This window comes from Tachyglossus aculeatus, chromosome 1 (assembly GCF_015852505.1).
Source record: "Tachyglossus aculeatus isolate mTacAcu1 chromosome 1, mTacAcu1.pri, whole genome shotgun sequence".
NCBI lineage: Eukaryota > Metazoa > Chordata > Mammalia > Monotremata > Tachyglossidae > Tachyglossus > Tachyglossus aculeatus.
The window spans coordinates 468785-611681 of record NC_052066.1 but is presented as its reverse complement, the minus strand read 5'-3'; the positions used below and the strand labels follow the sequence as shown (position 1 = coordinate 611681).

Sequence of the window (142897 nt, the reverse complement as noted above, 5' to 3'; positions counted from 1 at the left end):
CATTTTACAGATGAGGTATCCGAGGCCCAGAGAAGTTAAGTAACTTGCCCAAAGGCACACAGCTAACAAGTGGCGGAGCTTGAACCCCATGACCTCTGACTCCAAAGCACGGGCTCTTTCCACTGAGCCAAGCTGCTTCTCATGATGTTTCTTGGCTCCTCTGGAAAATTCTGGGATGTCAGAGCTGGAGGGGCGGTTTCCGACTTTCCTGCTGATACCGGGAGGGTGCCATCAGTCAATTAATCAGTAGTATGTATTGAGCATTTACAAAATGTCAAGCACTGCCCTGAGACCCGGGGAGAGAACAATAGAGATAGTAGACGCCATCCTTGCTCTCAATGCCCTCTAGTGGGGCATACAGACATGAAATCAATTGTAGATAGAGAAGACGTAGAGTAGGAGGATAGGGATAATAATAATTTTGGTATTTTGTTAAGAGCTTACTATGAGCCAGGCACTGTACTGGGGTAAATACAAGGTAATTGCTCTAATGAGAGGTCGCCTCCTCCAAGAGGCCTTCCCAAACTGAGCCCCCTTTTTCCTCTCTTCCTCCCCCTCACCCTACCTCCTTCCCCTCCCCACAGCACCTGTATATATGTTTGTACAGATTTATGTTTGTACAGGTTTATTACTTGGGGAAGCAGCGTGGCTCAATGGAAAGAGCCCGGGCTTTGGAGTCAGAGGTCATGGGTTCAAGTCCCGGCTCCGCCACTTGTCAGCTGTGTGACTTTGGGCAAGTCACTTCACTTCTCTGGGCCTCAATTCCCTCATCTGTAAAATGGGGATTAAGACTGTGAGCCCCCCGTGGGACCTGATCACCTTGTAACCTCCCCAGTGCTTAGAACAGTGCTTTGCACATAGTAAGCACTTAATAAATGCCATTATTATTATTATTATTATTATTACTCTATTTATTTTACTTGTACATATTTACTATTCTATTTATTTTGTTAATGATGTGCATCTAGCTTTATTTCTACTTATTCTGATGACTTGACAGCTGGCCACATGTTTTGTTTTGTTGTCTGTCTCCCCCTTCTAGACTGTGAGCCTGTTGTTGGGTAGGGACTGTCTCTATATGTTGCCAATTTATACTTCCCAAGCGCTTAGTACAGTGCTCTGCACACAGGAAGCGCTCAATAAATACGATTGAATGAATGAATGAATGAATAACTGGACACAGTCCCTGTCTCACCTAGGGCTCACAGTCTTAATCCCCATTTTACAGATTAGGTAACTGAGGTCCAGAGAAGTGAAGTGCCGGGTAATTGCCCAAAGTCACACAGCAGGTAAATGGCAGAGACAGGATTAGAACCCATGACCTTCTGACTCCCAGTCCCGTGCTTTCTCCGCTAGGCCACCTCATCTAGACTGAAAGCTCATTGTGGGCAGAGAATGTGACTGTTTATTGTTTGTATTATAATCTCCCAAGCACTTAGTAGAGTGGTCTGCACACGGTTAGTGCTCAACAAATACGATTGAATGAATGAATGAGGGACCCCCACAGTTAGTGGGTGGGAGGCAGAGGAGGTACCCATCAAAGAGGATGAGAACAAGCGGCCAGAGAGATAGGAGGAGAATCAGGAGAGGACAGTGTCAGTGAAGCCAAGGTTGGATAATGTTTCCAGAAGGGGATTTGTAGAGAATGGTTATGCCTTCTCCCCATTTGAAGAGAATATTTTTTTGTCCTCTACATCTATAGAGCATATTTATCTGTCCTCCCCATTTGTAGAGAAGTTATATAATAATAATAATAACAGTGGTATTTGTTAAGTGCTTACTATGTGCCAAGCACTGTTCTAAGCACTGGGGTAGAGACAAGGTCATCAGGTTGTCCCACAAGGGGCTCACAGTCTTAATCCACATTTTACAGATGAGGTAACTGAGGCCCAGAGAAGTTAAGTGGCTTGCCCAAGGTCACACAGCAGTCAGGTGGCAGAGTCAGGATTAGAACACATGTCCTCTGACTCCCAAGCCCGTGGTCTTTCCACTAAGCCATGCTGCTTCTCATATGTTCTCATGTGTTCTCTTAGTTAAATGAGAAGCAGTGGGGCTCAGTGGAAAGAGCATGGACTTGGGAGTCAGAGGATGTGGGTTCTAATCCTGGCTCCGCCACTTGTCTGCTTTGTGTGACCTTGGGCAAGCCACTTAACTTCTCTGTGATCAGTGGCTTCATCTGTAAAATGGGGATAAAGACTGTGAGCCCCACGTGGGACAACTTGATTACTTTGTATCTACCCCGGTGCTTAGAACAGTGCTTGGCATATAGTAAGCACTTGATTCATTCATTCATTCAATCGTATTTACTGAGCACTTACAGTGTGCAGAGCACTGTACTAAGCACTTGGGGAGTACAAGTTGGCAACATGTAGAGATGGTCCCTACCCAACAGTGGGCTCACAGTCTAGAAGGGGGAGACAGAGAACAAAACAAAACATATTAACAAAATAAAATAAATAGAATAAGTATGTACAAATAAAATAAATAGAGTAATAAATACATACAAACATATATACATATATACAGGTGCTGTGGGGAGGGGAAGGAGGTAAGACGAGGGGATGGAGGGGGGAGGAGGGGGAGAGGAAGGAGGGAACTCAGTCTGGGAAGGCCTCCTGGAGGAGTTGAGCTCTCAGTAGGGCCTTGAAGAGAAGAAGAGAGCTAGCTTGGTGGATGTGCAGAGGGAGGGCACTCCAGGCCAGGGTGATGACGTGGGCCGGGGGTCGACGGCGCGACAGGTGAGTACGAGGCACGGTGAGGAGATTAGCGGCAGAGGAGCGGAGGGTGTGGGCTGGGCTGTAGAAGGACAGAAGGGAGGTGAGGTAGGAGGGGGCAAGGTGATGGAGAGCCTTGAAGCCGAGGGTGAGGAGTTTTTGCCTGATACGTAGGTTGATTGGTAGCCACTGGAGATTTTTGAGGATAAATACCAATACCAATACTTGATGAATACCACAATTATTACTATTATTATTATATGTCATCTCCACTTCTAAAGTATCAGTCAATCAGTCAGTTGTATTTAATGAGTGCTTACTATGTGCAGAGCACTGTACTTAGCTCTTGGGAGGGTACAATGCATCAGAATTAGCAGACACTATAAAAATCAAATAGGCTATTTTATTTGTAGAAAGAGATGGAGTTCTATTTTGGCAGTAAAAACATGGCCTGGAGCTGATTGTGGAACAGATCATGAGCTATTAATGTGGAAAGTCAAGATTAAACTTAGAAATATCAACCACTCATTCATTCAATCGTATTTATTGAGCGCTTACTGTGTGCACAGCACTGTACTAAGCACTTGGGAAATACACATTGGCAACATATGCCTTACTACTGCCCAAATATGACCTAATGAATATTTCTCCTGCATTTAAGGATCATGGAAAATATAGATTTGAGGCTCTTAATCTTACAGACAAGGAACCAGAGAAAATATAGATGGAAATTTAAAATGTCATCAAGGAAGAAAGCGACACAGTATTGCAAAAGGGCAGGAAGCAAAAGAAGCCAAAATGGATATCGAACATAACTCTGGAAGTAGCCAGGGAAAGGAAGGAAGCAAAAATCAGAGGTCAAAAGAACGTGGTTAAATAACTGAGCTGAGAATTCCAGCACTCTGCCAGGAAGGACAAACGGGAATAATACAACAGCATATGTGAAGAAATGGAAGTCAATAAAAATTGTGGACAGACAAGATCACTATTTCCGAAGATTGAGGAAATTAAGGGAATAAAAAGTGCTGTGGGGTTGGGGGTTGGGTGAATGTCAAAGATCTTAAGGCATCATTTCCAGGAGGACAGCAGTGAGCTGTGTGGGTGGTTTGGAGGCTACTTTTGGGCAAAATGGTGGAACGGTCAGCATGAGTTCAGGGTGTCTCAGACGACAGTCCATTATGCCCTCTGTCCTCCATCTGCACCTGGATGCTGAGGTCATTCTCCTGCAGGCCGGTCCCTCTGCATCATCATCATCATCATCAGTGCCCTTTGTGGGCAGGGAATGCGTCTGTTGTTAGCTCAGTACAGTGCTCTGCACACAGTAAGCACTCAATAAATACGACTGAATGAAAAAATAAATGAATAACTGAGCATTTATTAAGAGCAGAGCACTCTACTAAGCGCTTGGAAAGTACAATTCGGCAACAGATAGAGACAATCCCTACCCAACAACGGGCTCACAGTCTAGAAGTGGGGAGAAAGACAACAAAACAAAACAAGTAGACAGGCATCAAAAGCATCAAAATAAATGAATAGAATTATAAATATATACACATCATTAATAAAATAAGTAGAATAATAAGGATGTACATATACAAACACAAGTGCTGTGGGGTGGAGAGGGGGGTAGAGCAGAGGGATAGTAGGGATGATGGGGAGGAAGGCAGAGCAGAGGAAAAAGGGGGCTCAGTCTGGGAAGGCCTCCTGGAGGAGGTGAGCTTTCAGTAGGGCTTTGAAGGGGGGAAGTGAGCAAGTTTGGTGGATGTGAGGAGGGACGGCATTCCAGTTAGGACTTGGGCCAGAGATCGATGACAGGACAGGCGAGAACGAGGCATAGTGAGGAGGTTAGCAGCAGAGGAGTGGAGTGTGCAGGCTGGGCTGTAGAAGAAGAGAAGAGAGTAATTTTATTTATTTATATTGATGCCTGTTTACTCGTATTGATGTCTGTCCCCCCCCCCCCCCGCCCCCCTGCCCAGACTGTGACCTCGTTGTGGGTAGAGATTGTCTCTCTTTATTACTGTATTGTACTTTCCCAAGTGCTTAGTACAGTGCTCTGCACACAGTAAGTGATCAATAAATATGCCTGAGTGAATGGGGAAGGGATCAGCAGTGAGATATACCAGATCAGTAATCATAATCATAATAATTATGTTATTTGATAACACTTACTAGGTGCCGAGCACTGTTCTAATCGCTGAGGTAGATACAAGTCTAAGACTGAGCTCCTTATCTGCCCTCCCAAATCCTGTCCTCTCCCTGACTTTCCCGTCACTGTGGATGGCACTACCATCCTTCCCGTCTCACAAGCCTGCAACCTTGGTGTCATCCTTGACTCAGCTCTCTAACTCACTCCACACATCCAATCTGTCACCTAAACCTGCTGGTCTCACCTTCACAACATCGTCAAGATCCGCCTTTTCCTCTCCAACCAAACCACTACCATGTTAGTACAGTCACTCATAATATCCTGACTAGATTACTGCCTCAATCAATCAATCGCATTTATTGAGCGCTTACTGTGTTCAGAGCACTGTACTAAGCGCTTGAGCATCCTTTCTGATCTCCCAACCTCCTGCCTCTCCCTGCTCTAGTCTATACTTCACTCTGCTGCCTGGATTTTCTTTCCACAGAAACGCTTTAGGCATGTCACCCCCCTCTTCAAAAATCTCCAGTGGTTGCCCATCAATCTTCATATGAAGCAAAAACTCCTCACTATTGGCTTCAAAGCTCTCCATCCCCTTGCCCCCTCCTACCTCACCTCCCTTCTCTCTTCTACAGCCCAGCCCGCACACTTTGGTCCTCTTCCACTAACCTCCTCACTGGCCTTGTTCTCGCCTGTCCAGCCATTGCCCTCTGGCCCACGTTCTACCTCTGGCCTGGAATGCCCTCCCTCCACACATCTGCCAAACTAGCTCTCTTCCCCTCTTCAAAGCCCTACTAAGATCTCAACTCTTACAGGAGGCCTCCCCAGACTGAGTCTTCCTTTTCCTTTGTTCCTCCTCCCCTTCCCATCACCCCTACTCCCTCCCTCTGTCTATCCCCTTCTCTGCCCCACAACACTGGTGTATATTTGTACATATTTATTATTCTATTAATTTTATTAATGATGTGTTTATATTCATTCATTCAATCATATTTATTGAGCACTTACTGTGTACAGAGCACTGTACTAAGTGCTTGGGAAGTACAAATCGGCAACAGATAGAGACAGTCCCTACCCAACAACGGCTCACAGTCTAGAAGGGGGAAACAGACAACAAAACAAAACAAGTAGACAGGTGTCAATACTATCAGAATAAATATCTATAATTCCATTTATTTTGGTGCTATTGATGTCTACTTGTTTTGTTTTGTTGTCTTTCTCCCCCTTCTAGTCTCTGAGCCCGTGTTGGGTAGAGGTTGTCTCTATCTGTTACCGAATTATACTTTCCAAGCGCTTAGTACAGTGCTCTGCACACAGTAAGCATTTAATAAATACGATTGAATGAATGAATACAAGGTAATCAGGTTGTCCCACATGGGGCTCACAGTCTTAATCCCCATTTTCCAGATGAGATCACTGAGGCATAGAAAAGTTAAGTGGCTTGCCCAAGGTCACACAGCAGACAAGTGGCAGATTCAGGATTAGAACCCATGTCCTCTGACTCCCAAGCCCGTGCTCCTTCTCTAGAGATAGGGTAGAGATCAGCCCCACGGAGGGAAAAGACCCCAGCACCCTCATTCCCCCCTCCCTCCATCTTTGCACCAAGGATTTGGGTGTGCATGAAGAAGGAATTTCCAACGCCGCACCCGACCACCTGCACCCCTCCACCCACTGGGACCCCAACCCCCTCCAGAGAAGAAGGACAGTGTCTCACCAAGGAAATCATGACGACGTGTCAGCAATCCCCCGTCAACAACTAAGGACTTGATAGCGCTCACCCATTCCCTCCGGACACTTTAATGACTCACTCATGTGGGGTTGGAGAAGGCTTTTGCGAATACCATGGACTGCCCACAAAACTAACAAATGGATTTTAGAGCAAATTAAGCCAAAGTGGTCCTTGGAAGGCCAAATTACTCGATTTAGATTAGCATATTTTGGATACATAATCAGGAGGACTAATTTTCTGGAGAAGACACTAATGCTAGGAAAAGTCCAGGGAAACCATGGAAGAGGCAGACCAGCAGCTAGAAGGATAGAGACAATAACAATCATAATGGAAGAACCGTTATAAAGGTTGTGGATTATGGCAGAGGAGACAGGAAGCTCTGGAAAAATTATATCCATGGAGTGGCTATGAATTTGAAATGACTCGACAGCACATAATAACAATAATAATAATGATGATGAGAATAATTGCAGTTCCGAACTTGTGGCTTTCCCCCCGCCCCCACCCGCCATCCAGGAGCTGCTGAATCGCCCCTTACCAGAAGAACCTGATTTGGCTACTTGATGTACAGATCAGCTGCTGAAACTCAGGACTTCCTTACTCTAATGCCCTAGCCCTACCATGGGACTTCAGTCTCCACCCTCTCATCTCCCCTCTCCTGACCCCCGTACCCAGCACCCCTCCTCATCCCCCTCCCCACAGGCCGGCCTTACTCAGTGGACTCCAGTTTAAGCCCTCCCCACCCCTTGCACCGCCCCCACCCCATGTTACTCCCTCCTCAAAAATCTCCAGTGGCTGCCAGTCAACCTACGCGTCAAGCAAAAACTTCTCACTCTCAGCTTCAAGGCTGTCCATCACCTCGCCCCCTCCTACCTCACCTCCCTTCTCTCCTTCTACAGCCCAGCCCACACCCTCCACTCCTTGGCCACCGCTAACCTCCTTACTGTACCTCTTTCTCACCTGTCCCGCCATCGACCCCTGGCCCATGTCCTCCCCCTGGCCTGGAATGCCCTCCCTCCGCACATCCACCAAGCTAGCTCTCTTCCTCCCTTCAGAGCTCTACTGAGAGGTCACCTCCTCCAGGAGGTTTTCCCACACTGAGCCCCCTTTTTCCTCTCCTCCTCCCCATCCCCCCCGCCCTACATCATTCCCCTCCCCACAGCACCTGTATATACGTTTGTACAGATTTATTACTCTAATTAATTTACTTGTACATATTTACTATTCTATTTATTTTGTTAATGATGTGCATCTAGATATAATTCTACTTATTCTGATGATTTGACACCTGTCCACATGTTTTGTTTTGTTGTCTGTCTCCCCCTTCTAGACTGTGAGCCCCTTGTTGGGTAGGGACCATCTCTATATATTGCCAACTTGTACTTCCCAAGTGCTTAATACAGTGCTCTGCACACGGTAAGCTCTCAATAAATACAATTGAATAAATGAATGAATGAATGAATGAAATCCTGTCCCAGCAGCACGCCTCATCCCCCTTCCCCTCGGCATGGCCCCCTCCAGCTCACCCCCATTCAACGTTTTCCTATCCCTGGCACCCTCCCTACAGCCTCAGCCAAGTGTGGCCTGTGGAACCCCCACTCCATCATGGGAAAGATTCCCTTCATTACTGACTTGCTCCTGACCCAATCACTGCTCCTCCTCGCCATCGCTGAAACCTGAGTCTCCCCAAAGAACAGTTTCCCCCTGCCACGCTCTCTAAAGGGGACCTCATCTCCCACTCACCAGACTCACTGGGAAAGGCGGGAGGAGTCAGCGTCTTTCTACATCCACTCCCTTTGCAGAACTCATTCATTCACATGGCTTCAACTACCACTTCAATGAGGATGATACCCAAATCCACAATACAACCCTGATTTCTCTCCCTCTCTGCAGTTTCGCATTTCCTCCTGCCTTCAATACACTCATTCATTCAATCATATTTACTGAGCACCTACTGTGTGCAGAGCACTGTATTACGTGCTTGGAAAGTACAAATGGGCAACAGATACAGACAATCCTTACCTAACAATGGCTCACAGTCTAGAAGAGGGGAGACAGACAACAAAACAAAACCAGTAGACAGGCATCAATAGCATCAAAATAAATAAATAAAATTATAGATATATACATCATTAATAAAATGGAATAATAAATACATACACAAGTGCTTTGGGGTGGGGATGGGGAAGAGCAAAGGGAGGGAGTAAGGGCTATGGGGAGGGGAGGAGGAGCAGAGGAAAAGGGGGGCTCAGTCTGGGGAGGCTTCCTGGAGGAGGTGAGCTCTCAGTAGGGCTTTGAAGGGGGGAAGTGAGCTAGTTCGGTGGATGTGAAAAAATCAAAAATCTCCAGTGGCTACCAATCAATCTGTGCATCAGGCAGAAACTCCTCACCCTCGGCTTCAAGGCTCTCCATCATCTCGTCCCCTCCTACCTCACCTCCCTTCTCTCCTTCTACAGCCCAGCCCACCCCCTCCACTCCTCTGCTGCTAATCTCCTCACCGTCCCTCATTCTCGCCTGTCCCACCGTCGACCCCCGGCCCACGTCATCCCCCTCGCCTGGAGTGCCCTCCCTCTGCCCATCCACCAAGCTAGCTCTCTTCCTCCCTTCAAGGCCCTACTGAGAGCTCACCTCCTCCAGGAGGCCTTCCCAGACTGAGCTCCCTCCTTCCTCTCCCCCTCATCCCCCTCTCCATCCCCCCATCTTACCTCCTTCCCTTCCCCACAGCACCTGTATATATGTATATATGTTTGAACATATTTATTACTCTATTTATTTATTTATTTTACTTGTACATATCTATTCTATTTATTTTATTTTGTTAATATGTTTGGTTTTGTTCTCTGTCTCCCCCTTCTAGATGGTGAGCCCACTGTTGGGTAGCGACCGTCTCTATATGTTGCCAACTTGTACTTCCCAAGCGCTTAGTACAGTCCTCTGCACACAGTAAGTGCTCAATAAATACGATTGATTGATTGATTGATGTGAAGAGAGAGGGTATTCCAGGCCAGGGGAAGGACGTGAGTCAGGATTCGATGGTAAAACAGGAGAGAACACAACACAGTGAAGAGGTTAATGGCAGAGAAGCAGAGTGTTCCAGCTGGGCTATAGAAGGAGAGAAGGGAGGTGAGGTAGGAGGGGGCAAGGTGATGGAGAGCACATCTCTTCCAAGAGGCAGGCCTTCTTTGACTACGCCCCCCTCTTTCCTCTTCTCCCACTCCTTTCTATGTCACCCTGACTGGCTCCCTTTTTTCTTCCCCCCTCCCAGCCCCACAACACATGTCCATATCTGTCATTTATTTATTTCTATTAATGCCTGCCTCCCCCTGCCCACACACAGCCTGTAAACTAATTTTGGGCAGGGAATGTTTCTGTTCATTGTTGTATCGTACTCTCTCAAGCTCGTAGTATGCTGATCTGCACACAGTAAACTCGTCCTTCTACAACCCAGCCCACACACTTGGCTCCTCTGGTGCTAACCTTCTCACTGTGCCTCGATCTCACCCGTCTTGCCGCCGATACCTGCCCCACGTCCTGCCTCCTCAAATCCTACAGACAATTACTCTCTCTCACTTAAAAGTCTAACTTCAGGCTCAATCCCCGCTCTGCCACTTGTCTGCTGTGTGACCTCGGATAAATCACTTCACTTCTCCGGGCCTCAGCTCCCTCATCTAGAAAATGGAGATGAAGAGTGTGAAACCCATGTGGGACAGGGACTGTGTCCAAACCAATTTGCTTGTATCCACCCCAGAACTTGGCACAGAGCACAGGCCTGGGAGTCAGAAGTCCATGTGTTCTAACCTCGGCTCTGCCACTTGTCTGCTGTGTAACCTTGGGAAAATCACTTAACTTCTCTGGGCCTCAGTTACCTCATCTGTAAAATGGGGATTGAGACTGTGAGCCCCATGTGGGACAGGGACTTTGTCCAACCCAATTTAGTTGTGTCTATCCCAGACGCTTAATAAAGTGCCTGGAAGCAAAATAAATGTTTAAATACAGCAATTATCAGTATTATTAGTGCTTAGTACAGTGCTTGGCACATAATAGAAGCAGGAGAAGCAGTGTGGCTCAGTAAAAAGAGCACAGGCTTTGGAGTCAGAGGTTAGGGGTTCAAATTCCGGTTCTGCCGATTGTCAGCTGTGTGACTTTGGGCAAGTCGCTTAACTTCTCTGTGCCTGAGTTACCTCATCTGTAAAATGGGAATTAAGACTGTGAGCCCCCTGTGGGACAACCTGATCACCTTGTAACCTCCCCAGCGCTTAGAACAGTGCTTAGCACATAGTAAGCACTTAATAAATGCCATCATCATTATTAGTAGTAGTATTAGTATTTGCTTAACGAATACCACAATTATTAATATTATTATTATTAAATTCCAAGGAGAAAACACAGTCAGCCCTCAAGGAGAAAAAATCAGGGTCTTTCCCACTAGAGGGGGGTGGGTTTGAAGTTGGGGAGGGGGTGCAGGCCCCCCCCCACCAAGTTCCTGTGTTTATGTCTCTGACCGTGATTTGCTTGAAATGACTGCAGATAAACAGCATCTCCTGGCCTTTGGGCTGAGTTTTTAGCTCCTTCATCTCCTTAACAGCTTGGTCAAAGTCAGCCTGGGAGAGAGAATCCATCAATGGGGTTTACTGAACACCTACTGGGTGCAGAGCACTGTACTAAGCGCTTGGGAGAATACAACAATATAACAGACACATTCCCTGCCTACAACAAGCTTACAGTCTATAAGGGGAGAATAATTTCTGTTATAGATGAAGATATGGACTGTGAGCCCACTATTGGGTAGGGACTGTCTCTATATGTTGCCAATTTGTACTTCCCAAGCGCTTAGTACAGTGCTCTGCACATAGTAAGCGCTCAATAAATACGATTCATGATGATATGGACATAAAGGATCAAAGATGCTTATTAATAATAATGATAATAATAATAATGGTATTAAGCACTTACTGTGTGTCAGGCACCCTACTAAGCGCCTGGTAGATATCAGCAAATTGGGTTGGACACAGCCCATGTCCCATTTGGGGCTCACAGTCTCAATCCCCATTTTGTAGATGAGGTAACTGAGGCTCAGAGAAGTGAAATGACTCGTCCAAGGTCACACAGCAGACACATAGCAGAGCCGGAATTAGAACCCATGACCTTCTTTTGGATTCTCAGGGCCATGTTCTACCCATTACTCCATGCTGCTCTCCCTGCCCCGCAACCCACGTGGAAAGACCCCAAAGACTAGAGTTGGGGTGGGAGTGGAAGACCCTTCCCCCTTGGAGTGGAATGTCTGTCTCCCCACCGCCTCCGAGACTGTGAGCTCGTTGTGGGCAGGGACTGTCTCTCTATATTATACTTTCCCGAGCGCTTAGTACAGTGCTCTGCACACAGTAAGCGCTCAATAAATATGATTGAATGCATGAATGAAAGTAAGCTCTCAATAAATACAATTGACTGACTGGCTTCCTTCTCACCCCCAATGCTGCTTTTGCTCCATCCCACCCCCCCTTTCCCTTTCTTTCCCTTCCTTTGAAGTCAGTATCATCTGTCTCTTCCACTCACTCCGTTTACTAGTCACAATCATCTACCGTCCCCCAGACCCTTCCTCCAACTTTCTGAACCATTTTTATCCCTTTCTCATGTTCCTTCTCACATTCTCCATCCCTAAATTGATCCTTGGGGACTTCAATATTCATGTGGATGTCTCCGATGATCCTTCCACTGTCTGCCTGCTCTCACTCCTCTACTCCTGATCTCCTGTTCAACCCCGGCTCACACACTCACCAACTAGGGCACATATTTAATTTTATAATCTCCAGTAATTGTACAATCTTTACTCTTACCAATTCTGAAATTCCTCTATCTGACCACAACTTCCTCTTCTGCTTTCTTTCCCATATACCCACTCTCAGCAGATTTGTCCTATCCGCCTGCAGAGACCTCAAACATAATAATAATAATGGCATTTATTAAGCACTTATTATGTGCAAAGCACTGTTCTAAGTGCTGGGGAGATTACAAGGTGATGAGGTTGTCCCATGGGGGGCTCACAGTCTTAATCCCCTTTTTACAGATGAGGGAACTGAGGCCCAGAGAAGTGAAGTGACTTGCCCAAAGTCACACAGCTGACAAGTGGCAGAACCGGGATTTGAACCCATGACCTCTGACTCCAAAGCTCGTGCTCTTTCCACTGAGCCACGCTGCTTCTCTGAAAAATGCTTAGGTCTTTCCTGTCAAAAAAACCCAACCCTCCCTTGAACTCGTGGTCTCCTCCAGTTATTGCCCCATCTCACCCCTCCCATTTCTCTCCAAATTTCTTGAGAGTTGTTTACACCCACTGCCTCCACTTCCTATCCTCCAATCTGGCTTCCACCCCCTTTGCTCCTCTCTAAGGTAACCCATGGCCTTCTTCTCACCAAGTCTTTCAACCTCTAGAGAAGCAGAGTGGCACAATGGAAAGAGCATGGGCCTGGGAGTCAGAGGTCATGGGTTCAAATTCCGGCTCCACCAATAGTCAGCTGTGTGACTTTGGGCGAGTCACTTAAGTTCTCTGTGCCTCAGTTACCTCATCTGTAAAATGGGGATGAAGACTGTGAGCCCCACGTGGGACAACCTGATCACCTTGTATCCTACCCAGTGCTTAGAAGAGCGCTTTGCACATAGTAGGCACTTAGTAAATGCTATCATTATTATTAATATCCTAATCCTCCTAGATCTTTCCAGCCACCTTTGACATTACAGATCACCCCTTACTCCTTGAAACTTTATCCAGCCTTGGATTCTCTGACACTGTCCTCTCTTGGTTCTCCTCCTATCTCTCTGACTGCTCCTTCTCTGCCTCCTACCTCCTGACTCTGGGGAGTCCCTTAAAGTTCAGTTATGGGTCCCCTGCTATTCTCCCTTGGATAACTCATTTGCTCCCATGGCTTAAATTACCATCTCTATGCCTATGATTCCCAAATCTACACCTGCAGCCCTGACTTCTCTCCTTCCCTCCAATCACACATTCCCTCCTGCCTTCAAGACATATCTACTTGGATGTCCTGTCAGTCTCACAAATTAAACCTGTCCAAAATTGAACTGCTTATCTTCCCACCCAAACCCTGTCCTCCTCTGCATTTCCCATCACTGTAGACAGCACCACCATCTTTCCTGTCTCATAAGCCTGTAACCTTGGTGTTGTCCTTGACTCATCTCTCTCATTACTTGACTCATTCTCTCATTAGAGAAGCAACATGGCTCAATGGAAAAAGCCCGGGCTTGGGAGTCAGAGGTCATGGGTTCTAATCCCGGCTCTGCTGCTTGTCAGCTGTGTGACTTTGGGCAAGTCATTTCACTTCTCTGGGCCTTCATTCCCTCATCTGTAAAATGGGGATGGAGACTGTGAGGCCCACATGGGACAATCTGATCACCTTGTATCCCCCCCAGTGCTTAGAACAGTGCTTTACACATAACAAGCGCTTAACAAATGCCATTATTATTATTATTACACCCATATATTCTATTTGTCACCAAATCCTGTTGGTTCTCCCTCCTCAGCATTGCTAAAATCCACCCTTTCCTCTCCATCATCATCATCATCATCATCATCATCAATCGTATTTATTGAGCGCTTACTGTGTGCAGAGCACTGTACTAAGCACTTGGGAAGTACAAGTTGGCAACATATAGAGACAGTCCCTACCCAACAGTGGGCTCACAGTCTAAAAGGGGGAGACAGAGAACAAAACCAAACATACTAACAAACTAAAATAAATAGAATAGATATGTACAAGTAAAATAAATAAATAAATAAACAGAGTAACAAATATGTACAAACATATATACATGTATACAGGTGCTGTGGGGAAGGGAAGGAGGTAAGATGGGGGGGTGGAGAGGGGGACGAGGGGGAGAGGAAGGAAAGGGCTCAGTCTGGGAAGGCCTCCTGGAGGAGGTGAGCTCTCAGTAGGGCCTTGAAGGGAGGAAGAGAGCTAGCTTGGTGGACGGGCAGAGGGAGGGCATTCCAGGCCCGGGGGATGACGTGGGCCGGGGGTCGATGGCGGGACAGGCGAGAACGAGGTACGGTGAGGAGATTAGCGGCAGAGGAGTGGAGAGTGCGGGCTGGGCTGGACAAGGAGAGAAGGGAGGTGAGGTAGGAGGGGGCGAGGTGATGGACAGCCTTGAAGCCCAGGGTGAGGAGTTTCTGCCTGATGCGCAGATTGATTGGTAGCCACTGGAGATTTTTGAGGAGGGGAGTAACATGCCCAGAGCGTTTCTGGACAAAGACAATCCAGGCAGCAGCATGAAGTATGGATTGAAGTGGGGAGAGACACGAGGATGGGAGATCAGAGAGAAGGCTGATGCAGTAGTCCAGACGGGATAGGATGAGAGCTTGAACGAGAAGGGTAGCGGTGTGGATGGAGAGGAAAGGGAGGATCTTGGCAATGTTGCGGAGCTGGGACCGGCAGGTTTTGGTGACGGCTTGGATGTGAGGGGTGAACGAGAGAGCGGAGTCGAGGATGACACCAAGGTTGCGGGCTTGTGAGACGGGAAGGATAGTAGTGCAGTCAACAGAGATGGGAAAGTCAGGGAGAGGGCAGGGTTTGGGTGGGAAGACAAGGAGTTCAGTCTTGGACATGAAAACTCCATCCAAACTGCTACCAGACTGATCCAAATTTATTCATTCAATCGTATTTATTGAGCACTTACTGTGTGCAGAGCACTGTATTAAGTGCTTGGAAAGTACAAGTCAGCAACATATAGAGGCGGTCCCTACCCAACAACGGGCTCACAGTCTAGAAGGGGGAGACAGACAACAAAACAAAACATGTAGACAGGTGACAAAACATGTACTTATCTTATTCCACCTTGACTACTGCACCTGCCTCCTTGGTGACCTTCTGACTCTCCGCACTCCAATACATACTTCATTTTGCTGCATGGATCATTTATTAACAAAATCGTTCAGTCCAACTCCCCCCACTCCTCAAGAACTTCCAATGGCAGCCCATCCACCTCCACATCAAACACTCCTTATCATCAGCTTCAAAGCATTCAATCAGCTTGCCCCATTTTACCTCATCTCACTAATTTCCTACTACAGCCCAGTCTGCACACTCCCCTCCTCTAGTGCCAGCTTACTCACTGTGCCCCAATCTCACATTTCTTGCCACTGACCCCTTTCCCCTTTCTTCTCCTACTCTGGAACTCCGCATGCCAGATCACCACTCTCCCCACCTTCAAAGCATTATTAAGGTCACATCTTCACCAAGAGGCCTTCCCGATTAAGCCGTCTTTTTCCTAGCTCTCTCTATCTTCTGTGTCATCTATGCACTTGGATCTGTGACCTATGGACATTTGATATTCACTCCACCCCCAACCCCACATCACTTGTGCACATATATTTAAATCATATATTAGAATTACTCACATTCATATTAATGTCTATCTCCTGCTTAGACTTTAAGCTCGTTATGGACAAGGACCATGTCTAATTCTTTTACATTGTACTCAATCAATCAACCGACTGTATTTACTGAACACTTACTTTATGCAGTATATGCTCTTATACTGTACTAAGAGCTTGGGAGAATATAGCACAATATAACAGACACATTCCTTGACCAAAACAAGCTTTCAGTCTAGAGGGGGAGACAGACAACATAAATAAATAAATTATGGCTATATTCATAAGTGCTGTGGGGCTGCAGCAGGGTTGGGTGGTGAATATACGGAGCAGGTCAGGGTGACACAGAAGTGAGTGGGAAAAGAGGAAATGAGTGCTTAATCAGGGAAGGCCTCTTGGAGTTGTGCCTTCATAGGAGAGGTAGGATGGAGAAAGCTGATTGAGTGCTGACTGTAATAGGAGAGCAGCAAGGTGAGGTCGGAGGGGGTGAGCTGATTGAGTGCTTTAAAGCCAATGGTGATGAGTTTCTCTTTGATGTGGAGGGTGTTGAGGAATGGGGAGAGGTAGACCCGGGGGCAGTGGCTGGGGAGGAGGCATCAAGGGACCAGAGAGAGCAAATGCCTGTCGAATATGAAAAGGAGGACATTTTAGGCTAGAGGCAGGACATGGGTGAGAAGTCGGCAGTGAGATAGATGAGATCGAGGTACAGTGACTAGGTTGGCATTAGAGGAGCGAAGTGTGTGGGCTGGGTTGTAGTAGGAGAACAATAAGATGAGGTAGGAGACTGTGAGCCCGTCTTCTAGACTGTGAGCCCATTGTTGGGCAGGGACCATCTCTATATGTTCCCAACTTGTACTTCCCAAGTGCTTAGTACAGTGTTCTGCACACAGTAAGCGCTCAATAAATACGATTGAATGAATGAATGAATAGCAGGGGGCAAGGTCATGGTAGTCAATGGTCTATGGTAAGGAGTTTTTGTTTGATGCATAGGTATTTGGGCAACCACTGGAGATTCTTGAGGAGTGGGGAAACGGACTGAATGCTTTTGTAGAACAATGATCTGGGCAGCAGAGTGAAGTATGGATTGGAGTGCAGAGAGACAGGAGGCAGGGAGGTCAGCAAGGAGGCCGATACAGTAGTCAAGGCAAGATAGGATAAATGACTGGATTAATATGGTAGTAGTTTGGATGGAGAGGAAAGGACAGACTTTAGTTATGATGTGAAGGTTGAACCCACAGGACTTAGGATAGATTTAATATGTGGTTTGAATGACTGAGAAGAATCAAGGAAAATGCCAAGCTTACAGGCCTGGGAGACAGCAAGGATGGTGGTGCTGCCTACAGTGATGGGGTGGGGGGGGGGGCAGTGTTTGGGTGGGAAGATAAGGAATTCTGTTTTGCGCATGTTAATCAATCAATCAATCATATTTATTGAGTGCTTACTGTGTGCAGAGCACTGTACTAAGTGCTTGGGAAGTACAAGTTGGCAACATATAGAGACAGTTCCTATCCAACAGCGGGCTCACAGTCTAGAAAGGGGAGACAGACAACAAAACAAAACATATTAACAAAATGAAATAAATAGAATAAATATGTACTAATAAAATAGAGTAATAAATATGAACAAACATATATACAGGTGCTGTGGGGAGGGGAAGGAGGTAAGGCGGGGGGGATGGGGAGTGGGAAGAGGGGGAGAGGAAGGAGGGGGCTCAGTCTGGGAAGGCCTCCTGGAGGAGGTGAGCTCTCAGTAGGGCTTTGAAGGGAGGAAGAGAGCTAGCTTGGCAGATGTGCGGAGGGAGGGCATACCAGGCCAGGGGGTTGGGTGGTCTGCGCTGGGTTACTGGGGAGAGTCAGGGATCGACAGGGAAGATTCAGGTTGTTGGATGGTCTATGCTAGGTCACCTGAGGAAAGTCAGAGGTGTTGGATGGTCTGTGGGTCCTTGGGGGAGAGTCAGTGTGTTGGACAGTCCATGCTTGGTCACTGGGGGGAGAGTTGGTGTTGGAGAGGAGAGGGTCAGGGATTGACCTGACCCTCAATCCCTGTGTGCTCTGCACACAGTAAGCGCTCAATAAATACGATTGATGATGATTATGAGAGGGGAGAGTCATGGGTGTGGGATGGTCCTTGCTGTGTCACCAGGGGAAAAGTCAAGTGATGGATGGTCCATGCTGGGTCACTGGGGGAAGAGTCAGGTGTTCAGAAACTTGGGTATCCAGGAAGGCAGCCAGATTCAGCACCAAAGAAAACATGGCAAAAACAGCAGAATTTAGATAATTGAATGCAAGGCCACAGGTTCACGCTTGGTGCCCCGTGGCCCACCCTCTCCCAGAAAAGTGAACACGGCCCAGCTTCCGGGATTGGCCAGAAGTCAATTTCTCCTAGAGGACATGACCAGAGCCTGGACCGGCGAGTGCGGAGAGGGAGCCGTGACCTCCGACCTGGGTGAGCTCCTTCCTCGGCCTGCAGTCATGACCTGGCTCCCGCTCCAGGGCAGCTCCCATGATCTCTGGCACCCGGAAGTCCACTTCTCAGCCCACATGGTCACCTGCCATCCCTGTTCAAGCCCTTGAACTATAGTCCGGTGTGGGCCTTGGAGAGGTGGAGAAGGACCCCAAAGGAAAGCCAACTGCAGCAGCTTCACCCAGTGGTTGCTGGGCCCCTCGAAGTCCTGGACAGTCACGTGACTTTGGCCAGGCCAGAGATGCTCCTGCCTACTTGTTATGGAACCGAGCCCTGAGCCAACGCCTCCCCGTACCTGCTGCAGGAGAGGGGACCAGGTGATGGATCTCTCGCAGCAGCCTAGTCAGGGGTGCGGTGATGGGTGTCCCCTCCTGTCAGTGCTGCAGGACGGCCACGGATGGTCCACTGAGCCCAGGAGCCCAGCCTGCTGTCAGTGGGGTGGCTCTCTGTTGTCGGGCTTTTTCTCATCCATCTGCTTGCTCCTGGGGCAGAACGTTAAAACCAGGGCCCTCCCCTCCCCCTGACATTCAACAGCACCTACAGTGTGCAGAGCACTGTGCTAAACCCTGGAAAATACAACAGAGGAGGTTGACACGGTCCCTGCCATCAAGAAGCTTAGAATCTAAACCGGGAGATGGACACCAAAATAAATTACAGATGGGAAGAAGCAACAGGATACAGAGATCTGAGAAAAGTGTTTTGAAGGGCAGGTGTGGGGCTTGAAGATTAGTGCCCAAGTGCATAAGGGACACAGTAATGGGGCAATCAGGGTGAAAAGATGAGAGGTTAATCAGGGAAGGCCTTCTGGAGGAAGGCCTCTCCTCTCCTCCTCCTCGTCCTACCTACTTCCCCTCCCCACAGCACCTGTATATATATTTGTAGATTTATTACTCTATTTGTTTTACTAGTACATACTTACTATTCTATTAATTTTATAATGATGTGCATATAGCTTTAATTCTATTTGTTCTGATGATTTTGACACCTGTCTACGTTTTGTTTTGTCATCTGTCTCCCCCTTCTAGACTGCGAGCCCGTTGTTGGGTGGGGACCGTCTCTATATGTTGCTGACTCGTACTTCCCAAGCGCTTAGTACAGTGCTCTGCACAAGGTAGGTGCTCAAGAAATACGACAATGACTGAGGAGCTAGGATTTCAGAAGGGATTTGAAGATAGGGAGAGTGGTGGGCTATCTGCCCAATGTGAAGCGAGAGGATATACAGTCAGAACCTCAGGACTCCCAGCTGGAAACACTACTGGATGAAGTCTGGGTCATCTTCATCCCGGGCAGGGGCTGCTGTGCTTCTGGGACCACCCTGCCCCCAGTGCCTGGGACCAAAGGTGGGGCCCAAGGGGCCTGGTTCTCAGCCCCCAGGGGCCCCATGGTCTGGGGTCACCCAAATGCTCTTGAGCCAGGCAGGCCAGAGGAGGCTGAGACCCGGCTGGGACGCCCCTCATGGCCAGAATGCCCAACCTGGCCACGACCAGGCAGGGTGGCGGGGACCATGGGGCTCGCCTGGGTGGGAGCGGCCAGTCCCATGGCCTCCACGGCCCCCTTCCCCATCGCGCAGCTCCTCACCATCCCTGCCTCAAGATGCCGGAATGGACACACTGGCTGCACCGAAGGGCGCCTCCAAGGGCACCTCCACCGCCGGTCCAAGGGATGATGTGGACGAACCCTGCCAGTTGGCTCCTGCACCCTGTTAGTGGCTGGGCTGTGCCCTGTTGGGTGAAAAGAGCCACTGGGGAGCCAGGTGCCCTCGGGATGGAAAAGCATGCCAACGGATGGTGAAACAGGAAGAGGGCAGGGAACCCGAAACGGCTTTATTAGAGAATGCCAGACGCAGGGACCTGCCTGCCGCGGTCGGTCCGCTTGGACGCTGACATCTTACCGTGAAAACCGGGTCCACAATTTAAAATCATTAAAAACTTCCCACGCCTTTCCTCCTCCTCCTCCCCTCCATCCCCATCCCCTTCCCCGCCCCATGGATGTGCGCTCCAGGCCCGGCTGCTGGTCTTGTCATGATCCTGCTTCTCTGAGGCACCGGCACCACCGGCTGGGGCACGGTCAGTGCCAAGGCCAGGCTGAGGACTGGCCTACTGTCTTCTGATTAAAACCCTGCTTCCTGTCGTCCATGCTACTTCCCCCTCACCGAGCAGGAGCCAAATAGTGCAAAAATAAAGTTCCATCTGCTGCTACCTCTAGTGCCCCCTTACCCGCAGTTACACCAATGCCCACCCCTTTGCTGTGCCAAGGCCCTGCCCCCCACCCCCTGCTGCTGTGCCAAGGCCCTGCTCCTCTGCCTGTACGCCCCCCTCCACCATATCAAGGCCCCAACCCTCGACCTGGCTCCATGCCAAGGTTGTATCCCTGTGCCAGGGCCCCCTGCCAGGGGCCCGCTCCTCTGCCCAAGCCCCGGCTCTCAGTCCAGGCCCCGCCCCTCCACCCACATGGCTGTCCTGGTGCCCGGGCCCAGCCGCCGGCAAGGATGAGCCTCTGCAGTGGGGCTCCGGGTCTGGGTGAGCGCCAGGCGGCAGGGGGCAGATGGTCAAACTGATACCACGACATCCAGATAGAGGCGATCGTAGGACTCCCGGAAGCCAAGGATGAGAAGTAGGCTGAGTAGGCAGGAGCCGGGCAGACACCAGTTGAACCACGACAGGTCTGCAAAACACCAACCACAGTCTCAAGATCCTGCCTCCAGCCCTTGACCTGGACCCAGCCCCCAGCCCGGACCCCATCCCAGCTCTCAGAGCTCGGCCCGGACTGCCAGCCCAGCCACCGACCCAGCCCTCTGTCTGGACCCCCAATCCAACCCTCAGCCATCAGAACAGTCTCCAGTCCAGACCTCCAACCCAGCCCCCAGCCCAGACCCCAATTCCAGTCCTCAACTATCAACCCAGCCCCCACCCCAGACCTCCGTTACAACCCTCAGCCCCTAGCCCAGACCACCATCTCTGCCCCTGATGCGGCCCCCAGCATGGACCCTCATTGCCGCACTCAGCTATCAACCCTGCACCTGGCCCGGAGCCCTCCCAGCCCCTGGGACGGGCTCCCTCTTCTAATCCCCAACCCAGCCCCCAACCCCAGCCTTGAGCCCCAGGGCCGTCCCCCGCATTCCGGCCCCTGTCCGGTCCCCCCACGGTGCAGTTGGAGGAGGGCCAATGCCCCGGGAGGCTCACCCGTGTGGTAGAAGGTGAGGAAGAAGAGCAGGGTGCCCATGAACATGTTGCTGAGAAATGTGACAACGCCACAGGTGATGCCCTCGGGGACCGGGTACACGGTTTCCACGAAGAGCTCGAAGAAGATGGGAATGCTGCTGTTCAGGAAGACACCCAGGAGGATGCAGGACGTGTACAGGGTCGCTGCGAGGACACACGTGCAGGTTGGGCATGAGCACGGAGCTCCGCACTCCACGGAGGCTCCAGGAGCACCAGGAGAATGCTGTGGCCCCGGGTCAATTGCCCCGGGCACCTTGGCCACCCTAAGAAGACACCCAGAGGCTAAAAGAGCCCCTCTAGACTGTAAGTTTGTTGTGGGCAGAGAACTGCCTGCCAACTCAGAGTTTTACCAGTGCTGAGTACAGTGCTCTGTACACAATAAGTGGTCAACGAAAACTACTGATGATAAGGGAGGAAACTCTAGTGGACAGTCACAGCAACGTCCTCTGCTCTGGAGACTGGGGGCCTCTGTACCTGCCACCTCTGGACAGAAAGGTTTTGTGGACACTGCGGTTCACCATCCCAGACTCTCCCCATTCCAGACTCTCCCCCAGTGGCCCAGCACAACACTCCAACACTCCTGACTCTCCATCTCCATAATAATAATAATAATAATGATGGCATTTATTAAGCGCTTACTATGTGCAAAGCACTGTTCTAAGCGCTGGGGAGGTTACAAGGTGATCAGGTTGTCCCATGTGGGGCTCACAGTCTTAATCCCCATTTTACAGATAAGGTAACTGAGACACAGAGAAGTTAAGTGACTTGCCCAAAGTCACACAGCTGACAATTGGCAGAGCCGGGATTCGAACCCATGACCTCTGACTCCAAAGCCTGTGCTCTTTCCACTGAGCCACGCTGCTTCCCGAACTCCAACCAATTCTTCCCCAGTGACCCAGCACAGACCATTCCATACCCGACTCTCTTCTCCATCCCTGACTCTCCACCAGTGATCTAGAACAGACCATCCAACACTCCTTACTCTCCCTCTTCAACTCTGATCCTCCCCAGTGACCCAGCACAGACCGTGTAACACTTCTGACTCTCCCTCTCCAACCCTAACTCTCCCCCAGTGACCCATCACAGATTTATCCAACACCTCTGATTTCCCCACTCCATTACTGACTTTCCTCAGTGACCTAGCATGGGCTATCCAAGTTGGAAACAGTTTTTCTGAAAGGTTCAGAAGACACTGCTTCTGATTCTTGGCGGGAGAGATGGCTTTTGGCGCTTTGGATGGTCTGCCCCAAATAAGGGGCCTGAAAGGCCCCAGAGAGAGTGACTGGCCGGCTACCCTTTTCATGCTTTGAGATTACTGTCCCTTCAGGACCGGGCCAGGCCTGTGCCCCTGTCCCCAGGGTGCCTGCAGCGGGGGTGGGGAGTTGAAGTACCTGTGGTCAGAGGCAGGTGAGTGACGCTGTTCAGACAGGTCAAGGTGAACCACGTGGACGCCAAGGAGGCACCAGAGAACAGCAGGAGGAGGAGGAGTTTCAGCATCCCGCGGATCGAGTCTGCGAACCTGAGTGCACACAGGATGCGTCACGGCCACCCAAGTGCCCTGGGGGCACGCTCCACCTGCACATCCCACCCTTCGGGGCCCCCCAACCCTGTCACTTGGGCACGTGGACCCTGCCAGGACCCAACAAGCCTCCCCCTCCCCCTGCCCCATGCACCGCTTGGCGTGAGCCCGGGGGACCCCGGCCAGAGCTCGGGGGCAATATTCCATTCTGGACCACAGGGCCACAGAGGTCCCACTGCCAGCTTTGCAAGGGAGGGGCGATGGGAAGGAGGGGTGGAGGAAGGGAGGAAAGGAGAGGCCGAGGGAGGAAACGGGGGAAGGAAGGGAGAAAAGGAGGTCCTCAGGTTTCATTCTGGCAAACATAGAATATTCAGAGAAAGATTTATATGCCTTTGAGTATGGAAAGTTGAAAAAACTCTGGCCACAGCTCATAGAATCTCCCAACAGCCCTAGAGGCGAGAAAATGAGGGGGATCAAACTGACTGCCAGGCGACTCCAACACTACAGCTTTTGTTTACCGGTGAGCAGGTTAGAGGATGAGATCAGCGGGTAATCATGGTCAAGCCCCACCCCAAGTGGCTCCTAACCATTCGGCCCCCGGCAGAGCCCGTCGGGAGGAACCTCAGCGCGGGCAGCCCCAGCTATCACTGGATGACTTGTACTTCCCAAGCGCTTAGTACAGTACTCTGCACACCGTAAGCGCTCAATAAATACGATTGATTGATAGAACAGCCAGCCAGCGCTCTCTGGACCTGATGTTGCTCTGCCCCTTCCCTGACTCCTCCTTTGTTTGCCCCACCTCTGGCGCCCATGTCACAAGGCTGCCCAGGAGTCCCTGGGTAGGGGACACGAGTGGGAAGCGGGCAGAGCAGGTAGGGACAGCAGGGACCGTGAGTCAGAGCCAGGGTTCAGTACATGCTGGGCGCTTCCTCCCCAAGGAAGGAGTGGAGGCCGGAGGCTGGAGGCAGGGACGCTCACCGTGCAATGGCTATGCCAACCACGCAGCCGCCAACGATGGACCAGAAGCCAATCCAGCCAGCATCCACCTGGAAACACAATGTGGAGATGAGGTGGGAGGAGAGTGAACACGGCTGCAAACACTGGCAGGACCAGAGGGGACTGGACAGGCCCACAGAGGACTGTCCACGTTGGGTCACTGGAGAGTCACAGATGGAAAGGGGAGAGTCAGGGGCCTTGGATGGTCCTTACTGTGTCACTGGGGGAGAGTCAGGGATGTGGGATGGTCCATGTGGGGTCACTGTGGCAAATCAGGGATGAAGAGGGGAGAATCAGGGGTGTTGGATGGTCTACACTGGGTCACTGTGGCAAATCAGGGATGAAGAGGGGAGAATCAGGGGTGTTGGATGGTCCACGCTGGGTCACTGGGAGAGTCAGGGAAGTAGGATGGCCAAGACCCCTGAAGTGCTGGCAGGGTTGGGAACTGCTGCGGGCATTAGCTCAGCATCCACTACCCAATTTCTGAGGGGTGGGCGGGGAGGGGCGAAGCTCTCCCTGGTGTCTGAGTCTTTCCTGCCCATGCCCCGACCGCCATGGCAATCACCCACCTGGCTGACGTGCACCGGGGTCAGAATCAAGTCCAGGACCCCAGACCAGCCAGCGAAGACTCCGAGAGGAATGGCATAGGCCAGAGCGATCATCAGGAACCTCAGATTGCTGGTGAGATCAAGAGCCGGGACTGGGGGTTAGGGTGGAGCGGGAGCAGTCTGAACTGTGGCTGCTGCCAGCCGCATTCCATCTGGGACCCCAGTGGGAGTGAGGTGTCGGGGAGGGGTCAGGAGTGGGGTGACCGAGGGGAAACCGCCTGTTGCAGGACCGAACCGTTCTGCTCCACGAGGCGGGCCTGGGAGCCCCCGCTCCATCGGCCACGAGCTCTGCCTGGTCCTCTGGGCCAGGCCGCACCCCCAAATGTCTGGGATTAGGGTTCCGGCTGCGGGCCACCGGCTCCCCCAGGTGAAGATGACCATGCTGGCTGGGGGAGCTTGGCCTAGGGCGGGGGAGTGCAGGATGACTAGACAGAGCAGCCCACCTGCCACCGGCTGTCCGCTGCAGTGGCAGTGCTGTGCAGAGGGGGCTCGCCACTGTCCCATGTCGAAGACCACCACCCCCCCGGGGCTCCTGGCTCCCAGCCAGATCCACGGCTCAGGCTCCAGACTCTCTGCCGCCTTGACTCCTCTGTCTGGACCTCTGTCACCCCATGGGACCCCCACCCATCTGGAGGCGGCTGGTTCCTCCGGGGAGATGCTGCCAGCCCACTGCTCCATCCCCCTGGCCCGTGAGCCTGCCCCGGTAGTGCAGGGCAGCGGTCAGGGCCCCACCGTGCTCCGGGGCTGTACCCATTATGGGAGGGGCCTGCAGACGTGCCTACCTGAGCAAGCGGCAGAAGCTTCGTCGGTAGCTGAGGCGCTGACTGGCTGCCGCCACGCTGGGTGGGAATGGGGGGCGTGACGGGAAACAGGCCACCGACGCCAAGAAGATCAGACACACGAATGCGAACTCTGAAGGACACGAACACAGATATGGACATGGCGTGAGGGAGACTTCTGTTCCCCAGCTCTTCAGGTGCCACCCCTCCTCCTCAGTGAGAACCCCAAAACCGCAAGGGGGAGATGCCGGGCTCAAAATCGCAAGGGGGACACCCCAAGCATGGCTATGAGAACCTGAAAACAACAAGGGGGATTACTCCGGACTGAGTGAGAAGAACCTTAAAACCCCAGGAGGAACACAAAACAAAAGTTGGGGGGAAACTCTGGTCTCAGTAATGAGAACCCCCAAAACCCAGAAGGGACACCCAGAGCCTGCAATGAAAAATCCCAAAAATGCAGGGGAGAACACTCCAGGCTCAGGGACGAGGTGGGGTGGGTACAATCTGGGCTGGGCAGAGCAGGGCCGGATGGATCGGGCCCACCTGCCAGGCTATGAACACCAGGCTGCTGCTGCTGCTGCGGGTGCCCAAAGTCGAGGAGGTCAGCAGAACTCGCCCTGGACTGTGATGTCCTTTGGGCCCGCCCTGGCTGCAGCCGGGCTCTGCCCAGAACTACATCCCTGCAGACCAGGGGCCAGGGACTCCTGCCTACACTCCCTGCTGAGAGAGGTGCCTGAGCCCACGTTATACATGCCCATGCTCACACCCGCTCACACATGCCCACATTCACATACGTGCCCAGGTCACACATGCTCACATGTGCACGCTCAGATTTTGGGTTGGGAAATGGGTACTGGTGCCAGATCAGCTCCCATTTCTGAAGCAGGGGGGGCAGGTGACCAAGGGGTAAGGGGGTGACCGGGCACAAGGTGAGGGGGTGACTGAGCAAGGGTTGCGGGAGTGACCAAGTACAGGGTGCGGGTGGTAACTGAGCATGGGCTGTGGGGGGAATTGAGCACGGAGTGTCAGGGGTGACCAAGGAAGGGGTAGGAGGGCGAAGGCAGCCAGGGGAGGGTGACCGAGCATGGGGTGAGGGGGTAGAAGAAGGGCAACCCGGAACCCGTGCCTGGCACCGTCCTGATGGGATCTCAGGGTGGCAGCTGATGAGAGGGGGCAGTGGTGGGGAGACGGAGGCCTAGAGGGGGAGGATGGTCCATTAATAATGATGGTATTACTCATGCCCGGCACCATCTTGATGGGCTCTCAGGGTGGTCAGGTGGATGGGAGGAGATGGTGGTGGGGGAGGATGATTCATTACTCGCACCCGGCACCACCTCTATGGGCACTTGGGGTGGTCAGTTGAATGGGAGAGGACGGCGACGGGAAAAGGGAGGCCGAGGCCGGAGGGTCCGTTACCTGCATCCAGCACCACCTCGATGCGTTCCCGGATGCGGTCTCGGCCCGCTTCATCGGCCAGGAGGTGGGCCGTGGTATTGGGGGCCGGGACTGCCAGGGGGCCGACCAGGAAGGCGCCGGCTCCCCCGAGGTAGCTGAGCATCGACGCAATGGCCGTGGCCGTGGCCCGCTCGTCCGCCGAGAACCACGTGGTGGACAGGAAGGGGGCGGCATTGGTCACCGTGGGGCCTGCCAGCCCATTCAACAGCTGCCCGCAGTGGATCAGCCTGAGGTACAGAAGCCACCCGTCATGCCCCGTTGGCCCTGGTCCTGCCCGCCCACCCCACGGGCCCTGTTACTACTACTAATAATAACTGTGGCTTTCGTTAAGTGCTTACTATGTGCCAGGCACTATTCTCAGCGCTAGGGTGGACACACGTAAATAGGATCCCTGTCCCAAATGGGGCTCCCAGTCTTAATCCCCATTTGACAGATGAGGTAACTGAGGCTCAGAGAAGTGAAGTGACTTGCCCGAGGCCACCAGCAGACAAGTGGTGGAGCCGGGGTTCGAACCCAAGTCCTTCTGACTCCCAGGCCTGGGCTCTATCCAGTAGGCCAGGCTGCTTCTTTTACTGCCTTTCCCATCCTGGCTCTGCCGCTTGTCAGCTGTGTGACTATGGGCAAGTCACTTAACTTCTCTGTGCCTCAGTTACCTCATCTGTAAAATGGGGATTAAGATTGTGAGCCCCACATGGGACAACCTGATCACCTTGTAACCTCCCCAGTGCTTAGAACAGTGCTTTGCACATAGTAAGCACTTAACTAATACCAAAATTATTATTATTATTATAATCCCACTGGCCCTGGTGCTGCCCAACCTGCCCTGAAGACCCAGGGGTGAGTCAGGAGGAAGGAAGTGGCTGTGGGGGGAAAGGAAAGTGACTGAGAGAAAAATCATTTATGCCCAGCTGGGGCAGTGCCCTGTGCTAAACCTGGCTTGGGACAGGCAGGAAGCAGTGTGGCCTGAAGTGGATTGAGCCCGGCCTGGGAGCAAAAGGACCTGGGTTCTAATCCTAGCTCTGACACTTGTCTGCTGCGTGACCTTGAGGAAGTCACTTCACTTCAGTGTGTCTGTTATCTCATCTGTCATCTGTAAAAAGGGGATTTAAGACTGTGAGCCCCATGTGAGACATAGATTGGGTCCAACCTGATTAGCTTGTATCGACCCCAGGAATTAGTATGGTGTTTGGCACATAGTAAGAGCTTAACATACCATTAAAAAAGATAAAGGCAAGAGGGAGGGAGGGTGGGAAGTGGTGATTGCGAGGATGCAGTTCCGGATGGGGCTCACCTCCTTTTCATGGCCAAATCAGCCACGGGCAGACAGCGGAGGCCAGTCCCCACTACCATGAGGAAGGAGGAGATCAGCACCGTCACCCGGAGGCCTGAAAAGGAAAGCCTTTGGGTCACCCGCCTGATGACCTGTCCCTGGATGTTCCCCGGCACCAGTCAGACTCCCAGCAAAGCAATCAAACAAAGGAACTCGCTGAGTGCTGACAACACACAGAGCACTGTACTGAGAGCTTGGGAGAGTACAATGATATTAGCACTGCCCATGAGGAGCTGACAGTCTACTATGTGCTCAGTACTGAATTGGGCCCTTAGGAAAAGGAAGTTGTTAGCAGACACGATCCTTGCCTCGTGTGCAGGGATCTACTGTGTGCAGAGCACTGTACTGGGTGCGGCAGAGAGGACAGTAGAATTAGCAGACACGATCCCTGCCCTTGAGGAGCTGACAGTCTACTGTGTGCAGAGCACTGTACTGAGCGCTGGAGAGAGGACAATAGTTAGTAGACCTTCTAGACTTCTAGAATAGTTAGTAGACCTCCCCCTTCTAGACTGTGAGCCCGCTGTTGGGTAGGGACTGTCTCTATGTATTGCCGACTTGTACTTCCCAAGAGCTTAGTACAGTGCTCTGCACACAGTAAGCGCTCAATTGATTGATTGATTGAGAAGTTTCAGTCTAGTGACCCAAGTCCCGGGGCCAGCTATGGGCCCAGAAGAGCAGACACGAGCCCCAGTCCAGGTGTCTGGCTCAGGCTCCGGCTTTGGCAGCTGCCTCCACCCAACCCCCAGAGCCACAGGAAACCTGGGCAGGCAGCACTGCAGTTGGTTGGCACCAGACCCGGGGAACAGCAGACAGACGGACAGAGAACACCGGGGGACGGATGGATAGGGAGAACTGGGTGGATGGGCAGATGGGGCAGAATGGTGGATAGGGAGAACTGGGGAATGGATGAACAGGGCGGGCAGGGAGAACCAGGGGACAGATGGTCCTATCCTATTTATTTTATTTTGTTGGTATGTTTGGTTCTGTTCTCTGTCTCCCCCTTTTAGACTGTGAGCCCACTGTTGGGTAGGGACTGTCTCTATGTGTTGCCAATTTGTACTTCCCAAGCGCTTAGTACAGTGCTCTGCACATAGTAAGCGCTCAATAAATACGATTGATTGATTGATTGATGGTCAGGGTGGACCAGCGGATGGAGAGAATTAGGATGGACGGGGAGAAGCAGGGGAAGGATGAACAAGGTGGACCAAGAGAAACCGGGAGATAGGTAGCATGACCTTCAGCTTCTCCTCCCTCAAATCGCCGGGCATCGGTACTGCCCTCCAGATGGCATTTACTAAGATACAGGCCCTGTTTCACATGGGGCTCGCTCCCAGCCCCAAATCACTTATGTACATATCTGTAATTTTATTTATTTGTATCGATGTCTGTCTCCCTGACACCAGACCTTGAGCTCGTTGTAAGCAGGGAATGTCACTGCTTATTCCTGTATTGTACTTCCCCAAGTGCTTACTATAGTGCTCTGTGCACAGTAAGCACTCAATGACTGACTGAACAAATGAATGAGGAAGAGTGGGAATTTTTTCCCCCATTTTCAGATGCAGAAACTGAGGTGCAGAGGAGTGACGTGACTTGTCCAAGGCCACACAATAGGCCAGTGGCAAAGTCTGGATTTGCACCCGGATCTCCTGACTCCCAAGCCCAGGTTCTCTCTACTAGGACACCATACAAATGTTGGAACGCCAGGAAGCCCTGGTGGTGGCTGGACCCTGGCAGCCCCAGGCGGCCACACTCCGTGGCACTTCCCTGCCCATGCCACTTCACTGCTGGACCTCTTGCCCTTTGATCTTTGTCTTTTACGTTGTTTTTGTATTTATATCATGCCACTTTCCCTTAATGATGGCATTTATTAAGCGCTATGTGCAAAGCACTGTTCTAAGCGCTGGGGAGTTTACAAGATGATCAGGTTGTCCCACGTGGGGCTCACAGTCTTCATCACCATTTTACAGATGAGGCAACTGAGGCCCAGAGAAATTAAGTGACTTGCCCAAAGTCACACAGCTGACAAGTGGCAGAGCTGGGATTTGAACCCATGACCTCTGACTCCAAAGCTCAGGCTCTTTCCACTGAGCCACGCTGCTTCCCATTCTGAATGTGTTGCCACAATCAGAAGACCAGAACCCATGACCCCACTGTGACCTGTGGTGTCTGCCCACAGTTTGCTCCTACACCTGCCCTCAGGGTTGCCCTCTTAATCTGAACCTCCCAGTCCCTACCCTTCCTCCCCTCCCTCCCTGACTCCTGATGACCTCGCCAACCACCCTGTTGGTAAAATCAAAGCAGTGCGGCCTAAGGGAAAGAGCCTGGGCCTGGGGGACAGAGGACCTGGGTTTTAATCCCGACTCCACCACCCTTGTGCTGCGTGACCTTGGGCAAGTCACTTCACTTCTCTGGGTCTCAGTTTCCTCATCTGCAAAATGGGAATTCAATCCCTGTTCTCCCTACTGCTAAGACTGTGAGCCCCACTTGGAATAGGGACTGTGTCCAACCCTATTATCTTTTATCTTACCCCAAGGTTTAGTAGCCCCCCCATCACGCCCCACCCCACCGTTCAGTGCCTTACTGAAGGCACATCTCCTCCAAGAGGCCTTTGCTAACAAAGCCCTCTTTCCTCTTCTCTCACTCCCTTTTGCGTCACCCTGACTAGCTCCCTTTATTCATCCCTCCTCCCAGCCCCACAGCACTTACGTACAATCTGTCATTTATTTATTTATATTGGTGTCTGCCTCTCTAGGCTGTGAGCTAGTTGAGGGCAAGGAAGGTGACTATTGTCACAAGATCAATCAATCAATCGTATTTATTGAGTGCTTACTGTGTGCAGAGCACTGTACTAAGTGCTTGGGAAGTACAAGTCGGCAACATATGGAGACAGTCCCTACCCAACAGTGGGCTCACAGTCTAAAAGGGGGAGACAGAGAACAAAACCAAACATACTAACAAAATAAAATAAATAGAATAGATATGTACAAGTAAAATAGAGTAAGAAATATGTACAAACATATATACAGGTGCTGTGGGGAAGGGAAGGAGGTAAGATGGGGGGGGATGGAGAGGGGGAGGAGGGGGAGAGGAAGGAAGGGGCTCAGTCTGGGAAGGCCTCCTGGAGGAGGTGAGCTCTCAGTAGGGCCTTGATCTTAATCCAGTGCTCTGCGCACAGTAAATGCTCAGTAAATACGACTGATGATTGACTGACTCCTCCTCCTCGGACTTGGTGCTGCTGAGCCCGACGGCCCGGGTCCCGGCCTGTCCCTCACCAGGCCCGAACCTTTTAGACTGTGAGCCCACTGTTGGGTAGGGACCGTCTCTCTATGTTGCCAACCTGTACTTCCCAAGCATTTAGTACAGTGCTCTGCACACAGTAAGCGCTCGATAAATACGATTGAATGAATGAATGAATGAATTTTATTTTGTTAATTTGTTTTGTTGTCTGCCACCCCCCCACAGACTGTGAGCCCGCTGTTGGGTAGGGACCGTCTATGTTGCCAACCTGTACTTCCCAAGCGCTTAGTCCAGTGCTCTGCACGCAGTAAGCGCTCAATAAATACGACTGATTGAATTTTATTTTGTTAATTTGTTTTGCTGTCTTCCCCCCCTTCTAGACTGTGAGCCCGCTGTTGGGTAGGGACCGTCTCTGTATGTTGCCAACTTGTACTTCCCCAGAGTGGTTAGTACAGTGCTCTGCACGCAGTAAGCGCTCAATAAATACGATTGAATGAATGAACTACGATTGATTGGGTGTGGGCAGAGTGGGGAAGGGGAGAAAGTGGGCGGGCCGAGCCCAGACCCCGCCCCGGGCCTGGCCCCTCGCTGGGCCTCCCTCCCATCATCAGTCGTATTTATTGAGCGCTTACTGTGTGCGGAGCACCGTACTAAGCGCTTGGGAAGTACAAATTGGCAACGTATAGAGCCGGTCCCTGCCCAACAGCGGGGTCCCCCCCCCGACCCAGGGCTGGCCCCCGGTGGGAGCCCTCCCTCCCCCGTCCTCGGCCGGTCCCCGCTGACCGCGCGTGTCGAGCAGCCACATGAAGGCGAGGCAGGGCAGGAAGCCGATGGGCCCCCAGAGCACCAGCAGGGCCACGTCCCAGCCGGAGAAGCCGAAGGCGCGGCGGGCCGAGTTCTGGATGGGCCCCCAGCTGTTCCACACCAGCCCCTGCGCGAAGGCCAGCAGGGAGAACAGCAGCAGCACCAGCCACCGGCGCCCGCTCGGGGGTCCGGGACCCCGGGGACCCCCGGGACCCCCGGGACCCCCGGGACCCCCCGGAGGCCCGGCGCTCGGCCCCAGCAGCGGCCGCCGCTCCTCGTCGCTGCTCCAGCGGGACCCCATGGCCGGGTGGGACGGGGGGCCCCGGGCCCGGTGCCGGTGGTGCTGGTGGTGCTGGTGGCGGTGACGACGGTGACGACGGCAGCCCTAAGTGCCCCCCCCCCCCGGCGCCTGCGCGTTGGGCCTCCCTCTGCCCCCCCCCCGCCGACGGGGGCGGGACGAGGACGAGGCCGTGCCCCCCTTTTCTTCGTTTAATAATAATGATAATGATGATGGCATTTGTTAAGCGCTTACTACGTGCAAAGCACTGTTCTAAGCACTGGGGGATACAAGTTGATCAGGTTGTCCCGCGTGGGGCTCACAGTCACCCTCCCCATTTTACAGATGAGGTCGCTGAGGCCCAGAGAAGTGAAGTGACTTGCCCAACGTCACACAGCAGACATGTGGCGGAGCAGAGATACGAACCCATGCCCTCTGACTCCAAAGCCCGGGCTCTTTCCACCGAGCCACGCTGCTTCTCTACTTCTTCTCTGCTTCTATTTATTTATAGCCGCCCTCCCCGCCTGGTGCACGGGGACCCCGCGCGCCAGTTCCGTGGCAGTGCCCCCTCCCAAGCGCCCCATAATAATAATAATGATGGCATTTATCAAGCGCTTCCTATGCGCAAAGCGCTGTTCTGAGCGCTGGGGAGGATACAAGGTCATCAGGTTGTCCCGCGGGGGGCTCCCAGTCTTCATCCCCGTTTGCCAGATGCGAGAACTGAGGCCCAGTGAAGTGACTTGCCCCAAGTCACCCAGCTGACAAGCGGCGGAGCCGGGATTTGAACCCACGACCTCTGACTCCAAAGCCCGGGCTCTTTCCACTGAGCCACGCGCGCACTTAGAACAGTGCTTTGCGCATTGTACGCGCTTAATCAATCAATCAGTCAGTCAACCGTATTTGAGCGCTTAATGTGTGCAGAGCACTGTACTAAGCACTTGGGAAATACGAGTTGGCAACATATAGAGACAGTCCCTACCCAACAGTGGGCTCACAGTCTAAAAGGGGGACAGAGAACAAAATCAAACATACTAACAAAATAAAATATATAGAATAGATATCAATCAATCAATCAATCAATCGTATTTATTGAGCGCTTACTGTGTGCAGAGCACTGGACTAAGCGTTTGGGAAGTACAAGCTGGCAACATATAGAGACAGTCCCTACCCAACAGTGGGCTCACAGTCTAGAAGGGGGAGACGGAGAACAAAACCAAACATACTAACAAAATAAAATAAATAGTATAGATAGGTACAAGTAAAATAAATAAATAGAGTAATAAATATGTACAGACATATATACATATATACAGGTGCTGTGGGGAAGGGAAGGAGGTAAGATGGGGGGATGGAGAGGGGGACGAGGGGGAGAGGTAGGAAGGGGCTCAGTCTGGGAAGGCCTCCTGGAGGAGGTGAGCTCTCAGTAGGGCCTTGAAGGGAGGAAGAGAGCTAGCTTGGCGGATGGGCAGAGGGAGGGCATTCCAGGCCCGGGGGATGACGTGGGCCGGGGGTCGACGGCGGGACAGGCGAGAACGAGGCCCGGTGAGGAGATTAGCGGCAGAGGAGCGGAGGGTGCAGGATGGGCTGGACAAGGAGAGAAGGGAGGTGAGGTAGGAGGGGGAGAGGTGAGTCAGAGGTGAGGTGAGGGAGTCAGAGGTCGTGGGTTCGAATCTCAGCTCTGCCACATGTCTGCTGTGTGACCTTGGGCAAATCACTTAACTTCTCTGTGCCTCAGTTCCCTCATCTGTAAAATGGGGATTAAGACTGTGAGCCCCACATGGGACAACCTCATCTCCTTGTGTTCCCCCCAGCGCTTAGAACAGTGCTTTGCACATAGTAAGCGCTTAACAAATACCAACATTATTATTATTATTATTATTCTCTGATCCTCAGTTACCTCATCTGTAAAAAAAGACTGGGAGCCCCACGTGGGACAACCTGATCACCTTGTATCCCCCCAAGCACTTAGAACAGTGCTTTGCAGATAGTAAGCGCTTAATAAATGCCATCATTATTATTAATACCACTGATTAATCAGGAGGTGCGTAGAATTCATTCAATCATATTAAGCGTTTACTATGTGCAGAGCACTGTACTAAGCGTTTGGGAAAGTACAATACAGCAATAAAGAGGGACAATCCTTTCCCACAACGAGCTCACAGTCCGGGCATTGTGGGGGGGCAGACATCAATACAAATAAGCGGACAAATAGAATGTGGGGTCAGCCGGGTAATTATTATTAATAATAATGGTGGCATTTATTAAGCACTTACTATGTGCAAAGCTCTGTTCTAAGCACTGGGAAGCTCACACAGTGATCAGGTTGTCCCACGGGGGGTTCACAGTCTTAATCCCCATTTTACAAATGAGGGAACTGAGGCACAGAGAAGTGATGTGCCCAAAGTCACAGCTGACAATTGGCGGAGCCGGGATTTGAACCCATGACCTTTGAATCCAAAGCCCGTGCTCTTTCCACTGATCCACAGTGCTTGGTGCCCCCTTAGCTCCTGCCTGATCGAAACTTCCTGGAGAGGCCTGGGAAGTCAGGGGGGCTGAGCTGTGGGAAAGGCAAAGGGGTGCAGGGTTGGAGCCAGAGAGAGGCTTAGAGCCTCTGCTAAACTGGGGAGCGGCCACCCAAAGCGGCCGTGGAGGAAGATCACAAGTACACAAGGCACCGGCGCTTGATTGATAATAATAGTAATAATGATAATAATAAAAACATGGCATTTGTTAAGCACTTACTCTGTGCCAAGGACTGTATTAAGCACTAGGATAGATACAAGGTATTCAGGTCGGACACGGTCCCTGCCACAGTCTTAGTCACAGTCCTAGTAGGAGGGAGAACAGGTATTGAATCCCCAATTTACAAGGTATTCAGGTCGGACACGGTCCCTGCCACAGTCTTAGTCACAGTCTTAGTAGGAGGGAGAACAGGTATTGAACCCCCAATTTACAAGGTATTCAGGTCGGACACGGTCCCTGCCACAGTCTTAGTCACAGTCTTAGTAGGAGGGAGAACAGGTATTGAATCCCCAATTTACAGATGAGGAAACTGAGACACAGGGAAGTTAAATGACATGTTCAAGGTCACAAAGCATACCAGTGGCAGAGCCGGTATTCTGAGCTTTGGCTTGTTTTAATTATCCCCCTCATGTGCCTGTCACCAGCCCCGCCCCCCAGTTTATTTTAAGACTGTGGCCTCTGGAAGCCAGGCAGGGATCATGCTTCGTTCTCTCCGGTGGATTTTTTCCCCCGGAACTGGGCACACACAGCATTTTTTAAGTGCTGAGAAAAGCAGTGTGGTCTAGTGAATAGAGCACGGGCCTGGGAATCAGAAGGACCTGGGTTCTAATCCCTGCTCTGCCACTTGTCTGCTGTGTGACCTCGGGTGACCATTTAGCCTCTCTGTGCCTCAGTTACTTCATCTGAAAAATGGGAATTAAGACTGTAAATCCCATGAGGGACATTGATTACATACAACCTTGTACCGACCCCAGCGCTTAGTACAGTTCCCGGTGCAGGGTGACCAATACCATAAGCAGCGTGGCTCAGTGGAAAGAGCATGGGCTTTGGAGTCAGAGGTCATGGGTTCAAATCCCGGCTCCACCAATTGTCAGCTGTGTGACTTTGGGTAAGTCATTTCACTTCTCTGTGCCTCAATCAATCAATCAATCAATCGTATTTATTGAGCGCTTACTATGTGCAGAGCACTGTACTAAGCGCTTGGGAAGTACAAATTGGCATCACATAGAGACAGTCCCTACCCAACAGTGGGCTCACAGTCTAAAAGGGGGAGACAGAGAACAGAACCAAACATACCAACAAAATAAAATAAGTAGGATAGAAATGTACAAGTAAAATAAATAAATAAATAAATAGAGTACAAAGTATAAAGTACAGAGTAATAAATAAATAGGCCTCAGTGACCTCATCTGTAAAATGGGGATGAAGACCGTAAGCACCACGTGGGACAACCTGGTCACCTTGTATCCCCCCAGCGCTTAGAACAGTGCTTTGCACATAGTAAGTGCTTAATGATCATTATTATTATTATTATTCTTTATGCCTCAGTTACCTTATCTGTAAAATGGGGATGAAGACTGTGAGCCCCCTGTGGGACAACCTGATCACCTTGTAACCTCCCCTGCGCTTAGAACAGTGCTTTTCACATAGTAAGCGCTTAATAAATGCCATCATTATTGTTATTATAAACAAAAAAAGGGCTATAGTGACATACTTCTAGACTGAGCCCGTTGTTGGGGAGGGATCGTCTCTATAGGTTGCCGTCTTGTACTTCCCAAGCGCTTAGTACAGTGCTCTGCACACGTTAAGCGCTCAATAAATACGCTGTCGACTTGTACTTCCCAAGCGCTCTGCACACAGTAAGCGCTCAATAAATTCATTCTTTTTTTCATTCAATCGTATTTATTGAGCACTTACTGTGTGCAGAGCACTGTACTAAGCGCTTGGGAAGTACAGGTTGGTAACGTATAGAGACGGTCCCTCCCCAACAACGGGCTCACAGTCTAGAAGGGGGAGACGGATAACAAAACAAAATATATTAACAAAATAAAATAAATAGAATAGTGAATGGTAAATAAAATAAATAGAATAATAAATACGGTTGAATTGTGACTATCAATCAATCAATCGTATTTATTGAGCACTTACTGTGTGCAGAGCACTGTACTAAGCGCTTGGGAAGTACAAGTTGGCAACATATAGAGACAGTCCCTACCCAACAGTGGGCTCACAGTCTAAAAGGGGGAGACGGAGAACAAAACCAAACATACTAACAAAATAAAATAAATAGAATAGATATGTACAAGTAAAATAAATAAATAGAGTAATAAATATGTACAGATATATATATATATATAGAGAGAGAGAGAGAGAGAGATGCTGTGGGGAAGGGAAGGAGGTAAAATGGGGGGGGATGGAGAGGGGAGCAAGGGGGAGAGGAAGGGGCTCAGTGTGGGAAGGCCTCCTGGAGGAGGTGAGCTCTGATCCTCAATCGTACTTATCGAGCGCTTACTGTGTGCAGAGCACTGTACTAAGCGCTGGGGAAGTACAAGTTGGCAACATATAGAGACAGTCCCTCTCAGTAGGGCCTTGAAGGGAGGAAGAGAGCTAGCTTGGCGGACTAGACTGTGAGCCCGCTGTTGGGTAGGGACCGTCTCTATATGTTGCCAGTTTGTACTTCCCAGGCGCTTAGTACAGTGCTCTGCACACAGCAAGCGCTCAATAAATACGATTGCTTGATTGATTGATGCACGGAGGCCCGCACATGCGCACTCGCACCCGCGGCCACCTAAACGCAGCCGGCCCCGCCCCCCTCCGCCGAGCCGGGGCAGAGTCACGTGCCCGCCCCGCCCCCTCCCACGCGACCCTCCGGCCGACACCACGTGACCCGGCTTGGCGCCAGTTGGGCGGGTTTGGGGGCGGGCCGCGCCCGGCGCATCATGGCGGCGACGGGGGGGGCAGGAGGAGGAGATGGAGGTGAAGGAGGAGGAGGAGGTAGGAGAGGATGACCCCCCGGCGACCCCAACCCCTGACAGGGTAGAGGCCCGGTGGGGCGACGATCCCGGAGGCCCCCTTTCTAGACTGTGAGCCCACTGTTGGGTAGGGACTGTCTCTAGATGTTGCCAACTTGGACTGATGATCTTGCAACTACCCCAGTGCTTAGTACAGTGCTTGTCATTTAGTAAGCGCTTGACAAATACCACAGTTATTATTAGAGAAGCAGCGTGGCCTAACGGATAGAGCACAGGCCTAAGAGTCAGAAGCACTTGGGTTCCAGTTCCGCCTCTACCATTCCGCCTCTCTGTGACCTTGTACAATTCACTTCATTTCTGTGTGCCTCTGTAACCTCATCTGTAAAATGGGGATTAAGACTGTGAGACCCACATAATAATAATAATAATAATAATAATAATGATGGCATTTGTTAAGCGCTTACTATGTGCAGAGCACTGTTCTAAGCGCCCGGGGGGGATACAAGGTGATCAAGTTGTCCCACGTGGGGCTCACAGTCTTAATCCCCATTTTCCAGATGAGGTAACGGAGGCTCAGAGAAGTTAAGTGACTTGCCCAAGGTCCCACATGGGACATGGACTGCATCCAAACTGATTAACTTGCATCTATTCCAGTGTTTAGTACAGTGCCTGGCACATAGCACTTAACAAATACTATTTTTTAAAAAAAGTACCAGGCCCAAAGGGCCTAAGCTGAAAAAGCTTCCTAGAGGAGGGGACCCTGAGTTGGGGACTGGAGGGCGGAAGCATTCATTCATTCATTCAATCGTATTTATTGAGCGCTTACTGTGTGCAGAGCACTGTACTAAGCGCTTGGAAAGTACAATTTGACAGCAGAGACAGTCCTTACCCAACAACGGGCTCACAGTCTAGAAGGGGGAGACAGGCAACAAAACAAAACGGGTAGACAGGTGTCAATTCATTCATTCATTCATTCAAACGTATTTATTGAGCGCTTACTGTGTGCAGAGCACTGTACTAAGCACTTGGGAAGTACGAGTCGGCAACGTATATAGACGGTCCCTACCCTACAGTGGGCTCACAGTCTAGAAGGGGGACACAGAGAAAAAAACTAAACATATTAACAAAATAAATAGAATAAATATGCACAAATAAAATAGAGTAATAAATTCGTACAAACATATATACTTATATACAGGGGCTGTGGGGAGGGGAAGGAGGTAAGGTGGGGGAGATGGGGAGCGGGAGAGGAAGGAGGGGGCTTAGTCTGGGAATCAATCAATCGTATTTATTGAGCGCTTACTGTGTGCAGAGCACTGTACTAAGCGCTTGGGAAGTACAAGTTGGCAACATATAGAGACGGTCCCTACCCAACAACGGGCTCACAATCTAGAAGGGTATAATTGACAGTATAATTGACTGTGTACCCCCTAAGGACGTTGATACTCAGCTCCATGGCATTTATATGCAAATCCATTGTATTCTCTATTTCCCCCATCTGTAATTTATTGTAAACCCGGAAGGGATCGTGCTTACCAACTCTATCGTACTGTACTTTTCCAAGCACTTAGTACAGAGACAGAGCCCTTCCCCCTGGGGGTGGAGGGGTGGGGGATGGAGGAACTGTCACCCTAGGGCCCTTCCCTGACGAGAGAGATCCATCCCCAAGTCCTATGCCTTGTGCCAAGTTGGGTTCCTGAGCCTGCCTAACCTGGACCTGTCAGAGCAGCCTCTGTCCCCTGGTTGGAGGCCCACCCAAGGGTGACCACCTGACTGTCAGTGATCTCGGTGGCCATTGAGCTGGAAGCCGGCATCCAGGTGTGGGGAAGTAAAGAAGCCTCCTGGGCCAGCAGCAGCAGCAGCAGCCCAGCGGGGCTGCCCCGGTCCTGGGAGCCAGGTTCCCCATGTTGACCTCCCCATGCTGCCTGAGGACCTGGTCCCCCTCACCCGCCGCCATGGGCGGTTGTGTGTGTGTGTGTGCATATCCCCTGCAGAGGAGCGGCCCAAACCATTCACTCCCGAGGAGGCCAGAGGGTTGGTGCTGAGCCTGCAGCGTCCCGCCGTGTTCTGCAGCATGGCTGACGACTGGCCCGCGCTCTCCTGGACGGCTGGACACATCGCCACGCTCCTCGGGGACGCGCCCATTCGCTTCAGGATGGGAAAGAGGGACTTCGGCTCAGGTAGGACTGTAAGAGGGACACCGGGAGCAGGCTGGGTGGCCCCCGGGACCTGCCTCTGGCCAGCCCTCCCACCTGCGGAGGGGCCGCCTGACCCCCCCCTCCCTCGGGGCCCCCGACTGGCCACTTGTAAGCCAGGTGGGAATCGGATGCTGGTCCAGGATGGACAGCCCCTCCACCATCTGAAGCAGCATCTTCAAATCCCTAGTAATAATAATAATGATGGTGTTTATTAAGCGCTTACTATGTGCAAAGCACTGTTCTAAGCGCTAGGGGGATACAAGGTGATCAGGTTGTCCCACGTGGGGCTCACAGCCTTAATCCCCATTTTACAGATGAGGGAACTGAGACACAGAGAAGTTAAGTGACTTGCCGAAAGTCACCCAGCTGACAATTGGCAGAGCCGGGATTTGAACCCATGACCTCTGACTCCAAAGCCCGTGCTCTTTCCACTGAGCCATGCTGCTTCTTTATACGTGTGGGGGTTAGGGGGACGGGAGAGCAAGAGGGAGAGAGACACAGACGACAGGGGAAGACGAAGAACCCAGAGAGAGACAGGGGTGAGACAGAGAAAGACAGAGGGAGAGTCAAGGAGGAAGAAAAGGAAAGAGTGAAGGTGGTGAGATATAGTGGATGGCAGTCATCAGGAAGATTGAGACAGTACTAACACAAAAACAACAAAAAAGACAAAAGATAGTAATATATCCCACAAGAGGGCTGGTGAACCAGGGCTCGAGGAGCAGAGTTCTGGGCTCCGCACAGTCGAGAGTCAAGCAGCCAAGGCCACAGGTACAGCCCCAGCCACCACCGCAGCCATTCTGGCAGTGAAGGCCTCACAGGTTTGCTGCTCCTCACGCTTCTGGCGTAGAACCAGCCCCTCGGTCTCTGTTTCTCACCTTCATAGATCCTGGCCCGTGGGCCCTGGCCTACTCCTTCAGACCCTGGTTTGCTGCAGCAGCCCCTGGCCCATCCCTCAGGCCCTGGCCTTCCCCTACGGGCCCTGGCCACCTGTGCAAGCCCTGGCCCATCTCCATTGGATTGTGTGTTCTTGAGGGCACAGATCAGGTCTACCAATTCTACTAATCTTTGTCAAAAACTTAACAAATCATCTTTCCCCCAAACCTACACCTCTCTGACTCTCCCATCTCAGTCAACGTCACCCTCCTCCCCGACCCAGAATTCCACAACTCGGAGTCATCCTCGGCTCCTCTCTGTCTTCCCCCTCCCTCAGCCAATCAACTACTGATCCCCGTCGGTTCTTCCTGCCCAACCTCTCCCTGATAATAATAAAGATGGCATTTGTTAAGCGCTTACTGTGTGCCACGCACTATTCTAAGCTCTGGGGGGGGATACAAGGTAATCAGGTTGTCCCACATGGGGCTCACAGTCTTAATCCCCGTTTTACAAATGAGGGAACTGAGGCACAGAGAAGTTAAGTGACCTGCCCAAAGTCACACAGCAGACAAATGGTGGAGCTGAGATTAGAACCCATGACCTCTGACTCCCAAGCCCATGCTCGTTCCACTGAGCCACACTGCTCTACGCCACGCTGATCTGCCCCTTCCTCTCCCCAGTCCATCCCGGTACCAGCTCTGGTCGTACCGTGGCTAGTCTAGTGCATCGGCCTCCTCGCCGGCCTCCCTGCCTCCAGCCTCTCCCCTTCCAATCTCGACTCCACGCTGCCACCCCACGGATTGTCTTCCCGAAGCAGCGCCCAGCCCACGTCTCTCCTCTCTGCCAAACCCTCCTCTGGTCTCTGTGTCTCTTCTCCCCAAACCAAAACTCTCCACCATCAGCTTCCAGGCTCTCCACTTTCTGGCCCCACCTGACCTCTCTGTTCTTTTGTCTCACTGTCCCATAACTCTCTGTCCTTGTTCATCATCATCATCATCATCAATCGTATTTATTGAGCGCTTACTGTGTGCAGAGCCCTGTACTAAGCGCTTGGGAAGTACAAGTTGGCAACATATAGAGACAGTCCCTACCCAACAGTGGGCTCACAGTCTAGAAGGGGGAGACAGAACAAAACCAAACATATTAACAAAATAAAATAAATAGAATAGATATGTACAAGTAAAATAAATAAATAAATAGAGTAATAAATATGTTCAAACATATATACATATATACAGGTGCTGTGGGGAAGGGAAGGAGGTAAGATGGGGGGATGGAGGGGGAGGCGAGGGGGAGAGGAAGGAGGGGGCTCAGTCTGGGAAGGCCTCCTGGAGAAGGTGAGCTCTCAGTAGGGCCTTGAAGGGAGGAAGAGAGCTAGCTTGGCGGATGTGCGGAGGGAGGGCATTCCAGGCGAGGGGGATGACGTGGGCCGGGGGTCTACGGCAGGACAGGTGAGAACGAGGCTCATTGAGGAGTTTAGCGGCAGAGGAGCGGAGGGTGCAGGCTGGGCTGTAGAAGGAGAGAAGGGAGGTGAGGTAGGAGGGGGCGAGGTGATGGAGAGCCTTGAAGCCCAGGGTGAGGAGTTTCTGCCTGATGCGCAGGTTGATTGGTAGCCACTGGAGATTTTTGAGGAGGGGAGTAACATTCCCAGAGCGTTTCTGGACAAAGACAATCCGGGAAGCAGCATGAAGTATGGATTGAAGTGGGGAGAGACAAGGGGATGGGAGATCAGAGAGAAGGCTCGTCATCATCATCATCATCAATCGTATTTATTGAGCGCTTACTATGTGCAGAGCACTGTACTAAGCGCTTGGGAAGTACAAATTGGCAACACATAGAGACAGTCCCTACCCAACAGTGGACTCACAGTCTAAAAGGGGGAGTAGTCTGATGCAGTAGTCCAGACGGGATAGGATGAGAGCTTGAACGAGCAGGGTAGCGGTTTGTTTGGAGAGGAAAGAGCGGATCTTGGCAATGTTGCGGAGCTGAGACCGGCAGGTTTTGGTGACGGCTTGGTTGTGAGGGTTGAATGAGAGAGCAGAGTCGAGGATGACACCAAGGTTGCGGGCTTTTGAGATGGCAAGAATGGTAGTGCCGTCAACAGTGATGGGAAAGTCAGGGAGAGGGCAGGGTTTGGGAGTATATAAGGTGACTTTTTTAATTTTTGGCCCCACTAGTTGTAAATATTTTTCTGTTTGGCACCCCTTTTGGAGTGGAAGCTTCTTGTGGGTAGGGAATGAGTCGCTTAGTTTAGTCCATTGCACCACATCAAGTAAGCACTCAATCAATGCTACCACTGCTACTAATTCTGTTATACTCTGCCAAATGCTACACCCCACTGGACTCCCCATCACCGAGCCTGCTGCTCTCTCCACCTTGCTGTGCTTCCCGTTCCTGCTGGGCTCCCCATCCCTGTCCCTGCTGGTTTCCCCATCCCAGCTGGGGTCCTCGTCCCCACCACGCTCCCTGGCCCTACCAGGCTTCCCTCCCGGCCGCATCCCCGAGTCCACCGTCCCTTGCAGATCCACAGTTTGAGACGTCATGTGATTACGTGGATGCCACGCTGGCGGACTTTATGGCATGGAGTGACCGTGGCAAGCAGACTGACGATGGGCCTACCGACGGCGGGCAGACGGTCAGCGGGCCGGGACCATTTGACTCCTATGACGCCCGGACTTCCTGGGCCTACGCAGATTACAAGTACATGGCCAGCATGTTTGCCGGCAATGCACATGCTCTCCGGGTGAGCAGGGGCCCCCCCGTGACCCGGGCTTACTCGCTGCTGTCCTTCTTGCCCGCGCTTCCAGGAGGCCTTGTGCTCTCACCCATGAGCCACAGGGTTCCTCGCCAGCCACTTGAGGAGCCCCTGTCCCCACAGCTGCCACGCCTCTCCCACTGGGCTAACCTCTGACAGCTGACTTGAGAAATTAATGGTTGTGCTATATGTTAAGCACTTACTAAGAGAAACAGCATGGTTCAGTGGAAAGAGCCCGGGTTTGGGAGTCAGAGGTCATGGGTTCGAATCCCAGCTCCGCCACTTGTCAGCTGTGTGACCTTAGGCAAGCCACTTAACTTCTCTGTGCCTCAGTTAACCTCATCTGTAAAATGGGGATGAAGACTGTGAGCCCCACGTGGGACAACCTGATCACCTTGTATCCCCCCAGCTCTTAGAACAGTGCTTCGCACATAGTAAGTGCTTAACACATATCATCATTGTTATTACTATGTGGTAAGCACTGTACTGAGCATTGGGGAAGATACAGGGTAATTGGGTCAGACCCAATCCCTGACTCACATGGGGCTCACAGTCTAAGGAGGAGGGAGAGCTGGTCTCGAATCTTCCTTTTCCACATAAGGAAACTGAGGCCCAGAAAAGTGAAGTGACTTACCCAAGGCCACACAGCAGGCAAATGTCAGAGCCAGGATTTGAAGCCAGGTCTTCTGACTCCTGGGCCTGGGCTCCTTCCACCTAGGACACCTTGCTCCTCTGCCTCAAGCAGTTGCTTCGTTGGCGTGAGTTGGGAACGGGCATGGACCACACCTCCCTGTAATTAGCGGGAAACCTTGAGAAATGTTGCAGGTGCAAGAAGGGCCAAGCTGGGTCACTGGGGGAAGAGTCAGGGACCACAAGGGGAGAGTCACTCCTCCATGTGGCCAGGGCTGCTTCCTCCCTCGCTACTCCCCGATCGCTCCCCAAACACTCCCTCCCTGGCCACTCCCTGGCCACTTCCTGATGGCTCCCTCCCTTGAAGTAATAATAATTATAATAGTGATGGTATTTGTTAAGCACTTACTATGTGCCAAACACTTTTCTAAGGACTGGTGATCAGATTGGACACAGTCTCTGTCCCACATGGGGCTCACAGTCTTTAATCCCCATTTTACAGATAAGGTAACTAAGGCCCAGGGAAGTGAATTGACTTGCCCAAGGCCACACAGCAGACAAGTGGCGGAGCTATTAGAACCCATGACCTTCTGACTCTCAGGCCTGTTCTCTATCCGTTACACCGTTTTCCCTTGCCACTCCCTCACCATTCGCCGATTGTTCCCTCCGTGACCTCTCCCCAGTCCCTCACCACTCCCTGCAGCCCTTTTGAGGCTGTGTAGCTCAAGGTGGGTCTGAGCCGGAGCCCGAGCTGCCAGTGATGGCGAGCAAGGGGAGCCTGCGTGGGGCCCCTTTCTCTCTCAACTCTCTTGTGGTAGGGGGCAGGGGTCCTCCTGGCGGGTCTCGTCCCTACTCGACGTGTCTACCGGGTGCCTTTCCACACGCAGGCGGTGACGTGGTCTGATTTTGGCTTCCCTGGACGCGGGGGCAAAGAGAGCTCGTTGTGGATCGGCTCTGCGGGCGCCAACACTCTGTGCCACCAAGACTCCTATGGCTGCAACCTGGTGCTTCAAGTCCAGGGGAGGTGAGCGGGGCTGTGAGTGGCGTTCGGGGTGGTGGCCGTGGCCGGGGTTGGGGTGGCGACTGGAACCCCCCCCCCCCCCCCCAAGGCCCTTGGCTCTGAGAGGTGATAGCCGTCCTGAGTGGAAGGGTGGGGCATGAAAGATTGGCCCCAGGGTTAAAGATCATGCACGCACACCACTGGGGCCAGCTGCAGACCAGCTGTCTTCCTGTGCCGGGCCACATGGTGAGGGAACCGCTGATCTTATGGACTGCTGCTTCCCGCTGGCCTTACAGATGGCCACTCCTGTCCATCCCCAGAGGTGCAGGCAGCTCCAGCCCATGCCTGCCTGAGGTCATGTCCCTCCTGGTGGCAGCAGGTCGGCCACGGAGCACGGGGCAGGCTGGTAGGAGCCTGGGAGTGATGCCTTATCCAGTCCGTATGTCACTCTGCTGCCCAGATCATTTTTCTAAATAAAACAGTTCTGTGCACGTCTCCCCGCTCCTCCAAACCCGCCAGGGGTTGCCCATATCAATCAATCAATCAATCGTATTTATTGAGCGCTTACTGTGTGCAGAGCACTGTTCTAAGCACTGGGGGGGATACAAGGTGATCAAGTTGTCCCACGTGGAGCTCACAGTCTTAATCCCCATTTTACAAATGAGGTAACCGAGGCTCAGAGAAGTTAAGTGACTTGCCCAAGGTCACACAGCAGACGTGGTGGAGTCGGAATTCGAACCCATGACCTCTGACTCCAAAGCCCATGCTCTTTCCACTGAGCCACAGTGCCCATATCAAGCGGAGACTGCTGGCCATTGGCTTTAAGACTCTCAGCCAGCTCCCCCCCCCCACTTCTCTATTCTCCTCCCACTACACCCCAGCTCACACTCTTCATTCCCCTCCGACCACCCTCCTCACTGTGCTTCGCTCTCTTCCTCTTGCCATCGACCCCTCGCTCCCTCCCTCCCCTCTTGCCTGGAACTCCCTCCCCTTTTCGTCTGGCAGATTGTGGCTCTGCCCACTTTTGAAGCCCTTTAGAAATTCCATCTCTTTTTTTCCTTAGGGTATTTGTTAAGCGCTTACTTTGTGCCAGGCACTGCACCAGGTGCTGGGATAGGTGTGAACTAATCAGGTTGGACACAGTCCCTGTCCCTCAAAGAAGCAAGCAGTTTTAATCCCCATTTTACAGATGCGGTAACTGAGGCCCAAAGAAGTGAAGTGATTTGCCCAAGATCATACAACAGACAAGTGGCAGAGTCGGGATTAGAACCCAGGTCCTTCTGACTCTCAGGCCTGGGCTCTATCCACTAGACCACTCTGCTTCTCACTGCCTCTTCCAAGAAGTCTTCCCTGATCAGCTCACTTCCTTTTCCCCTCCTACCACTTGAATACTTTGGCACTACCTAAGCCCCTACGTAGCCCACCCCTCAGCCTGTACATTCATATCCTTGCACTCTGCTGCTTCCCCTACCTGTGTTCCAACTGTACACTCCCAAAGGGTCAGTACAGTGCTAAGTGAGTGCTGAAGCAATACAATGATTGACAGACTGATTGCTGGGGCTGCCCCCCAGAGAACGGGGCGAGCCCACCGAGGACCCAGTGTTCCACACCAAATACCCTCAGAAAGCCATGCCGGGGCTCTGCCTGTTGGGCAGGGAACGTGTCTACAAAATCTGTTCTATTGTACTCTCTCAGGTGCTTAGTACAGTGCTCTACACACAGTAAGTGCTCAATAAATACAATTGATTGGGGGGGGAGGGACCTATCGCCTGGCCCAGGAGCGAGGGGAGCCTTGGTGGTGCCCCAGCCAACTAACCAGTCAACGGTTTCAAATGCCAACAGAGGTGGTTGAGCGTTCAGTGCAGATGTCAGTGTTTACAGGCCCAAACTGAGGCCCAGCATGGGTGGTCCCGGGGGGCCTTCTCTGCCCTCTGACCCCCTCTGTCCAGGGTGCAGGGTTGGGGTCGGCAGGTCTGCTGGGAGCATCGGATGCCCGGGGTGCTCTGGAGCTGTGTCAACCTGCCCACGTGCACCCCGGCCCTTCTCCTGTGTCTCTTGTCCAGCTCAGGAAGAGATGGCACCTGTTCCCACCTGAGGACACAGCCTTTCTGTACCCAACCAGAATCCCATATGAGGAGTCCAGTGTGTTCAGCAGGGTAAACGTGGTCCGCCCGGACCTGCGACGCTTCCCCCGCTTCACCGAGGCTCGAGCCCATGTGGTCACCCTGGAGCCTGGCCAGGTAACTGACCCCTCCCCCCGAACCCTCCCAGCCCTCTTGTCTATCCCTCCCCTCCCCCATCTCACACCTTCCCATCATCCACTAAATCAGCCCAGAAACTCCCTTCCCTTCCCTCCTGCCCCCCAGCACCATAGCCCCCACCCCCAGCTGCGTCTCTGTACAAGTGCTGAGGGGAGGTGCCATCCTCAGCCCCCTGGATCTCAGCCCTGCCCAGTCCTCAGCCCTCCAGACCTTAGTGCCCCCAGTCCTCAACCCCCAAATCCTCAGGCCCTGGCCCTCATCTCCTTGGTCCTCAGTCAGCCCCCATCCCAGTCCTCAGCCCCCTGAGCCTCAGCCCCCAGTCTTCATCCCTCTCCCCATTCCTCAGCACCCCTGTCTTCAGACCCTCCTCCCACTCAGCCCGCTGGTCCTCAGCCTTGGACGTCAGCTCCCCACCGGTCCTCAGCCACCCAGTCTGGGAGTTTAGCAGCTGCCCACGCAGGGGGGAGGCAGGGCCTTAGCTGCTCTTCCAGCACAATCGTGTTCCCACAGCCTCCAAGCTGTGGCCTAGGAAGGCTGGCATCTGGTCTCCCTCCCAAGGGTCACCCACAGGGCCGCCCTGTGAACACTCATCTCCGTCCTCACCCTGGAGTCAGCATGGCAAGAGGCCCGAACCTCACCCCGGCCACTGATCCAAACCCATTAGCCTGGGCTCGGTTGGCTGTGCTCGGTGGGCCGGGCTCTGTGGGCTGGGCTCACTGGGCCGTGCTCAGTGGGCCTGCTGGGCTCCGGCTTTCTGCTTGGGCTGGAACTGCCCCCGGCCCCTGCACACTCAGGTATCTGAAGCCACCTTATCTGGGTGGGCGGACGGACCTCTTAGGGCTTGCTCTCAGGCTCGCTGTCCGTGTTCTGTGAGGTGCCCAACCCCCATTTTGGGGTGAAAGAGGCTGGCGGCATTGGGTTCAGGCAGCAAGAAGCAGCAGCTGCTGCTCCCCTTCTGTCTGACCGGGGCTCTGCCAGGCTGAACCATTGCCCCCAGGGCAGGGCAGGCTCTGATTTTTCTGATTGCAACTCACCACTCCCAACACAAAGAGGGGTCACAGGGCGCTGCAAGGGTGCCCCTGTTGGGGACTGCCCTGGCAGGAGAGGGCTTAGAGTTTGCATTTGATCTGCTGTTGTACCGACTCTGTTGCATTGTGTTCTCCCAAGCGCTTAGTACAGTGCTCAGCACATAGTAAGTGTTCCATAAATACCGTTGAAGATGGTGATATTGTGACAGTGGTCCAGTCAGTTCAGTCTGTGTGAACCAACCCAAGACTCAGGCCTGGCCTGGACCGAGAGTCTGGGGGCCAGGCCAATGGTCCAAGGACCAGCCTGGAATCCAAGAGCCAGCTTGGAGAATTCAGTGACCAGAAAGGGAGGTCTGAGGGCCAGCCTGGATGGTTCAAGGACCAGATGGGGGTCCACGGGTCAGAGCGGGATCCTAGGCTAGACTGGGGGTCTGAGGGCCAGCCTGGAAGGTTCAAGGGCCAAACACGGAGATCCAAGGGCCGGCCCGGCCTGGGCTGGATGTTCAACAGCTCCTCCTCCTGATGGGCCCGACCCGGGGGTCGTTGGTTCAGAGAGTAGGGAGGCACTGACCACTGGCCTGGTTCCAGGTCCTGCTGGTTCCCAGACATTGGTGGCACTATGTAGAGTCCATCGACCCTGTGACCGTCAGCATCAACTCCTGGATCGAGCTGGTAAGCCCTCAGTGGTCCTGCGCTCATGTGGGCAAAGTGGGCACCGCGGGCCCCACTGTACCCCACCCAGGCCCCGGGGATTGGTCTGCCCACCCGTCCATCTCCGGTGGAGAGATTCCAGCGGGGCTGTCGCAGGCCCATGAGGGGCCGGACTGAGTGGGCAAACGTCCAGATGCCAGTCCCAGAATCCTCTTCCCATCGAGACCATTCCCACGGGGTCGGGCCCCGCGGGTGTTGGGACCGGGGGCGCTGGGTAAACAAAGGAATGCCAGCTCGGACGGATGGACAGATGGATGGTCTGAAGCAGGTTCGGCCCCACCAGGGGGACCCCTGCAGCAGACTGGTGATCCCAGGGGTCGAGACCCTCTTCTTGACCTTTAGGCTCACAGACTGGGGCTGGGCAGGGGTTAGAGGCTGGGCAGGGAAGGGGAGGCATAGTACAGTGTTCTTGGAGCTCACGGCGTGGCCGGGACTAAGGAAGCGGGAAGGCGGCAGGGAGGAAGTTGGGGGCGGTGGGCTCAGGGCAAGGGACATGACGGCCGGTCTGCTCGCGGGGCCAGGACGATGACCATCGGGCACGCGTGGAGGAAGCGATTACACGGCTGGTGGTGTGTGCGGTTAAGGGGGCGGACGATCCCGACAGCAGTGAAACTTGGTTAAACCCCACCGAGGTGAGGGTCCCCATGGCTTGGCCCATTGTCCCGGGGTAGAGCGGTGGGCTGCTGGGTGGGTGGGTGGGTGCACAGGGAACCTGTTGGAAGTAGAGGGCTGTGGTTGGGATGGACCTTGTGTTACTCTGCCTCCCAAGTGCTTGGTACAGTGCTTCACGCATATTGATTGAGTGGGAAAGTGGGTAGGGACTGAGATCAAGGGCTGGGGCTGGGTTTTAGGGGGGCTGGGATGGGGTGGGGCGGGGTTGGTTGGTTGGCTGTAGGTGTGGTTTTACAAGGAAACTGGGCAGACTTCCTCTCTTATCTCTCTTTCTTTCTCTTTCCTCAGCCGGAGCAGACGTCCCACGACACGAACTGTCAGTATCTGAATAGAGCCGTGGCCTCTTACTTTGAGCACCAGGAATCATCAGCGCCCCCCGAGCCCAGAGCCCGGCCATCCCAAGGACCTCAAGGACCCCAGGGACGAGGGGAGTCACCGGCAGGGTGGTCCAGGGAGGGGGCTGCAAGGCCATGGCCAGAGAAGAAACTGCCCTTCGGCCGGGGCCTGGTTCCAGTGCTGCCCCAGCCCCGAGGGGCCCTGGAGGTGGGCAACGGACACAGCAGACACGATGGCAACCCCGAGGGTGAGAGCGACAGAGGCCACAGTGACCACTGGGATAAGCTAGAGAGGCCGACCCAGCCCCAATCCCCCATCTCCACTAATGAGTTACTGGGTTGTCTGCTGGATCCCCGGGTGATCCACCTGGTGGCAGAACTGCTACTGGAGGGGCGGACCCTCCGGCCCTCAGACCTGCCCCCAGATGAGGGGGAAGGAAGGCACCTGGCACCGTTGCAATAAAATTAGGTCGTCACGCTCCTGAGCTTCTTCATTGGCCCAGTAATCGGTGGGCAACCAGGGTAGTCAGACCTCATTGGGAACAGTGGTGCTGGACCTCGAGGGATTTTCCTGAAGATGAGGAAGTGGGGAGTCAGGTTGGGGGAGAACCCAAAATCAGATCCCTGAGGGTCCCTGTTGTTGCCCTCAGGGCTGTCTGCTGCATACATAGACACCCCCCTCCTCTAGCTCCAGCCCAACCTGCTGCCCAGAGTTGTAGCAGCTTCAAAACATGAAGGACTTTGCCGCCTACCTGCGGCTCTCCCTTGCACCAGTACACACACACAGGACTCTGTCCACACCTGCCTGCCCACAGCCAGGGCCCAGTGGTCCATTCATACCCGCCCACAGCCAAGGCCCGGTACTCCGTCCATACCCGCCTGCAGCCAGGGCCTTGTGCTCTGTCCTCACCTGCCCTGCCTGCAGCCAGTGCCCAGTGCTCTGCTCGTACTCATCCCCCCCCCCCAGTCAGGGCCCAATGCTGTGTCCACACCCACCCGCCCGCCTGCAGACAGGACCCAGTGCTCTGCACTAGCCCGCCCTGCACCCGGGGCCGGGTGCTCTGACCACACCTGCCCTGCCCACAGCCAGGGCCTAGTGCTTCATCCATACCCACCTGCAGCCAGAGCCCTACCCTCTCTCCATACCCACCCCACCCACAGCCGGGGTCCAGTGCTCTGTCCACACCCACCCGCCTGCCCGCAGACAGGACCTAGTGCTCTGTCCAAGCCCGCCCTGCACCTGGGGCCCAGTGCTCTGTCCACACCTGCCCTGCCCACAGCCAGGGTCCAGAGGTCTGTCCACACTCACCCCACCCGCAGCCAGGGCCCAGTGCTCTGTTCCCACCCCAGGGATAACACAGCCACGCAGCCTGGTGACCCCAGAACACTAGTCTAAAGTTCACTGCCTCCGACAGGAAACACTGGATTTTGACACACGAAGCCATTCCTCCTAACCCACCTTCTCCACCAAGCTCAACACCCATGTTCCCTTGTTCCTTTGTCAACCTCGTACCATGAATCCACAGTCCTGGATCACCTCCACAGTCCGCTTCCTTCATAGAGTGCTGCTGGAGGAAATCTCGATATCAGGCCTTCCTTTTCCACTGCAGATTTATCTTTGCCAGCTTTAGCTCTGACCTCTCGTCTGCCCAACAGCAGTCCTTCCTGACACCCATGCCCATTGCCCCTGCCAACTGTTCTAGATGTTTAACTCCCTCCTCAAACCCCCTGTTCCCCTCCCACCAGCTCTTGCCCCTAATGATTTGGCCGTGTCCTTTTTTTATGACATTTATTAATCGCTTACTACGTGCAAAGTACTGTTCTAAGCGCTGGGGAGGTTACAAGGTGATCAGGTTGTCCCATGGGGGGCTCACAGTCTTAATCCCCATTTTACAGATGAGGTAACTGAGGCATAGAGAAGTTAAGTGACTTGCCTAAAGTCACACAGCTGACAGTTGGCGGAGATGGGATTTAACCCCATGACCTCTGACTCCAAAGCCCGTGCTCTTTCCACTGAGCCATGCTGCTTCTCGGAGAAAATTGCTTCAACTGAGAAAATTGAAACCATGGCGTGTGATTTCCCTAAAGTCTACCCGGCTCTTCTCCACCTTCCTCCTGCCCCTTCTTCAACTCTCCCATCTTTGCCAGCAGTATTTTAGGAGATCTTCTGTCTCCTCTCAAAATCCACTCACTCCACCTGAACATCCGACCCCAACCTTTCACATCTTATCCAAACACTTAACCCCCTCCCTTTTACCCTCCATGATTGCCATCTTCAACAGTTCACTCTCCAATGTCTTCTTTCCCACTGCTTTCAAGCATACTCATTCAATAATAATTGTGGTATTTGTTAACTGCTTACTATGTGCCAACTATTGTAATAATGATGGTATTTGTTAAGTGCTTACTATGTGCTAGGCACTGTGCTAAGTGCCAAGATCCACCCTTTCCTCTCCATCCTAACTGCTACTGCATTAGTACAATCACTCATCCTATCCTGACTGGATTACTGCATCAGCCTCCTTTCTGACCTCCCAACCTCCTGCCTCTCCCCACTTCAGTCTACACTTCACTCCTCTGCCCGGATTATCTTTCTACAGAAACGTTCTGGGCATGTCACCTCTCCCGCCCCTCCTTCCTCAGAAATTTCCAGTGGTTGCCTATCAACCTCCGTATCAAGCAAATACTCCTCACTATTGGCTCCAAAGCTCTCCATCACCTTGCCCCCTCCTACCTATCTTCCCTTCTCGCCTACAGGGATTGTCTCTCTGTTGATGAATTGTACTTTCCAAGCACTTAGTACAGTGCTGTAGCCTGCACACTCCACTCCTCTGGTGCTAACCTCACTGTGCCTCGTTCTCGCCTGTTCCACCATTGACCCCTGGCCCATGTCCTGCCTCTGACCTGGAACACCCTCCCTCCTTAAATCCCCCAATCACACTTCCCCCCTTCAAAGCCCTACTGAAGGCTCACCTCCTCCAAGAGGCCTTCCCAGACTAAGCCCACCTTTTCCTCAGCCCCATCTCCCCTGCCGATCACCCCAACTCGCTCCCTTTGCTCTATCCCTCTTCCCTGCCCCATAGCACTTGTGTATATATGTACATATCTATAATTCATTCATTCATTCAATTGTATATATTGAGCACTTACTGTGTGCAGAGCACTGTACTAAGTGCTTGGAAAGTACAAGTTGGCAACATATAGAAACGGTCCCTACCCAACAACGGACTCACAGTCTAGAAGGGTGAGACAGACAACAAAACAAAACATGAGACAGGTGTCAAAGTCGTCAGAACAAATAGAATTAAAGCTATATGCACATCATTAACAAAATAAATAGAATAGTAAATATGTACAAGTAAAATAAGTAGAGTAATCTGTGCAAATATATATACATGAGCTGTGGGGAGGGGAAGAAGATAGGGCAGGGGGCTGGGGAAGAGGAGAGGAAAAAGGGGGCTCAGTCTATTCTATTGTAGAGAATAGGATACTCTACATTAATGTCTTTTTACTTGTTTGATGTGTATATATCTCTAATTCCATTTATAGTGATGCTATTGATGCCCGTTTACTTGTTTTGATGCTGTCTCCCCCCCTTTCTAGACTGTAAGCTTGTTGTCGGCAGGGATTGTCTCTCTATTGCTGAATTGTAGTTTCCAAGCGCTTAGTACAATGCGCTGCACACAGTAAGTGCTCAATAAATACAATTGAATGAATGAATGAATGAATGAATGAAAGTGCAGAACTCTTGTACTAAGCCCTGGGGTAGGTACAAGATAATCAAGTTCCACATGGGATGCACAGTCTGAGTAGAAGGGAAAACAGATATTGAGTCCCCATTTGGTAGATAAGGGAATTGAGGCACAGAGAAGTGAAGTGACTTGCTCAAGGTCACACAGCAGGCAAGTTGTAGAGTGAGGATTAGAACCCAGGGCCTCTGATTCCCAGGCCCGGGCTCTTTCCACTAGGCTGTGCTGCTTCATACTCACGTATCCCTTACCCTAACTAAACCTTGCTTTGACCCTGTGGCTCCCTCAAATTATCATCCCATCTCTCTCTTTCCATTGCTCTCCAAACCCCTTGAGCGAGTTGTCTATACCCACTGCCTCCACTTCCTCTCCTCCAATTCTCCCCTCGACCCCCTCCAATCTAGCTTCTGCTCCCTTCACTCCACAGAGACTACCCTACTGAAGATCACAAATGACCTTGTCACATCCAACAGCCTCTCCTCCATCCTAGTCCTCCTCGACCTTTCAGCTATCTGACATTTTGGTCCAACCCCTTCTCCTGGAAACACTACCGATCCTTGGCTTCACTAACACTGTTCTCTCCTGGTTCTCAGTCTCTTTCTCAGGCTTATTCTCTGACTTCCACTCTCTGACAGTGGGATCTCTCAAGGCTCAGTTCTGGGTCCCCTTCTAGTCTCCACCTACCCCTACTCCCTTGGAGAATTCATTTGCCCCCACAACTTCAACAATCATCTCAATGTGGTTGCTTCCCAAATCTCCATCTCCAGTCCTAACCTCTCTCCTTCTCTGCAGACTCACATTCGTCCTGCCTTCATGATATTTCTACTTGGATGTCCTTTCTTCACCTCAAACTTAACATGCCCAAAAGAAAACACCTTACCTGTCCACCCAAACCCTGTCCTCCCCCTGAATTTTCAATCACTGTAGACAGCACCTCCATCCTCCTTCACAAGCCCTTAACCTTGGCATTATCCTCAACTGATCTCTCTCATTCAACCCACATATTCAGTGTCATCAAATCCTATCAGTTCTCTCTTCCCAACACCCCTATAATTTACCCTCTCCTCTCGGAACTGTTACCACACTGATCCTAACCCCCCTGCATTCCATCAGTCAATCATATTTATTGATCACTTACTGTGTGCAAAGCAGTGTACTAAGCACTTGGGAAAGTACAATATAATGATAAACAGGCACATTCCCTGCCCACAGCCTCCTGTCTCTCCACACTCCAGTCCATACATCACTCTGCAGCAAGGATCATTTTTCTGATAAATCCTTCAGTCCGCATCTCCCTATGCCTCCAGAAGGAGTAGCAGTAATAAAATTATTTATTAAACGCTTACTGTGTGCAGAATACTAAGGCCTGGGAGATAATATACAGATGGGAATTAAAAATGCTTCCTGTCCATTGTGGGGCTCACAATCCAAAAACCTATAATCTAAGAACCTCCAGTGGTTGCCCATCCACCTCTGCAACCTTTTCAGACTGAGCCCCCTCCTTCCTCTCCCCCTCCTCCCCATCCCCATCCCACCTCCTTACCTCCTTCCCCTCCCCACAGCACCTGTATATATGGATATATGTTTGTACATATTTATTACTCTATTAATTTATTTATTTTACTTGTACTTATTTATTCTATTTATTTTATTTTCTTAATATGTTTTGTTTTGTTGTCTGTCTCCCCCTTCTAGCCTGTGAGCCCGCTGTTGGGTAGGGATCGTCTCTATATGTTGCCAACTTGTGCTTCCCAAGCGCTTAGTACAGTGCTCTGCACAGAGTAAGCACTCAATAAATACGATTGAATGAATGAATGAATCAAACAGAAACTCCTCACCATTGGCTTTAAAACACTCAAGCAGCTCACCTCCTCCTCCCTTACATCACTAATTTCCTACTATAGCCCAGACCGCACACTTCGCTCTTTGACAACCTACGCTTTGTACCTCAATCTCATTTATAATGCTGCCGACCCCTCACCCAAGTCTTGCCTTTGGCCCAGAATTCCCTCCCACTTCATGTCTGACAGGCCACCACTCTCCCCAGCTTCAAAACGCTACTAAAATCACATCTCCTCCAAGAAACCTTCCCTGACTAACCCCTCATCTTCCCACCCTATTCTCCCTCCCTTCTGCATCCACTAGACACTAAAACCCATTCCCCACTCCTTTTCTTTCAGGGAAAGGTACGCTTGCTCACCTACTGCTTGCTACCCTCCGACTCCACAACGAGCGAGATTTTGGGGCGGATTGTTCCCCCTAAAATATTTACAGCTTGCCCCTCCTACCCCATCTTGTGATTGGCGGTCTCCCAGGCAGACTTTGATTGGTCGGCAAATCTGTCTTGATGAGTGTTTGCACCCTCAGCCCTCAGCACCCACTGCATTACTGGAGTTTGGGAAGGAAAGGAGAGACCTATTTTCCTCCTGGATATTATTATTATTATCATCATTAATAATAATAATAATAATAATAATAATGATGGTATTTATTAAACTCTTACTGTGTGCCAAGCACTAATTTAAGCACTGTGTTAAATACAAGTTAATCAGGTTTGACACAGGTCTGTCCTACAAGAGGCTTATGGTCTAAGTGACAGGGAGAGTGGTATTGAAAACCCATTTTACAGATGAGGAAACTGAGACATCTATCGGCTGCCCTGGGGGAAGGGTTGTAGGAGAATGGGAGGCAGGGTGTGAGTTCTGGGTTCTGTACCTGGGCCATTTGGGGATATGGCCTAGTGGGTAGAGCACAGGCCTCAGAGTCAGAAGGACCAGGGTTCTAATCCTAGGTCCTCCCCTTGTCTGCTGTGTGACCCTGGGCAAGTCACTTCACTTCTCTGTGCTTCAGTTCCCTCATGAGTATAAAATGGGGATTAAGACTGTCAGTCCCATGTAGTACGGGGACTGTATCCAACCTAATTAGCTTGTATCTAGCCCAGTACTTAGTAGAGAGAAGCAGCATGGCTCAGTGAAAAGAGCATAGGCTTGGGAATCAGAAGTCATGGGTTCTAATCCCAGCTCTGCCACTTAGCTGTGTGACTTCGGGCAAGTCACTTAACTTCTCTGTGCCTCAGTTACCTCATCTGTAAAATGAGGATTAAGACTGTGAGCCCCATGTGGGACAACCTGGTTACCTTGTATCCCCCTCAGTGCTTAGAACAGTGCTTGGCACATAGTAAGCGCTTAACAAATGCCATAAAAAAAACTTCCAATAGAGGACCACTCTGTCATCTCCTCCCCTCCCCTCCTCCCCTCCTTAACTTCCATCTTCAACCGCTCACTCTCCACTGGTTCCTTCCCCTCTGCCTTCAAACATGCCCATGTCTCTCCCATCCTAAAAAAACCCTCTCTTGACCCCACCTCACCTTCTAGTTATCGTCCCATATCCCTCCTACCATTCCTTTCCAAACTCCTTGAACGAGTTGTCTACACGCGCTGCCTAGAATTCCTCAACAACAACTCTCTCCTCGACCCCCTCCAGTCTGGCTTCCGTCCCCTTCATTCCACGGAAACTGCGCTCTCAAAGGTCACCAATGACCTCCTGCTTGCCAAATCCAACGGCTCATACTCTGTCCTAATCCTCCTCGACCTCTCAGCTGCCTTTGACACTGTGGACCACCCCCTTCTCCTCAACACGTTATCTGACCTTGGCTTCACAGACTCCGTCCTCTCCTGGTTCTCCTCTTATCTCTCTGGTCGTTCTTTCTCAGTCTCTTTTGCAGGCTCCTCCTCCCCCTCCCATCCTCTTACTGTGGGGGTTCCCCAAGGTTCAGTGCTTGGTCCCCTTCTGTTCTCAATCTACACTCACTCCCTTGGTGACCTCATTCGCTCCCACGGCTTCAACTATCATCTCTACGCTGATGACACCCAGATCTACATCTCTGCCCCTGCTCTCTCCCCCTCCCTCCAGGCTCGCATCTCCTCCTGCCTTCAGGACATCTCCATCTGGATGTCCGCCCGCCACCTAAAGCTCAACATGTCGAAGACTGAGCTCCTTGTCTTCCCTCCCAAACCTTGTCCTCTCCCTGACTTTCCCATCTCTGTTGACGGCACTACCATCCTTCCCGTCTCACAAGCCTGCAACCTTGGTGTCATCCTCGACTCCGCTCTCTCATTCACCCCTCACATCCAAGCCGTCACCAAAACCTGCCGGTCTCAGCTCCGCAACATTGCCAAGATCCGCCCTTTCCTCTCCATCCAAACCGCTACCCTGCTAATTCAAGCTCTCATCCTATCCCGTCTGGACTACTGCACTAGCCTTCTCTCTGATCTCCCATCCTCGTGTCTCTCTCCACTTCAGTCCATACTTCATGCTGCTGCCCGGATTATCTTTGTCCAGAAACGCTCTGGACATATCACTCCCCTCCTCAAAAACCTCCAATGGCTACCGATCAATCTGCGCATCAGGCAGAAACTCCTCACCCTGGGCTTCAAGGCTCTCCATCACCTCGCCCCCTCCTACCTCACCTCCCTTCTCTCCTTCTACTGCCCAGCCCGCACCCTCCGCTCCTCCACCACTAATCTCCTCACTGTACCTCGCTCTCGCCTGTCCCGCCATCGACCCCCGGCCCACGTCATCCCCCGGGCCTGGAATGCCCTCCCTCTGCCCATCCGCCAAGCTAGCTCTCTTCCTCCCTTCAAGGCCCTGCTGAGAGCTCACCTCCTCCAGGAGGCCTTCCCAGATTGAGCCCCTTCTTTCCTCTCCCCCTCGTCCCCCTCTCCATCCCCCCGCCTTACCGCCTTCCCCTCCCCACAGCACCTGTATATATGTATATATGGTTGTACATATTTATTACTCTGTTTATTTATTTATTTATTTATTTTACTTGTACATTTCTATCCTACTTATTTTATTTTGTTGGTATGTTTGGTTCTGTTCTCTGTCTCCCCCTTTTAGACTGTGAGCCCACTATCGGGTAGGGACTGTCTCTATGTGATGCCAATTTGTACTTCCCAAGCGCTTAGTACAGTGCTCTGCACATAGTAAGCGCTCAATAAATACGATTGATTGATTGATTGATCTCCTCCCAATTCCTCTGTTGCTCTGACCACCCCCCTTATCTCCCTGTCACTTAATCCCCCCTGTCGCTCGGTCCACCCCAATGCTTGGTCCCCCCTCCCCATCACTTGGGTGTCCAGGGTCAAACCTCTCCTGAGAGCCCACTTGGCCAACCTAGTCCATTCCAATCCTCCAGAACTGACTCCCTCCAGCCCCCCCAACCCCCCGAAGCTGTGTCCCTATGGCCCATGTCCAGGGCAGTGTGGAGGTAGGTGTGAAGGGCAGGGGCCCAGGAGTTGGATGGAGGAGTAGCCACCCACAGGTGGGTGCAGAGAGCAGGGGCCCGGAAGCCAAATCAAGGGGCAACCACCCACAGATGGGTGTGGAGAGCAGGGGCCTGGGCGTTGGATGGAGGGACAGCCACCTACAGGTGGGCAGGGAGGGCAGGAGAGGAGGGACGTCAGCCAGGGTGGTCATGTGGCCCAGTGGACAGAATGTGGGGAGGGTAATTGGCCTGCTGGGTGACCTTAGGCAAGTCACTGAATCTTTCTGAGCTTGTATGTCCTGAGCACTGATCTCGCACCCTCCTAGTGTTGAGCCTGTGTGTCCTGGGCCTTGGGGAGGATTCAAATTCAAGACTGAGGAGTTGGACCCCGTGGGCAGTCATACACCCAGGCACATGCAGATGGCCTACAGATGCAGTCACACACCCATAGAGGGGGGTACTTTATTGCATAGGGACACCCTCTCCCAAGTCCCTCACCCCCTCCCACCTCCCCTCCACCCTACCTATCCCTGTGATGAGCTGGGCCCTTTCCATGTCCTCTGAGGGCCCAGGGAGGGGGTGCAGGGAGTCGGGGACAGAACTGGTTCCTGACGTCCAGGGTCTCTATCCTCTCCCAGTGGGACTTCCCAGGGCCCGTGTCTGAGCCGGTGTCCTCAGCTGGATGGGGGAAAGCCGGGAGCGGCCCCACCATGATCAAGGGCCTACTCAGCCCCACAGAGGATGGAGGGCAGACGGACGGACAGTGTGGAAGGGGGCAGTGGCTGAAGCTTGGAGAATCCAGGGAAGGGGTGGGGGGTATCACTGCTTCTCCAAGTCCAGGTGGCCCCTTCCTCTGTCCTGGGCCGGGGCGGGCTTCCCCTGCCTCACTCCCTGTCCGGCTTCTGCTTCCGCTGTTCCTGCTGCTCCCGCTGCTCCCGCTGCTCCTCCTGCTGCTGCTGCTTCTGCTCCTTCTGGTCCTGCTCCTGCTCCCACTGCTTCCGCTGCTGCTCCCACTGCGTTCGCTGCTGCTGCTGCTGCTGCTTCCACTGCTGCTGCTGCTCCCACCGCCGCTGCTGCTGCTGCTCCCACTGCCGCTTCTGCTGCTGTTCCCACTGCTGCTGCTGCTTCTCCTGCTTTGCCTGCTGCTCCTGCTCCTCTCGGACTATCTGCTGGGCTTTGGCCCAGGGTACGTAGTAGTAGCCCATGATGGAGAACACGATACATACACCCAGCAGGAGACAGGCGAACAGGAGGAACTCAGCCCACTGGGGAGAGACAGACATGAGGGCCTCAGTTACCCTCAGGACAGGTGGGCAGAGGCAGAGGGGGAAGGGGAGGACTGGGTGGGGAGGGAGGAGAGGAGATGTAGGGATCAGCCCGCCACTTGGCCAGGCAGGATTCTGGACCGAGAACTTTGTGGCCCTGGTTGAGATAGTCTCTGGGGCCATCTGCGATGGCATCTTGGCTTGGGGCTTCATAAGGGTTGGAGGCTGTTCTAAGTTGAAGAAAGAAGGAGAGCATGTACCAGAAGGAAGAAACACCACACCCCAGTTCTCCCATCTCCTCCCCACTTCACAGCCACCAGATCCCAGCTCTCCCATCTCCCCCAACTTCATACCTGCCAGATTCCAGCTCCCCCATCTGCCTCCCCATCACTCCTGCCAGCCCCAGCGTCCCCCTCCACCTCCCCTTTTTTTTGGTATGGTATTTGTAAAGTGCTCACTATGTTTTGAGCACTGTAGATATGTTAGGCTGGATCGAGTATCTGTCCTACTTGGACAGAGTGGGAGGAACAACAGGTGTTGAATCCCCATTTTGAGGAAACTGAGGTACAGTGAAGTTAAATCAATCAATCAATCAATCGTATTTATTGAGCGCTTACTATGTGCAGAGCACTGTACTAAGCGCTTGGGAAGTACAAATTGGCAACACATAGAGACAGTCCCTACCCAACAGTGGGCTCACAGTCTAAAAGGGGGAGACAGAGAACAGAACCAAACATACCAACAAAATAAAATATATAGGATAGAAATGTACAAGTAAAATAAATAAATAAATAAATAAATAGAGTAATAAATATGTACAACCATATATCCATATATACAGGTGCTGTGAGGAAGGGAAGGAGGTAAGATGGGGGGATGGAGAGGGGGACGAGGGGGAGAGGAAGGAAGGGGCTCAGTCTGGGAAGGCCTCCTGGAGGAGGTGAGCTCTCAGCAGGGCCTTGAAGGGAGGAAGAGAGCTAGCTTGGCGGAGAGGCAGAGGGAGGGCATTCCAGGCCCGGGGGATGACGTGGGTCGGGGGTTGATGGCGGGACAGGCGAGAACGAGGTACAGTGAGGAGATTAGCGGTGGAGGAGCAGAGGGTGCGGGCTGGGCAGTAGAAGGAGAGAAGGGAGGTGAGGTAGGAGAGGGCGAGGTGATGGAGAGCCTTGAAGCCCAGGGTGAGGAGTTTCTGCCTGATGCGCAGATTGAGTGGTAGCCACTGGAGATTTTTGAGGAGGGGAGTAATATGCCCAGAGCATTTCTGGACAAAGATAATCCGGGCAGCAGCATGAAGTATGGATTGAAGTGGAGAGAGACACGAGGATGGGAGATCAGAGAGAAGGCTGGTGCAGTAGTCCAGACGGGATAGGATGAGAGCTTGACTGAGCAGGGTAGCAGTTTGGATGGAGAGGAAAGGGCGGATCTTGGCAATGTTGCGGAGCTGAGACCGGCAGGTTTTGGTGACGGCTTGGATGTGAGGGGTGAATGAGAGAGCGGAGTCGAGGATGACACCAAGGTTGCGGGCTTGTGAGATGGGAAGGATGGTAGTGCCGTCAACAGAGATGGGAAAGTCAGGGAGAGGACAAGGTTTGGGAGGGAAGACAAGGAGCTCAGTCTTCGATGACTTAAATGACTTGCCCAAGGTCACACACAGCAGGCAAGTGTGAGAGCCAGGATTAGAAACCAGGCCCTCTGGCTCCAGGCTTGGGCTTGATCCACTAGGCCACATTGCTTCTCCCTCCCCTTCACTCCCATCAGATACTGCATCAGCCTTCTCTCTGATCTCCCATCCTCGTGTCTCTCTCCACTTCAATCCATACTTCATGCTGCTGCCCGGATTATCTTTGTCCAGAAACGCTCTGGGCATATCACTCCCCTCCTCAAAAATCTCCAGTGGCTACCAATCAATCTGCGCATCAGGCAGAAACTCCTCACCCTGGGCTTCAAGGCTGTCCATCACCTCGCCCCCTCCTACCTCACCTCCCTTCTCTCCTTCTACAGCCCAGTCCGCACCCTCCGCTCCTCCACCGCTGATCTCCTCACCGTACCTCGCTCTCGCCTGTCCCGCCATCGACCCCCGGCCCACGTCATCCCCCGGGCCTGGAATGCCCTCCCTCTGCCCATCCGCCAAGCTAGCTCTCTTCCTCCCTTCAAGGCCCTGCTGAGAGCTCACCTCCTCCAGGAGGCCTTCCCAGACTGAGCCCCTTCCTTCCTCTCTCCCTCGTCCCCCTCTCCATCCCCCCATCTTACCTCCTTCCCTTCCCCACAGCACCTGTATATATGTATATATGTTTGTACATATTTTTTACTCTATTTATTTATTTATTTATTTTATTTGTACATATCTATTCTATTTATTTTATTTTGTTGGTATGTTTGGTTTTGTTCTCTGTCTCCCCCTTTTAGACTGTGAGCCCACTGTTGGGTAGGGACTGTTTCTATGTGTTGCCAATTTGTACTTCCCAAGCGCTTAGTACAGTGCTCTGCACATAGTAAGCGCTCAATAAATACGATTGATGATGATGATGATCCCAGCTCTGCAGGTGATTTTGTATCTGTCTCCACTGCTAGATGGTCCTTTCCTAGGAGCAGGGATCTATTTTACTTTCCCTAATATCAAGTGACTGATTGCAAGTGAAGAGGAAAGTACAGATGTAGTTTGCCTGAAAGCTGTTGGAAAATATTTTCCCATATATAAGGAATGAAAAGAAAAGAAATGCAATTTTCCTGATGACAGATAAGCAGGCTATTCAGTTCCTGTCCACCTTGAGGCGGCCAAGGCCAGGGCCAGCAACTGTCTCTGGTGGATGACCTGGCTGGGTAGAGGAGCTTGAGAGTCTGGAGAGTCAAGCGCTTAGTGTTCTTGGCATGCAGTAAGGCTCAATGATTTGTTTTTTTTAATGTTATTTTAAGCACTTACTAGGTGCCAGGCTGTGTACTAAGTGCTGGGGTAGACACAAATTAATCAGGTTGGACACACTCTGTGGCTCACATGGGACTCATACTCTTACAGTCCCCATTTTACAGATGAGGGAAGTGAGGCACAGCTACCTCTCTCTGACTCAAAGATAACTTCAAGACTAAAGATCTGTGAGACAGGGAGGATGGAGGTGCTATCTGTGGTGATAAGAAAGATACAGGGAGGAAAGAGTTTGGGTGGGAAAATGAAGGGTTATGTTTTGTATATGTAAAATTTGAGTGTCTGTGGCACATCCAAGTATAGATGTCCTGAAGGCAGGAGGAAATGTAAAACTGCAGAGAAAGAGAGATGTCAGAGCTGAAGAGGTAGATTTAGGAATCAGCCTCCTAGAGATGGTAGTTGAAGCTGTGGAGAGTGAGTGGGTGTACATCCAAGGGAGTGGGTGTAAATGGAGAATAGAAGGGGGCCCAGAACTGAGCCTTGAGAGACACTCAGAGTTAGTGGGTGGGAGGCAGAGGAGGAGTCTGTGAAAGAGACAGAGAATGAGTGTCCAGAGAGATAAGAGGAGAACCAGGAAAGGACAGTGTCAGTGCGGCCAAGGTTGGATCATGTTTCCAAGAGAAGGGAGTAATCCACAACATCGAAGGCAGCTGAGAGGTCATGGAGGATTAGGATGGAGTAGAGGCCATTGGATTTGGCAAGAAAGAGATCAGAGATCAGTGTTGATTTTGAGAGGGCAATAACTGGAGGGAGCCATGGGGTCAAGCGTGGGGTTTTTTAGGAGACGAGGAATATGAGGATGTTTGAAAGCAGTGGGGAAGAAGTCATTGTAAAGTGAACAGTTAAAGATGGCAGTCAGGAAGGGAAGGAGGGAGAGGGAAAGTGTTTTAACGAGGAATGCAGGCATGGGTCGGAGGTGCAAGTGGAAGGGGTAGATTTTGAGAGGAAATAGGAGATCTCCTCGAGATACTCCTGGAATTGGGAGAGTTGAAGAAGGGGCAGGAGAAGGGAGGGACTGGAGAAGAGCAGGGAAGATTTTAGGGAGATCATGCCTGATAGTTTCAATTTTCTCAATAAAGTATGTGGCAGGTCACTTGGGCAAGAGATGGGAGTTATTGGGGGGACATCTATGGTGATGGGAAAGTCAGAGGGAAGACAGAGTTTGGGTGGGAAGATACGAAGTTCTGTTTTAGACATGTTAAGTTTGAGGTGGTGGCAGGACATCCAAGTAGAGATGTCTTGAAGGCAGGAGGAAATGCGAGACTGCAGAGAGAGCGATCAGGGCTGGAGATGTAGATTTGTGAATCATTCGCATAGAGATGGTAGTTGAAGCTACTGGAGTGAATGAGTTCTCCGAGGGAGTAGGTGTAGATGGAGAATAGAATGGGACTGAGAACTGAACCTTGAGGGACCCTCACAGTTAGGGGGTGGGAGGCAGAGAAGGAGCCCACAAAAGAGACTGAGAATGAGTGGCCAGAGAGATAGTCCGAGCTATTACCTGGATGTTATTGGAGAACACTAATCTGAGCTATTGTCTGTACATTAGTGGGGAGCATTATTGCAAGCTATTGCCTGGGTGTTTTCAGGAAGCGTTAGTCCAAAATATTGCTGGAGTATCTTCCGAGCACACTAGTCCTAACTAGTCTGAAAATCTGAGCGTCACTGGGAAGCATGAATCCTAGGTGTTAACTGAGTGTAATCAGGGAGCACTAGTCCTAGGTGTTAACCTGAGTGTCATTGGAGAATACTAGTTCTAGGTATTACCCAAGTGTCATTAAGGAGCATTAGACCTAGGTATGACCAGAACATCACTGGGGAGCACTAGTCCTAGGTATTACCCCAGAAACATCGGGGAGCACTAGTCTAAGATAATAATAATAATAATAGTAATAATAATAATATTTGTTAAGCACTTATTATGTGCCAAACCCTGTGCAAAGCACTGGGGTGGATACAAACAAATCGGCATGGAAACGGTCCCTGTCCCACATAGGGCTCACAGTCTCGACCCCCATTTTATCGATGAGGTTACTGAGGCACAGAAAAATAAACTGACATGCCACACAGCAGACAAGTAGCGAGGCCAGAGTTAGAACCCATGAGCTTCTGACTCCCAAGCCCGTGCTCTATCCACTACTAGAGAAGCAGCATGGCTTAGTGGAAAGAGCCTGGGCTTGGGAGTCAGAGGTCATGGGTTCTAATCCCGGCTCTGCCACTTGTCTGCTGTGTGACCTTGGGTAAATCGCTTAACTTCTCTGTGTCTGTGCCTCAGGTACCTCACCTGTAACTTCTCTGTGCCTCAGTTGCCTCATCTGTAAAATGGGGATTAAGATTGTGAGCCCCACGTGGGACAACCTGATTACCCTGTATCTACCCCAGCGCTTAAAACAGTGCTTGGCACAGAGTAAGTGCTTAACAAATACCACCATTATCACTACACTTCTCTGCTTCTCTGGGCATTAGCAGGGAGCACTGGCCCGAGCCATTGGTGATGGGGATGGCAAAGTAGAGCAGATCAAATGCCCTCCTGTTCCCTGGGGTGGGGCTGATTGAGAGGTGGCCTTGCCGGCAGTCCTGGTCTGGCTCCAGTCCAGGGCTGGTATCCCGGTCCTGGGGGTGCTAGTGGAAGCCCCCTCATCTCCCCACCTATGGGCCCCATGGATTCCATGGGTGAGGTCCTTCCCCATTCCCTCCCCACAGTCGGAGTGGGTCCTGGGTCCTGACCTGCACCAGGTGTCCCACTTCAGCAATGATTAGCACGATGACATTCCCCAGTGCCACCGTCATCATGGCAATTGACTGCAGCACTGACTTCATGCTGGCGGGTGCCTGAAAGGGAAACACAGGCAACTGTCACATGTGCGTGTGTCCTCCTGCACGAGCCAAGCAAGGCTGGCCCGCACCAGACGGCGCAGGCCATGAATCCCCGGGCCCATGCAGTCTGCCCAGTCAGATGGACCTCGGCTACCCCTGACCAGACTCCCCCAACCACAGGCCTGTGCAGCTGGGCACATTCAGGCCCGGGCCTGCCACTGACGGGAGGAGAGTTGGTGTTATTCATTCATTCATTCAATCATATTTATTGAGCGCTTACTGTGTGCAGACCACTGTACTAAGCGCTTGAAAAGTACAATTTGGCAACAGATAGAAACAATCCCTCAATCTGCGCATCAGGCAGAAACTCCTCACCCTTGGCTTCAAGGCTGTCCATCACCTCGCCCCCTCCTATCTCACCTCCCTTCTCTCCTTCTACGGCCCAGCCCGCACCCTCCACTCCTCTGCTGCTAATCTCCTCACCGTGCCTCGTTCTAGCCTGTCCTGCCATCGACCCCGGGCCCACGTCATCCCCCTGGCCTGGAATGCTCTCCCTCCCCATATCTGCCAAGCTAGCTCTCTTCCTCCCTTCAAGGCCCTACTGAGAGCTCACCTCCTCCAGGAGGCCTTCCCAGACTGAGCCCCCTCCTTCCCCTCCCCCTCCTCCCCCTCTCCACCATCTTACCTCCTTCCCTTCCCGACAGCACCTGAATATATGTATACATGTTTGTACATATTTATTACTCTATTTAATTATTTTACTTGTATATATCTATTCTATTTATTTTATTTTGTTAATATGTTTGGTTTTGTTCTCTATCTCCCCCTTCTAGACTGTGAGACCACTGTTGGGGTAGGGACTGTCTCTATATGTTGCCAACTTGTACTTCCCAAGCACTTAGTACAGTGCTCTGCACACAGTAAGTGCTCAATAAATATGATTGATTGAACGGGCATGAGTTGTGAGACAGTTCCCCCTCAGTCAATCAATCAGTTACTCAATCAATCATATTTACCGAGTGCTTACTGTGTGCCGAGAGCAGTATACTGAAGTGCTTGGGAGAGCACAATATAACAGAATTGGCAGACACATTCTCTACCCACAGCAAGCTTAAAATCCAGAGGGGGAGACAGGCATTAATATAAATAAATGAATTAAATTATGGGTAGGTACATAAATGCTGTGGGAACTGTCCATCCTGTCCTCCTGTCCATTCCTTCCTACAGGGAGCCTGCCCTCTGCCCCCATCCTCTGCCCTGAGACCTCTCTGGTCAAGGTCTAGCCAAAGTCACCAATGACCTCCCCCTCACCAGGCCTGACAGCCTCTACTCCATTCTGATCCTTCTCACCCTTTCGGCTCCCTTCAACACTGTGGACCAGCCCCTTCTCCTGGAAACATTATCAAACATTGGCTTCACTGACACTTTCCTCTCCTGGTTCTTCTCCAATCTCTCTAGCTGCTCTCTCTTGGTCTCTTTCATGGGCTCCTCCTCTGCCCCCCAACTGTGTGGGTCCCTCAAGGTTCAATTCTGGGTCCCCTTTTATTCTCCATCTTCCTCCACTCCCTTGGTGAACTCATTTGCTCCCACTGCTTCAACTCCCACCTCTATGAGGATGATTCCCAAATCTCACTCTTCAGCCCCGATCTCATTCGAAACTGAATTCCTCATCTTCCCTCCCAAATCCTCTCCTCCACCTGACTTTCCCACCACTGTCCTCCCCTTCTCATGCAGGAAACGTGTCTACTAACTCCGTTGGTTTTTACTTTCTCATATGCTTAGTACAGTGCATTAATATTACAGTGCAGTGACATTGGCATTATCCTAGGCTCACCACTGTCATTCAACCCACATATTCAGTCTGTCAACAAATTCTGTCAGTTCAACTTTCACAATAACTCCAGAATCTACCCCTTCTTCTCCACTGAAACTGCCACCTTACTGATCCAAGCACTAGTCATAGCTTGCTTCCAACTACTACATTAGCCTCCTCACTGACTTCCCTGCCTCCAGCCTCTCCCCTCTCCAGTTCATACTTCACTTGACTGCCTGGATCATTTTTAAAAAACATTATTTATAATAATAATACTCATAATGGTAATAACAGTAATGGTGTTATTTGTTACATACTAAGTGTCAAGTACTTAATAAGTGCTGGGGAAATACATGATATTCAGATCAGATGCAGTCCCTGTCCTATGTGGGGCTTACAATCTAAGTGGGTGGAGAGCCTCAATTTACAGATGAGTAAACTGAGGCACAGAGGAAGTAAAGTGACTTGCCCAAGGTCACACCACAGGCATGTGGCTGAACTGGGATTAGAACTCAGGTCCCCTGACTCTCAGGTCAATGCTCTTTCTACTAGCCACTCCACACCTCCTCCTCCATAGCACTTGTGCACTTACTCTTCTGCTCTGTTGCTTTCAACTGCCCATAATTTATTTCAGTGTCTCTCTCCCTTGCCAGATTGTAAAATTATTGAAGGCAGAGATCATGCCTACCAACTCGACTGCATTGTCCTCTCACAAGCCCTCAATACAGTGCCCTACACAAAGCAGACTTAGTTCCTTGAGGGCAGGGATCATGTCTACTAACATCTTTTTAATATGTTATTTGTTAAGCACTTACTAGATTCGAGGCACTGTACTAAATGCTGGGGTAGATACTAATTAATCAGGATGGATACAGTCCATGGCTCAACCCCCATATAGCAGATGAAGTAACTGAGGCACAGAGAAGTCAAATGACTTTCCCGAGGTCACACAGTAGACAGGTGATGGAGCCAGGATTAGAACCCAGATCCTCTGACTCCCAGGCCCAGACTTTTCCCATTAGGCCATGTTGCTTCTCTATTGTCCTCTCCCAAGTGCTCAATACAGTGCTCTGCACACAGTAGACTGTAAGCTTCATGCAGACAGGGATCATGTCTTACAACTCTATAACCTGCAGCAAGAGGGGATACAGAAGGTCTGATCCTGTGGATTTGAGAAGCAGACTTTAACCATATTTTAGGGAATTGGGAACCCCATACTAAATCAAGGACAAATGTTAGACAGAGGTCAGCCTGCTGTTTGAATACAGGATTTAGATCCTGTTGTCCCAATTATTGTTTGTACTGGTAACTTCTGCACTCAATAATATCTGGGGCCTTTGGTAAGTTCTAACTCTGTGCCAAGCACTTTACCAAGCCAAAGAGTCAGATATAAGTTAAGCTGGTCAGACACAGTCCCCGTCCCACATGGGATTCACATTCTAGGGGAGAAGAAGGTGCCCCCCACCTTCAAAGCCTTACTGAAGGCACATTTTCTCCAAGAGGCCTTCCCTAAGTCCTCCTTTCTTCTCCCACTCCTTTCTGCATCGCTCTGACTTGCTCCCTTTATTCATCCCCCTCCCAGACCCACAGCTCTTCTGTAAATATCTGTAATTTGTTTTTTTCTATTAATGTCTCCCTCCCTCCCTAGACCATAAGCTCACTGTGGGCAAGGAATGTGTCTGCTTATTGCTATATTTTGCTCTCCCAAGAGCTTAGCAGAGTGCCCTACACACATCAAGTGCTCTATAAATGATTGAATGAAGTGACTTGCCCCAGGTCACTCCACAAGCAGGTGGCAGAGTCGGGATTAGACCCCGGGTCCTTTGATTCCCGCCTGGGCTCTTCCCATTAGGCAGCACTGCTTCCCATATGCTGTACTGGATGCAGATGAAGACCTGACAGTCTTGGTTTGAGACCACAATGACCTGGCTTAGGGAGGCAGGTAGAAAGAGCTGGGGAATCCCCTGAGAGAGAGCACTGACCACCAGGGGTTTACAGTCAAGTGGGGGAGGGAGACTGACACGAACCAAGCCAACTGCAGACATGAGGAAAGGCGGGGAAAGGGGGCATTTATGCCCATGCGTCAGTGCTTGTGGAACAGGGTGTGGGTGGAAATCGGGGAAAGCCTCCTGGAGGAGATGGGATTTCAGGAGGACTGTGAAAATGGGGAGAGTGGAGGTCTCTCAGGCTGGGGATTGGGGAGGGGAGCTCCAGGCAGGAGGGAGGACAGACAAGCAGCATGGCCTAGTGGAAAGCACATGGGCCTGGGAGCCAAAGGACCTGAGTTCTAAACCCAGCTTCACCATTTATCTACTGTGTGACCTTGGGCAAGTTGCTTCACTTATCTGGGCTTCAGTTACCTCATCTGCAAAATGGGGATTAAGTCTGTGAGCCCTGTGATTATCCTGTATCTACCCCAGCGCTTAGTACAGTGCTTTGCACATAGTAAAATACATTTTTTTTTTTAATGAGCAAGGGGTCAATGGCAAAAGAGATGAGAGCAAGGCACTGTGTGCCAGTTGATTGGAGGGGAAGGAAGTGGATGGCGCAGAGGGTGGGAATCACAGGGAGGCCGAGATACCCAGTCCCCCCAGCTATGCAGATGGTGGCCACAGGTGACAAGTCCCTTCAGACAGATGGTAAGCCCCTTCCACACTTTCTCTTCCTCACTGTTGTCTGTCCTCTTCCCTAAGCACTCTCTCATGTCCAAAAACACAGTTCCTGCTTCTCTGGTCTCTAACTTATTTTTAGTGCCTTTCCTCCCCACTGCACTAGGCCGACAGCTCTCGGAGGTCAGGTATTCTTTCTGCTTACCCTTTGGTTCTCCCCCAAGTGCTCAGTGCAGTGCTCTGCACACAGCAGGTGCTCAGTTAATGCTCCCGATTGGTGGCTGGTTACCATTTGGAGACAGGGTATTCTCACAGAGGTCCCGCAAGTGAACCGGTTAGCTGAGCCCCACTGTTGTGAGTAGGGGCAGCATATCGGGCAGGACCCGATGACGGCACTACCATCCTTCCCATCTCACAAGCCCGCAACCTTGGTGTCATCCTCGACTCCGCTCTCTCATTCACCCCTCACATCCAAGCCGTCACCCAAACCTGCCGGTCTCAGCTCCGCAACATTGCCAAGATCCACCCTTTCCTTTCCATCCAAACCGCTACGCTGCTCGTTCAAGGTCTCATCCTATCCCATCTGGACTACTGCATCAGCCTTCTCTCTGATCTCCCATCCTCGTGTCTCTCCCCACTTCAATCCATACTTCATGCTGCTGCCCGGATTGTCTTTGTCCAGAAACACTCTGGGCATGTTACTCCCCTCCTCAAAAATCTCCAGTGGCTACCAATCAATCTGCGCATCAGGCAGAAACTCCTCACCCTGGGCTTCAAGGCTGTCCATCACCTCGCCCCCTCCTACCTCACCTCCCTTCTCTCCTTCTACAGCCCAGCCCGCACCCTCCGCTCCTCTGCCTCTAATCTCCTCACCGTTAGGCCTCGTTCTCGCCTGTCTCACCGTCAACCCCCGGCCCACATCATCCCCTGGACCTGGAATGCCCTCCTTCTGCCCATCCGCCAAGCTAGCTCTCTTCCTCCCTTCAAGGCCCTACTGAGAGCTCACCTCCTCCGGGAGGCCTTTCCAGACTGAGCCCCTTCCTTCCTCTCCCCCTCGTCCCCCTCTCCATCCCATCTTACCTCCTTCCCTTCCCTACAGCACCTGTATATATGTATATATGTTTGTACATATTTATTACTCTATTTATTTATTTATTTATTTATTTATTTATTTATTTATCTTACTTGTACATATCTATTCTATTTATTTTATTTAGTATGTTTGGTTTTGTTCTCTGTCTCCCCCTTCTAGACTGTGAGCCCACTGTTGGGTAGGGACTGTCTCTATGTGTTGCCGACTTGTACTTCCCAAGTGCTTAGTACAGTGCTCTGCACACAGTAAGCGCTCAATAAATACTATTGATTGATTGATTGATTGACTGACCCAGGATGAGAGCAGGGCTTCACCTGGGCACTGTCCGGGTAGCCTGGCTGAGGCCACCGACAAGGTAGTCAGGGGGAGTCAGTCAATCATATTTATTGGGTGCTTGCTGTGTGCAGAGAACTCTACTAAGCGCTTGGGAGAGTACAATGTAACAATAAACAGACATGTTCCCTGCTCAGAACATTGATAGAAATAAATAAATTACAGATCTATACATAAGTGCTGGGCAGACAAGCGCTTAGTACAGTGCTCTGCACACAGTAAACACTCAATAAATACGATTGATGATGATGATGATGATAGAGGGAGCAAGACAAGTCAGAAATCGAAACATTTCAGAAAAGCAGCCTAGCTTAGCGGATAGAACACAGGCCTGGAATCAGGACGTGTATTTTAATCCCAGCTCTGCCACCTGTCGGTTGCATGACCTTGGGCAAGTCGTTTCACTTCTCTGGGCCTCAGTTACCTCATCTCTAAAATGGGGATTAAGACTGTGAGCTCCACGTGAGACATGGATTTTGTGCAACCTGTTTAGCTTGGGTCTATCCCAGTGCTTAGTGTAGTACCTGGCACAAATATCATTTAAAAACAAAATAAGAACAGTATAAGAACAGTATTTCAAGCACTTAGTACAGTGCTCTGCACACAGTAAGGGCTCAGTAAAAACAATTGAATGAATTTATTGAGAGCTTACTGAGCGATCTCTGCCCTCAAAGAGCTTACAGTCTACTCTGTACCAAGGACAGTTCTGAGCACTTGGGAGAGGACAATAGAGTTAGTAGACACAATTCATTCAATTCATTCAATCGCATTTATTGAGTGCTTACTGTCTGCAGAACTCTGTACTAAGCACTTGGGAGAATATATATATATATATAATATTATATATATATATATATATATATATAATGTTATATATATAACAATATAACAATAAACAGACATGTTTCCTGCCCACAATGAGTTTCCAGTCTACTGTGTGCAGAGCACTGTACTAAGCACTGGCAAGAGCACAATAGAGTTGGTAGCCACAATCCCTGGGCAGTCAGAGGGTTGGTTTTTTTCCTCCTGAGAAAGAGAGACTCTCAGGTCAGCACTGGGACGTTCAGAATAGCCCTGCTCACTCCTGGGGGGCCAATGTGGCACAGCCCAGGTTGCCCTGAGGAGCCTGCCCTGGGCAATTTTCCCCACCAGTTTGCTCCATTCAGCCCCATCCCAGGGCAAAGAGCAGCACCCCCCCTCCACCCTGGTGTATTATTTCCCAGCACTTGGTACAATGCTCTGCACACAGTAGACATAATTCCTTGAGGGCAGGGATCATGTCTGTTAACTCTATTGTCCTCTACCAAACACTCAGTACAGTGCTTTGCACACAGTAAGTGCTCAATAAACATTATTGATCAATTGGTTGCTCAGTACAGTGCTCAGCACACAGAACCTGTACGCTTCTCAAGGGCAGAGAAAGTGCCTACTAACTATTGAACTCTCCCTAGAGCTCAGCACAGTGCTCTGCACACAGTAAGACTGTAAGCTCCTTGAGGGCGGGGATCATGTCTGTTAACTCTATTGTCCTTTCCCAAGTGCTCAGTACTGCGCTCTGCATGGAGTAAATGCTCAATAAATACCATCGACCAAATGATTGATCAACTGGAAGTCCCGAGAGTCCCTCCAGGGGCCACCTGCCCGCCCACCAGCCCGCCCACCTGCCCGACTGCCCACCTCAGCGTAGGAGAAGTCAAAGCTGGTGACACAGAACATGACCTCGCCGGCGGTGATGAGCACATACTGAGGAACCTGCCACAGCATTGACAAGTGGTTGGGAGGTATGGTGTTGATTTTCCAGACCCGTAAGTTGCTTCTGGAACTCTGTGGGAGGGAGGGGGGGACAAACAGAGACATCCATCCATCCATCCATTCACCCATCTAGCCAGCAATGGCATTTACTGAAAGCTTACTGTGTCCAGAGCACTGTACTGAGTGCTTATTATTATTATTATATTTGTTTAGTGCTTACTGTGTGCCAGGCACTCTACTAAGCACTGAGGTGAATACAAGCAAATCAGGTTGAACACAGTCCCCGTTCCACACAGGGCTCACAGTCTCAAATCCCATTTTATAGATGAGGTAATAGTCCAGTACAACAGAGAAGATCCCTGCCCTCAAGGAGCATCCAGAGGACAAAAAGAGCTTCCAGACAGTCCCCCTCTAGACTGTAAGCTTGTTGTGGGCAGGGAATGTATCTGTTTATTGTTATACTCTCCCAAGCATTTAGTACAGTACTCTGCACACACAGTAAGAGCTCAATAAATATGGTTGAATGAATGAATGAGTGAACAAGAGGTTAGGCAACCCTAGGCACTGCTTCACCTTTCAGTCTCCTGGAGGCTAACTGAGGACTAGGCTCCACTAACTCTTTCCCTGAGAGCACGGGAGGGGTGAGGGGACAAGGGGATGGAAGGAAGTGTTGGGAGGGAAGGGGCTGAAGAGTGCGGGGGGGGTAGGGATGCAGAAGGTAGTGTCTGGAGGGCTGGGGGGAAATAGTTGGTATGGAGCAGGGGGACAAAGGGAGGCTTTGGGGACACAGAGGGGAAGAGGATCAGTGGAGGGCAGGGGGACAGAAAGGGGTGTTGGGGGGACACAGAGAAGATGATGGGTGGTGGGGACAGGGGGACAGAGGAAGGTGTCAGAGACCCAGGGGAATAATGAGCAGTGGAAGACAGGGAGGCAGAGAAAGGTGTCAGGGATGATAGGCATTCATTCAATCATTCAATACTATTTACTGAGCACTTACTGCGTGCAGAGCACTATACTAAGAGCATGGAAAGTACAGTTAAGCAATAAAGAAAGACAATCTCTGCCCACAACGGGCTTACAGTCTGGCAGTGGGGTGGGGGTGGGGGGATAGACATCAAAATGAGTAAACAGACATCAATATAAATAAATAGAATTATAGATAGATACACATATACATAAGTGCTGTGGGACGGGGGGAGAACAAAGGGAATGAGTCAAGGGGATGCGGAAGGGAGGGGGAGCTGAGGAAAGAGGGGTTTAGTCTGGGAAGTCCTCTTGGAGGAGGTGCACCTTCAGTAGGGCTTTGAAGGGAGGGAAGAGTGATTGGCAGATTTGAGGAGGGAAGATGGTCCAGGCCAGAGGTCGGCGGCCAGACAGGCAAGATAGAGGCACAGTGAGAAGGTTAGCACCAGAGAAGTGGAGTGTGTGGGCTGAGATGTAGGAGGAGAGACGGGAGGTCAGGTAAGAAGGAACAAGGTGATGGAGAGCTTTGTAGCCAATAGTGAGGAGTTTTTGTTTGATACGGAGGTTGATAGGCAACCACTGGTGATTTTTGAGGAGGGAGGTGACATCCCGAGTATTTCTGTAAAAGATAATCCAGGTAGCTAGTAAAATATAGACTGAAGCAGGGAGAGATAGGAGAATGGGAGATCAGAGAGGAGGCTGATGCAGTAATCCAGTCGGGATAGGATGAGAGATTGAACCAGCAAGGTAGTGTTTTGGATGGAGAGGAAAGGGTGGATCTTGGCGATGTTGTGGAGGTGAGACCGGCAGGTTTTGGTGATGGATTGGATGTGTGGGGTGAAAGAGAGAGCAGAGTCAAGGATGACACCAAGGTTGCGGGCTTGTGAGATGGGAAGGATGGTTGTGCTGACCACAGTGACAGGAAAGTTCAGGAGAGGACAGGGTTTTGGAGGGAAGTTAAGGAGCTCTATCTTGGACATGTTGAGTTGTAGGTGGTGGGGGCACAACCAAGTAGAGATGTACTGGAGGCAGGGACAGATGCGAGTCTGGAGGAAGGGAGAGAGAACAGGGGAGGAGATATAGATTTGGGTGTCATCCTCATAGATATCTGCATAGTTGAAGCCGTGGGAGCGAATGAGTTCTCCAAGGGAGTGAGCGTAGATGGAAAATAGAAGAGGACCAAGAACTGCACATTGAGGGACCCCTACAGTTAGGGGATGGGAGGGGGAGGAGGAGCCCATAATGGAGACTGAGAATGAATGGCCAGAGAAGTAAGAGGAGAACCAGAAGAGAACAAAGTCAGTGAAGCCAAGGTTGGATAACGTATTGAGGAGAAGGGGATGGTCCACAGTGTCAAAGGCAGCTGAGAGGTCGAGAAGGATTAGGATGGAGTAGGAGCCAATGGAACTGGCAAGAAGGAGGTCACTGGTGATCTTTGAGAGGGCAGTTTCAGTGGAGTGGAGGGGGCAGAAGCCATATTAGAGGGAGTCCAGGAAAGAGTTGGAGTTGAGGAATTCGAGGCAGCGAGTGTAGATGACTCGCTCCAGGATTTTGGAAGGGAAGGGTAGGAGAGAGATAGGGTGATAACTGGAGGGGGCTATGGGGTCAAGGGAGGGTTTTGGGGATGGGGGAGACATGGGCATGTTTGAAGGCAGTGGGAAATAAGCCGCTGTTGGGTAGGGACCGTCTCCATATGTTGCCAACTTGTACTTTCCAAGCGTTTTGTACAGTGCTCTGCACACAGTAAGTGCTCAATAAATACGATTGAATGAATGAGCAGTTGAAGATGGTAGTCAAGGAAGAAGGAGGGAAGGGATGAGAGTTTTTATAAGGTGTGAAGGAATGGGATCCGATGTGCATGTGGAGGGGGTGACACTTGAGAGGAGGCAGGAGATCTCCTCCGAAGATATTGCTGGGAAGGTTGGGAAAATTGAAAAGAGGGCTGAGAGCAGAGATGATGGAGGAGGGTGCGGGGTGATTTGGGGGAACTAAGATCTGATGGTGTGACAGTGCACAGGGGACAGAGGGAGGTATCAGGGACACAGGGGGAAGACTGGTGGTGGAAGGCAGGGGGATAGAAGGAGGTGCTGGGAGGGACACATCAGGATGATGGCTGGTGAGGGGAGAGCGGGAGGTGGTGCAGGTGCTGGGGCATGATGGGCAGCGGGGAGAAAAGGGGACTGAGGGAGGTGTCAGGGGCACAGGGGAAAGAGGGTGGCCAGGGACTGAGAAGGCAGGCAGGTAGGAGTCTTTGTTAATCAGGTGGACCAGGCCAGGTGGCCTTCCCCATCCTCCTGGAGTTATAATAATAATAATAATAATAATAACAATGGTATTCATTAAGTGCTTACTTAATGAGAAGCAGCATGGCTCAGTGGAAAGAGCACAGGCTTTGGAGTCAGAGGTCATGAGTTCACATCTCGGCTCCGCCGATTGTCAGCTGTGTGACTTTGGGCAAGCCACTTAACTTCTCTGTGCCTCAATTACCTCATCTGTAAAATGGGGATTAAGACTGTGAGCCCCCCGTGGGACAACCTGATCACCTTTTAGCTTCCCCAGCGCTCTGAACAGTACTTTGCACATAGTAAGCGCTTAACAAATGCCATTATTATTATTATTATTATTATTGTTATTAGTATTATGTGCCTGGCTATGTACTAACCGCTGGGGTGGATACAAGCAAAACAAATTAGAAACAGTCCCTGTCCCTTGTGGGGCTCACAGTCTCCATCCTCATTTTACAGATGAGGTAACTGAGGTCCAGAGAAGTGAAGAGACTTTCCCAAGGTCACACAGCAGACAGGTGGCGGAGCCAGTATTAGAATGCATAACCTTCTGACTAAGGGTCTCATCTGTGGGTGGAGGGAGACCAGCACGGGGGAAACCATGTCTGGCTCCACGATTGCATTGTTATTTCTCGGGGCTCCTTCCTCCAGGTCCAACGTGGCAATCTGGAAGGACTGGGCCCCAGTAGCAAGCTGCTCTTCTCAAGCCTCCACTCTTCCACTCCCACATTCCAGCCCTCCAGATCTCCACTCGGGCAGACCCAGAGTGCAGCTGCAAGGGCACACTGAGTCCTTCTGCTCGCGGACACCGCCTGCTCCTGGTTTTCCGAGGAATACCCAGACGGCTTGTCCCATGGGCCTGTATGTCTCCCCTGTGATGGGGTTCAAGCCAGATGAGGGTGCTTGGAGGGCAGACAGAGATATGCTGGCTGAGCCACAGCTGCCTCCCGACCTGAACCAAACATTTAGAACACATTCAGCTTGCAGTGTTGGTAGGACATCCAAGTAGAGATGGCCTCAAGACAGGAGGAAAAGTGAGGCTGCAGAGAAAGAAAGAGGTCAGGGCTGGAATGGTAGATTTGGGAATCAGCCTTGTAGAGATGGTAGTTGAAGTCCTGAGAGCAAATGTATTCTCTAAGGGAATGGGTACGGATGAAGAATAGAACGGGACCAAGTACTGAGTCTGGAGGGGCATCCACAGTTAGGGGGTGGGAGGCAGAGGAGGAGCCCGTGAAAGAGAGTGAGAATGAGTGGTCAGAGAGATAGGAAGAGAATCAGGAGAGGACAGTGTCAGTGAAATCCAGAGGTTGGATAATGCTTCCAGGAGAAGGGGGTGGTTGACAGTGTCATTCATTCATTCATTCATTCGTTCAATCATATTTATTGAGCACTTACTGTGTGCAGAACATTGTACTAAGCGCTTGGGAAGTACAAGTTGGCAACATATAGAGAGGGTCCCTACCCAACAACGGGCTCACAGCCTAGAAGGGGGAGACGGCAGCTGAGAGGTTGAGGAAGATTAAGATGGAGTAGAGACCATTGGATTTAACCAGAAGAAGGTCCTTGGTGACCTTAGAGATGGCAGTTTCCATGGAGGAGGCAGAAGCCAGATTGCAGGGGATCAGGGAGAGAATTGGAGGAGAATAAGTGTACTCTAGACTGTGAGCTCATTGTGGGCAGGGAATATGACAGTTTATTGTTGTGTTATACTCTCCCAAGCACTTAGGACAGTGCTCTGCACACAGTAAGTTCTCAATAAATACAGTTGAATGAATGAATGAAGTGGAGGCAGTGGGTGTAGACAACTCACTCAGGGAGTTTGGAGAGGTAAGGTAGGAGGCAGATGGGGCAATAATTAGAGGGAGCTGTGGGGTCAAAGGAGAGGTTATTTTAGGATAAGGGGGACAGAACACATTTGAAAACAGTGGGAAAGAAGCCTTTGGAGAGTGAAGAGTTGAATTGTCAGTCAGGGAGGGAAGAAGGGAGGGGGCAAATGTTTTGATAAGGTAAACAAGGGTGGAGTAGGAGGTGCAGGTTGGGGGGAAGGTTTTGAGAGAAGGCAGGAGATCTCTTGAGATACTCCTGGGAAAGATGGGAGAGTCAAAGGACGGATAGGAGGAGGGAAAGAATTACGGAAGCAAGGGAGATTTTAGGGAGATCACGGTTAATAGTTTCAATTTTATCAATAAAATATATGACTAGGTCATTAGGGGCAAGTGATGGGGAGGGCAGGAGCACAGGGGAGTTGAGGAGGTAGTTAAATTCTGAAACACCAGGCGGGGCAGTGGGTGTGGGAGTAGATAAGAATGAAGAAATAATGTAGCCATGTGGAGGAGAAGTCAGAGTTAAAGCAGGTGAGGATGTCTTCGAGATGGCTGAGGTTGACCTGATATCAGAAATTCTGCCAGCGGCACTCCACAGCCTGTTCATTCATTCATTCATTCTTTCAGTATTTATTCATTCAATTCAGTCGCATTTATCGAGTGTTTACTGTGTGCAGAGCAATGTACTAAATGCTTGGGAGAGTACAATACAACAGTAAACAGGCACATTCCCTGTCCACAGCAAACATACAGTCTAGAGGGGAGACAGACATCACTACAAATAAATAAATTACAGATATATACATAAGTGCTGTGGACCTAGGATGGGGGAAGAGAAAAAGAAGCAAGCCAGGGTGATGCAGAAGAGAGTAGGAGGAAAGGAAAGGGGGGACTTAGTCTGGGAAGGCCTCTTGGAGATGTGCTGTCAATAAGACTTTGAAAGGGAGGAGAGTAAGTGTCAGATTTGAGGAGGGAAGGCATTCCAGCCCAGAGGCAGGACATGATCTAGGGGTCGGCGGCAAGACAGGTGAGATTGAGGCACAGTGAGAAGGTTAGCACTAGAGGAGCGAAGTGTGTGGGCTGGGTTGTAGGAGAGTAGTGAGGTGAGGTAGGAGGGGGCCAGGTGGTAGAGTGCTTTAAAGCCAATGTTGAGTAGTTTTTGTCTAATGCAGAGGTGGATGGGAAACCATTGGAGTTTTTTGAGGAGTGGGGAGTTGTGTCCTGAATGTGTTAGTAGATCCGGGCATCTGGGTGACATACAGACTGGAGTGGGGAGAGACATGAGGCTGGGAGGTCAGCAAGGAGGCTGATGCAGTAATCCAGGCAGGATAGGTATGAATGATTGCATGAACGTGGTAGCAGTTTGGATGGAGAGGAAAGGGTGAATTTTAGTGATGTTTTGAAGATGGGACCAACAGGATTTAGTGATCGGTTGAATGAGAGAGAGGAGTCAAGGATAATGCCAAGGTTACAGGCTTGTGAGACAGGAAGGATGGTCATGCCATCTACAGTGATGGGAAATTGATGGGGAGGACAAGGTCTGTGTGGGAAAATAAGGAGTTCCGTTTGGGGCATGTTAAGTTTGAGGTGAAGGGAGGACATCCAAGTAGAAATGTCTTGAAGGCAGGAGGAAATGTGAGACTGCAGAGAGGGTGAGAGATCAGGGCTGGAGATGTAAATTTGGGTATCATCCACTTAGAGGTGGTAGTTGAAAATTTGAGGTCGAACTGTGCAGAGCACAGCACTAAAGCTCTTGGGAAAGTATACAATGCAACAGTGAACAGACAAATCCCCTGCCCACAACAGGGCAGGAGACAGACATTAATAGAAATAAATAAATTACGAATATGTACATAAGTACTTAGGGCTGGGATGGGGATGAATAAAGGAAACAAGTTTGGGTGATGCAGAAGGGAGTGGGAGAAGAGGAAACGAGGGCTTAGTCAGGGAAGGCCTCTTGGAAGAGAGGTGCCTTCAATAAAGCTTTGAAGGTGTGAGGGTGGAATTAATAATCTGTTGGATATGAAGAAGGAGGGCATTCCAGGCCAGAGGCAGGATGTGAGTGAGAGGTTGGTGGCAAGATAAAGGAGATCATGGAACAGTGAGAAGGTTAGCACTAGAGGAGTGAAGTGTGTGGGCTGGGATGTAGTAGGAGAGTAGAGAGGTGAGCAGGCTTTTGCACAGGGCAAAGGAAGCAGACTGTAGAGGTGATCTAGAGCTGTGGGCTAGTGGTAAGAGATCAGTGGAGACCAGCTGGTCTCCATACTTGAGAAGCAGTGTGTTTTAGTGGATAGAGCATGGACCTGGGAGAAAGAAGGACCTGGGTTTTAGTCCTGGCTCCCCCCACATGTCTGTTGTGTGACCTTGGGCAAGCCACTTAACTTCTCTGTGCCTCAGTTACCTCATCTGTTCAATGAGGATAAGAGTGTGCGTCCCATGTGGGACAGGCACTGTGTCCAACCTGATTAATTTTTATCTCCCCCAGTGCTTAGAACAGTGCTTGGCACATAATAAGTGCTTAACAAGTACTATTATTATTATCATTATATGGAGCATAGTGACTTGAGAAAATAGGATGGGTTCAAATGATCAGAGGTCTCTGTGGGGGATTAGGACAGATTTGCAGGAAGGGGATGTGTGAGACAGAAGGCAGGTGAGGAGGTTGTGGTCGGATAGAGGGATTTCAGAATTGGTGAGGTTATTCATTCATTCAATAGTATTTATTGAGCACCTACTGTGTGCAAGGCACCGTACTAAGTAGTAAGGCTAGAGATTGTACAATGACTGGAGATGGTGAGATCGAGTGTGTGTCCAAATTGGTGAGTGGGTGAGGTGGGGTGGAAGAAGGTGAGTGGAGTTAAGGAGTGAGAGGAAGTAGGCAATGGAAGGTGGTTGGGAACTTCCACATGGATGTTGAAGTCCCCTAGAGGTGTAGAGATGGAGAAGAGAGAAGAAATGGGAGGAAGGGATTGAAATGGTTCAGAAAGTTGGAGGTGGGGCCCTGGGGCACGTTAGTTGACCATGACTAATATATGGAGTGGGTGGTTGAGGCAAATGATGTGGGCTTCGAAGGAAGGGAAAGAGAGGGCTGGGAGTGGGGGGAACTGGGGTGTGAGAAGGAAGCCCACTTCCTCCCCCTTTCCCAGTGAGTCTGGGTGAATGGGAGAAGATGAGACCACCTCTAGAGAGAGTGGCAGAAGAGACCATGTCATCTAGGGAGAGCCAGGTTTAAGTGATGGTGAGGAGGAACAGAGACTAGGTCAGGAACGAGTCAAGGATGAAGGGAAGCTTCCCCAGGATGGATCAGGGCCTCTAAACTGAGGCTGTAGTGGGGATCACTGGGGGAGGGGATGGCGCGAGGGGTGGCCTGGGATTGGATCGAGGGAAATGATGGGGGTTGTTGGGAAGGAAGGACTGATTAGAGGAGGCCGTGGTGGGGCCAGAGAAGTTAAGTTTTATAGAAGAGGTGGTCAGCAGCTTATGCAGGTGGTTCCGCTGACCATCCTCTGAGGTGACTGAGGTAATTGCAGGCCCCTGGGGACCTGGAAGCCAAGGTTCAGGAGCAAACAGGCAGCTGGGCCCACAGGAAGGCAGGCAGCTGTTGGCGCAAAGACGGAGCCTTTGTCAGTGGGGCAGGGGGTTCAGCTGGCCACCCCTACTCCATGTCCCCCACTGGTGGCTCCAGGCGGGCTGCAGGCAGGGTGGGAGTCAGGAGACGGGAGCGGGGAGCTGGAGGAATGGACACTTCTTGGCTGCATTGGGTCGGGAGTGGGTTTTCCGGGTCCTGGTGGGCAGGCGAGCAGGAAGGTGGGCGGCAGTGGTTCCGATGTTTGTGGTCCCCATTTTGGAGGCAGCTGATCAACGTTCCAGCTGAGTTATCTTTATCTGAAGATCGGTATGTTGGGGCTGCTGGTGATATTGATAAATATTTGTAGGCGTGGGTTCATACATCTGCATTCTGTCAGAGGACTGAGAATAATATGATTTTCTTTTTTCTGGTATTTGTTCAGCACTTACTAAATGCCTGGCACTGTACTAAGCATTGGGGTAAATATAAGCTGGTCAGGTTGGACACAGTCCATGTCCCATGGTTTAAATCTCCATTTTAGAGATGAGGGAACTGAGCCCCAGAGAAGTGAAATGGCTTGCCCAAGGTCACCCTTGGTAAGACCTGGAGACTCAAGGTAAGACCTTGAGAAGTAGCATAGCTTAGTGGAAAGAACCTGGGCTTTTGAGTCAGAGGTCATGGGTTCTAATCCTAGCTCCACTACTTAGCTGTGTGACTTTGACAAGTCACTTAACTTCTCTGTGCCTCAGTTACCTCATCTGTAAAATGGGGATTAAGACTGTGAGCCCCAGGTGGGACAACCTCATTACCTTGTAACTACCCCAGTGCTTAGAACAGTGCTTGGCACATAGTAAGCACTTAACAAATGCTGTCATCATTATTATTATTATTATTATTATTTTGTTATCATTATTATTATTATTATGTCACCCAGCCAACAAGTGGCAGAGCCTGGATTAGAATCCAGCTTCTTTGAATCCTAAACTTGGGCTCTATCCTCCAGCCTGCACTGCTTCTCTTTGATAATTCACATAATATCAGTCAGAGAGAGATTAGATGAGGCAGGAGCAGTAGTTACGGTCCAATGAGAAGGGTCAGAGGAAGGACAGGAGTCCAATAAGATGGCTCCCACAGCTTTCCTGGCCTGATCTGGGTCTTCCTTCTAGGAGCAGGGATCCAAAACACCAGTTCCCACTTGGATTGTAGCTTCTTCTTGCCTTTGTTTTTTTTGACCAGCAGTTTTTTTCTGAGCTCCTTCCTTCTTTTTCTTTCTTCCTGCTTTTTCTTGTTTCTTTTCTTCTATCAGACATTGATCTTGTTCTGCTCCTTGGCCTTTCTACCTTCACTGCTTCCCTGTCGGCAGCCTGGTCGGGGCCAGCCAGGGGTATCCCGATCCTTGCCGGGGCCGTGGCGGGAGCAGGGAGGGAGTGATGGCTGTGTGCTCAGATAATCATCATTGCCATTCTCATCTTTGTCATTAGAGAAGAAGTATGGCCTAGTGGAAAGAACACGGGCCTGAGAGTCAGGGGATCTGGGTTCTAAACCCACCTCTGTTACTTGTCTGCAGTGGGACCTTGGCCAAGTCACTTTACTTCTCTGGGCCTCAGTTACCTCATCTGTAAAATGGGGATTAAATCCAACTACCGCCTACTTAGAAAGTGAGCTCCACGTGGGGCAGGGAATGAGTCCAATCTGATTAAATTGTAGCAACTCGAGTGCTTAGAACAGTGCTTGGCACGTAATAAGCACTTAACAAGTACCATAATTATTATTATCATTATTATTATTACTTGCAGTGGGATAGTTAGGGGGTGGAGACTTTGGGGGAAGGACGAAGAGGTCCATTTTGAACTCGGTGATGTTGGGGTGAGGTGTCCTGGAGGCAGAGGGAGGTGGGCAGTCCACTGTTCTCCTAGATTGGCTACTGAAGACTGTCGTCGATTGGATGCTCCTGGGACTACAATTGCCACCCACTGGTCACGTGATCCTGGCTTCCCAGCCGATTCAGGAAAAGTGTAAACGTTCAGTTTTCAAAAACCTCCCCAACGCGTTGAATGCCATCAGTTCATCCGAGCTCTGGAAATTATTTAGCCAAGTCCCTTGAGGTTCTGAGGCAGCTTCAGGGTGGCACAGCTGGCTGGGCAGGGGCCAAGAGCACTCTGCCTGATCCGTTCCCCTTTGCTGACAAGGAGTGTGGAGTGGGGATGTGGAGCAGGGATGTGGCGCGGGCCTGGTCTGTCCCAGTGTTCTCTGGCTGGGGATGCCACAAGAGAGCTGGGGGCAGGGATGACAATGTATTTTCTTCTGCTCTCCTGGGAAACTATTCCATCTCTACAGACTCTGAGCATCATCCCTAGTCCTGGAAGTGGCTGCTCAAGAATATTTGAATGTGGCTGGCTGCAGCCAGGAAATCTGTGGCCCTGAATTAACGCAAATGATGGTAAACTGCTTCTTTCACCCAATCAGCTGGGCTCCACGGGCTGACACTGTCTAAAAATAATGACAGGCTGGATCTGTCAGCACTGGGGCAGACAAACACATGACCTAAAATCTACATCGGCAACTCAGCCCAGAACTGTGAGAGTTCTGCTACCTAGGCAGCACACCGACAGACAACATAATGATATACCTGGAAGTTGAAAACTAAATCAAGAAGAAGACTCTGAGCCTCAGTTTCCTCAACTGTAAAATGGGGGTTAAACACCTGTTCTTTCTCCTACCTAGCCTCTGAATCCCATGTGGGATAGGGACTATGACTGAATTGGTGAATTTGTATCTAACTCAAGGCATAGTACACTGGTTGGCACATAGTAAGTGCTTAAAACATCATAATATATAAAAAGTGTATCCATATAATCAATCAATCATATTTATTGAACACTTACTGTGTGCAGAGCACTGTACTAAGCTCTTGGGAAGTACAAGTTGGCAACATATAGAGACAGTCCCTACCCAACAGTGGGTTCACAGTCTAGAAGGGGGAGACAGAGAACAAAACCAAACATATTAACAAAATAAAATAAATAGAATAGATATGTACAAGTAAAATAAATAAATAGAGTAATAAATATGTACAAACATATATATATATGTATATATATATATATATGTACATATATATATACAGGTGCTGTGGGGAAGGGAAGGAGGTAAGATGGGGGGATGGAGAGGGGGAGGAGGGGGAGAGGAAGGAGGGGGCTCAGTCTGGGAAGGCCTCCTGGACGAGGTGAGCTCTCAGTAGGGCCTTGAAGGGAGGAAGAGAGTTAACTTGGCGGATGGGCAAAGGGAGGGCATTCCAGGCCAGGGGGATGACGTGGGCTGGGGGTCGACGGCGGGACAGGTGAGAACAAGGTATGGTGAGGAGATTGGCGGCAGAGGAGTGAAGGGTGTGGGGTGGGCTGTAGAAGGAGAGAAGGGAGGTGAGGTAGGAGGGGGCGAAGTGATGGAGAGCCTTGAAGCCCAGGGTGAGGAGTTTCTGCCTGATGCACAGATTGATTGGTAGCCACTGGAGATTTTTGAGGAGGGGAGTAACGTGCCCAGAGCGTTTCTGGACAAAGACAATCCGGGCAGCGGCATGAAGTATGGATTGAAGTGGGGAGAGACACGAGGATGGGAGATCAGAGAGAAGGCTGATGCAGTAGTCCAGACGGGATAGGATGAGAGCTTGAACGAGCAGGGTAGTGGTTTGGATGGAGATGAAAGGGTGGATCTTGGCAATGTTGCGGAGCTGAGACCAGCAGGTTTTGGTGATGGCTTGGATGTGAGGTGTGAACGAGAGAGTAGAGTCGAGGATGACACCATGGTTGCGGGCTTGTGAGATGGGAAGGATAGTAGTGCTATCAACAGTGATGGGAAAGTCAGGGAGAGGGCAGGGTTTGGGAGGGAAGACAAGGAGTTCAGTCTTGGACATGTTGAGTTTTAGGTGGCGGCCAGACATCCAGATGGAGATGTCCTGAAGGCAGGAGGAGATGCGAGCCTGGAGGGAGGGGGAGAGAGCAGGGGCAGAGATGTAGATTTGGGTGTCATCAGTGTAGAGATGATAGTTGAAGCCGTGGGAGCGAATTAGGTCACCAAGGGAGTGCGTGTAGATCGAAAACAGAAGGGGACCAAGAACTGAACCTTGGGGAACCCCCACAGTAAGGGGATGGGAGGGGGAGGAGGAGCCTACAAAAGAGACTGAGAATGAACGACCAGAGAGTGAAGAGGAGAACCAGGAGAGGACGGAGTCTGTGAAGCCAAGGTTGGATAGCGTGTTGAGGAGAAGGGGGTGGTCCACAGTGTCGAAGGCAGCTGAGAGGTCGAGGAGGATTAGGATAGAGTATGAGCCGTTGGATTTGGCAAGCAGGGGGTCATTGGTGATCTTTGAGAGGGCAGTTTCCGTGGAATGTAGGGGACGGAAGCCAGACCGGAGGGGGTCGAGGAGAGAGTTGTTGTTGAGGAATTCTAGGCAGCGCGTGTAGACAACTCGTTCAAGGAGTTTGGAAAGGAATGGTAGGAGGGATATAGGGCGATAACTAGAAGGTGAGGTGGGGTCAAGAGAGGGTTTCTTTAGGATGGGAGAGACATGGGCATGTTTGAAGGCAGAGGGGAAGGAACCAGTGGAGAGTGAGTGGTTGAAGATGGAAGTTAAAGAGGGGAGAAGGGATGGAGCAAGAGATTTCATGAGATCGGGGGAATGGGGTCAGAAGCACAGGTGGCCGGAGTAGCACTTGAGAGGAGAGAGGAGAGCTCCTCTGAGGATACTGCTGGGAAGGATGGGAGAGTAGCAGAGAGTGTTGAGAGCCGGGGGGTTGGAGAAGTGGGGGAGTGACTTTGGGGAGGTCGGACCTGATGGATTTAATTTTGTTAATGAAGTAGGAGGCCAGATCGTTGGGGGTGAGGGAAGGATGAGGGAGAGGAACCGGGGGCGTGAGAAGGGAGTTGAATGTACGGAAGAGCTGACGGGGATGATGGGCATTGGTGTCAATAAGGGAGGAGAAATAGTTTTGTCTGGCAGAGGAGAGGGCTGAGTTAAGGCAGGAAAGGATAAACTTGAAGTGAACGAGGTTGGCATGGTGTTTATAAGGCGGAACATCCCTGGGGAGACTGTCAGACAAGGTGAGGTGTATATATGTTTGTACATATTTATTACTCTATTTACTTATTTATTTATTTTATTTGTACATATCTATTCTATTTATTTTATTTTGTTAGTATGTTTGGTTTTGTTCTCTGTCTCCCCCTTTTAGACTGTGAGCCCACTGTTGGGTAGGGACTGTCTCTATATGTTGCCAACTTGTACTTCCCAAGCACTTAGTACAGTGCTCTGCACACAGTAAGCACTCAATAACTACGATTGATTGATTGATTGATTGATGAGGTGGCAGCAGGGTTTGAGGCCCCCAGACCGGACTAAAGCTTTCTTGAGCTGCCCACCTTTCTCTACAACTCTGAGACCTGGCCCCACAATGGATGCCACGTCGGCTCTTCGGTCACTTCCACTGGCATCACTGGTGGGGCCAGGCTCAGTATCAGATGTCAAGGTGAGATCACGGACGGCCGAGAGCTGGAACATCATCAGTCTCCCCATGTCAAAGCTGCGCTTGCCTCAACATGGCTACAGTGGGTGGGCTGCTGGAGGAGAACGAGTGACAGTGGGAGACCCCAACAGCTGCTGGGTGGGGAGCCAAGATTGGGAAATTGGAAACTGGGGCCACAGAGGAAGTGTTTTAAGGATGCAGTAAAAGCAAGCAGCAGGTAAGGCTGCGACACAGTTGAAAACTGGGAGACAATAGCTGGGGACAGACCAGCATGGAGCACTGCCCTCAAGAAGGAAGCAGCTCTTTCTGAACAAAAGCTTCACAAGCAATGAGAGGCAAAGAGGCAGAACAGAAAACAGTGCCAGGTGCTGCAAAGATTAAATGTAACAACACAGCAAGGAACGGACTTTTTGTATGCACTATGTAATAATAGTAATTATAATCATAATAGTTGTGGTACTTGTTAAGCACCCATTCTGTGACAAGCCCTGCATTAAACGCTGGGGTAAATAATAATAATAATAATGGCATTTGTTAAGCACTTACTATGTGCAAAGCACTGTTCTAAATGCTGGGGAGGTTACAAGGTGATCAGGTTGTCCCACATGGGGCTCAAAGTCTTAATCCCCATTTTCCAGATGAGGTAACTGAGGCCCAGAGAAGTTGAGTGACTTGCCCAAGGTCACACAACTGACAATTGGTGGAGCCGGGATTTGAACCCATGACCTCCGACTCTACAGCCTGTGCTCTTTCCATTGAGCCACGCTGCTTCTCCACTTCTCTGCTACAATACAGTCTGATCAGACATGGTCCCTGACTCTCACAGGGCTCACAGTTGAATGGGGTGGGACAGAGAATGAGTATTTAATCCCCATTTTACAGATGAGGAAGCTACGTGAAACCTGCCTCAATCCCTACAGCCAAACATTCACTGGTGATTGACCTCCACTGGCCAACCTGGCCCCTCATTACGAGGTCGACAGTGCATCTGTCCGGTTCAACACAGCCTCACCTTATGTTCCATAGGCTCGCAGATGCGGAGCAGGATTTTCCTGGAACGAAGCCTCTCCTCTCCGACCTTCCCCAGATATGCAACTCGGGGGCTGGGAAGCCCACAGCCTGATGGCTGCCTCGGGATGTGTATATGTATGTGTGGCTGACCTAGACCCACACCAAGGACATTGTGTTCCTGTGGGCATGGGGCACATTAACCACTACAACACAGCAAGACACAATATTCAGCTCAACAACACAATAGGGTATGCCCTTTTTGCGAGGCCAATGTGGCTGTGCCTGTGGGCCTGTATTGGCCTCATGGAGGAATTTCTCCATCAATGACCTGTCCTTCCCATACCAAAGACAGGTGTGCGTGTATGTGTGGGTGGGTGTGTCTCTTTGTGTGTAGCTGACCCGGCCCCACACCGTGTGTCATGTTGCTGTGAGGATGTGGCTGCGGTATGGCAGGAAGGAGAGGAGCGTGATGGGGAGGGGAGCAGCATGGAGGAGAGGGGCACTGTGAGGAGGGGTGCGGTGTGGCAGGGAGTGGAGGGGAGGGGGAAGGGGAGCAGTGGGGAGGGAAGGAGAGGGGTGGGGGCGCAGCAGGAAAGGGAGGGGCTACTGCTCACCCACAGGATGAACACAGTGTAGACGGCGCCAAAGTCGAGCAGGCCCAAGTCCAACGTGCAAGCTCCGGACCAAGTCTTGCACCTCACCTGGTTGTACCTAGACATCGGGGATGGGAGGAGGGGGTGGGGAGGTGGAGAGAAATGGTGGTCCCTCACTCAGGCCCCTCCTCCTTCCTCCCAGGTTCAGTTCACATGCCATCCCTGCCCTCCTCAAACTACTCTAATTTCCACAGTCCACCCATCAGTGGTGTTTTCTGAGCATCGGCACTGTCCTAAGTGCTCGGGAGAGGACAAAAGAGCTAGTACACATACTCCCCGCCCTCAAGGGGCTTCCAGTCTAGTGTATGTGGAGAGCCGTACTGAGTGCTGGGGAAAGTAAATGTGTCAATATTCTCCTTTGCTACTATTTCCCCTATTCATAAATTATTTTAATGTCTATCTCCCCCTGTACACTGTACGCTCCCTGCCAGCAGGGAAAATGTCTACCAACTCTGTTGCACTGAACTCTCCCAAGCGCTTATTCCAATGCTCTGCACACAGTTAAGTGCTCCATAAATGTCACCGATTTTTCTGATGAATGGAGTGTAGGAAGAAGTGTTTGGAAAGGTGAATAAGTGAAAAACCAAGTCAATAGTAGAGTGTGTTTGTTAATTATAGGATTTATTAAGCAGTTTGTGCCAGCACTGCAGCAAGGCCTAGTGGGAAGAGCCCGGTCTGGGAGTCAGGGACCTGGGTTCCCATGCCAGCTCTGCAAGTCACTTCACTTCCTTGAGCCTCAGTTTCCTCATCTGTAAAATAGGGGTCAAATCCTCTGCCTCCTCTTTAAGCTGTGAGCTCCCGCGGGACACGAACTGGATCCAACCTGATTTTCTCATATCTATTCCAGCACTTGGTGCAGCGGATGGCCCCTGTTTTTTTCATGGTATTTTTTTAGCACTTACTATGTGCCAGACACTATACTAAGCGCTGGGGAAGATATGAGCTCAACAGGTTGGACACAGTCCCTGTCTCACATGGGGCTCACAGTCTAAATCCTCATTTACAGATGAGGGAATTGAGGCCCAGAGAAGTTAATTGATTTGCCCAAGGTCACCCAGAAGACAAGTGGCATAGTTAAACACAGTAAGCATTTAACCAATAATATAATAAGGATAATAATAACAATTATTAATACTAATAAACCCTGGGGTAGAGACAAGATAATCAGATGAGGCCCAGTCCCTGACACACCTGGGGCCCCCAGTTTGAGAGACAGGGAGAGCAGGAATATCTCCCAGACATTATCCAGTTGACTCTCAATCGATCAATCAATCAGTCGTATTTATTGAGCACTTACGGTGTGCAGAGCACTGTACTAAGTGGTTGGGAGAGGACACTAGAACAGAGTTGGCAGACACGTTCCCTGCCCACGACAAACGAGCTTCCAGCATTGCCACTCTTGCCTCTCCAGCAGCGCCCTCCCTCCCACGACTTGAGCTGCTGCCTGTCTCTGTGTAGACAACCTCCATGTCTCCCTCTCCAGTTCTGCCTGCCCCCCATCAGTCTGTCCGCCTGACCTCTCAGCTGACCCGCCATCCTGAAACTCCTCCTGCCTCCAGGACATCTGCATTTCAATGTTCCGCTGGCACCTCAAACTTGACGGGTCTCAACCTCAACTCCTCATCTTTCCCCACTAAACTCACTCCTCCCCGTGACTTTCTCACCACCACCCTCCTCCCCGACCCAGAATCTCTCAGCCCCGGTGTCGTCCTCCACTCCTCTCTGACTTTCTGCTCTTTCAGCCAATCAGTTGCTGGTCCCTGCTGGTTCTTATTGGTCAAACTCTCCCGGATCTGCCTCTTCCTTCTTACCCCATCCTAGTTAGCTGTATTGCCTAGTGGACAGAACAGTCAGTCAGAAGGACCCTGTCCTCTCCCTGACTTTCCCGTCACAGTGGGTGGCACAACCTCCTTCCCGTCTCACAAGCCCACAACCTTGGTGTCATCCTTGACTCTGCTCTCTCATTCACCCCACATATCCAATCCATCAGCAAAGCCTGCCATTCTCGTCTTCACAACATCGCCAAGATCCGCCCTTTCCTCTCCATCCATCCACTGTACCTTGCTGGTACAATCTCTTATCCTATCCTGACTGGATTACTGCATCAGCCTCCTTTCTAATCTCCCAACCTACTTTCTCTCACCAGTTCAGTCTATACTTCACTCTACTGCCTGGATTTTCTTGCTACGGAAACACTCAGGGCTTGTCACCCCTCTCCTCAAAAATCTCCAGTGGTTGCCTATCAACCTTCATATCAAGCAAAAACTCCCCACTATTGGCTTCAGAGCTCGCCATCACCTTGCCCTTTCCCTCCTACCTTCTCTCCTTCTACATCTCAGCCCGCACATTCCACTCCTCTGGTGCTAACCTTCTCACTGTGCCTCGTTCTCACCTGTCTCGCTGTCGACCACTGGCCCATGTCCTACCTCTGGCCTGGAACCCCCTCCCTCCTCACATCTGCCAAACAATCACAATTCCCCCTTTCAAAGCCCTACTGAAGGCTCACTTCCTCCAAGAGGCCTTCCCAGACTAAGCCCCCCTTTTCCTCAGCTCCCCTTCCTCTCCGCATCACCCCAACTCGCTCCCTTTGCTCTAGCCCCCTCTCCCCGCTCCACAGCACTTGTGTATATATGTACATACCTATAATTCTATTTATTTATATTAATGCCTGTTTACTTATTTTAATGCCTGCTTCCCCCTTCCTAGACTGTAAGCCCGATGTGGATAGAGATTGTCTCTGCTTATTGCTGAATTGTACTTTCCAAGCACTTAGTACAGTGCTCTGCGCACACTAAGCGCTCAATAAATACGATTGAATGAATGAATGAAGGACTTGGGTTCTAATCTCAGCTCTGCCACTTGTCTACTGTGTAACCTTGAACAAGTCACTTGGCATCTGTGTGCCTCAGTTCCCTCATCTGTAAAATGAGGATTTAGATTGTGAGCCCAACATGGGACAGGGACTGTGTCAAACCCGATTATCTTGGATCTACTCCAGTGCTTAGAACAGTGCCTGGCACATAGAAAGCACTTAATAACTACCATAATTATTATAAACTCCAGCAGCTAGATTAGTGCATCGGCCTTCTCACTGGCCTCCCTGCCTCCAGCTTCTTCCCATCCAATCTCGACCCGCTCTGCCTCCGCATGGATCATCTTTCCAAAGTGTCGCTCTCTCCTCCATGCTTCTCCCCTCCCCGCCAGGCACCTTCCCTTCCTGCCAAACCCACAGCCATGCCTTCATGTCAACACAAAACGTGGTGTGGGGCCGGGTCAGTCACGGAGACTGCCACACCTTCATGGCAACACGGACACCACAAATGCTGCCACACCCTTATGGCTGAATGCACACGGTGTGCCCTTAATAAATACTATTATTACTATTCACCATTGGCTTCAGGGCTCTTCACTGCCCTGTCCCCTCTTTAACTCACTTTGCTCCCTTCTCCCACCTTCCCCTAACCCATTGCCTTCATTTCTCCCAAGCCAACTCTCTAGTTGTTCCTCATTCTCCTGCTGAGAGCTCACCTCCTCCAGGAGGCCTTCCCAGACTGAGCCCCTTCCTTCCTCTCCCCCTCATCCCCCTCTCCATCCCCCCATCTTATCTCCTTCCCTACCCCAAAACACCTGTATATATGTATATATGTTTGTACATATTTATTACTCTATTTATTTATTTATTTATTTATTTGACATGTACATATCTATTCTATTTATTTTACTTTGTTAGTATGTTTGGTTTTGTTCTCTGTCTCCTCTTTTAGACTGTGAGCCCACTGTTGGGTAGGGACTGTCTCTATATATTTCCAATTTGTACTTCCCAAGCGCTTAGTACAGTGCTCTGCACATAGTAAGCGCTCAATAAATACAGTTGATGATGATGATTCTCCTGCTTCCATCCCCCAACTAGTGCTGCTCTTCTGGCCTGGATCTCCCTCCTTCTCCCCATCAGAGAGACCCCAGTTTCCCCCACCTTCCAATCCTTCCTGAAATCCCATCACCTCCCGAAGGCATTCCTGGGTGACTCCCCCAGGTCCTTTAGCCCCATCAATCCCTCAGCCAACTGGACTGTTGAGGAACTTATTTACTCCCTCCAAAGCACTTGGGTGTCTGCTTTATTAACTGATTTTTTACCTTTCCAGTTGTAAATATTTTTATTTTTGTCTATTGGAGCAGAACGTGTCACTTAAGAATGATGGCATTTGTTAAGTGCTCACTATGTGCAAAGCACTGTTCTAAGTGCTGGGGGGAGGCAACGTGATCAGGTTGTCCCACGTGGGGCTCACAGTCTTAATTCCCATTTTACAGATGAGGTAACTGAGGAACAGAGAAATTAATAGACTTGCCCAAAGTCACACAGCTGACAAGTGGCAGAGGCGGGTTTAGAACCCATGACCTCTGGCTCCCAAGCCATGCTCTTTCCACTGAGCCACGCTGCTTCTCTAGTTAATCTGTCCTTCACAACCACCTAGTACAGGAGACTGCACCAAGTGGGCACAGGGCTTTAGTACAGTGCCCTTCCTGAACACAGAACGCTGTCAATTTGATTGATTGATTGATTGACAGACTCTCTAAGATGATCCCTGTCCTTGGCAGGGAAGACCACCAAGGGCTCTCAGGATGGATGGGGGTGGAGGGGGCACTAAGGGGAGGGGGAAGTCCCTAGGTTCCCCTGTCTTGAGAAGCCCCGAATTGGCACCTCTCTCCCGGGCATCCCCTCCCCTACAGACCCAGCCCTTGGAAGTTCCTTACTCTCCTCTATCCAGGGTCTGGTAGTCAGAAAACTTGTAATTCTTGCCAACCCGAAGGGTGTCACCGCTGCCCAGGAAGATGTAGATGTCTCTCTTCATCGTGTTCACGAACCTGGAATAATAATAATAATAATACTAGGCATTTATTAAGCGCTTACTATGTGCAAAGCACTGTTCTAAGCGCTGGGGAGGCTACAGGGTGATCAGGTTGTCCCACGTGGGGCTCACAGTCTTCATCCCCATTTTACAGATGAGGTAACTGAGGCCCAGAGAAGTGAAGTGACTTGCCCAAGATCACACAGCAGACAGGTGGTGGAGTTGGAATAGGCACTGGCTCATTCACTGCCATTTCCCTCTTTCCCCTCCTACTGGGGGCCCCTAGGGTGACATCATGGAAGGGTCCTCGGGTGGAAAACCCAATCTCCTGGACTGCCCTGAGTGGCCGTGACAACGAGAAGGGGGCTGAAATTGCAGCAGGAGGGATTTAGGGTAGACAGAGAGGTGGGTTTGCTGGGAGTGGGAAACCCTGGGGAAGATTATGGGGAAAGCTGTTGGGCTCCCTTCCCGGGACCTCTCTAGAAATGGGAGAGTCCCACCATCTGCTGCCTTTCCTTCCCCGGATCCTTCCCCTGCCCCACCCTGGGGGGAGGAACAGGAAGGGATGGACCACTAGAAAAGAAGGGGGTAGACCAGATCGACAGACAGATGAATGGTTGGATGTTGGACAGAGCCGGGGAGAACCGGGCTCATCCTGTCCTTGGCAGTGGGACAAAGGGGCTGGAAGCTGGGCCCACCTAGGACACAAGCTGTCCTGATGTCAGACTTCTGCTCCTCCCACTCTCCTGTGTCCAAGCCAGTTTCAGTAACACAACCCCGGCCGCCCCAATCCTCTCCTCCTCCCCCTCACGGCCCCAGCCCACCCAGGGGGAGGGTCTCAGCCAACTCTGCCTGGCCAAGGCCCCCGGCAGACATGCTGAGACCCTGAAGCTGCGGCCCGACGGGCAGAGGGGCAGGGGCAGGGGGACGGGCCCCACCCCTCACCCAGAAGGGCCAGGCCCCACCAGCCGCACCTCACGGCTGCCAGTCCATTGGCCGGTTTGGTGCTCATTTCCTCCAACTGCAGCAGAGAGAGGATCGATCAGTTCAGGGTGTTGGTTGAGTGCTTTCTCATCATCAGCTTCTAGCCTCTTCATCAGCTCTTGCCCTCCAGCCCCGACTTCTCCTAGCTCCTCTCCAGCTTCAACCCAACTTGCATACTTCCCTGCTCTCAAGCCAACCTACTAACACAGCCTCGTTTTCATCTCCCTCACTCCTTCCATCCCTCCTGCCTGGAATCCCCACACCTCCTTCCCATATGTGGCTAGCTGCAGCTCTTCCCATCTTCAAAACCCTTCTGAAATCCTGCCTCCTCCAGGAGACCTTCCCTGATTGATTTCCCATCTCTCTGCTCTCCTTTTTCCCTACTCCCATCCCACACATCTGCCTCACCCCAGCATGGCAACCACCTGTCTACTTACGCTCATATCTTCACCCTCTATTTCTCCCCCAGGGCTGTAATCATTTTAGTATCTGTCTCCCCCCATCAACCAAAAGCTCCTTGAGGTCAGGGATCACATCCACTTAACTCTACTGGACTCTCCCTAGCACTCAATCTAGTGCCCTGGACAGAGTAGGTACTCAATGAGTACCACTGATGGGTGGATGGATGGATGGGCTGACCCCTCCTTCTTCCCACTCCTGGAGAGCCCCCAGGAGCTCTGGAGGAAGACCCCAGCCGAGGGGGCCCATCCCTCACCAGGAGGTTGGAGATGTTGGTGCCAGCTGTGTAAATGACCAGGCTGTACCACATCCTCTCCGTGATGTCGTAGTACTTGTCGGTGGTGGCACCTTGGGACTCCACTACGAAGCGTAGATTCTGGTGCTCTTCCTCCAGATGCAGCTTGTAGTAGTACGATGATTTCTGTCCAAAGGAGAGCCCTGAGCCTTGGGGACCACTGAGCCAAGGGCCCCTCTGACCCCAAAGGGCCGTGCTCCCGGGATTCCCAACCCAGGGCAGGCTGGGAGGGAACTGCCCGGCAGCAGAGTGGGGCTTCGGGTGGGTCTACACCGACCCAGTGACCCCCACCCCCGTGCGTTTGCATAATGCTGTCTGATTGGCTGGGCGGGTTCGCACCCGGAACAGTGCCCGGGCACCACCGTGCTTGGAGTGGCCGGCGGTCAGCTTCCCACCATCTGGGCTGGTCCATAGCTGTCTGAAGGACGAGGTCCTCCAAAATCCCCACTGGACTGATCCGTGGACCATCCCCTTCCTCCCTGACCCTTCTGTCCCCCTCCAGCCTCCCCCTGCCATATCTGTCTATCCCTCTGCCCACACCTGGAATGCCCCGATGGGCTCAGAGATCAGAGAATCTTGCCCTCCTTGCTCCATTGTTACCAGCACCTCATTCCTTGCCAGGTTAAGTATCTGCACGTAGCTTTTGCGAGACTCCAACGGCATCTCTTCAGTGATTTCCTGGGGAGAGGGAGGTTGTCAGCCCTCCCTTCAAGTTTATCCTTTCCTGCCTTAACTCAGCCCTCTCCTCTGCCAGACAAAACTATTTCTCCTCCCTTATTGAGACACATGCCCATCACCCCCGCCAGCTCTTCCGTACATTCAACTCCCTTCTCAGGCCCCGGGCACCTCCCCCTCCTCCTTCCCTCACCCCCAAAGATCTGGCCTCCTACTTCATTAACAAAATTAAATCCATCAGGTCCGACCTCCCCAAAGTCACTTCCCCCCTTCTCCAGCCCCCCGGCTCTCAACACTCTCTGCTACTCTCCCATCCTTCCCAGAAGTATCCTCAGAGGAGCTCTCCTCCCTCCTCTCAAGTGCTACTCCGGCCACCTGTGCTACTGACCCCATTCCCTCTCATCTCATGAAATCTCTCACTCCATCCCTTCTCCCCTCCTTAACTTCCATCTTCAACCGCTCACTCTCCACTGGTTCCTTCTCCTCTGCCTTCAAACATGTCCATGTCTCTCCCATCCTAAAAAAACCCTCCCTTGACCCCACCTCACCTTCTAGTTATTGCCCCATATCCCTCCTACCATTCCTTTCCAAACTCCTTGAATGAGTTGTCTACACGCGCTGCCTCGAATTCCTCAACACCAACTCTCTCCTTGACCCCCTCCAGTCTGGCTTTCATCCCCTACATTCCATGGAAACTGCCCTCTCAAAGGTCACCAATGACCTCCTGCTTGCCAAATCCAATGGTTCATACTCTATCCTAATCCTCCTCGACCTCTCAGCTGCCTTCGACACTGTGGACCACCCCCTTCTCCTCAACACGCTATCCGACCTTGGCTTCACAGACTCCGTCCTCTCCTGGTTCTCCTCTTATCTCTCCGGTCGTTCATTCTCAGTCTCTTTTGCAGGCTCCTCCTCCCCCTCCCATCCCCTTACTGTGGGGGTTCCCCAAGGTTCAGTGCTTGGTCCCCTTCTGTTCTCGATCTACACGCACTCCCTTGGTGACCTCATTCGCTCCCACGGCTTCAACTATCATCTCTACGCTGATGACACCCAGATCTACATCTCTGCCCCTGCTCTCTCCCCATCTCTCCAGGCTCGCATCTCCTCCTGCCTTCAGGACATCTCCATCTGGATGTCTGCCCGCCATCTAAAACTCAACATGTCGAAGACTGAACTCCTCGTCTTCCCTCCCAAACCCCTCCCTCTTCCTGACTTTCCCATCTCTGTTGACGGCACTACCACCCTTCCCGTCTCACAAGCCCGCAACCTTGGTGTCATCCTCGACTCCGCTCTCTCATTCACCCCTCACAACCAAGCTGTCACCCAAACCTGCCAGTCTCAGCTCCACAACATTGCCAAGACCCGCCCTTTCCTCTCCATCCATACCGCTACCCTGCTTGTTCGAGCTCTCATCCTATCCCATCTGGACTACTGCATCAGCCTTCTCTCTGATCTCCCATCCTCGTGTCTCTCCCCACTTCAATCCATAATTCATGCTGCTGCCCAGATTGTCTTTGTCCAGAAATGCTTTGGGCATGTTACTCCCCTCCTCAAAAATCTCCAGTGGCTACCAATCAATCTGCGCATCAAGCAGAAACTCCTCAACCTGGGCTTCAAGGCTCTCCATCCCCTCACTCCCTCCTACCTCACCTCCCTTCTCTCCTTCTACAGCCCAGCCCGCACCTTCCGCTCCTCCGCCGCTAATCTCCTCACCGTTAGGCCTCGTTCTCGCCTGTCCCGTCGTCGACCCCCGACCCACGTCATCCCCCGGGCCTGGAATGCCCCCAATCCCTCTGCCCATCCACCAAGCTAGCTCTCTTCCTCCCTTCAAGGACCTGCTGAGAGCGCACCTCCTCCAGGAGGCCTTCCCAGACTGAGCCCCTTCCTTCCTCTCCCCCTGGTCCCCCTCTCTATCCCCCCAATCTTACCTCCTTCCCTTCCCCACAGCACCTGTATATATGTATATATGTTTGTACATATTTATTACTCTATTTATTTATTTTACTTGTACATATCTATTCTATTTATTTTATTTTGTTAGTATGTTTGGTTTTGTTCTCTGTCTCCCCCTTTTAGACTGTGAGCCCACTGTTGGGTAGGAACTGTCTCTATATGTTGCCACCTCGTACTTCCCAAGCGCTTAGTACAGTGCTCTGCACACAGTAAGCGCTCAATAAATACGATTGATTGATTCATTGATTGTCAGCTGTTGGCCAGTCTCTGGGGAAGGGGAGACGACTGTCAGAGCCCCTGTACCCACAGCCCTGGCACGAGGCTGTTGGAGGGGGGAGAAGGGAGGTCCATCACAGCCCCCTGGGGAGGGGGAGACCTTCATCAGAGGCCTGAACACACCATACCAGCTTAACACCCAGCAGGAGGGTCAAACTCGAATTTGGCACTTGGAGAGTTTCTGACCTAAGCCTCATTTTCTCACTGCCTCAGCTCTGGAGACCCCCTTCCAAGACCCTCCCCATCCTGGGCTTGTCATCTGGCTGGCCCCCTTAGTGCCGTCTGCCTCCCGCTAACCCCCTCCTCCTCCCCACAGTGATGTCCTGCCAGCCCCCCAAGCAACATCCAGCCATCCCTCCAGCAATGTCCAGCTGCCCCCCAGGGATGTCTGATCCCCCTCCCTCTGAGATGCCCCACCAGTCCTCCATAGGGACATCCCACCATTCCCCCCGCAGAAATGTCCACCGCCCCCACCCAGTGACATACCCCCTGCACACCATGATGTCCCACCAGCCATCCACTACCATCCATCTGGAGCCCCCCACCCACGTCCAGCCCCCCCCCCCCCCCAGTGACATACATCGGCCACCTCCCCCAGTGATGTCCGATTGCCCCCTCAGCCCCATTGCCCCCTCAGCCCCACCCTTCCCCCATGGGCTTCTTGCTGTCTGCTGCCCTCATATCACTCACCTACTCACCCTGTTGGAGGGGCTTCTCAAGTTGGCCAACTTGTGTGCCCACTCTTTGGCACCGTGGCCAGGTTGGTCTCCCCCGCTGGACCACACCCCCAACAAAGGCAGGACCGCACTGCCCACTTCCTCTGGGCAGTCCCCGGCCCCTGCCTGAGGCCCTGCTTGTTGGGACCAGCCAGGAGGTATCGTAACTGCTCCACACTCACATGCATTTGGATCTCGATAGCGGCTGCCAACATGAAGGCCAGGGCTGCCAGGACCATGCCGATCACCATCTTCCTGATGGGCCTATGGAGAGAGAGGGGGAGATGATGGAGCTGGTAGGGGCTCAGAAGGGCGCAGGCAAACTCCCGCCCGCTCTCCTGCCCAAAGTCAGCCCCTGTAGCAGGCGAGGAACTGCCACCTGACATTTCTCCACATGAGAAGCACCATGGCCTAGAGGCAAGAGCACAGGTTTGGGAGTCAGAGGTCATGAGTTCAAATCCCGGCCCCACCACATGTCTGCTGTGTGACCTTGGACAAGTGACCTAACTTCTCTGTGCCTCAGTTACCTCATCAGTAAAATGGGGATTAAGACTGTAAGCCCCACATGGGACAACCTGATTACCTTGTATCTAACCCCAGCACTTAGAACAGTGCTTGACACAATCATTCATTCAACTGTATTAATGAGCTCTTACTGTGTGCAGAGCACTGACCACAATAATAATAACAATAATAAAATTATATTATTATTTCTGTGAGCTCATGGGAGGGGTCTGTGAGAATGGGGAGAGAGCCAACTTTGGGCTCCTCTTTAAAATGGGGGCAAGGTAGCCGCTGCTGCCCTGGACTGGTCCCTGGAAAGACACCTCGACAACCTTTCGCACCCTGGCTGGCATCCCACTCAGAGGGAGCTGCATCGGGGCCACTTTGGGCTAGCAGATGGGCGAGGCCTAGCAGCCAAATGATGAGGCTGGAAGAAGAGTGAACCTGGGAAACCCTATTCTCCCTCCAAGAGGGACAGAGATCCTGGGACACATGTCTCTGCTGGGGAGGGAAAGGGCTAATGTCAAGAGCTTCTCCCTGCCCCTGCCCTGTTGGCAGGAGGAAATTATTCATTCATTCATTCATTCAATCGTATTTATTGAGCACTTACTGTGTGCAGAGCACTGTACTAAATGCTTGGGAAGTACAAGTTGACAACATATAGAGATGGTCCCTACCCAACGGTGGGCTCACAGTCTAGAAGGGGGAGACAGAGAACAAAACAAAACATAAATACATACAAACATATATACATATATACAGGTGTTGTGGGGAGGGGAAGGAGGTAAGGTCGGGGGGATTGGAGAGGGGGAGGAAAGGGAGAGAAAGGAGGGGGCTCAGTCTGGGAAGGCCTCCTGGAAGAGGTGAGCTCTCAGTAGGGCCTTGAAGGGAGGAAGAGAGCTAGCTTGGCGGATGTGCGGAGGGAGGGTATTCCAGGCCAGGGGGATGACGTAGGCCAGGGGCCGATGGAGGGACAGGCGAGAACGAGGCACGGTGAGGAGATTAGCAGCAGAGGAGGGGAGGGTGCGGGCTGGGCCGTAGAAGGAGAGAAGGCAGGTGAGGTAGGAGGGGGCGAGGTGATGGAGAGCATTGAAGCCCAGGGTGAGGATTTTCTGCCTGATGCGTAGGTTGATTGGTAGCCACTGGAGATTACTTCTAGGGGAAACTGGTCCCAAGATGACAGAAGAACCATGGGGTCATAGATGGGGATACCGAGAGACAATAGCGGGAGACATCTGTTGGTGCTATGGGGAATTCCCCAGAAGCCCTGTTGCGATGGAGGAGGAGCTGACTGCCTCCAGGCTGACTGGTTCCCTCACCATAATGACCGGATACACACAGCCGCAAACAGGGCTACTTTTATGTAGCAAGAGGCTTATTTGAATAGTCGCATTAATCAACCAATAAATAATAATAATAATAATAATGGCATTTGTTAAACACTTATTAAGTGCAAAGCACTGCTCTAAGCGCTGGGGTAGATACAAGGTATCAGGTTGTTCCTCATGGGGCTCACAGTCTTAATCCCCATTTTACAGAGGAGGTAACTGAGGCTCAGAGAAGTTAAGTGATTTGCCCAAGGTCACACAGCAGACATGTGGCGGAGCTGGAATTCAAACCCATGACCTCTGACTCCCAAGCCCAGGCTCTTTCCACTGAGCCACTCTGCTTCCTATAATAATCATGATGGCATTTGTTAAGCACTTACTATGTGCCAAGCACTGTCCTAAGCACTAGGGTAATAATAATGATGGCATTTGTTAAGCACTTACTACGTGCCAGCACTGTTCTAAGCTCTGGGGGAGATACAAGGTCATCAGGTTGTCCCACGTGATGCTCACAGTCTTAATCCCCATTTTAGAGATGAGAGATCATCAAACGTATGTAATACACCAGCACAGTATAAGGCCTCTTTGGTATTTTCTCTTCTCCCATTCCCTTCTGTGTCACCTTTGCACTTGGATTTGCACCATTTTTCACCCCTCCCTCAGCCCCACAACACTTATATCCATATCCCTAATTTGTTGATTTCCCCCTCTAGACTGCAAGCTCACTGTGGGCAGGGAATGTGTCTACTAATTCTACTATGATGTACTCTCCCAAGTATTTAGTAGGGAAGCAGCGTGGCTTAGTGCCAAGAGCCCGGGCTGGGGAGTCAGAGGTCGTGGGTTGTAATCCCGGCTCCGCCACCTGTCTGCCATATGATCTTGATCAAGCCACTTAACTTTTCGGAGCCTCAGTTCCCTCATCTGTAAAATGGGGATTAAGACTGTGAGCACCACGTGGGACAACCTGCTTACCTTGTATCTACTCCAGCGCAAAGAACAGTGCTTGGCACATAGTAAGTGCTTAACAAATACCAGAGTCATAATCATAGTAATAGTACAGTGCTCTTCACACAGTAACCGCTGAATAAATACCCTTGATTGATTGATTTATTATAAGACTTCGCAGTGGATGGTGTGGATGGAGGAAGAAGTGATTCACAATGCTTTGACCTCTTGGAGGTGCTCACAACAACTGTGGGGGATTAAAAATGAGCCTGAGAGTGGCATGGGGTCCCATTGTTTGCCTTAGGTGTCCACGGGATTGCACTTGGGCCCTTTTTCATTTGGCTCCAGGGTCGGCCTGGGCCTTGGAGCTCTGGGTGCTGGGATCCGGGTCTCTTTTGGTCTTTGGGCAGAGAGGGGCACTCTATTGGAGCTCTGAGGGCCAGGGGGATTGGACGATAAACTCAGCTCTGTCCTCAACCGTGACACCTGCAGGTGTCTCTGGCACCAGATAGTTCGGAGAACATTTCATGAGTCCCCAGATCACGGAATAGACAGTGTCTGCTCAAGCTTAGAGCCCCCCCTGCCCAACCACCCAGATTGGTGTAGGGTAGATGCTACACCCGGGCAGGGCAGGTATGGAGACAAAGTCATGGTGACTAATTATTAAAGATAATAATAATAATAATACTGATGGTATTTGTAAAGTGCTTACTATGTGCCAAACTCTGTTCTAAGCCCTGGGACTAGATACAGGTAATCAGTTTGCCCCACGTGGGGCTCACAGTCTTAATCCCCATTTTACAGATGAGGTAACTGAGGCACAGAGAAGTGAAGTGACTTGCCCAAAGTCACACAACTGATAAGTAGCAGAGCCGGGATTAGAACCCACATCCTCTGATTCCCAAACCCATACTCTTTCCATTCACTCATTCATTCATTCATTCATTCAATCATATTTATTGAGCACTTACTGTGTGCAGAGTATTGTACTAAGCACTTGAGCACTGTACTAAAGCCATGCTGCTTCCAAAAACTGACCCTCCAGTAGCATGGGTCAGAAGCCTGACTTTCCCATCACAGTAGATAAACTCCACCGTCCTCCCTGTCCCACAAGCCCGTAACCTGCTGTTTTCCTCAACTCATCTCTCTTTTTTTATGGTATTTGTTAAGCACTTACTAAGTCAGTCAGTCAGTCAGTCAATCATATTTACTGAGAGCTTACTGTGTGCAGAGCACTGCACTAAGCACTTGGGAGAGTACAATCCAAAAATAAACAGACATAGTCCCTGCTCACAACGAGTTTACATCTAGAGGTCATGAGTTCTAATCACGACTTTACCATTTGTCTGCTATGTGACCTTGGGCAAGTCACTTAACTTCTCTGTGCCTCAGTTTCTTCATCTGTAAAATAGGAGTTGAGACTGTGAGTCCTATGTGGGACAAGGACTGTGTTCTACCCGATTTGCGTGTATCCACCCCAGCACTTATTACAGTGCCTGGCCTCTTGAAGGAGATGCATCTTCAAAAAGGTTTTGAAGTCAGGGAAAGTAAGTGTCGGCCAGATATGAGGAGGGAGAGCATTCCAGGTCAGAGGCAGGATGTGGGCAAGAGCTCAGCACTGAGATAGATGAGATCAAGTTACTCTGAGAAGGTAAGCATTAGAGAATTGAACTATGTGGGCAGGGTTGTAGTAGTAGTACTAGTAGTAATGGCATTTTATTAAGTGCTTACTATGTGCAAAGCACTGTTCTAAGTGCTGGGGAGGTTACAAGTTGATCAGGTTGTCCCACAGGGGGCTCACAGTTTAAGTCCCCATTTTACAGATGAGGTAACTGAGGCCCAGAGAAGTTAAGTGACTTGCCTAAAGTCACACAGCTGACAAGTGGTGGAGCCGGGATTTGAACCCATGACCTCTGACTCCAAAGCCCGGGCTCTTTCCACTGAGCCACGCTGCTTCTCTAGGAGAGTAGTAGTAGTTGTAGGAGAGTAGCAAGGTGAGTTAGGAAGGGGCAACGTGCCAGGCACAGTACTAAACGCTGGGCAAGATACAAGGTAATCAGGTTGGATACAGTCCATGTCCCACATGGGCCTCACAGTTTTAACTCCCATTTTACAGGTGAGGTAACTGAGACCCAGAGAAGTGAAGTGACTTGCCCAAGGTCACACTGCAGACAAGTGACGGAGCCAGGATTAGGAACCAGGTCCTTCTGACTCCCAGGCTTATGCACTGTTCACTAGGTCATGCTGCTCATTCATTCCACCCCCGTATTCCATCCGTCACCAAATCCTGTCGGCTCTATCTTCACAGCATTAATAAAATCCACTCTTTCCTCTCCATCCAAAATGCTACCACTCATCCTATCCCACCTGGATTACTGCATCAGCCTTCTCACTGACCACCTTGCCTCCTGTCTCTCCCCACTTCAGTCCATACTTTACTCTACTGCCCTGATCATTTTTCTATGAAGCCATTCAGTCCACTTCTCCCTACTCCTCCAATGCTTACCCATCCACCTTAGCATCAAAAAAAACTCCTTACTATCAGCTTTGAGACACCTGATCAGCTCTACCTCTCCTACCTTACACTCCCACTACAACGCAGCACACACACTTTGCCCCTCTAATGCCAACCTGCTCACTGCACCTCAGTCTCATCTATCTCGTCGCTGACCCCTTACCCCTATTCTGCCTCTGCCCTGGAACTCCCTTCTCCTTCATATCAGGAAGATTCATTCATCCAATTGTATTTACTGAGCCCTTACTGTGTGCAGAGCACTGTACTAAGCGCTTGGAAAGTACAATTCAGCATTATTACTCTACTCTCTTTCAAAGCCCTCTTAAAAATCCCATCTCTTTCAAGAAGCCTTCCTCGACTAAACCTTCTTATCCCCTACTCCCTCTTCCCTCTGCATTGCCCTTGTAGTTGGAATATATACCTTTTATTCACACTCCCCCTCAGACCACAGCACTTATGTTCATATCGATAATAATAATAATGACATTTATTCAGTGCTTACTATGTGCAAAACACTGTTCTAAGTGCTGGGGAGGTTACAAGGTGATCAGGTTCTCCCATGGCAGGCTCACCAGGCTCACAGAACTGAGGATTAGAATCAATGTGGGGGCAGCCGGACGGCACTGGGGTTGGGGGTGGGGGGAGGCCAGGTGGCGAGACCAGGATGGGGAGGATTGGAAGGGGTCTCCAGATCTGAGTTTGTGAGAGAAAATGAGGCTGAATCCAGAAACTCTCCAAGCACCAAATTCGAGGGGATGTTCCTGGCCTCTGGTTGTGACTCCTGGGATCTTCTCCCTCTCAGTCAATCAATGTTATTCATTGAGCGCTTACTGTTGTGCTGGGAGAGTACAACACAACAGAGTTGGCAGAATGTTCCCTGCCCACAAGGAGCTTACAAGTCTAGAGAGGGAGACAGCCATTATCTGGCTCAGTTTAAAGAGCCCGGGCTTTGGAGTCAGAGGTCATGAGTTCAAATCCCAGCCCCGCCACTTGTCAGCTGTGTGACTTTGGGCAAGTCACTTAAATTCTCTGTGCCTCAGTTACCTCAACTGTAAAATGGGGATTAAGACTGTGAGCCCCATGTGGGACAACCTAATTGCCTCGTATTTACCCCAGCACTCAGAACAGCACTTGGCACATAGTAAGCACTTAAAAAATACCATCAGTATTTTTATTATTATTATGACTATGTCCTGCCGGCACCCCCAGCAATGTCCAGCCATCCCTCCAGCAATGTCTGGCTGTCTCCCAGTGATGTCCAACCCCGCACCCGCCCCACAAGAGATGCCCTGCTCAATAAACACTTAAGAACAACAAGTGAGTTGGGAAAGTAGATTTAGTGAGTGGCGGGATGGAGGGTGCACAGCTTGGGCCGGAGCCAAGCAGAAGTGATCCCCAGCTGACCCCAGCCATTTGTCATCAGGGAGAATACACAGGAGGGGCTGACATCGACCCCTTGTATGAAGCAGGCTCCGGCAGGCTGGGCCGGGATCGGAAGGATGGGGGGGCTGGGGTTGGGGGCTGGCTCTTGGGGGGCTTACAGAGCAGGACGGTGGCCCCTACACCCATCTCCCTCCTCCCATTCCTGTTTCAACTTCTCGGAGAGTTGTCTACATCCACTGTCTCCACTTCCTCCCCTCCAGGTCTCTCCTCAATTTCCTCCAGTCTGACTTCCATCCTCTTCACTCCAAGGAAACTGCCCTCTCTTAGGTCACCAATGATCTCCTTCTTGCCAAATCCAACAGCCTCTACTCCATCTTAATCCTCCTCGAACTCCCAGCTGCCTTTGACATTGTGAACTCCCTCCTCAAATCTGCCGGACAATGACTCTTTCCGGCTTCAAAACCTTACGGAAGGCACATCTCCTCCAAGAGGCCTTCCCTGACTAAGCCCCACTTTTCCTCATCTCCCATTCCCTTCTGCATCGCCCTGAGTTGCTCCCTTTGCCCTTTACCCCTCTCCCCGCCCCATAACACTTATGCATATATCTGTAATTTTATTTATTTATGTTGATCCTTGTTTACTTGTATTGATATCTGCCTCCCCTGACCCCTGCCCACCCTGTCAGACTGTGAGTTCGTTGAGGGCAGGGATTGTCACTCTTTATTGCTGCACTGAACTTTCCAAAGCACTTAGTACATTGCTCTGCACACAGTAAGGGCTCAATAAATAGAATTGGATAAATGGACCACCCCCTTCTCCCAGAAATATTATCCAACCTTGACTTCACTGACACTGTCCTCTCCTGGTTCTCCTCCTATCTCTCTGGGCCACTCATTTTCAGTCTCTTCTGTGAGCTCCTCCTCTGCCTCCCACCCCCTACCTGTGGGGGTCCCTTGAGGCTCAGTAGTGGGTCATCTTCTATTCTCCATCTACATGCACTCCCTTGGATAACTCATTTGTTCCCGTAGCTTGAGTAGCAATGTGGTCTAGATGATAGACCACAGGCCTGGGAGTCAGAAGGACTTGGGTTCTTGCACCGCACCACCACTTGTCTGCTGTGTGACCTTGGACAAGTCACTTAACTTCTCTGAGTCTTGGTTACTTCACCTGTAAAATGGGGATTAAAACTGAGAGCCCTATATGGGACATGGACTGTGTCCAGCCTGATTACCTTGTATCTATCCCAGCACTTCAAACAGTGCCTGCCACATCGTAAACACTTTAACAAACACCTTTCAAAAAAAAATGACTTCACTTCTCTGTGCTTTGATTTCCTAATATGCAAATCGGGAATTCAATGTCTATTCTCCCGCTTATTTAGCATTTGAGCCCCATGTGAGACAGGGACCATGTCGAACCTGATTAACTGGTAGCTACCCTAGCTCTTAGAATAGTGCTTGACACAAATACAATAGTAACAGTAATAATGATAATATGATAATAATAATAATAGTAAAGATAAGAATAATGATAGGGTCATGAATGTGCTGATGAGGGAATTGGGGGAATTCAAGATGGAGGAAGAGAAATTAGTCAGGAAAGGGCTCCTGGAGGAGACCAGTCAATCAATCAGCGATATTTACTGAGCACTTACTGTGTGCATAGCACTGTACTAATCACTTGGGAGAGACAGTACAACAGAGTTGGTGGACACATTCCCTGCTCACAATGAGCTATCAGTCCAGGGGAGATATGCTGTCAGGAGGTCTCTGAAGGTGGAAAGAATGGCAGTCTGTCAGATGTGAAGAGGTCTTCCCCAGTTAAGCCCTCTTTTCATCAATCGTCATCTATGTACTTGGATCTGTGACTTTTGGCCACTTGGCATTCACCCCACAATCAATCAATCATATTTATTGAGCACTTACTGTGTGCAGAGCACTGTACTAAGCGCTTGGGAAGTACAAGTTGGCAACATATGGAGATGGTCCCTACCCAACAGTGGGCTCACAGTCTAGAAGGGGGAGACAGAGAACAAAAAAAAACATATTAACAAAATAAAATAAATGGAATAGATATGTACAAGTAAAATAAATAAATAAATAGAGTAATAAATACGTACAAACATATATACATATACACAGGTGCTGTGGGGAAGGGAAGGAGGTAAGGCGGGGGGGTGGAGGGGGAAGGAGGGGGAGAGGAAGGAGGGGGCTCAGTCTGGGAAGGCCTCCTACACAGCACTTGTGTACATATCTATAAATTATACATTATAAGTTATTTATTCATATTAATGTCTATTTCCCCCTCTAGACTGTAAGCTCACTGTAGGCAGGGAACATGTCTACCAACTCTGTTGTATTGTAGAGAAGCAGTATGGCTTATTGGAAAAAGCACGGGTTTGGGAGTCAGAGGTTGTGGGATTTAATCCCTGCTCCACCACTCGTCTGCTGTGTGACCTTGGGCAAGTCACTTAACTTCTCTGTGCCTCAGTTACCTCATCTGTAAAATGGGGATTAAGACTGTGAGCCCCACGTGGGAAAACCTAATTGCCCTGTATTTACCCCAGCACTTAGAACAGTGCTTGGCACATAGTAAGCGCTTAACAAATACTCATTATTATTATTATTATTGCTCTCCCATGTACACACAGTATGTGCTCAATAAATACTGCTGGATGATGACTGATGATTTGAAGCGGGGGGAATTTCCAGGTAGGAAGGAGGGCATGAGGAAGGGGATCAAGCAATGGGAGAGAAGAGCATGGGGTTCAGACAGCAGGTGTTTCTGGTCCCATGGCCAGACCTGCCCTCTCCAGGGGTCCAGGAGATATTAATATTGATAATAATACTATATAACATTTTATACAATAATAGTATTTGTTAAGCTTTTACTATGTGCCAAGTACTGTTCTAAGCATTGGGGTAGATATGAATTAATCAAGTTGGACACAGAGTCTGTCCCACATGGGGCTCACAATCTTAATCCCCATTTTACAGATGAGGTAACTAAGGCCCAGGGAAGTTATATGAGTAGCCCAAGGTCACACGGCAGATATGGTGTGGAGCCAGGAGTAGAACTCAGGTCTTTTGGACTCCCAGGCCCAAGCTCTATCCACTAAGCTATGCAGCTTCTCTAACATTCTGAGCGCTCGGGTGACTGGCAGCTTTAGTCCCCCACCACAGAGTCAGGTCTCCAGGTTTTTTTGTTTTTTTTTGGTATGATATTTGTTGATATGTGGTATATGATATGTGACAATCACTGTTCTAAACACCGGGGTGGATACAAGTTAATCAGATCAGATACATTCTCTGTCCCACATGGGGTTCACAGTCTAAGCAGGAGGAAAAATAATAATGTGGTAATTAAGCACTTACTATGTGCCAGACAAGCACTAAGTACTAAGCACTTGGGGTGGATACAAGCAAATCATGTTGGACAAAGTCCCTCTCCCACATGGGTCTCACAGTCTCCATCCTCATTTTACAGATGAGATTACTGAGGCCCAGAGAAGTGAAGTGACTTGCCCAAGGTCACACAGCAGACAAGTGGTGAAGCCGGGATTAGAACTCAGGAACTTCTGACTCTCAGGCCCATGCTTGAGGAAACTGAGGCCCAGAGAAGATGGCCATTCAAGATGGCAGCGATTGTAGCAGGGCTGTGAAAAGGGCTGTGAGAGGTAGCAGTGACAGTGCCAGAGGTCCAACATGGATCAACTCCTTCAGACCCACACTCAAAAGGGGAAGGGTTGCTGACCCCATCCTTTCCCTCTCCCTGCCTGTGGGCAGTCTAGGGCGGTGACCGAATGAAGGTAGGCTGAGCCCTCCATCCCCCACACCTCCAATCAGGGGCCTAAGTGCACAGCTGAGGGAAAGGCTGCTAACCATACCAGCGCCCATTCGGCAAAATAGGGGCCGAACAACTGAATCAAGGGGAGAGTCTCTGCCACCACGCTCCCCCCAGTTATCCTTCCCTCCACTGGGGGAGATCCAGGATTGCCACCACCATGGAGCCAAGGGACACTGAGCCCTCTGGCCATTCCGCCTCACACCGGAGCCCTAAGTTCACGCCTGAGGGAAAGGCCACTGACCATCCCAGCACCCACTAGGGAAACCAGCGGCCAAAAAAAAAAACCGGATCAAGGGGAGGGTCTCTGCCACCCGCTCACCCACTGAGCCCTCTGGCCCCTACACTCACCTCACATGGAGGCCTAAGATAGAGCCAGAGAGAAGAGCTGTTGACCACTCCAGTGCCCTCTCAGCGACACGAGGGGAAAAGTTTGAGGCAGAGGGAAGGAGGAAGGAAGGAAGGAAGGAAGGAAAGAGAAGGCTGAGCCTTCAGGGCTCACGCCTCCCCTCATACAGGAGGCCTCACATGGAGCCAGAGAGAAGGGCCGCACCACCCATTGCCCATTCGGCAAGCCATGGGAGAAAAAATTAAAACAAAGGGAGGGTCTACACCACTCCCTGCCTTTCCCCCCACCGCGGGGGCTGGGATCACCACCTTGGAGGGAAGGGATGCTGAGCCCTCCAGCAAAATATTGAGACAAGGACCCAGACTCTCCCTACCCAAAGAAGTAGGACAGAGACTCACTAAGGAGTTAACAACGTGTCAACTGTCACTAAGGACTTGTCACTCCTGCAGAGGCTATAATGACCTGTTAGGCTTAAATGACCTGTTAATCTCAGCTCAGAACTTGTGGATTCCCCCCAGGTGAGAACTGCTGAGTCGTCCCCTTATAGAGGAATCTGCCCCTCTGCCCCTTATTAATTAATAGGATTATTGTTATTATTAATCTGGTCTTAATTAATCCCCTCCATATGGTCTTCCCTCCTCTGTCCCCTACGTCTAGCACCCCTCGTCATGCCCCTCTATACAGGCCAGCCTTCCTCAGTGCACTCCCATCCAACCTCACCCCACCCCTCTCCCTGCCCCATCCCTGTCATGCTTTCCCAGCGCCGTCCTTCATCCCCCTTTCCACGAATTGGCCCCCTCCAGCTCATCCCCATTCAACTGCTTCCTACCCTTTACCCCATCCCCACCTCGTGCATCCTCCCCACAGCCTTAGCCAAGTGTGACCTGTGGAACCCCTGCTCCATCATGGGGAAGCTTCCCTTCATTATGGACCCGTTCCTGTCCCGGTCACTCTTCCTCCTTGCCATCACTGAAACCTGGCTTTCCCCAGAGACACAGTCTTCCCTGCTGCTCTCTCCGGAGGAGACTTCATCTTCTCCCACTACCCCAAGACTCACGGGAAAGGAGGAGCTGTCAGCTTTCTTCTCATTCCCCAATGCTGCTTTTGCACCATTCCACCTTCCCCATCTCTTTCTTTCCCTACTTCAAAGCCCAGATCATCTACCTCTACCATCCACTCCAGAGTCTAATAGCTGTCATCTTTCCCCGCAAGGTCCCACTTCCAACTTTTTTTAACCATTTTGATCCCTTTCTCGCATTTCTTCTTTCTCCTTGCCTACATTGATCCTTGGGAATGTCAACATCCACATAGATGTTTCTGATGACCCTTCCATTACCGGCTTTCTATCACTCATCACTCCACTGACCCCCTACTCCACCCCACCTCACCGAGACACCAACTTGGACACACACGCAATCTCATCATCTCTAGCCACTGCAAAATCTCTACCGTCACCAACTCTGAAATTCCTCTATCTGACCACAATCTCCTCACCTGCCTTCTCTCCCACACACCTCCACCCCATAAATCTGTCCTGATCCCGCACAGAGACCTCTCATCTTTTGACCCCATCCAATTTTCTCAAATTATCATGCTCCATTTAGTCTCTTTACCCAAACTACCTTCCCTCGACAATCAAATTGATGCTCTCAATACCACCCTCTCTACTGAACTCAGCTCATTCACTCTCTTAACCCTTCATCGATTTTTTACCACTAACCCTCAGCCCTGTATCACCTCCTTCGCTCCTGTGCAAGAGCCACAGAGCTTTACCGGTGGAAATCTAAATATGAAGCCAATTTCGTCCATTACAAGTTTATCCTTGCAAGCCTTAACTCTGCCTTCACCTCTGCCTACCAAAACTATTCCTCCACCCCTACTGACTTCCATGTCATTGCCCTGAGCAGTTGTTCCAGACTTTAAACTCCCTCTTCAGGCCCCCTGTCCCCGATCCCTGGCCCCTAATGACCTGGCCACCTACTTCATCAACAAAATTGACATTAACAGGTGTGATCTCCCGAAAATCTCCCCTGCCCCTTTCAAGGCCCTCCCTTCTCCTGCCCCTTCTTCAACTGTCCCATCTTTCCCAGAAGTATCTCTAGAGGAAATTTCCTTCTACCATTCCATTGCACCTCATCAAAACACTTGCCCTGTCCCTTCTTCCCTCCCTAACTGCCATCTTCAACTGTTCATTCTCCAATGGCTTCTTCCTTACTGCTTTTAAACATGCCCATATCTCCCTTCCCCACAGCTCATATGCATATATCTGTAACTTTTTTCCCCCCACACATCCACCAAGCTAGCTCTCTTCCTCCCTTCAAGGCCCTACTGAGAGCTCACCTCCTCCAGGAGGCCTTCCCAGACTGAGCCCCTTCCTTCCTCTCCCCCTCCTCCTCCTCTCCATCCCCCCCCACCTTACCTCCTTCCCTTCCCAACAGCACCTGTATATACGTATATATGTTTGTACGTACTTATTACTCTATTTATTTATTTATTTTACTTGTACATATTTATTCTATTTATTTTATTTGGTTTATATGTTTAGTTTTGTTCTCTGTCTCCCCCTTCTAGACTGTGAGCCCACTGTTGGGTAGGGACTGTCTCTATATGTTGCCAACTTGTACTTCCCAAGCACTTAGTACAGTGCTCTGCACACAGTAAGTGCTCAATAAATACGATTGATTGATTGATTGATTTTTATTTATCTATTTATCGATCTGTTTATTTATATTAATGTCTGTCTCCCTCTCTAGGCTTTGAGCCCGTTGCGGGCAGGGAATGTGGCTGATGTTATATTGTATTCTCCCAAGCACTTAGTATAATGCTTCACACACAGTAAGCATTCAATAAATACAATTAATTAATAGGATTATTATTATTATTAATCTGGTTTTAATTAATCCCCTCCACCTGGTCTTCCCTCCTCTGTCTCCTACATCTAGCACCCCTTGTCATCCCCCTGTATAATTACTATTATCATTATTAATAAGTGACTTGCCCATGGTCACACAGCAGACAAGTGGCAGAGCTGAGATTAGAACCCAGGTCCTCTGACTCCCAGGCCCGGGATCTTTCCACTAAGCAGTGCTGCTACCCTGTTCTCGCATCTCCCTGGGGCCTCCATTTCCCCACCTATTATTATTATTAATAATAATAATAATAATAATAATAATAATAATGGCATTTATTGAGTACTTACTATGTGCAAAGCACTGTTCTAAGCACTGGGGAGGTTACAAAGTGATCAGGTTGTCCCACAGGGAGCTCACAGTCTTTATCCCCATTTTACAGATGAGGAAACTGAGGCACAGAGAAGTGAAGTGACTTGCCCAAAGTCACACAGCTGACAATTGGCAGAGCCGGGATTTGAACCCATGACCTCTGACTCCAAAGCCCGGGTTCTTTCCACTGAGCCATGCTGCCCGCTCCTTCCCACAACCTCTCCAACTGCCCCGTGCTCCTCCCTTCTCCATGACCCAAAAGCAGCCATGTCCATCAGTCCAACTGGAAGCACCCGCACAAGCCCAGCCTTCAGGACCCTTCAAGGACCCTTCAAGGCCCTACTGAGAGCTCACCTACTCCAGGAGGCCTTCCCAGACTGAGCCCCTTCCTTCCTCTCCCCTCGTCCCCCTCTCCATCCCCCCCATTTTACCTCCTTCCCTTCCCCACAGCACCTGTATATATGTATATATGTTTGTACATATTTGTTACTCTATTTATTTATTTTACTTGTACATATCTATTCTATTTGTTTTATTTTGTTAGTATGTTTGGTTTTGTTCTCTGTCTCCCCCTTTTAGACTGTGAGCCCACTGTTGGGTAGGGACTGTCTCTATATGTTGCCAACTTGTACTTCCCAAGCTCTTAGTACAGTGCTCTGCACACAGTAAGCGCTCAATAAATACGATTGATGATGATGATGATGATGATGATAACAGCCTGGGCTGACAGTCTGGGCTGATTAATGGGGCCAACGAGTGACTTCTCCTTCTTACACAGGAAATGGCAAGAGCCTGGGGAATCTCCCATCCCGATGAACCATTCCACCAGGTATGTGGTCCCCAGTGCTCTTGGTGGCAGGAGGGGATGTGCTATCCGGAGGCAGGGGGAAGGACCAGTTGACCGTGGAGGGCTCCATGAGGGCACCCAGCAGTCAGGAAGAGGACAGGCAACACTTACGTCAAGTTGATTTTACACAGCTTGACCAGAGGGTAGATGCCCAGCTCAAACATCGGGACCAGGATGAGAATCATAAAGGGATTGAGAATCTGGAAAGCCGAGAAGCAAGATCAGTGGCCAACCTCACCCAACACACAAGCTCACCCCTTCCGCCCCGCCTCCCCTGCCCCAGGCCCCCCACAGCGAGTCTTGAGTGCCCCACCCCAGGATGCCCTTTGCCAAACTCCACGCCCAACACCCAATGCAGGCCTTGAACTCACCCACGGCGGGTTCGAGAACCACGTTGCTGAGAGGGAGGGAAGGCTGGGCATGTGCGAGGAGGGAGGGGCCAGGCCTGCGGGGGTGCAGCCCGCTGCCTTCTTACCTGGACCTGATCGGGCCTAATCACAAACAGACCCTGAAACGACAATAGAACTGTGGAGTCAGCGGCATGTGGGCCTTCTGATCACCTCAGCAGTAGTTGGTGTCACCGGCCTTCATTCCGCCTCCTCATGATACAGAACACTGGACTGGACACTCATGCCCACATGCCCACTTGCAGGGATGCCCACAGCAAGAATGGAAAAGGCAGTCCCTGCCTCCACAGGGACAACTAGGCAGACAAAAGATCCCACCTCCTCCCTGACCTCCAGGACAAATGTGCTCTAAGAAAAGGAGGAGGGGGACAGAGGGGTTAGATTCAAGCCCCACTGCCAGTGCCCAGGAGTGGGAAGAAGGCTGCTGAGTGCCTTGAGTAGGAAACCTGGGGGAACTGGGGGATGGCCTCCTAGAGGCTCTGAGGGAGGGGCGGGCCAGAGTCAAACTGGACCAGAGGCCTGGAGGGTGGAGGTGGCTCCCTGTAGGGAGAGAGGTTGAGCAACGGATATATCTATAGTTTTTATATCTATAATTTCATTATTTATATCGATGCCTGTTCACTTGTATTGATGTCTGTCTTCCCCCTCTAGACTGTGAGCTTGTCCTGGGCAGGGATTATCTCTATTGCTCTATTGTACTTTCCAAGCACTTAGTACAGTACTCTGCACACAATAAGCGTTCAATAAATACAATTGAATGGAGGCAGAGACCGGAGGGAGGGAGGTTAATTAATAATAATTATGGTACTTGTTAAGCCCTTACTATGTGCCAAGCACTGTTCTAAGCGTTGAATAGATATACGTTTTGTTCTCTGTCTCCCCCTTTTAGACTGTGAGCCCACTGTTGGGTAGGGACTCTCTCTATATGTTGCCAACCTGTACTTCCCAAGCGCTTAGTACAGTGCTCTGCACACAGTAAGCGCTCAATAAATACGATTGATGATGATACGTTAATCAGGTTAGACACAGTCCCTGTCCACATGGGGCTCAGATTCTTAATCCCCATTATTCAGAGGAGGAAACTGAGGCCCAGAGAAATGAAGTGACTTGCCCAAGCTCACACAGCAGACATCTGTGGGAAGCAGCATGGCATAGTGGCTAGAGTAAGGTCTTGGGAGTCAGAGGTCATGGGTTCAAATCCCATGAGCTGTCCACTAAGCCAAACTCCTTCTTAGGTCTGGAGCTAAGTGCCACCTGGGAGACAATTGGCTTCTGGAGATGAGAGGTCAGCTTGGGTTGGGAGCCTGAGGTCCTTCCCTGGGACACCTGGGGGAGTTGGATGAGGATAGGGGTCCTCTGGTTTCTCTCTTGCCACTCTCTGGGAGTGGGATGGAGCTGCTGCACCAAAAGTGGCATTTAGCACAGTGCTGGGCATTTTGGGAATCCATCAGGGAACTATCTGTGTCGTCCCTCTGAGGGTTGGCACCCCTGGTTCCCCCTGCTGCAGCACCCTGAGTCTCCCTCGACCTTCCCAATAGCCTGGGCCTCCTCTCCCATCATGGCCCCTACCCACAGTGCCCCCGAGTCCCATTCACTCACCACATTGCCGTCCATCCTAGTGGCCTGCAGCGTCCAGCGGGAGCCCTAAGGCGGAAGAGTCATTTGAGGGCAGTGGTGTTTCGGTGGGGGTGGAGTTGGGATTAGGGGTTGTCCAGGCGGCTAGGCCCTCAGGGCCCCAAATGGTGGCTCTCTCACCTGCTGGTCAAACAGAGCCCAGAACATGGGGAGGGGGATGTAGAGGACCAGCATCCTCATCAGCGCCTTCACTTCCACGATCAGCTGCATCTGTCGGGGAGGACGGTCTGCCTGAACAGCGGCTCCAGGAGGCCCCCGGAGGCTCCCAGTGCAGGGGGAAAACTTCTTGCCATCCAGAGCTCAGGGACACTGGGGCTGGGGGAGAGTGGACTTTCTTTCCTGGGGAGCTCTCAGCCCTGGGACCACTGTTTCTCTTGGCAGGGAGGGAGAGCGGGGCAGAGGGGGCAGAGGGTCAGAGGGGTCCCACCCTCCCAACCTAGCTCCTTCCTAGTGACAAGAAAATATCCCCAGGGACCAGAGAAGGAGGGAGAGAGGGAGGGAGGTAGGGAGGGAGGAAAGGGGCTTCATGCCCCACTTCCCATGCCCCCGGGCTTTTTGCCATTGACTTACTGGATACTTCTCAGTTGCCCAGTCCAGCCAGTGTTCTCTCTTGGGAATCTGGCTGGAACGATTCCTCAGCCGGTTGCTGAGAGCAAACTGTGGGAGACGGTAGAACCGTCAGAGCCGGGGATGGGGGTCAGAGGGGCCTGGACCCCGAAGCCACCTCCCTCCATCTCACCCAGCTTGTGTCCACACAGCCCCACCCCCTCCTCTCTTCAAGTTCATGCCCCCTCCTGCCATGATCCAGGCCTCACCCTGGCCAGAATCTCCCCTTTCCTGGAATCCTGCCTGCTCCTTCCCACAACCTCTCCAACTGCTCTGTGCTTCTCCCTTCTCCATGACCCCAAAGCGGCCATGTCCATCAGTCCACCTGGAAGCACGCCCACAAGCCCAGACTTCAGGACAACAGCCTGGGCTGACAGCCTGGGCTGATAGGCCAGACCAGCAATTTATGGCCAGCCGTAGGGGACAGCCGTCCACGCCAGCCATTCAGTTTGGCAGTCCAGCTCAGAAGTCCAGTCTGGCAGTCAGGGCTGACAGTTCAAGCTGGCAGCCCAAGCCAGTAGTACAGTCCAGCAGTCGGAGTTGGCAGTCCAGTCCCACCGTCCAGTCTGGCAGTCCATGCCGGCAATCCAGGCCATCATTCATTCATTCATTGAATCATATTTATTGAGTGCTTCCTGTGTGCAGAGCACTGTACTAAGCGCTTGGGAAGTTCAAGTTGGCAACATATAGAGATGGTCCCTACCCAACAGCGGGCTCACAGTCTAGAAGGGGGAGACAGACAACAAAACAAAACATATTAACAAAATAAATAAAATAGTAAATATGTACAAGTAAAATAAATAAATTGAGTAATACATACAAACATATATATATAGGTGCTGTGGGGAGGGGCAGGAGGTAAGGTGGGGGGATGGGGCGGGGGAGGAGGGGGAGAGGAAGGAGGGGGCTCAGTCTGGGAAGGCCTCCTGGTGGAGGTGAGCTCTCAGTAGGGCTTTGAAGGGAGGAAGAGAGCTAGCTTGGCGGATGTGTGGAGGAAGGGCATTCCAGGCCAGGGGGATGACGTGGGCCGGTGGTTAACGGCGGGACAGGCGAGAACGAGGCACGATGAGGAGATTAGTGGCAGAGGAGCAGAGGGTGCGGGCTGGGCTGTAGAAGGAGAGAAGGGAGGTGAGTAGGAGGGGGAGAGGTGATGGAGAGCCTTGAAGCCGAAAGTGAGGAGTTTTTGCCTGATGTGTAGGTTGATTGGTAGCCACTGGAGATTTTTGAGGAGGGGAGTAACATGCCCAGAGTGTTTCTGCACAGAGATGATCCAGGCAGCAGCGTGAAGTATAGATTGAAGTGGGGAGAGACAGGAAGATGGGAGATCAGAGAGGAGGCTGATGCAGTAATCCAGTCGGGATAGGATGAGAGATTGAACTGCTCGTTCAATCGCTTGGAAGGAGAGGAAAGGGTGGATCTTGGTGATGTTGCGGAGGTGAGACCAGCAGGTTTTGGTGACGGATTGGGTATGAGGGGTTAACGAGAGAATGGAATCGAGGATGACACCAAGGTTGCGGGCTTGTGAGACGGGAAGGATGGTAGTGCCGTCAACAGAGATGGGAAAGTCAGGGAGAGGGCAGGGTTTGGGAGGGAAGATAAGGAGTTCGGTCTTGGATATATAGTTCAGTCTTGGACATATGACTGGACATATGTCCAGTCCAGCAGTCCAGTCTGGCAGTCCAGGCCAGCAGCCCAGCCCGGCAGTCCAGTCCAGCAGTTGGGGCTGGCAGTCCAGGCCCACGGCCCAGTCAGGCAGTCCAGGCCAGCAGTCCAGTCTGGCAGTCTGGCCTTGCAGACCAGTCCTGTATTACAGGCTGGCAGTCCAATCCAGCAGTCCAATCCTGCAGTCCAGTTCAGCAGTCTGAGCTGGCAGTTGAGTCCGGCAGTCCAGTCCCACAGTGAGGTCTGCAAGTCCAGGCCCATAGTCCAGTCCAGCAGCCTGGGTCCACAATCCAGCCTGGCAGTCCAGTCTGGCAGTCTAGTCCAGTAGTGAGGGCCAGCAATCCAGTCCAGTAGCCCAAACCCCCAAACCAGTCCAGGAGTCCAGGCCTGCAGTCCAGTCCATCAGTCCTGCCAGCTCAGGTTGGGTCTGTTCAGGGAGCCCCTGTACTTGATCCCCAGGCTTGGGTCCATTCAGGGAGTCCCCGGGCTCGGGCTTTGGGCTCAGGTGTTTGGTCAGGTCTCCCTCGGGGACTTCCACAGCTGCTGGCTCACCTCCTGGCATGTTGAGCCCAGACTGGGGCTGAATGGGAGGACAGCTCGGCCTCTGGCATGACCCCGGACGTGGCCCCCGGCACCTCTCGGAAGCCACAGGTTGGGGGTGCCGGCCCCAGAGGCCACAACAGTCTCAGTGGACACACACACCTGGATACATTTGCAGACTTTGACCAGCATGTTTCCTTCTGGAGGAGATTTCACATATCTGCTTTGCCCAGACACGAAGATGACTGGAAACAGAGGGCCAGGCAAGCCTCAGCTCTGGGGAGATCACTCCGGGCCCAGGGTGACACCGCCCCCTCCCCCACCTCTGCCAACCCCCAAGGTGAGCCCTTTGCTCTCAGTGCACTGCCCAGAAGGGCCGAGTTGGGAAAGGAGCCCAGCCCCGTTCGGCCTAGGAGGCAGGGGCAGAGCCCCCAGGCCTCAGTCACTCTTCTCCTCTTCCTGCCCACCCCATCCTCAGGTAATTTCCCCCTTGATGCCCTGGTACTTGGGGCCCCCAGATAAAAGACTGCCCCATCTCCCATGGCCCCTGTTCAAGCTTTCCGCCACCACCCCAGAATGGACTCTGGGAATATCTCAACTAAATTCCTCCCACTGTAATTTAGAACAGGGTCTTGCATTCAGACCCCTTGGAGGATGGACAGAAACTGGCCAGTCTAAGTCTCGGTCACTCGCTGGGCTCCTGCTCTCTTTTTCCCTTCAGGTAATTGAGCCCAAGGTGGTGGAAGGGGGGTGAAAGACACTTCCTCATACTTCGTTCTTTCATGATTGCCCTGTGCCTCTGGTCAGTCAGACAACCAACTAACAGTCATTACTGAGTGCTGATTGTATGCCGAGCATTGTTCTGAGCACTTGGAAGAGTACACTAGTAAACATGATCTCTGTCCTTAAGAAGCTCTCAAACTACTGTGGATAGAGCACTGTACTGAGCACTTGGGAGAGTATAGTTATTAGGAGACACGATACCTACTCTCAAGGAGCTTGCACACTACTGTGGGCAGAGCACCATACTGAGCATTTGGGAGAGTACAGTAGGTTTAGTAGACACTGTCCCTGCCCTCAAGGAGCTTCAAGTCTACTGTGGGCAGAGCATTGTACTGAACACTTGGGAGAGGACAATAGAGTTAGTAGACACGATTCCTGCCCATGCCATCCCTGACCATAAAGTACAGTGCTCTGCACCTAGTACCTGCTCAGTAAATATGATTGAATGAATTAAATGAATGAGGAGCTTAAAGCCTAGCTGGGAAGACAGACAGCAGATTACAGGAACAGGGAGGAGGAGTAATAATAATGATGGCATTTGTTAAGCACTTACTATGTGCCAAGCACTATTCTAAGCACTGATAATAATGTTGGTATTTGCTAAGTGCTTACTCTGTGCCAAGCACTGTTCTAAGCACTGGAGTAGATACAAGGTCATCATGTTGTCCCACGTGGGGCTCACAGTCTTCATTCCCATTTTAGAGATGAGGGAACTGAGGCCCAGAGAAGTTAAGTGACTTGCCCAAAGTCACACAGCTAACATGTGAGGGAACTGGGATTGGAACAAATGACCTCTGACTCCCAAGCCCGGCACTTACCACTGAGAAGCAGTGTGGGTCAGTGGAAAGAGACTGTGAGCCCACTGTTGGGTAGGGACTGTCTCTATATGTTGCCAATTTGTACTTCCCAAGCGCTTAGTACAGTGCTCTGCACTTAGTAAGCGCTCAATAAATACGATTGATGATGATGATGATGATGATCCCGGCTCAACCAATTGCCAGCTGTGTGACTTTGGGCAAGTCACTTAACTTCTCTGTGCCTCAGTTCCCTCATCTGTAAAATGGGGATTAAGACTGTGAGCCTCCCGTGGGACAACCTGATCATCCTGTATCCCCCCAGCCCTTAGAACAGTGCTTTGCACATAGTAAGTGCTTAACAAATACCGTCATTATTATTATTAATAGAGTGTGAAGATGTGCACATGAGAGGTATAGGTGGGAGGGGTATAAGACTGTGAGCCTCCCGTGGGACAACCTGATCATCCTGTATCCCCCCAGCGCTTAGTACAGTGCTCTGCACATAGTAAGCGCTCAATAAATACGATTGATGATGAGGGGGCACAGGGGGCTGGCCTCTAAGGAGGTGCTGGGATGGGGCAGGGCAGGCAGGGTCAGCTGTCCTGCTCTGGGGCCACAGGGGACACTTGCTCTCCCTCCTGGCCCTGTACACTGCCACACCACCACCATCCCTGCCACTGATGGAGGACAGGGGAGGAAGGGGATGGAAAGGAGGGGAGGAAAGGAGCGAGAGGGAGCACCGGATCCAGTTCCCTGGGCCCGGTTCCCAGATTCCTGTTCTGCAGGGCCAGTTTTCCCAGCCTGTTCTCCAGAGCCAGGTCCTTAGAACTTGCTACTCAGGTCCACACCCCCAGGCCCGCCTCCCCAGACCCTATTCCCCTGGTCCGGTTCCCCAAGCCTGGGTCTCCTTGTCCAGTTCCCCTGGCCCTCTTTTCCTGGTCCAGTTCTCCAGGCCCGGTTCCCCTGGTCCAGTAACCTGGCAGCAGAGGCCCATTTGGATCTGAACTGGTTCTTGGGTGAGGATGGGGCCAGGCAGGGCCTGGCAGAGCCCTCTACCCACTTCCAACCTGCCCCAGCTTCCATCCCAACAGCCCTGATGGGGCCCAGGCTGACCCATGGAGCTACAAAAGCGCCCAAGGAGGGAGGGCCTCAGCACATTGGTTCGAACCCTGGGGTTCTGGCTACCTTGCTCCATTCAACTTGATTAACTGATTGACCAACTGATGTCTCCCCTGAGCTGATGTGTTCCTGAAGTGGCTGGGGTGTCCACACTAGCCTGACGTGTCCCTGATGGGGCCGCGCTGTTCTGCCTGGGCTGGGGTGTCCTCCCTGGGCTGGTGTGTCCCCGTTAGGAATGGGATGTCCTTCCTGGTCCTGGGTGTCCCCTCTAAGCAAGTGTGTCCTGGTTGGGGCTGGTGTGTCCCTGGCGGGGCCAGGGTGTTCCCCCTGGTCTGATGTCCCCCTTATGGGGCTGGGCTGTCCCCCTGGAGCCGGCGGCTGGGTCCCAGGGGTTCAAGGGGCCCTGAGCAGGCTGCTTCTCAGGCAATAATGACCTCTAGGAGTCCAGGGAGCAGGTCAGCATCCCCCTGGATCCTGCCCATTGTTGCCCTCCTGGCCAGAACCCCCACCACAGAACCCGCTCCTCCATTTCCTTGACCGCTCCTCATGCAGCCCCAACCTACCGAACGAAAACAGCAAGATGCCTCCACTAGCCCCAAACGCCAGCCCGTAGCAGTCCTTTCCGAAACACTCGAAGTCTTCTGCAGAGGCCGGCCGAGGGAGGGAGGGAGGGAGGAACAGATAGTAGCAGGGGCAGGGCAGGGATGAGGTGGGGTGGGGCAGATGCTGGAGCACAGACAGAGCAGTGTCCCGGAAGGGGCATAAGGAAGGCGGGGTAGGGGCAGAGGCAGGGGCAGAGCAGGGCCATAAGTGGGGCAAGATAGGGGCAGGGGCAGTGGCAGGGGCTTGGACAGAACGGGGACAGGGCAACTCTTTAAAGTTCTCTGACTGTCTGAGGCAGAAGTAACTCACTTGTAAGCAGTGGAGTGACACACATGGAGATCAACACACCCAGGTTGATTAAAAAATACAAAATAGCAAAGAATTGTCTTCTCACTTCCACCTGAAGCAAGACAGGGAGAAGGGGCTTCATTGTCTCACACACACACACACACACACACACACACACACACACACACACACACACACACACACACACACACACACACACACACCCCACCCCCACCCCACCCCCCCACCTCAAGGAAGGAGCACGGCTTAGTGGAAAGAGCCTGGGTCCAGGGAGTCAGAGGACCTGACTTCTAGTCCCTGCTCTGCCACTTGGCTGCTGTGTGATCTTGGGCAAATCCCTTCCCTTCTTTGGGTCTCAGATTCCTCATCGGAGGATTCTATCCCTATTCTCCTTGTTACTTAGACTGCAAGCCCCAATGAGGGAAAGGGACTGTATCCGACCTGATTATCTTGTATCTCTCACAATCCTTGGCCCGTGCTAAGCGCTTAATTAATACCGAAATTATTATTATTATCATCATTATTATCAAGTATATGGTATTGTCCCACCCAGGCCGGTCCCCAGGGGGCTCAGGGAGGATCAGGGGAGGGGATGGTCTCTCACATGTCCTTCCTGAAATTGATCTCCGAAGAAAGCGGTGGTGCAGGGCTTAATGCCTCCGACCCCGAAGGCGATCAGGGTCAGGCCCGCCCCGATCAGGAGCCTGCCAGAAAGAGCCCAGAACAGAGGCTGTTGGTTCAGGCTCTGCCCTAGCCAAACCTGCCACCCCCGTCTCCCCTACAGCCCCCACAGCCCCCGCCACACCTGGTGTTCCTGCCACCCCTGCCACTGCTGCAGGGAAGCCCCTTCTTCCACCCTCATTGTCCCATTGTCCCCCCTTCTTTCCACCCATCACCTCTCTGAGGGCCCCAGGAGGGCCAGGAGCCGCGATGGCTGGTCCAGGCCACGGGCTGGGGGGAGGCCAGTGGCCACGACAAAGAGCAGTGGGAAGGGTCCCGGCTCAGGGCAATTGTGAGTCCTGGGGGAGGGCTAGGGAAGTCTCTGACCCATTGAGGTGCCGGTCAGCATACCACCACACACAGCAGCATCCAGCTCTGCCCATGGTGACTCCTTCTGTCCACACCTGACCCTGCTCTGCTCATTGACCCTGAACCGGCCACCATCTGCACGGGCTTGGCCCCTGTCTGAGCACACCCAGACCCCGTCTTCACATCCCCAGCTCCCGCCTGCATTTGCCCGGGCCCCTTCTGCACACAGCCGGCCCCTGGTTGCACACACCCGGCCCTTGTCTGCCCGTGCCCAGCCCCCATCTTCACATGCCCAGCCTGTGCCATTGTCCCTCAGTGTTTGAGAGCAGGAGCATTGCTGGGAATGGCAATGTGGGGTGGGGCAGCAGCCAGGACAGGGATGGGGTCTGAGGGGGGTTGCTACCCTGGGGTTGCCCTCCCTCCTCCTCCTCCACTTTCTCCTCCAGACCTCCCACTGAGGGCACCCAACATTGTTCCCTGCAACCGCCAAGCTGTGAAGAGGCACTCACTTGGGCAGGGCTTGTCCCCAAGAGAACGGCAGCGAGCTGAGCAACAGGAAGATGAAGCCCAGCAGGTATAGGATGTACCAGACCACGGTCGCCCTGGAAAGGAAATGCCCAGAGGGCGGAGGCATTGAGGGTCTGCGTGTGGCCTACATGCCCCCCCCCACATGCATCCTTGCCCCCCCCATAAAATATGGCTGAGCAGAGGGGAGAAGTGAGAAGGAGATAAACAGGAAGGGAAGTCTGAGAAGCAGAGATCCTGGGGGAAAGGGCACAAGCCTGGGACACAGGAGACCCAAGTTTGAATCCCGGCTCCACCACTGGCCTGTTGGGTGAGTTCGAGCAAGTAATGTCACTTTCCTGTGCCTCAGTTTCCCCATTTGTAAAATAAGGATTCAATACCTGTTCTCCTCCCCATTAGACTGTGAGCCCCACAAGGGATAGGAATTGAGTTCGATCTGATTGAATTATATCTATCCCAGCCCTTAGCATGGTGCTGGCTCCCAGTAAACTTCAGCAAATATAAAAATAATTATTAATCAATTAACCAATCAATCTCAATCACCTGTCCACCTATAACTCACCTCACTATTCTCCTACTACAACCCAGCCTGCACATTTTGATTCTCTAATGCCAACCTACTCACTGTATCTTGATCTCGTCTGTCTAGTCGCCATCCTCTCATCCACATCCTGCCTCTGCCCTGGAATGCCCGCCCTCCTCATGTCTGACAGAGGATTACTTTCTCCACTTTCAAAGCCTTATTGAAGGCACATCGCCTCCATGAGGCCTTCCCTGACTAAGCCCTCCTTTCCCCTTTTCCCACTCCCTTCTGCATCACCCCGACTTGCTTCCTTAATTCACCACCTCCGACCCCAGTCCCACAGCACTCAAGGATATATCTGTTATTTATTTATTTCCCCCTCCCCATCCCCCCGCCTTACCTCCTTCCCCTCCCCACAGCACCTGTATATATGTAAATATGTTTGTACGTATTTATTACTCTATTTATTCATTTTACTTGCACATATTTATTCTATTTATTTTATTTCGTTAATATGTTTTGTTTTGTTGTCTGTATCCCCCTTCTAGACTGTGAGCTCGCTGTTGAGTAGGGACCGTTTCTATATGTTGCCAACTTGTACTTCCCAAGTGCTTAGTACAGTGCTCTGCACACAGTAAGCACTCAATAAATACGATTGAATGAATGACCGAATGAATGAATTTATTTATATTAATGTCTGTTTCCTCCTCTGGACTGTAAGCCCATTGTAGGCAGGGAATGGGTCTATTGTTGTGTTGTACTCTCCAAAGTGCTTAGTACAATGCCCTGCACACAGTAAGCACTCAATAAATACAACTGATTGATTGATTGATTGATAGGAGAGGGTGTCACATCATTACAAATGTCCAAATGTCAACGGGGTCGCCCACTGACAACAGTGGATGAGCTTTGGTTCTGACATTTCAGGGCTGAGGTCCTATGTGGAGGAGCTGATTTTAGGGCCGGTGGTTTGTGTGGCTAGCAAGTGAGCGAGGAGGCTGCCAGCAGCCCGTGGAGCACAGAGGAAGCAGTGCAGCCTAGTGGAATGAGCCTCGGCTTGGGAGTCGGAGGAACTGGTTCTAATCCCCACCCTGCTGCATGACCGTGGGCAAGTCATTTAATTTCTCTGGGCCTCTGTTTCCTCACCTGGGAAATGGGATTAAATGCCAGTACACCCTTCTCCCCAGACTGTGAGTCCTGGGTGGGACAGAAGATTGTGTCTGACCTGATTAACCTGAATCTACTCCAGCACTTATTACTGTGCTTGTCACCTAGTAAGTACTTAACAAGTATCACAGTTATTATTGTCATGTCATGGGTCATCTGCTGACCCCTCTTCCCAGACCCCAGAGTTTCACTGGAAACAAGAACACACACAAACACACACTAAGCGAGCTCTGGTCCTGAAGGGGTAGTTCTTTCCTAGGTGCCCTCTGATGCTGAGCCGAGCCATGAGTGAGTTACATGGGCAGTGCCTCTCCTTCTCTGTGGCGGTGGGCACTGATGGCCAGTGGCCCCGCTCGCATGCCCACCCCCAACCCCTTCCTCAACGGGCTGCCAGCTGCTCCTCCAGCGCCACGGCCTCCTTACTTGTATTTCCCCAGCCAGGAGTCGGCCACGATGGCTCCCACGATGGTGAACAAATAGCACGAGCCCATGAAGGCGTGGTAGATGGCCGTGGAAAGGTTCTCATCCCAGTGGTGGAATTTCACGAAGTACAGGGTCAGCAAGACTAGAGAGGGATGGACGGGAGCAGGAGAGGGGGCCCTGAGCCGTGACAGAGTAGGGGAAACATATGGAGACCCGCGGGCTGAGTGACATTACGGGAAGGGTCAACATGGGCTTGCTGTGGGTCTGCAGGAAGAGCCAAGCAAAGGCATGGGTGGAAGGATGGATGGACGGACGTATGGATGGTGGGCAGATAGATAGGTGGTGGATAGTCAAATAGGTGTATTGATTGACAGATGAACAGATGGATGGATGGATGGATGGATGGATGGATGGACTGACAGATGGATAGACTGGTGAATGGATGGGTGGGTGGATGGATTGCATGGACAGACATGATTGATAGGTTGATGTGGGATATAGATTGACAGATGGATGGTCAGATGGGTGGACGAATGAAGGGATGGTTGGATGGATGGATGGATGGATGGATGGATGGATGGATGGATGGATGGATGGATGGACTGATCCCTGCCCCCTGTCTCTCCCCCTCCAGTCCATATGCCACTCTGCTGCCCAGATCATTTTTCTACAAAACCGTTCAGTCCACATCTGCCCACTCCTCAAGATCCTCCAGTGGTTGCTCATCCACCTCTGTAACAAACAGAAATGCCTCCTCATCAGTTTTTAAACACTGCATCATTTTGCCACCTCCTATCTTACTGATTTCCTTCTACGACCTAGCCTGCCCACTTGGCTCCTCTAATGTCAACCTATTCATTGAACCTAGATCTCGTTTATTTCACTGCTGACCTCTCGCCCACTTCCTGCCTCTGGCCTGGAACTCGCTCCCCCTTCATATCTGACAGACTCTTACTCTCCGCACCTTCAAAGCCTTATTAAAATCAGGTCTTCTACAAGAGGCCTTCCTCAGCAAAGCCCTCATTTCCTCTTCTCCCACTCCCTTATATGTCACCCTTTCACTTGAATTTGCACCCTTTATTCACTCCTTCCCTAGCCCCGCAGCATTTATGTACAAGGCCGGAATGTATTTATTTGTATTAATGTCTGTCTTCCCTTCTAGACTGTAAGCTCTTTGTGGGCAGGGAATTTGTCTTCCAACTCTGTTGTACTGTACTCTCCCAAACACTCAGGACAATTCTCTGAATACAGTAAATGCTCAATAAATACAATAGATTGACTGATGGATGGACGGATGGATGAGTGAAAGGATGGATGGATGAACAGAGCGGTAGATGCATGAGTAGATGAACAGATGGATTGATGGACAGATGGTGGATGGACTGGATGAATGGACAGATGAGTGGATGAGAGGAAGGATGGATGATATATATATATATATATATATATATATATATATATATATGTATTTTGTTAATATTATTTTGTTAATATATTTGGTTTTGTTCTCTGTCTCCCCCTTCTAGACTGTGAGTCCACTGTTGGGTAGGGACCGTCTCTATATGTTGCCAACTTGCACTTTCCAAGCACTCAGTACAGTGCTCTGCACACAGTAAGCACTCAATAAATACGATTGATTGATTGATTGATTGATGATGGACGGGTGGATGAGTGTTTGGATTGGTGCATGGAGGGAAATATGGGTGGATGGAGGGATGAATGGATTAGTGGATGGACAGAGGGATGGATGGATGAGTAGATGGACTGATGGGTGAACAGATGGATGAGCAGGTGGACGGACAAACAGAAAAACAAATGAATAGATGAATGGATTAGTGGATACACTGATGGATGAAAAGATGGCCAGTACTTAGGTAAATGGGCAAATGGATGGAGAAGCAGCGTGGCTCAGTGGAAAAAGCCCGGGCTTTGGAGTCAGAGGTCATGGGTTTGAATTCCAGCTCCACCAAGTGTCAGCTGTGTGACTTTGGGCAAGTCACTTAACTTCTCTGTGCCTCCGTTTCCTCTTCTGTAAAATGGGGATTAAGACTGTGAGCCCCCCGTGGGACAACCTGATCACCTTGTAACCTCCCCAGCGCTTAGAACAGTGCTTTGCACATAGTAAGCACTTAATAAATGCCATTATTATTATTATGGATGGGAGGGCCAATAGAGGGATGAATGGAGGTATAGAAGGACAGATAGATGGATGGATGGTCATACAGAGATGGATGATGAATGGATGAAAGGATGGATGGATGGTAGGATGGGTGGGTGGATGGATTGAATGAATGGACAGATGGATGGACGGATGGACAGTCTTCTAGACTGTGAGCCCACTCTTCTAGACTGTGAGCCCACTGTTGGGTAGGGACCGTCTCTATATGTTGCCAACTTGTACTTCCCAAGCGCATAGTACAGTGCTCTGCACACAGTAAGCGCTCAATAAATATGATTGATTGATTGATTGATGGAGGGATGGATGGTGGACAGGTAGTTAAATGGATGGCTTGATGGATGGATGGATGGATGAGCAGAAAAATGGAGGGAGTGGTGGATGGGTGGATGGGTAGATGGTCAGATGGATCAATCAATCTATTGTATTTATTGAAACCTACTATGTTCAGAGCACTGTACTAATCACTTAGGAGACTATGATAGAGATGGTAGACCTGTTCCCTGACCACCATAAGCTTGAGAAGCAGTGTGGCTAAGTGGAAAGAGCACAGGCTTTGGAGTCAGAGGTCAAGGGTTCAAATCCTGGCTCTGCCAATTGTCAGCTGTGTAGCATGGCATAGTGGAAAGAGTCCAGGCTTGGGAATAAGAAGTCATGGATTCTAATTCTGGCTCCACCACTGATCAGCTTTGTCTTTGGGCAAGTCATTTGACTTCTCTGTGCTTCTGTTCCCTCATCTGTAAAATGGGGATTAAGACTGTGAGCCCCAAGTGGGACAACCTCATTACCTTGTATCTACCCCAGCGCTTAGAACAGTGCTTGGCACGTAATAAGCACTTAACAAATTATTATTATTATTATGGATATGTGGATCATTCCCCATTATGGCCTAGGCTTGGGCTAGCTTGCTCACCAAGCTGGGGACTCCTGGCCCGACCCCTCCGGCCCCGTGCTGCCTTGTAGGGAGGAGACACCACAAGGAGCTGATGGGCGGGGAACAGAATTGGGTTTCCTCTTGTCTTTGAGATGAGACTTCTCATTCATTCAATCGTATTTATTGAGCACTTACTGTGTGCAAAGCACTGTACTAAGCACTTGGGAAGTACAAATCAGCAACATATAGAGACAGTTCCTACCCAACAACGGGCTCACAGCCTAATCCTGGCCCCACCACTTATCAGCCGTGTGACCTGGGCAAGGCACTTAATGTTCTGTGCCTCAGTTACCTCATCGGCAAAATGGGGATGAAGGCTGTGAGCCCCTTGTGGGACAACTGGTTACCTTGTATCTACCCCAGCGCTTAGAGCAGTGCTTGGCATATAGCTTAGAAGAGTGCTCGGCACATAGTAAGTGTTTAATATCATTATCATTATTGTTATTATTATTATGATCCCTGCAATCCCTAACCTTGATCACCTTACAGAGCACTTGTGAGCACACAAGAGAGTTGGTAGAGATGATCTCTGCCCTCGAGCCAGGTACTCAGTGCTTGGAAACATACAACAGAGTTAGTAGACAGGATTCCTGCCCTGAAGCACTGTATTCCTGCTGCATGGCCCAACAGCACCTTCCCCTCTGTATGCTCAGAGCTGGGTGGACCCCCTTTCTGCTTGGATTCCTTCTCTTCCCATAGAGAAGCAGCCCGGTGTAGTGGATAGAGCACAGGTCTGGGAGCCAGAAGGTCATGGGTTCTAACCCTCACTCTGCCACTTGTCTGCAGTGTGACCTTGGGACAGTCATTTTACTTCTCTGTGCCTCAGTTACCTCTTCTGTAAAATGGGGATTGAGACTGTGAGCCCCACGTGAGGCAGGGACTGAATCCAACCCAATTTGCTTGTATCCACCCCAGTGCTTAATACAGTCCCTGGCACGTAGTAAACACTTAACAAATACCATAATTATTATTAATACTATTATTATCCCATACCAGCCTTCCTGTGCCCCAGGCTCATCCCTGCAGTGTGGGAATCTCTGGCTTTCCCATTCAGGCTTCTCCTGCTCTTCCTGCATCGGCCATTCCAACACTAAAGAGAGACCTGTGGTGTCCTCCTTTCCTCCTCCTTTCCTCTTCCTCCTCCTATCCTCCTCTACTTCTTCCTCTTCCTCTTCCTCCCCCTTCTCCTCCTTGTTTCCTCTTCCCTACCTTCCCCCTTCCTCCCCCTCCCCCACCTCCTCCTTCCCCTATCCCCACCTCCAGCTCAAGCCTGTTCCAGCTTGCTTCTGTCTCCCCTAGGAGCTCAGGGATGGGCAGGTTCATGGATGGGTAGGATCAGGGAAGACAGGGTTAGGGAAGGCAAGGTCAAAAATGGCAGGATCAGAGATAGGTGGACTCAAGGAAGGTGGAGGAAGGAGAGGTCAGAGGCTGGAAAGGGTCAGGGCTGGACATGGTCTAGACTGGGGCAGAGACGGAGGAGCCGGGGGGAAGTGATTGCAGGCCATTACCATTCATGCCAAAAAAGGCAGAACGCTCCGTGAAAACGCTGATCAGGATGCAGGTGACTTTCAGCAGGTAGTTGATCTCAACCCAGGATGGCTTCTTGGAAAAAAAATAACAATTGTGGTTTTTATTAAGCTTTTACTGTGAGCCAGGCATTGTACTAAGCGCTGGAGTAGATACAAGCAAATAGGGTTGGATGCATCTCTCTCCTATGTGGGGCTCACAGTCTCAATCCCCATTTTACAGATGAGGTAACTGAGGCACAGAGAAGTGAAGTGACTTGCCCAGACCAGGCAGCAGTCAAGTGGCAGAGCCAGGATTAGAACCCAGGACATTCTGGCTCCCAGGCCGCAGTCTATCCACTACGCCATGCTGCTCATGGGCAAGAGGTTGGCATCGAGGTAGTTGAAATTGAGGAAGAGTGAGAAGTTTATTAATAATAATAATGATAATAGCATTTGTTAAGTGCTTACTATGTGCTGTTCTAAGCACCGGGGGGGATACAAGGTGATCAGGTTGTCCCATGTGGGGCTTACAGTCTTAATCCCCATTTCACAGATGAGGGAACTGAGGTCCAGAGAAGTGAAGTAACTTGTCCAAAGTCACACAGCTGACAAGTGGCGGAGCTGGAATTAGAACCCACGACCTCTGACTCCCAAGCCCGGGCTCTTTCCACTGAGCCACGCTGCTTTTCTGTTTCTCTGGTTTAGCATTAGAGGAGTGACATGTGTGGGCTGTGTTGTAGTAGGAAAGTAGCGAGGTGAGGTAGGAGGGGGAAAGGTGACTGTGTGCCTTAAAGCCAATGCTAGGGAGTTTCTGTTTGATGTGGAAGTGGAGGGGCAACCCCTGGAGTTTTTTGAAGAGTAGGGTAGCGTGGTCTGAACGTTTTTGTAGGAAAATGATCTGGGCAGGAGAGTGAAGTATGGATTGGAGTGGGTAGAGACAGGAGACTGGAAAGTCAGCAAGGAGGCTGATAGAGTAATCAAGGTGGGCTAAGATAAGTGGTTGGATTCATATAGTAGCAGTTTGAATGGAGAGGAAAGGGCAGATTTTAGCAATGTTGTGATGGTTGAACCAACAGGATTTAGTGATGGATAGAATATGTGGGTCGAATGAGAGACAGGGGTCATGGATTAGGGGCTTATGAGGCAGGAATCAATCAATCAATCAATTGTATTTATAATCAGTCAATCAATCAATCGTATTTATTGAGCGCATACTATGTGCAGAGCACTGTACTAAGCGCTTGGGAAGTACAAATTGGCATCACATAGAGACAGTCCCTACCCAACAGTGGGCTCACAGTCTAAAAGGGGGAGACAGAGAACAGAACCAAACATACCAACAAAATAAAATAAGTAGGATAGAAATGTACAAGTAAAATAAATAAATAAATAAATAAATAGAGCACTTACTGTGTGCAGAGCACTGTACTAAGCGCTTGGGGAGTACAAGTTGGCAACATATAGAGACAGTCCATACCCAACAGTGGGCTCACAGTCTAGAAGGAAGAAAGGTGGTACCAAATACAGTGTTGGGGAAGAGGAAGAGAGTGTCACTCTCTTCCTCCCTTCAAAGCCCTACTGAGAGCTCACCTCCTCCAAGAGGCCTTCCCAGACTGAGCCCCCTCCTTCCTCTCCCCCTCCTCCCCTTCTCCATCACCCCGCCTTACCTCCTTCCCCTCCCCTCAGCACCTGTATATATGTATATATGTTTGTACGTATTTGTTACTCTATTTATTTATTTATTTTATTTGTACATATTTATTCTATTGAATTTATTTTGTTAATATGTTTTGTTTTATTGTCTGTCTCCCCCTTCTAGACTGTGAGCCCACTGTTGGGTAGGGACCATCTCTATATGTTGCCAACTTGTACTTCCCAAGCGCTTAGTACAGTGCTCTGCACACAGTAAGCGCTCAATAAATATGATTGAATGAATGAATGAAGTCAGGGGGAGGACAGGGTTTGGGTGGGAAGATACAGAGTTCTGTTCTTGACATGTTAAGTCTGAGGTGATGGCAGTACATAACAAGTAGAGATGAAGGAGGAAATGTGAGACTACAGAGAGGCAGAGAGATAGATTAGGGTATCATTCACATGGAGGTGGTAGTTGAAGCCTTGTGAGTGAATGCGTTCTCTGAGGGAGTGTGTGTAGATGGAGAATAGAAGGGGACCTACAACCAAACCTTGAGAGACACTAGTGGTTAGGGGTGGGAGGCAGAGGAGGAGCCCGTGAAAGAGGCTGAAACTGAGCGGCCAGAGAGATAGGATGAGAACCAGGAGAGGATAGTGTCAGTGGAGCCAAGGTTGGAAACTGTTTCCAGGAGAAGGGGGTGGTCCAGAGTGTTGAAGGTAGCTGAGAGGTTGAGGAGGATTAGAATGGCATAGAGGCTATTGGATTTGACAAGAAGGGAATCATTGGTGACCTTTGAGAGAGAGGATTCTACGGAGTGAAGGGGTCAGAAGCTAGATTGGAGAAAGTTAAGGAGAAAATTGGAGGAGAGGAACTTGAGAAAGTGGATGTAGGCAACTCACTTGAGCAGAGTCTTCCAATACTTTCACAGCCAGCCCACTGATACATCCTGCCGGTTCTCTTCCTTCCCAGAATCTCCTGCATTTTGTTTTATCATATTTGTTAAGTGCTTGCCATGCGCCAAGCACTGTTCTAAGCACTAGGGTAGGTACAAGTTAATTAGGTCAGTCACAGTCACTGTCCCACAACAGGGCTCACAGCCTGGAGAACAGGGATTGAATCCCCATTTTTCAGTTGAGGAAACTGAGGCACAGAGAAGTTAAGTGACTTTCCTAAGGTCACACAGCAAGCAGTTGGCAGGTTAGAGATTAGATCCAGGTCCTCTAACTCCCAGCCCCATGCTCTATCCACTAGGCCTCACTGCTTTTCTGGATCCACCCCTTCCTCTCCATCCAGAAACCCCTAAGCTGGTCCAAGCTCTGGTCATACCTCAGCTAGATTATTGTGTAATGGAGACTAGGCATTGTGGTTAGGAGTCCTTTGGCCCACGTTGGGGTAACTTTGGGGAATACTAGAAGGAGCAGGAGAATGAGGTGGGGCAGGCAATTCCTGGCAGTAACAAACCAAGGCAGATATCAAGAGCCACACAATAGCAAATAGAGCACAAGAGGAGAATGGGACCCAGGCAGTTGCCAACACAGTGGAGAAGAAACTCAGGGCTTCAGCAAAGAATAGAAAATCCCATCTCCACCTGGCAAACTGTTACCATTGAAGGGGGAGCAAAGCTTCCCAGGAGCAGCAGCCCAAGGAGAGGATACTAGCTGACCCGACCATTACTCTGACCATGACTTTGACCATGACCCTTTCCCAAGAACTGATAGACTTCCAATCAGGGGATACTCAAAAGGTGTGGACACAGACACACCGCAGAAAGACCCCAGGACTACCCAACCCGGTGTCAGAGGCGAGGCTGCTCACTTCCAGGGTGGAACCTGGGAGGGGCAAGGAAATTGGAGGGCATAGAAGGGGTCCAGGGTACAGTGGTCTTGGCTCTGGCACTCCAGAGCCCGTTGGTCCCTGCACCAATATAAAGGCGAGCCAGTAAGATGCATCTTTGTGGATCTCTTAATAACAATAATAATTATTATTATGGCATTTGTTAAATACTATGTGCCAGGCACTATACTAAGTGCTGGGGTGTATACAAGCAAATTGGGTTGGACACAGTCCCTGTCTTACTTGGGACTCACAGTCTCAATCCCCATTTTCCAGACTAAGGACTAGAGAAGTGATTTGCTTAAGGTCACACAGCAGACAAGTGGCAGCGCTGGGATTAGAGCCCATGATGACCTTCTGACTCCCAGGCCTGTGCTCTATCCACTATGCCATGTTTCCAACTTGTACTTCCCAAGCACTTAGTACAGTGTTCTGCACACAGTAAGCGCTCAATAAATACAATTGATTGATTGATTGATTGCCATCTTAGACTGGTAATAACACTAGGGCGTTGGGTGGGTTTGTTCCCTTTTTGGGGGTTCTCTTACAGGATCCCATGTATGTTGCTGACAGGAGGTGGTGGTTGGCAACCTGCTGCACCCACCTCTTTGCTGACCTCCCTGTCTCCAGCCTCTCCCCCTCCATTCCATACTTTGCTGACAAAACATGTCCAAAAACAGAACTTTGTATCTTTCCACCCAAACACTGTCCTCCCCATGACTTTCCCATCACTGTAGATGGTACCACCATCCTTCCAGTCTCACAAGCTCGTAACCTTGTCATTATACTCCACTCATCTCTCACAGTCTGTCACCAAATCCTATAGACGGCACCACTATCCTTCCAGTCTTATGAGCCCATAACCTTGGCATTATCCTCCACTCATCTCTCATTCAACCCTCATATGCAATCTGTCATCAGATCCTGCTGGTTCTACTTTTATGATGTTGCTAAAATCTGCCCTTTCCTCTTCCTCCAAACTGCTCCATCACCTCGCCCCCTCCTACCTCACCTCCCTTCTCTCCTTCTCCAGCCCAGCCCACACCCTCCGCTCCTCTGCCGGTAATCTCCTCACCGTACCTTGTTCTCGCCTGTCCCACCATCGACCCCCGGCCCACGTCATCCCCGGGGCTTGGAATGCCCTCCCTCTGCCCATCCGCCAAGCTAGCTCTCTTCCTCCCTTCAAGGCCCTGCTGAGAGCTCACCTCCTCCTCCAGGAGGCCTTCCCAGACTGAGCCCCTTCCTTCCTCTCCCCCTCGTCACCCTCTCCATCCCCCCCATCTTACCTCCTTCCCTTCCCCACAGCACCTGTATATATGTATATATGTTTGTACATATTTATTACTCTATTTATTTATTTATTTTACTTGTATTTATCTATCCTATTTATTTTATTTTGTTAGTATGTTTGGTTTTGTTCTCTGTCTCCCCCTTTTAGACTGTGAGCCCACTGTTGGGTAGGGACTGTCTCTATATGTTGCCAATTTGTACTTCCCAAGCGCTTAGTACAGTGCTCTGCACATAGTAAGCGCTCAATAAATACGATTGATGATGATGATGATGCTATCATCTTAATCCATGCACTTATCTTATCCCTCCCTGACTACTGCATAAGCCTCCTCACTGACCTCCCTGCCTCCTGTCTCTCCCCACTCCAGTCCTTAGTTCTCTCTGCTGCTCAGACCATTTTTCTACAAAACTGTTCAGTCCGTGTGCCCCTACTTCTTAAGAGCCTCCAGTGGTTGCCTTTCCACCTCCACATCAAACAGACACTTCTCATCAATGACTTTAAAACACTCAGTTACCTTGCCCCCTCCTACCTTACCTTCCTGATTTCCTACTACAACCCAACCCGCACACTTCACTCCTCTCATAATAATAAATAATAATAATAATAATGGCATTTATTAAGTGTTTACTATGTGCAAAACACTGTTCTAAGCACTGGGGAGGTTACAAGGTGAACAGGTTGTCCCACGAGGTGCTCACAGTCTTAATCCCCATTTTACAGATGAGGGAACTGAGGCTCAGAGAAGTGAAGTGACTTGCCCGAAGTCACACAGCTGACAAACAGCTGGGCAAGGGTTAGAACCCATGACCTCTGACTCCCAAGCCCGGGCTCTTTCCACTGAGCCACACTGCTTCTCTCATGCCAATTTACTCAACTTGATCTCATCTACCTCGTGATGACCCCTGGCCCACATCTTCCCTCTGGCCTGAAATGCCCTCCCACTTCAAATCATTTCAAATCCCACTTCGCTATCTGACCTTGGCTTCACAGACTCCGTCCTCTCCTGGTTCTCCTCTTATCTCTCTGGTCGTTCTTTCTCAGTCTCTTTTGCAGGCTCCTCCTCCCCCTCCCATCCTCTTACTGTGGGGGTTCCCCAAGGTTCAGTGCTTGGTCCCCTTCTGTTCTCAATCTACACTCACTCCCTTGGTGACCTCATTCGCTCCCACGGCTTCAACTATCATCTCTACGCTGATGACACCCAGATCTACATCTCTGTCCCTGCTCTCTCCCCCTCCCTCCAGGCTCGCATCTCCTCCTGCCTTCAGGACATCTCCATCTGGATGTCCGCCCGCCACCTAAAGCTCAACATGTCGAAGACTGAGCTCCTTGTCTTCCCTCCCAAACCTTGTCCTCTCCCTGACTTTCCCATCTCTGTTGACGGCACTACCATCCTTCCCGTCTCACAAGCCCGCAACCTTGGTGTCATCCTCGACTCCGCTCTCTCATTCACCCCTCACATTCAAGCCGTCACCAAAACCTGCCGGTCTCAGCTCCGCAACATTGCCAAGATCCGCCCTTTCCTCTCCATCCAAACTGCTACCCTGCTCATTCAAGCTCTCATCCTATCCCGTCTGGACTACTGCACCAGCCTTCTCTCTGATCTCCCATCCTCGTGTCTCTCTCCACTTCAACCCATACTTCATGCTGCTGCCCGGATTATCTTTGTCCAGAAACGCTCTGGGCATATTACTCCCCTCCTCAAAAATCTCCAGTGGCTACCAATCAATCTGCGCATCAGGCAGAAACTCCTCACCCTGGGCTTCAAGGCTGTCCATCACCTCGCCCCCTCCTACCTCACCCCCCTTCTCTCCTTCTACAGCCCAGCCCGCACCCTCCGCTCCTCCGCCGCTGATCTCCTCACCGTACCTCGCTCTCGCCTGTCCCACCGTCGACCCCCGGCCCACGTCATCCCCCGGGCCTGGAATGCCCTCCCTCTGCCCCTCCGCCAAGCTAGCTCTCTTCCTCCCTTCAAGGCCCTGCTGAGAGCTCACCTCCTCCAGGAGGCCTTCCCAGACTGAGCCCCTTCCCTCCTCTCCCCCTCGTCCCCCTCTCCATCCCCCCATCTTACCTCCTTCCCTTCCCCACAGCACCTGTATATATGTATATATGGTTGTACATATTTATTACTCTATTTATTTATTTATTTATTTATTTTACTTGTACATTTCTATCCTATTTATTTTATTTTGTTGGTATGTTTGGTTCTGTTCTCTGTCTCCCCCTTTTAGTCTGTGAGCCCACTGTTGGGTAGGGACTGTCTCTATGTGTTGCCAATTTGTACTTCCCAAGCGCTTAGTACAGTGCTTTGCACATAGTAAGCGCTCAGTAAATACGATTGATTGATTGATTGATTGATTGATTCAAATGCGGCAGACCACACCTTCAAAACCTTTTTAAATGCCCATCTCCTCCAAGATGCCTTCCCAACTAATCCCTCATTTCCTTTTCTCTGACTCCCTTCTGCTTCACCCTTGCATCCTATATTCCCCCATCCCTCAGTCCCACAGCATTTATGTACATAGTTGTAATTGATTTATTTACGTTAATGTCTGTCTCCCCCTCTAGACTCGAAGTTCGTTGTAAGGAGGGAATGGGTCTATCATCTCTGTTACATTGTACTCTTCCAAGCGCTTTGCACAGTGCTTAATAAATAGAATTGATTGATTGCTGCCTGGATTATTTTTCTAAAATGTCTTTCTGTGCATGTCTCCCCACTCCTCAAAAACCTCAAGTGATTGCCCATCCCCCTCCACATCAAGTAGAAACTCTTGATCATTGGCTTTAAGGCTCCCAATCAGCCATCCCCCTCCTTCCTATCTTCACTCCTCTCCCAGTGCACCTCAGCACACTTCATTCTGGGCCTCGCCCTTGTCTCTCTTGTTGACCCCAGGCTCAGACCCTCCCTCCTGCCTGGATCTCCCTCCCCCTTCCCATCTGGCAGACCATCACTCTCTCCCATCTTCAAAAATCCCACCTCGTCCAGGCAGCCTTCCAGACAACCTTTTATAATAATTATAGTAATTATGGTATTTGTTAAATGCTTACTATGTGCCAAGCACTGTTCTAAGCGCTGGGGTAGATTATGAAAAGAAGCAGCGTGGCTTAGTGGAAAGAGCACAGGCTTGGAAGTCAGAGGATGTGGGTTCTAGTCCTGACTCCGCCACTTTTCTGCTATGTGTCCTTGGGCAAGTCACTTCACTTCTCTGTGCCTCAGTTCCCTCATCTGTAAAATGGGGATTAAGATTGTGAACCCCACGTGAGATAACCTGATTACCTTGTATCTACCCTAGCATTTAGAACAGTACTTGGCACATTCATTCAATCATATTTCAATAGTATTTATTGAGCAATTACTGTGTGCAGAGCACTGTAATAAGTGCTTAAAATCCTAGGGAGAGGGCTAAAGGTCTGCATTACTCCATCTAGCCACCAGTGCACCTATTATTATTATTATCATTATTATTATTACAAGGTAATCAGCTCATCCCACATGGGGTACATGGTCTTAATCCCCATTCTACATATGAGGTAACTGAAGCACAGAGAAGTTAAGTGGCTTGCCCAAGGTCACAGAGCAGATTAGTGGCAGAGCTGGAATTAGAACCTACATCTTCTGACTCCCAAGCCTGTGCTCTTTCCACTAAGCCATGCTGCTACTCTCTTCCCCTGAGCAGCGTGACTCAGTGGAGAGAGCACGGGCTTTGGAGTCAGAGGTCATGGGTTCAAATCCCGGCTCCACCGCTTGTCAATCAATCAATCAATCAATCGTATTTATTGAGCGCTTACTGTGTGCAGAGCACTGTGCTAAGCGCTTGGGAAGTACAAGTTGGCAACATATAGAGACAGTCCCTACCCAACAGTGAGCTCACGGTCTAGAAGGGGGAGACAGAGAACAAAACCAAACATACTAACAAAACAAAATAAATAGAATAGATATGTACAAGTAAAATAAATAGAGTAATAAATATGTACAAACATATATACATATATACAGGTACTGTGGGGAAGGGAAGGAGGTAAGATGGGGGGATGGAGAGGGGGACAAGGGGGAGAGGAAGGAAGGGGTTCAGTTTGGGAAGGCCTCCTGGAGGAGGTGAGCTCTCAGTAGGGCCTTGAAGGGAGGAAGAGAGCTAGCTCGGCGGATGGGCAGGGGAATTGGGGGCATTCCAGGCCCAGGGGATGATGTGGGCCGGGGGTCGATGGCGGGACAGGCAAGAATGAGGCACGGTGAGGAGATTAGCGGCAGAGGAGCAGAGGGTGCGGGCTGGGCTGAAGAAGGAGAGAAGGGAGGTGAGGTAGGAGGGGGTGAGATGATGGAGAGCCTTGAAGCCGAGGGTGAGGAGTTTCTGCCTGATGCGCAGATTGATTGGTAGCCATTGGAGATTTTTGAGGAGGGGAGTAACATGCCCAGAGCATTTCTGGACAAAGACAATCTGGGCAGCAGCATGAAGTATGGATTGAAGTGGGGAGAGACACGAGGATGGGAGATCAGAGAGAAGGATGATGCAGTAGTCCAGATCGGATAGGATGAGAGCTTGAACGAGCAGGGTAGCAGTTTGGATGGAGAGGAAAGGGCGGGTCTTGGCAATGTTGCGGAGCTGAGACCGGCTGGTTTCAGTGATGGCTTGGATGTGAGGGGTGAATGAGAGAGCGGAGTCGAGGATGACACCAAGGTTGCGGGCTTGTGAGACGGGAAGGATGGTAGTGCCGTCAACAGAGATGGGAAAGTCAGGAAGAGGGTAGGGTTTGGGAGGGAAGACAAGGAGTTCAGTCTTGGACATGTTGAGTTTTAGGTGGCGGGCAGACATCCAGATGGAGATGTCTGCTTGTCAGCTATGTGACTTTGGGCAAGTCACTTAACTTCTCTGTGCCTCAGTTACCTCATCTGTAAAATGGGGATTAAGACTGTGAGCCCCACATGGAGCAACCCAATCACCTTGTAACCTCCCCAGCACTTTGAACAGTGCCTTGCACATAGTAAGTGCTTAATAAATGCCATTATTATTATTATTATTATTATTCTCCACTCATGTCCGCCCATCTGCTCGCGGCAGTCGGGCGCGGGCTGCCACTACGACTCTCACTCACTGGGATCTCCACTTTCTTCCTCCTTCCTGTCATTTATTTCAGTGTCCGCCTCCCCTGCTTGTTTGCAAACTTCTCCGAGGCAGGGGTCAGGCCTACGACTCCACTGTTCTCTCCCGACCGCTTAGTGCAGGGCTCCTACCAGAGGCGCCGCACAGTAAATACTATGGATCCAAAGAGTCCTTGGACAAATGATCCCACACCTTAACAAACTGTTCCTGCTCCATGGTCTCCATGTGCTTGCCCCCCAGGTCTGGGGGTCCCGTGGTAGCATCTGCCGGGGCTGCATCTGCCGGGGCTGCCCCCACGGCTGCCATTCCTAACTGCTGGCATCGCCAACTGCCCCAACTGCTGCCTTCGGAATCTCCCGGAATTCCAGAGCCCTGATAGCCATTCCTCCCACCTCCCGCTCCCGGCCATTCATTCATTCAATCGTATTTATTGAGCGCTTACTGTGTGCAGAGCACTGTACTAAGCGCTTGGGAATTACAAGTTGGCAACATATAGAGACGGTCCCTACCCAACAGTGGGCTCACAGTCTAGAAGGGGGAGACAGAGAACAAAACAAAACATATTAACAAAATAAAATAAATAGAATAGGTACAAGTAAAATAAATAAATAAATAGAGTAATAAATACGTACAAACATATATACATGTGCTGTGGGGAAGGGAAGGAGGTAAGGCGGGGGGGATGGAGGGGGTGGAGGGGAAGAGGCTACTGGCTAGTTGACTACTTTCCTAGGAATGGCATTAAATTGGCCTTTTAAGAAGGGCTTTGAAGATGAGTAGGGCTTGTGGATTGTATTTTAAAGGGGACCACTCACTCTCCCCACACTGGCCTGGAGACTTGCCTGGTTACTGCCCAATGACCACCTGATGACTGTCCAGCCATTAACTGGTTGCTCCCCTGCTCCTGTCTGTCTACTTGCTTTGTTTTGTTGTCTTGATGGGGGCCCCCCCATGCACCATGAAAAGGTTGCAGATATTGTTTGAATGTACTTGGTCCTGTTTCCAGATTTGGTGTGGGCCTTAGACCCTGCTGCCCACTGGCTGGATCCAGGAACCAAACCAATTAAGGAGATAGACTCCGCCCAGCTCTGCACCAAATCTGGAACAAAT

General features: G+C 51.1%; 3 protein-coding genes across 4 annotated transcripts; 1 reads left to right on the top strand and 2 right to left on the bottom strand.

The window, feature by feature from the left end:
• Window positions 1-20227: 20227 nt before the first annotated feature.
• SLC49A4 (solute carrier family 49 member 4) lies at window positions 20228-32741 on the bottom strand. Its single transcript, XM_038743346.1, has 9 exons — window positions 32357-32741; window positions 28298-28391; window positions 26968-27233; window positions 25555-25684; window positions 24734-24842; window positions 24147-24214; window positions 23041-23168; window positions 21611-21793; window positions 20228-21092 (listed from the first exon to the last, which is right to left on the bottom strand). Exons 1-9 carry the CDS (start codon window positions 32676-32678, stop codon window positions 20977-20979), a joined length of 1416 nt encoding a protein of 471 aa, XP_038599274.1. The 5' UTR covers window positions 32679-32741; the 3' UTR covers window positions 20228-20976.
• A 5358-nt stretch (window positions 32742-38099) lies between these two features.
• Window positions 38100-51083, top strand: HSPBAP1 (HSPB1 associated protein 1). Of its 2 annotated transcripts, none has more exons than XM_038748079.1 (8): window positions 38100-38171; window positions 40144-40329; window positions 43743-43963; window positions 45493-45629; window positions 47728-47845; window positions 49483-49566; window positions 50127-50237; window positions 50566-51083. In XM_038748079.1, exons 1-8 carry the CDS (start codon window positions 38117-38119, stop codon window positions 51073-51075), a joined length of 1422 nt encoding a protein of 473 aa, XP_038604007.1. In that variant the 5' UTR covers window positions 38100-38116; the 3' UTR covers window positions 51076-51083. The 2 variants fall into 2 exon arrangements, with proteins under 2 accessions (XP_038604007.1, XP_038603998.1); XM_038748070.1 differs by having other exon boundaries at window positions 47674-47845.
• An 8634-nt stretch (window positions 51084-59717) lies between these two features.
• LOC119932072 (solute carrier family 15 member 2-like) lies at window positions 59718-142068 on the bottom strand. Its single transcript, XM_038750922.1, has 24 exons — window positions 141980-142068; window positions 131935-132028; window positions 127317-127458; window positions 125188-125280; window positions 124254-124353; window positions 123650-123740; window positions 123301-123378; window positions 120051-120283; window positions 117801-117887; window positions 117351-117440; window positions 117195-117239; window positions 115664-115696; window positions 115300-115388; window positions 100436-100517; window positions 97174-97311; window positions 96595-96759; window positions 95870-95916; window positions 94801-94911; window positions 90010-90106; window positions 74152-74298; window positions 66537-66641; window positions 60693-60892; window positions 60241-60349; window positions 59718-59786 (listed from the first exon to the last, which is right to left on the bottom strand). The coding sequence occupies exons 1-24, from the start codon at window positions 142010-142012 to the stop codon at window positions 59718-59720; spliced, it is 2478 nt and encodes an 825-aa protein (XP_038606850.1). The 5' UTR covers window positions 142013-142068.
• Between the last annotated feature and the right edge of the window lie 829 nt (window positions 142069-142897).

Coding starts and splice junctions, on each gene's coding strand:
- SLC49A4 (XM_038743346.1), bottom strand. CDS start 32,678: ATGGGGTCCCGCTGGAGCAGCGACGAGGAGCGGCGGCCGCTGCTGGGG. Junction 23,169..24,146: donor GTTGGCATAGCCATTGCACG/GTGAGCGTCCCT, acceptor GTGTGCACTCAG/GTTCGCAGACTCGATCCGCG. Junction 21,093..21,610: donor CCTCACCTTCTACCACACGG/GTGAGCCTCCCG, acceptor GGTGTTTTGCAG/ACCTGTCGTGGTTCAACTGG.
- HSPBAP1 (XM_038748070.1), top strand. CDS start 38,117: ATGGCGGCGACGGGGGGGGCAGGAGGAGGAGATGGAGGTGAAGGAGGA. Junction 40,330..43,742: donor AAAGAGGGACTTCGGCTCAG/GTAGGACTGTAA, acceptor CGTCCCTTGCAG/ATCCACAGTTTGAGACGTCA. Junction 43,964..45,492: donor GCAATGCACATGCTCTCCGG/GTGAGCAGGGGC, acceptor TTCCACACGCAG/GCGGTGACGTGGTCTGATTT.
- LOC119932072 (XM_038750922.1), bottom strand. CDS start 142,012: ATGGAGACCATGGAGCAGGAACAGTTTGTTAAG. Junction 117,888..120,050: donor TGGGCTCAACATGCCAGGAG/GTGAGCCAGCAG, acceptor CGTCTCCCACAG/TTTGCTCTCAGCAACCGGCT. Junction 90,107..94,800: donor CAGACCCTGGATAGAGGAGA/GTAAGGAACTTC, acceptor CCCGATGTCTAG/GTACAACCAGGTGAGGTGCA.